This window comes from Rhynchophorus ferrugineus, unplaced genomic scaffold, assembly GCF_030347505.1.
Source record: "Rhynchophorus ferrugineus isolate W39M unplaced genomic scaffold, kcgeb_rfMv2 rfM9, whole genome shotgun sequence".
Classification (NCBI taxonomy): Eukaryota; Metazoa; Arthropoda; class Insecta; order Coleoptera; family Curculionidae; genus Rhynchophorus; species Rhynchophorus ferrugineus.
In genome coordinates, this window is record NW_027472588.1 from 33,796,494 (window position 1) to 33,940,672 (window position 144,179).

Consider the following 144,179-nt stretch of genomic DNA (forward strand, 5'->3'; position numbering starts at 1 on the left):
TTTTTTTATTATTAAGAACATATTAATTAGTTTTTAAGCTTATATTTTATAAAAATTTTGTAAAAAACTGTTTTAAAATTAGCACAATTCTCAATACGACAAGAATGCCACTCCATTATTGTTTTTATGAAGAACATTGCTGTAGGAAATCATTGTATTGTGGTGGAACTATATGTGTAACATATTTAAATGAAACCGTTTATAGGTATTAAAAAAAAGACACAATAAAAGCAAATCCAGTTAATAAAATCTTGATTGAAGATTTGTAATATCTTATAACATTAATATTTTTTTAGTTATGATGAAAGTTGGTGGAATATATTTTTACATCAACCTGCTATTGCCACCTCTAGGTAAATTTTCTTTTTTATAGGGAATTTTGTAGGATTGGGCTTATGTTAAATAAATAGAGATCTCAAAAAATTTTCACACATTTTGAGCTTTGTATACGTACCATATATATGTATATGAGAAAATCAACACAAAAAGATAAGAATTTCAGTTATTTTAAACAATTTTAAAATATAATTTACTCTTTTAGATTCAAATATGTAACACCAAATATGATTTTAGATATACAAAGTATTTTATAATTAAATAGTATTGTTATTGAAATTTATTGGATTATTGAAAATATTAAAATGTTGGATGTTTGATTTTCACAATAATTGTTTTTGGTTCTGCTTGAAATGATAATTTTTTATGTAAGTAATAATTGTTGCAAGAAAAATGAAAGAGCAACTTTTTTTTTCGTAAATTTTTTTATAAACAATGTATATTTTTCCTTGTTGTTCCTTCCATGTACACATACTCTACAATTATATCAGTCTATAGAGTTTTAGAATTCTAATCAGCGTAGATGTCGTTGTAAAAGGAGTAATAACTAATAGGCTGAAATGTCCCGTGCGAAACATAGATGGTTTTGAATGAACGAAAAGTGAAGTTGCTTGAATTAGCTAACATCTTAAATATATTAAAAGAACGTGTTAGTTTTATATTGCATTAAGCATTTGACTCTGTTCAAAGTGGGTGTAGCGTTTGTTCAATGTTGACCAAAACAAGAAAGTTTGGACATGTTTAAACCTAACAAACCATCGTGTGCGTCGATGTAGTGGATGAAACATAGATCCATTACATCACTCCGGAATCAAAACAATCGTCATCTTAGTGGACATCAACTGGTGACAGGTCTATTTTAAAGCAAAATAAAAATCGTTTTACAAAGGTGGTACTGAAATGTTAGAGCGGCGCTGAAATGATTCTGGCTCTTGATTGGAGATTACGTTGATGAATAAAGCCAATTTTGAACAAAAAAAAGCGTTTTCTTTGTTACTCTCGGGACTTTTCAGCCAATGTGTTATAGTAATTAGGAAGATAGATTTTTGTTATATTTCAAGATGCTTTAATATATGTAACTCTACCCATTAGAGAAATATGTAGAAACTAGCTAGTTGCTTGTTAGTTTAAAAGTACATTCGAGCTAGACTCTGTATATTTCAGGTTCGATTGCATTTCAGACTGACTGACGATTATATCAGTTTGATATGAACGACAATTTCTACGAATTAAGATTGAAGCTTCGAGATAAATTCAGGTTTTGTTGCAAGTCATTGCATTCTTTTAGACGAGGAAGAATATTGGGTAATGTTATTGCAAAGCAAATGTGATGTCCCGAAATAATTGATGTATTGCACATTATTTCTAGATCTTATTTTGACAAGTTATGTGTGACCTGATAAACATTTAGCTTATTCGTCAAATCAAAATCAAATAATTGGTTTCTTTGGGCTACGATTTAATATGCGCATCCATTGCATAACAATATATGAAGGATAATGTCTAAACTTAATTGATTTTCTTTTGGTATTACATCAGTTATTTTAATTGTAATTAAAAATTAAAGCTTTTATAATGTATTAAATTAATTTATGTTTTGAAAGTATGTAATTAGTTACTTCGACTTCTCATCATGTCGGTAAATGAGTTTATTTTATATGTAGTGGTATGGTTTATATTGGACAGGGTTTAAACCATCACTATTGCCTGGTATGGTCGCTCAATAAGTCGCGTTGTTTTCCCGCAAATTAAAATAGATTTTAAAGTGAAATAAGTGAAATAATATATTTTGTTATTTTAAACCATTTAGATTGCATAACTTATATGTATTACAATTTAATTAAATTTCATTATATGTCTAATACTTCTTTTACAACTTGTAACAATTTAACCGAATTGTCATCTATTATTCTCTTGTCATTTGGATAACTGAAATATTTAGTATTTTATTGGGGAATGTCTTGGAATTTCATTGAAGGTATAAACTATCGCTGTTTGAAAACGAATAGTTGACGACTAAATTTTTATTTGATAGTTTAGGCACTTATATTGTCAAGTGCACTTTTTCCAGTTTAGTATTCTATCTTGTTTATTGATGTTGATGCTTTAAAGATTATTATGTTAATATAAAAGATAGAGAATATTTGAGTTGGATCAAAAAGTGTGACGAATAGTTGGAGAAGTTACTGGATGAGGACCAAACACAAGAAATCATTGAATAGTGATCAATGAACCATTTTTACCCCTTTCGGTGGTGATAATTTATAGAAGGGAATAATTTAATTGATTGTTTTAACTTTTTTATTATCAAGAACATATTAATTAGTTTTATATCAGTCATTACATTATTATTATTATTCAGTCATTAGTTTTATATCATTATCAGATATTACGTCAGTTATTTTAATTGTAATTAAAAATGAAAGTTTTTTTAATGTATTAAATTAATTTATATTTGCAAGTATATAATTAGTTAATTCGAATTCTCATCGTGCCGGTAAATGATGAGTTTATTTTCTAAGGTTGCTTATCATATGTTGTATAGCTCGAAAAATATTGTTTTCCTTGATATGTTATATAGCGTTATTGATACCGTCTTGCATATTCAAAGGGATGTGGAGTGAATGGTCTGATAATAATGAGGCTTCTAGATATAGTGGTATGGTTTATATTGGAATGGGTCTAAATAATCTAAGTATATATAATAAATAATCTAGTTAAGGTCTAAGTAATAGATTTTGTTATTTTAAAAGCTTTAGATTGCATAACTTATATGTATTACAATTTGATTAAATATCAATCTGTGTCTAGTGTTTCTTTACAACTCATAAAAATTTATCAGAGTTGTCATGAGTTATTCAGTCGTCAGTTGGATAACAGGAATATTCAAAATTTCATTGGGTAAGGTCTTGGAACTTCACTGAAGGCATACATTATTGCTGTTTGAGAATGAATGGTTGACGACTAATTATTTAGTGTAAATACTTTATAGACGGAAATAATTTGGAATAAAATTCAAATATAAAACAGTTTTAAAATTAGTACGATTTCTTTCGTAAACCTGAATTTAACCGTAGAAAAAAGTGTGATTTGATCGCTATAATATTAAAAGAATTGGTGTAGTGTACATTTACGGCCGCCAATTATTATACTTGAATTTATTCATTTAACGGGAAACAGATAACTTATGGAGAACGGTTTGATAGTGGATTACCAAAGGTTTCGAACTGACTCGAATCATTAACTCCTCTACTTAGTTTACTGGGAATTTGAACAATAGCGTCACAGTTTAAGGTATGCGACCACTAAAGGACAGCTAAAGTTCTTTAAAATACCTCAAGCCTTGGACTATTAGAACACTGGAGAGGTAAAACTTCTTCATTGTCTGTATAACATGAGAATGAATGGAACGACTCGATGAAGGTGTATTCGATATTCATTAAAATTTTTTTTGCGAATGTCTGGCCCTTTTGGTGGTACGTAAAAGGATCTGAAAAATAAGAGACTAACATTGTCCGAAGTTGGAACAGTTGCAAACGTTCGCCACCTCTGTTGAGATTTGGTTAAGAATATTCGAAATGCTGTAACACCTATATAATGTATTAAAGTACACACTATGACCGGTTATGGACTGGTGATGGTAAAGAAAGAATGTGCTTATTAAATCTATTTTAATATATCTTTGTTATTTATTACAACATCTACAGCATATCACAAAAATCTTTTTTTACCATATCTGAATCTAGTTATAATTTATAATGATTTTGCGTTTCATGTTATTATTTACATTCTGCGTCACGTTCGAATAATAACAAACGACAAAATCATCAAAAAAAGTAAAAGTAAATGAGCCTCACCCAGCTTCAAGTAAAAGTTCGGCCGCGGTACCGCTGAAAAGGTCTCAAAACCGCGAAACATCTTCTGACGCTCTCATTCAATGTTTGTTTTCGACATTTTTTAATTTATCTCCTTTGTAGCCGTATATGTTACATGGAACGTGCACGACATCACTAATATTTCGTATTGATTGTTTGACTGTGTCCATCCCATTGTCTCACCACTTACGAAAGCCCATTCTTGTGTAAGATGTTATCTGTTGGTCGGTTCTTATCGCAACTGCCGCAATAATGGCGATAATTGATTTTTGGCCCGTTTGAATGGGACGATGACGAAACGAGGAACATCAAATATGACGGCTACATGTTTCGAATTTACTAGTCAGGTAATTTATCCTTGCGAATTCTTGCGTTCACGAAACCAGACTTTTTTCTGATAGCATTTAATCCCAACGAAACGGGGTTTTATAAATGTTCTAGTCTGTATATTGAGCTAGTCAAAATACACTATTGGACTTTGCTTTAATCAAATTACAAATTACCACCTGGCATAGATTATTTTTAGTACTAATATAGTATTTTAACTATGTGTATTTAAAATACAAATTACAAAATACACTCAGGTGCCAAATGATGTAAATAGAATAGAACTAATATAACCAACATGTTAATAAGTAAAAGAAGAATTTCCTCCATGAATACTAGATTTTTAAATGTACTATCAGTAAAGCAGCTTCTTTTTGACGAATTAATAAAACTTTTTAAAGAAAACAATGTTTCTACAAAATAAGAACAAACTTGTGTTACAATGTATGAACAATTATTTTTATATTTGAATAAAGTTCAAGGATGGTCAGCTTTTTGTTTTTATCACTTCGGAAACTGACTAATTCTAACTCCATTTTTTTTAAGAGTTCATTAAGTCTTTATTTTATTATAAAATTACAAAATTTTATACACTTTTTTAAAATACATTTAGCATCAGCGAAATTTGATCCTAATACGTTATTGTCGACGATTAAATTTTTAGCCCGCACGGCTACCCGTTGGGTTTAACTTCATTTTTGATGCCTGTTTACAAAAACAATTTCATTATTTCCTCTACTATTATTGCAATTCGTGTTACTACTAGATATTATTTATATAAGCTCCAGTATAAGCTCTAGCTCTATTATATTCTAAGCTCTCTTTTATTTGTGATGGGTAAGGGTAAAATTCCACAAATTGCGATCTTGCAGTCGATCTAATCTGATTCTTACAGGCATTAAAATAGGCAGAAGTTTTCCATAATAAGAATTATCACCCTTATAATTTAAAGCTTTCTTGATTTCAATACTTCAATGTCTCCAAGTATTCTAGTTATATGGACGAGAATGTGTTAGTCCTACACAATTTATCAAATAAGTCATTTAATTTGATTAACTTCTCATAAACTGCATTATGTCGTAGAGAGAGTTCATTCTAGTAGGACAGGTGTATATTAACTCATGTCGAAAATAATATTTTATGACTTCAGCCGATTTGGGCCTTGAGGGCATATTCCATAACAAACTACTTTTACTATTGCTATTTAGTGAACGCCCTAACAAAACGCTTATGAGGTTTACTACATAGGTATAGGTGTTATGTAAAATGGCCCTTACTATCCGGTCATCTCTTTAAACACTAGCTGAATGGTGAACGAATGAGACAGGTGGGTCTGTTTTCTAATGGATAAGATTCCTCAGAGTCGCTTTGTATGACCGTTCAACAAGTCGCCTCGTCTTTGTGTAAAATAAAATAGTTTTTTAAGTTAAATAATAGTTTTTTTTTGTTTAAAACCTCTTTCCATATTATAAGCGTTGCAGTCGGTAGGATTTCGTAGAGATAACAAGGCTACGCTCTTTTGAATTCATTCAATTAACCGGAATCAAATTAATTATTAAGAAAAGAACTCAAGTTGACTTTGGAATGGTGATCGTTCCGCAGTTACTCGAAGAGTTTCTTGGAGTAAGGTCACGAAAGGTAGTGTAGCGACCTTGAGGCATGTCGAATTTTACATCGTGGAATAACGGTCTACAAAATACCCAGAAATATAATCCCAGATGTCGAACACGGGCTGGATGCCAGCAGCGTCAACTAGAACCCGATAACGAATAGCTGGCAACCCCGAGACGTTTATCTGGGATGTTATTGAAGGGGATTTCGTCTGGTTTAGACGTGCCACCATAATCGATGGTGGCAGACCCCTAGTGTTGCTTTCTATCGCCGTTGAAAAAATTGCCTCTTTTTTTCCGTAAAATGAAACAGTTTTTTAAGTAGAATAATAGTTTCTTTTAAGGCCTTTCCGATTTTATATCTTAGGTACATATTGAAGTTGCATTGTAATGTTGAACTGTTATCCAAATTTTATTATGCTCTTTCTTGGCAGCTACTTAAGTACTCGAACACTTGTATTGTAGATTAGATTACAATAGATTGTAGTCTGGTGTATTTTAAGGCAGAGTTTGACCTGAATATCTTGAGTAGTTTCTTTTGAGGTTACTTATAACTTGCCATCCATTTAAAAGAGACTAGGATTTTCATATCAATTTGCAGGCTGTGATTGGTCGATTTTGGTTTCTTGGTTTAATAGTATCCCAAATACAATAAGCAGTTTCTAAGTTCAACTTTTTAGAAATCTGACAAACATTTCATTTTTAGCCCTGATTTTTTGTTTTTTTTTAAAATTTTGTAACGTTATTCCAAGCTGCTTCTTGTGAATTAACCGCCAATAATTCTATCTCTGTCCCCAACTGTTCGGTTGTTTCGGTAGATTCTCCTCAAATTGACAGCATTATATATATATATATATATATATATATATATATATATATATATATATATATATATATATATATATATATATATATATATCGATATTTCTTTTAAAATATCGAAAACCATATATCGATATTCGTTTCTTAAAATCTCTTAAATATCGATATATCGAAATATCGATATTTTTTTCGGTGGCCAACAGCCGTGTTATTTGAAAGACACTAATAATCCTTTATATTGGCGATAATATTTCTCAACCCGTTTACCTTTTTTCATTTGTAATATAGAGGACGAGACAGATATTCATAGATCTTAAACAGCTAGTTGAAAATGTCAGCCGAAATAATTGTTTTTAGCTACTTCAGGCCTTGTTGTAATTAAGTATTTAAATACGTTCGCCAATTATGACCTCCCGCGGATTTGAGAGATTGCCGATATTTGAAAAAAAAAGGGAAATATAATAAACGATATTCGAAGTGTCCGTATGCACGTCTGATTTATAACCCATTGACCTTTGACCGTACCGATCTGCTAAAGTTTATGTTACGTCGTGGTACGTCAAGATATTTCAGTCCACTAATTACCAAAACCGCGTAATTCGTCTTGGACTTAAATTTAAATGTCACGTTTCATTTTTTGTATGAATACAAATGTTACGCTGAAAGCATTGCCGAGATGAGATCGCTATTGGAAATCTTAATCTCGTCTTCATTATATGTAAATTGCGTTTTATTTAGGTCTGATGTTATTACGTTTGACACAGTTCAAGCGGTGGTTCTAATTCGATTTTTATATAATAATGAAGGTCAGTTTTGGACAATATAATTATATGGTTTTTGTATCCTTTTTTTCCAATCTAAATACGTCCAAGTGTTGTTTATTAATATACATCATATTTGTACATATAGATTTCAGCAAATTTATCGTCAAATATAAATATTCGGATTATAAATATTATAAATATTTCATAGCTGTGTCTCACCAAAACATATAAACTAGTTTATTGGTTGATTCAATTGTTTTACATAATGTTGTACATTAATAGGAAAGTATATATATATCTATTTTTTCTTGTACATTCTTTATTTCTGGTTTCTAAGTCAAAGTTGCTTGGCAACCGTTAACATATTAATTATAGTTATGGAAAAAATATAATTAAAATTTCAATAAAATTTAGATTTCCCATATTTAACACCCATCAAAACTTTTAGTTTGGTTTGTATTAAAGGTTTGCAATAAACATGTTGTTGACAAAAATAATAAAAATATAACTAGTTTCTAATCAGCTGTTTTTTATTTCGAAAGATTATGCTGGCAGATCTGATTTATGGCCACAAAGGTTACTACAATATGAACTGTTGCTTATAAAATAGCGAAAACGGAACACAAAATATGAAAACGAGCGATGCAAGACGAACGAGGAAGAGATGAATCAACAACGGAAGAAATTTGGAAGTTCAAAATCTATAGCAAAGCAGGAAGTTTGTTATCGTAATGAAATATATATTGAACTGCGTTTGAAATTACCGTTGCGTAACCTGATTATTTGGGCATGATTTAGTATGAAACCAGATCATATATACAGACCCAGAATAGGCCCTTCCTTCTGGAGTGGCTGAAATCTAATTGATAAAAGTTTTTATTTTCAACAAGACAATGATCTTAAACATCCGTTAAAATTATGTCAGGGGTTTTTAGGGCAAAAACAAAACGAAGACGTGTTGTAAATAATAAAAGGGGCATTACAATCGCGAGAACTCTCTATGAATGATTATGAATATGAGATGAACTTGATACAAAAGTCAGTTTCAAATACTTACAAAGTGAATGGAAGATGCTGGATGGCTGGATGCTGTGTGATATTTTTCCTTGCTTTATTTTTTTAAATATTTTCACTTATTGGTTTCTATATATGTTGATTAAAATATTAAATTATAATGTAATTATATCCATACGTTTATATGTCTCATGATACAAAGTGTGTAAACTATCTGATCACAACGACAACTTAATATTACGAATATATGGTAAATTTAAAGTAGTATTTATAATGTAAGAGTAATCAATAAAAAATAGAGTAAACTAGTAACCGAAATGGCTACTTAAGAAAATGGGAATATAATTAAATTTGTAGTAATTTAAATATTGTTTCAAAAATATCTTAAGGCTATATTTAATTTAATTAAATTACATAAGCATCATTATTAACAGAATCCGTTGTTATTTTTACTTTCTGTTTATTAAAACAAACATTTTAATTAAAATACAATAATTGCAACTAATATGCTTGTATATTTATATTCGAATAATTCATAATAATTTCTGGGATTTTAATTTTTCTAAGCTGTTTACTAAGTTAAACTGTTTGTTTATTAATTTCGTAATTCTGCAATTTCGAAATAAGTAAATATTAATGAAATTTATTAATTAAATGTTATTTATTTGTTTGTTGAAAAGGTGAGTATATCATACATGTGTACAGCGTGACCCTAATAAAAGGATTTGCCAAAAAAAGAAGAAAATATCAGACGAGTTAGGTTGGCCAACTGGCGTATGGTATATTGACCAATATTAGATTCATGACAGGAAATTGTAACCATTTATTGGTTTTTCAAAATTTTTTTTCTATATTTTAATGGGTAGTCCTTCAAAGGAATTTAGGACTGATGATGTAACTTACATCAATAAATCAAAATTGCTTTTTATTTTATTGGGGCTAATTAAAGTTATACGTCTACTTTCAAATATTCTTATTTAATTATTATTTTATCATAAATATGTTACTATCTGCTATATTCAAAATGGTAAAGATATTTTCTAACATTTTCTCTCATCTTTCTGGAAATATTTTGCGTCTGTTAATTCTTATTTATATCCGTTTTGCAACAATAGGTCGCTCAATTTCTTCCACTAATATCCGCAGACATCTGCAGTAACAGTTTCAGCAGCTTGTAATACAATACACGTTGCTAATTCCACTTATCATCACTAGTTACAATAGACCATAGAAAACTCTTCTTTTTTGTGTAGAAAGCAATAAAACTCATCATGAAAACGTCATTTTGAAACGGTTCGAAATTTTCCAATCGCCTGTAGATGTTCAGAAACAGTTGAACTGCTAAGCTGCCTGAAAGCTCATAGAGAGAACTTCGTGTTTTATATCCTCCACAACAGAGTTCGGAATGTAATTTTGAGCGTTGAAAATCATACAGTATCTGCATATATTGACTAACTCAATAATACTAAATGGAAGTCGGGTATTTTATGTAGAGGAATGTTAAATTTACGGATTTCAACAGTTAGGTTATGTAGTTTAACATTGCTTTGTTTTGTTTGCATTTCATTCTCAGGTTATAAATATCCTCGATCAAAATACATGCAAGCAAAGGCACCTTTTATATTTTTTCAAATTTTTCACTACAAAATTAACTCTACTATTAATGTTTTTTTTTTTTGGTTTATCGTCGAATTCATAAATAATTATTATCTAGTGACTAAACGAAATCAATTCATGATACACCCACATGGTTGTTGTGGCAGTATGAAAATTTGTATAATTACACTTCTTACTGATTTATCAATGACATACTTTTAGAAAAGCTCTCAAATTAGTGGCTTTTCAGTTGGTTTGATAGCACAGTGGTTCAGGCTCGACTACCAGTCGGGAAGTCAGTTTTAATCTATATTGAATAAAAAGTATAAAATGTAATTGTTCTACGCTTGCTATTGTATTTACTTTACTTACATACTTTCAAGTTTATCACTACAAAACAAACTCTACTATTAATGTTTTTTTTTTGTTTTTTTTTCGAATTCATAAATAATTATTATCTAGTGACTAAACAAAATCAATTCATCATACACCCACATGGTTATTGTTGTAGTATGAAAATTTGAATTTATACTTTTATATCGATTAGCTTATTGTCTTAAAGTTATTAATTATTTCTCTTATAGCTATGCTCATTGGCAATGAGCTATTTAATTATTAAAATATGAACGTATTCAAATTACACTTTACTGATTTATCAAGGACATACTTTTAGAAAAGCTCTTAAATTAGTGGCTTTTCAGTTGGTTTGATAGCACAGTAGTTCAGGTTCGACTACCAGTCGGGAAGTCAGTTTTAATTTATATCAAATAAAATAGTATATAATTTAATTGTACTACGCTTGCTATTGTATTTCCTTTACTTACATTACTTCCATGTTGTGTGTATTAATGTACCATTAACATACAAAGAAGACAGTCTTACTGTGTTAAAAATGAATTAATGCAATGAGTCACTAAATCACGCTACTGGGTGATGACTAGGACCGTGGTTTGGAGCCTACGTTAAACAGTCCATATTGATCAAAAAAACCATTTTACAAAGGGTAATAATAATATTTATATGGTATTTTGGTATGGTATTAATTCTATAATAATTTTATTGTTTGTTCAGTAACATTTATACAGTTTATATATTTTCATTCAATGGTATAATATGGTACATTATCACGTAGCTATACTGCCGTCTATTCTGTTACAGACATATCAGTTTTTTGTCAAGAAGCCAATATTTTATAGATTATTGTTACTGTATGGTATTATTACCTTTTGTATTATGGTTCCGTTGATTTAATTTGATTGACATGTTATTTCATTGTAACGTCATTGTTAAATATTTGGAAATATTCTCGTGTGTTAAAATGGTGATACATGAATGCCATAATGGTTGATTTTTTAGTATTTTATTGGCACACCTGATGTGATTATGTATTGATTATTAATAGCTTATTAAAGTTTATTCTCTATTATTCGGTTCAGTTTGTCACTTTACCTTTAGTTTTTTTAAAGTTTCTTTAAGGTTTTTAGTTTCTTTTTTCTTTTCTTAATTTCTTATCTCTTATGCTGAAAGAGTTGTAGATTTTGCGGATGTAATATAATTATACTATTAAAATAAACTATTAAAATGAGGAAATATCAATGCTATGTAAAATATCCCTAGTCTGTAGATTGCTAGGACAGCTCTCAGTTCAGAGTGTAAGGCCCAAAGTTCGAAAGGAAAAATGACTGAATTTACTGTGAATTAACATAGTCTGTTAGAATGTGGACAGAAGTTTATATTTCAGGCTTTACGGACATCAAAGGCGAATTATAGTAGCTCAGTTGCTCATGCATAAACTATCGGAATATGGAATAAGCTACACTATGAACATTTGGGTAAAAGTAATATTATTCAGAATATCATCAAATGTATACTGGTAAAATTGAAGAAACAATGACCATGTAACTTTGACTTTTCTTCAAGAAGGAGGCGTTATACAGCGCGATTTCAGTTGCTCATTCATAGACTATCGGAAGACACAAAAACCAAAATTGGTAAAACATTCCTTACATTTCCTACAGGCAATACATGCAAATTTGGTTAAAAGCAGTGCTATTCGGAATAGCATCAAATGCAAATAACTCACAAATGTTGACAACTCACAAATAATGATACTAAAACTGAAAGGGCAACGATTATGTATATTCGACCTAAGAAATCGGTGTTGTGCCTTTTAAGAGTTGTTAGCTAAAAATTTATAAGTAAAAATAAGTAGATGAATTTATGTCAATAAATGAGTAATTCATTATCAAAAGCATACCGTTATGTCAATAATAGTAAATAAATATAGTATTTATTTGTAGGCCAATATATACTTTAGGCTAACAAATATTTTTTTCTTATTTAATTGCTAATTTAATTACCAATTTTTTCTTACACCTTTCCAGTACTATAAATGGTAATACGGTACACAACATATGCAAATATCTATTATTACTGAAGGTTCTTTAAATAATTTTCGTAGCGGAATAAATACTTAACGATTTAATTAACAAATTTGATAATTTTTTCCCATCAGAAAAAAATTATCGCGTAAATGGCAACCTTGCGATTCTAAAGTTTATCTATCGGCTTATTTTAATGTCAATACCTACTCGTACTAAAACACGGTCTTCTAAAATGGCAATCGGTCTTACTTAATATGGGTCCTAATAATACTTTGTTTTTAAATTTGATATAATGAAGATATTTCTGCTTTCGTGTTGCTTGTTTTTTTTTCAGTTGAATCTAATACGCCATATGACCTTAAAATTAGATTCTATTATTGTGATGGGTCCGGGCTTTCTCACGTTTTATAATTAAGGATTAATATTATGTAGTTTTTGCAATATATGGAAAAGCATCGAATAGCGATTGAAGGTAATATGATGTATTTTTAACAAATTCGACTAAATGTGATTTTAATTGATCTGAAACTTAGTAAGTGGTTTAAAATATAGTTATTTAGACTTTTCATACAGTATATATTTTGGTTTTTTGAAAGGCGTCCTTCTAGAAAAAGTATTTCATATTTACTAATGCCTTGTAAACTTCGTTTATTATATAATAGGATAAGGAAAAAGCAAAATTCATTCATATATACTTCAAACAGTAATCAATTATATATAGTCTATCCAAAGTTATTTTAGTAATGCGTCGTGAACACATCAACTCATATTACTACAACGTATATTACTAGGAGGACCCATCGGCCATAACTTAGTCTCTGGTGAAATAATGTTTATACATGTCACTGCTGATATGTACTGTACACAACACTACACAGGATCAGATGGTCTGATTCTTTTAAGTCTGTGTCCTGTTCTGGTGGTATTCAAAAGTTGCAATATATCAATATTAGTATAAGAATGGAGTCTTTCCCTTAATTTAGATTTGTTTTATTGGTAATTTAATTTTTTATTTATGTCACAAAATTATTAAGTCAAGCAAATATGTAGCCCGTATGAGGAAAAATAGGAATAAAGAAACAATGTATGAAAATAAAGAGTGCTTTAGGCCCCGGGGTCCGCTATCTAGCCTAGGTGATTTGACAAATGTTCTAACTAAACAACAACAAAAAGTTATTGTCTGCGTTTGGGACCTATACGTTTCAACCATTACACCATAAAAGCAGTTGTCAATAGTATTTCTACGAGGCCTTATATGCTATTAATTTAATAAGCAAATTGAATGGCCTTTGCACTGAACGACTTCCGAATTTCCATCACATCAGCTCAGAAATAACATTATGCACAAATATTAAATTATTTTAGATAAAAATATGTGAAAACTTTGTACGTGCCTTTGAAATTTGAGCCTTTCCCGCAATATCCTCACTTTTCCCTCTACAGATCCTGATTTGGTTCCAATGGGACCACCTGGGAACAGCTTTCTTTCGAATAAAAAAATAATTTTAAAACTCGGCCCACAATTGATGGAGAAATTAGCGAACATTCGTTAAGAAAATATATATACAGCCGAACATAGAACCTCCTCGTTTTTCAATAAAGATTTTATTTTTGATCATAATGGCCCGAACGATGATATACTAAACTTTAAAAAGTATCGATACGCTAATTTATATCAGTAATCCATTAATCTTCATAACAGTTATAAATATGTTTCTAAGGATTGTTATGATGTAACTTATATAAAAAATTTTATAACCAAGTGTTAATATTTCCGGTATAGAAAATATGGTTTTCTTCATACGTATGTCCCCATTGTGTCTGTATCGACTTGATAATTGCTTTTCTCTTAAATATTAGCGGGTTGCATAACGATCGATCAACGCGAGCTAACGTTATCGCGGCAATCGGACCTGAATGCTCGCTAAAACTACCACGCTCAGGTTTACACCGTTTATTTATCGGCGAGTGTAAGAAAATGCAAGTATTCGACCTTCTTTGGAATTGTTCAATGCGCTGGGTTGACGGCAGCGGTAGGAGAAAGAAAAAAAAGCGAAGAAAAATCCGTACTTATGCACACGTAGTTCGGTTTCGGAACAAACGAAGATGGTTAAGCATGGGCGTACGACTATAATTAAAAATATATTCCTCAGAATAGGCAGATATAGAATGTGATATCACTACATAGTATAAAACAAAGTCGCCTTTTCTGTCCCTATATCCCTATGTGCGCTTAAATCTTTAAAACTACGCAACGGATTTTGATGCGGTTTTTTTCAATAGATAGAGTGATTCAAGAGGAAGGTTTATATGTATAATACATGCATAATATACTAAGGCAACATTGCTAATTTTAGAGGTTTCTAACGTGATGTCGTAAATTAACCTATTTTTTAGGCTTATTTAGCAATTAGCAAAAACGCTGCCTAACCCTACGAGTTAGATCAAATTAATGTACTACAGTATTGTACACCATAAAAAGGTCTACAAAAAAGTCCGCGATGGTATATGTTTATCTTTTAGGGATAACCCACATTAACCATTTTTATTGTTTACTTTTTACGTGAGAAAATGGCTTATTTACGAAGCTATTTTAAGCAATACGGCATTAATCCTTATCGAATTAAGTACCTTAAATACAGTGTGCAATTAATATAGATCAATATGGTTCCTTACAGCATGTAAATTAAACAAATATTTTCGGAGATATTACAAATTTAAAATTTGCGTTTAAAAATGTGTAATGTAATAAAAATTGTATGAATTTAGATATTCCAAACATAGCAGGAAATCTTCATAGTAAGTATAGGGGAAGAGGAATTGTTTTACTCCAAATTTAATGCGTGCAGGCCAAGGGCAGTAATGAATGAACCAAAAATACTGGATCGATTTTAATCATGTTTTCATTGAGTGACATAGGCATATATATTTTATGCCCGTGCAAAGTCGGAGCGGGTCGCTATGTTTTTATATACAACGTTCATATTTTTTCTGTAGTGTATTTAATTTAGTATCAGCATTGCACCCGTGCGAAGCCGGGGCGGGTCGCTAGTATCTTGTATAAAGTTATTCCTAAGTCTTTTGTTTAAGTCTCATTTTACCAACGAGGGTTTGTATGGAGTGGGTCTACAGTTTAACGTAGGCTCCGAACGACGGTCTTCGGCATTAAGCCTATCAACTGGCGACTGACCAACCTAGAAATCGTCCCAGAAGACATCCGGTCGGTCTTCCCCAGCCTGGTTACTGATGTGACTGGGATCATTTTCCTTGTCGGATTTTGCACTCTTGCCTAGGACAATCATAAATATTAAACAATCGATAACAAACATAAATTCACGACCATTCCCCAGCAGGATTCGAAACTACCAGACTATCGCAACAGTAGGAGGACCATCCTGTCGCCTTTACCTCTGCGCCACCAAGCTAGATTAATTTACTATAGGGAAAAATTAAAATATAGAATTAAAGATATCTATATTGCAGGAGGAAATTAAAACATAGAATTTTAATGAAATATCTTATTAACATTTGTATAAAACATTTTATAAATACATAAGAAACAATATTTAATCTGACAGCTTATTTTGTAATTGTACGTTATTGCCTATAAATTAAAAAAATAATTTGTACAAAATATATTTAAAAATACAACATTTAAATTCACTAAATATAGTAATTATGTGGTACAATTTTTATTACGAAAGCTGCTTTTCTTTTTTATAATGTTCACATCCGAATTAATAAAACAAATCCGTAATCTTTTTACCTCATGCCCTCTGGTGATTTAGATGCGCCAAATATGGTTCCAGTATAATATTAAAATGCTTAAAGATGGTTAAAAAATAAATGACCTGTACTTCAGAGTTAGGCAAGAAGATGCCCAAACTCGGGGAAAATATAAGCAGGTGTTCCACAGGAAAGTGTATTGGGATCAGTCTTTTATCTTCTGTATACTGGGATAAGGCAATGCAGTTTTAGCTATTGGAGATAACGACACTGAATCAACCGAAAATTACAAACAGATATTGCCGAAATACAATTTTGTAAAGAAAAATTTTACATCAAGATATATCAGTGCATATTGGTTTCACCAATAAAAGAATCAAGTACAAGCCAGTATCTATTTACTGGCTATTAGCAAGTAATCCCGTATATAATCCCAGTGAAGAACATCTTGGGATGACCCTTGATGTAAAACTTAGTTGGAAGCCGCATGTATTGTTGATGCTTCACGATACATTCATAACGATAATCTGCATATGGATCTGAAGGTATAAACTGTCGATAACGCTATCAAGACATATGTCCAAAGATATGAGCAGAGGCTCTATCAGCACATCAACGTTGAGGTTCTTCAGCCCCTGGATAATGATAGCTTAGTCACAAAATTAACAACAACCTTTTGATCTAATACAGTGAAGTTATAATTAAAGCTCAATGTACATTAAAAAGAGAAACTTAGATGTTAAGCCTAAAGTGTCTAATGTAGAATGTTTTGTAATTTTAAATCCGTAGCAAATTAGAATAAAAACATTATCTTATTAGTGTTAATTTGCTAGATTTCTATAGAAATTAGTTTAAGCGTCTAATTTAGTTATGTGTTTGGTGTTTATTTATGTCAAGTTAATTAATGACAACAAAACTACTCGAAACACCTATGCATTAGTTAAGGATATCTAGATAAGCTAATGTAGCGACCTCTACGGCCCTTTAGGCCACCACGCATTCACCTACAGCAAGTTCCAAGGTTGGCAACTCTGGTGAATCGGTACCATGCGGTTCCCGGATATAAAAGACCACCACGACAATATCTCACTCTCTTTTCTTTTCTCTACCCTCTTGTAATAGTATTACTTCCACAGGGCTACCGTACTTCCTTTAGCTAACCTAATATCCTGTCCATTCTCCCATCGACCACTTGTATCATTTAATACCGAAATAAACAAGTTCTTATTTAACCAGTGTTTTCAGTTCCCGTGCGAATTTTTGCTACAAAATAGTAATGAGTGTTCGGGCAAACAATCGCATCGACAGCCACACATTCTGACCAACCAAACGAACATTCCTACATTAATATCTAAGATATCGGTCCTGAAAGAATAAGTAAAAAATAGGTGTAATACTAGTATTTGGGATTGCAGAAGATACTTGAAATAAGGAGAGTGCAAACGCCAAGAGTCCGGATACGTTAACGTGGATGATACGTTGGGGGTGAAAATAAGCAGATATATATCGAGAAGTGTAATAACCTTTGAAATCCATGGAAAAGACGAATAGTACGGTATAGAAGGGCGTATTGCTTTATCGATACAAGGAAATCAGGAATATAAATTTCCATCCCTATAAATATTTAGATATTAATCAAGCCAGGCTTCTTTCTAAATTTAAGGTACTCAAGGAACGGCAAATGAAAGATAAAATGTTATGTTTCCATCTAATTAGGCACGATTTTTCACACAATCGTGAAACAAGAACATTTAAATAGTTGTTCAAGATTGTCGTCACTAATTATTTATACCCATATAATACATGTAATAAGTATTATTGTAAATAAAGTCGTTTTAACATTGCCAGTTGTTCTCTTACAATCGGGAGGAAAAAAGGTACAACGAAACTATAATAAATTAAAAAATATGTCTATGTTGGGTTTCGGAACAAACGAACATGGTTAAGCATGGGCGCACGACGATAATTAAAAATATATTCATCACGTATGGCATTTCGCAACTGGGTATAAGTTTTCAGTTTTTGTATTTATAGTTTAGTGCGGACGGTTCTTCGGGGTTGAGCAATTAAAAATAGGCTCGACTCAGACTGGCGCATGAAAAGATTCCATTATGCAATCGCCGATATTTGTATTGGTTGGATCATTAGAAATATTTTATTTTATTTGATGATAGCGTATGCCTATGAAGTCGCTTGAATTGTTATTGTGTAAATTTGTCTAGGATTTATTGACGTGAATGTCGAAAATCCTTATTTGATTGAATATGGCATACATCTCGTACCATATGGAAAACAGTGTCATTATCATTGTACCCAATTTTTAGATTAGTGGCCATGGTCATATGAATTGGTCATGTAAAAATATTTCAGATACATATAATGATTTAGTATAATATTTTGGATTGAAACATATCGGAAATTACTAATAAACACGATGACCGTAATCAAATATCATTATATATTGATTTATAATAATAATTTATGATAGACAGTTCAGAAAAATATTTATTTATAAAATTACAAGTGTGTCTACTACGGTTTTAGTAGACATGGAAACCATATTAAGTCACGCACCAATCAGAAGTGTTACGAATCGTTGACGTCACTTAACGTTTCACAATCAACATTTTCGCATTTCAGCGTTCAATATTTCACAATTTTTTTTTTATTATTAACTAATATATTGTTACTGGTTATTTCCGCCTAACCTAAAATTTTTCTTTATGATAACTTAAATCTAGATATGTAACTACTAGGACCCATCGGCCCTATCTCAGCCTCTGGTGAAATAATGTTTATCATGTCACTGCTGAATGTTTTAATATATGCATGTCACTACACAAGATCAGATGGTTTGATTATTTTGAGTCTATATCCTGTTCTGGTGGTATCCAAAAGTTGCAGTATTTCAATATTCGTAGAATAGAGTCTTTCCTCATGCCCCCTTGCAATTCTCTTGATTTCTTGACTGAATGTGGGTATCTGAAGGTCTCGATGTAGGTAATCAGTCCTATAGTATTTGGGTGCACCCACAATACCTCTCAGGATTTTGTTCTGAAAAATTTGTATTTTATTTACGTTACTGTTTGCAGAACATTCCCATAATTGAACCCCGTATGTCCATATAAGTTTCTGTATTTGCTTGTATAACAGCAATTTATTATGTACTGATAATTGTGATTTTCTTCCCATTAGCCAGTACATTTTCCTATATTTTAATTCCAGTTCTTTTCTTTTCTTCTTTATATGTTCGTTCCAGCGAAGTTTTGCATCCAGATTCATTTCGAGATATTTAGCGTTGTTGCTATATGGAATGATAGTATTATTTAATGTTATTGGTGCTTGTATGGTCTGTTTATAGGTGAACTGCACATATACAGATTTATTTTCATTAATTCTTATTTTCCAAGCTTGTGTCCAATTATTTATATTATCAATTGCCTGTGGTAATATTTCACAATTAAAAAAACGGTTCTGCATTACCAACAATGAGAATAGATAATAAAAACAACAATTTATCGATAGTTACTGTGTTGTGTGATTGTGTGAAATAATCATTTTAAAAAATTCTTGAACTCATAAAATTGAACGGACTCAAAAATTCCACACACAGTAGCAATGAAATGTTAAATTAAGTGCAGATAATACGTCTAAACTGTGAGAGTAATTATTGCATTCAAGTTTTCAATATTTGTTCAGAGATTTCAAAATGGTATTGTTGGCAAATGTACTTGACAGGGCTACCAATATGTTCATACATAGTTAATAATAATTACAACTACAACAGTTTCTACAAAAAGTTTAAATTACATACATTTAATGATGGATGTTTTAGTAGTTAAACATTTCGTATTGTACTAAATTTGCTGTAACGTTTGGGTAAATAAAATGCACAAATTGTGTTTTTAAAGCTTATTTTAATAATAGCCTTACTAAATGAAGTGTGTTTTAGTCTCATTTTAGTCTATTGAGTTATTTTGAATTTGAAGGATTTGGAGGGACTACATTAGGTATTGGAAATGAATGGGACAAGAAATGAAGAAATAAATAGGCGATGATATGGAAATTGTATACTGAATACAAAACGCTGTATAATCAACCTCTGCTGTTTAATCATTACATTTTAACTAGAAAAAAATATTCAAATTAAGGATTGACTCGATAAATATAACAATTATTTTTTCTCAAAAGATCTACCACCAATACTAGGTATAATTTTACAAAATCGAAATTAATGCATTTTTTGGAAACATATGGAAACAGTCATACCCTAAAGATATAACAATAAATTAATGGAAATGACATCATCATAAATTTGCCATAAAATATAAAACAATAAACTTGTATTGCAATTTCATAAAAACCCAATTAAATAAATTAAAACAGATTGTAGAAAATAAGCGGAAAATTAAATTTTTTCAACGTTATATAGCAAACAAATAAAAATGTTGGCATAAGGCACTGTGACATATTAATAAGTAAAGTAAGTTAATAAGTTAAACGTCAGAGGTATTTATCTTCAAGTACGTCCAATAGTATTTCCGAATGTATTATTAGTAATAAGTACGTAATATATAATAAGCAGCAGTAATAATATACTTATTTTTGGAAGATAGGGCACCTGATCAAATTCATCCATGAATGTTAAATGTGTACAATAACATTTTATCCTTAATTTGAAGTCTAGAAAGATGTACATACGTTTAAGACGATGCATGTTAAGTATGTCTAAAAACTATTGCGAGCATATATGTGAGCAATATTTTGGCTGACATTTTAGTTTTCGACAACTGTGTACACAGAACGATGGAGCGAAATACATTGGAAAGCGACAAAACAACGCTCTAAGGACTAGATGGGATGCTCTTTCAACCTATTTTAAATTATTCGTATTTAGCGCGCCGTGTTCTCTATATAAAATGTAATATTTAACATAAATACATTCATTTCAGTAATGAAATGAATGTATTTTCATCAATAACGTTATTTTAAACCATACAATCTTAATTCTACTGTCGACTCTGTTTATTAATAGTTATTGAACGATAAGGTTGTGGACCTGTATACTAAAAATGACTCAACTAAATTAAAAACAAGGCAGAAAATAATATATTACATATTAAACAAGCAAATAATGCTTTAGTAGCTTTTAAAAGATCATATAAAAATACCTAGGAAGGTAACTTAAAATGTAACTTATGATTCTTGCATTATTTTATTTTCTCCTTGAGAAACCATTTATTAAGAAAAAAATGGTGCAATATATAGAATAGATCCACTTTTCATGGACAGTTATACCGTTTTCGTCGTACAATGTAAAACTCCTCCCTTCTGCCTAGCAAGCAGTGAAACCATTAGGTTGGAAGGATTCAAACCCGCATTTTCAGTTTGTTCTGATCTCTATTATCGCTTGTTAATGTCTAGAAACAGTTGATTCATCATTGAAAGTTTTCATTTGAGTTGGGTTTTTTTAAATTTATCGTGAAATGTATTTTCTTCCAACTTTCTTGGTCTTTATAGTCGTTCTTTATCATTAACTCCAAAATTACCATATTTAAAACGTTGAAGCCAAAATCAACAATTGGAGTATGGAGGAGCAGCATAGCCATAACTTTCCAAAATTCTATGTTGTGAATGAAAACTGCGAATTTATATAGAAAAATGTTCAAAACGATCAAATTTAACAGATATATTAGGTTTATTACTAAGAGTTGTTGACATTGATATTTTGCATTTTCCTGAAGAGATATCGCTGATCAAAATGCACGCAATAAACTATATAATAAGTGTATAGGTTTAAGAGGTTGTTAAACAATTAAATAGCAAATAATAATTGAAACTTTTTATCACATACATTTTTTTTTAATATTGCACGATATATTATAAAATGTAAATAAATAAAATTATACATAAAGGATTTATAAAGAAGAAATTGATGTCGTTTAAATAAGATTGAGTTATTTCATGAAGAACTTTCGTAAATATAGTTATTTATACGATTTAAAGAACATAAGTTCATAATATTAAGTAAATATTAGTACCAACAAATTAATAAACAGCAAATAAAAAATAAACTAATGATAATGTTATAATGGTGACCGACAAGAATCCAACATTAGTACCAAGCGGTACAACTACGTATATTCAATTGTTCGGTACGATACGTCGGTACTCGTGGAATCTATGCAGGTACTTCCACTATGAACTTTAGCCGCGATGCCAAAATGAAGACGAGCAAATATGAGGTAGGGGTAAATGTCACTACCGAAAGATGTTACTTGAGGCAAGAGCACCGCAAGGGATTGAGAGTGGTATAAAAAGACAAATCGGTGGTTGGATCGGTCAGTCGCAAAAATCCATCGTCCGGAACCAAAGGAATCAAAATCTCATCAAAATGAAACTGGTGAGTGAAAAATTAATCTGCTAGAATAAGGGATTGATCTGGTGATTGTGGTGTTGGCAGTGCGTATGGATCTTTTGTTTCGATAAATAACACTATTATTTCTTTTTAGTTTGTTGTTCTCTTCGCTGGTCTGGCTATGGCTTTGGCTGCTCCACAAAATCCAGCTGATGCACAGGCTCAAGTGTTGAGATACGAAAATGATAATATTGGTGTTGAAGGATACAATTTTAAGTAAGTTTGATAAAAAAATGTATGGAAATGATTACACTTAAATATATAAAATATAATAATAATAATCTATGAAAATTAAATAATGGAAAAATAAGGAAAGATAAGTCAAAGGTTGATAAGTCTCGGTTCGTAATCGTGGATGGGATTTTAAGAGTTCTTCAGAAATCAAAATAGAAGTTAATTATTTTTATTTTCATGCATTTTTTTATAAATTAATTTCATTGCGTTATAAATAATTTTTGTTGTTTAAGACTTTGTTATTAATAATATTTCTCAAGAAAAAAGAACATCTATGTTTGGAGGACCTGACATCGCTCTGCATAAGATTCTATTTTTGTAACGTTAACAGAAGAAGTTTGGCTTTCTCCGATGATCTCGGATGATTATCTCACTCTCAGTTCCAAATGTTTCAGTTTATGTGGCCCATTATATTATTCTTTAAATTTAAGGTTATGCGATGTTCTAAGTCTTCTTGATTTCTTCATCTTTCACACTACCTTTATTTTCTTCTTAATGTTTGGGTTATAATGGGAACTGATAAAGTTCCTGAATGTGATAGTTCTCTGCTCTTTAACAATTACACTTTTATAGGCTGAATCAAGCAGATATATTCAAGCAATATAGTTATAGCAACATATATTTCGAGCTAATGACTTATTTTATTAGGAAGTCTAGGTAGGACAAAGACAAGTAGAAAGTGTCAAATTGTAAGGGTCATGTCATTTCTCTACAAATGTAACAAAAGTTGTTCATTGAATTGGCAAATATCAATTATTTGTTAATAAAAACACATTATTATTTAAATTATTCGAAAATAAGATATTTCAGCCTTATAACCTTCAAACAGAAAATATTTTGATAGTTAAAACGTACGCACAGTAAGTTAAATTAACACTAGTAAGTCTAGAGTTATAACCAATCAACATATTTGGTGATTTTCTAATTAGATGACCCGATAACGATACCCGATAATAAGTTATTTTTTAACTATAGCTATTAACAATAATACATATGATATTTTAACAAAAAATTAAATTGCAGCTACGAAACTAGCAACGGAATTCAACAACAAGAACAAGGTACTCTCCAAAACGCCGGAACGGAGAATGAAGTGATTCAGGTTCGCGGAAGCTTCACCTACACCGGACCAGATGGCGTGACCTACACCGTCACCTACATCGCCGACGAGAACGGTTTCCAGCCACAAGGGGCTCATTTGCCGTCCAAATAAAGTCTTCCAATCGACTACAACTGAAAATTCCACACTTGTGATGCCACATATCCTTATTCCTTTCGAGATGAAATCGACCAGTTTCACCGGACGCGAGAAACTGTCGTTTTTTTCCTGTTTTATTTATACATATCACTGCACGCTGTTCGTTTTGTAAATACACCCTATTTTTTATTTTTTTACATATAATAAATTTTTTTATAAAATGTCTAGGTTTGTCATAATATTTTTTATTCTCTTAAACTCCCAAAGAATTAATATCAATGAGGAGGTACCCCATAAAAACGTCAATAATGTTTTAAAAAATATAGTGGTATTTATTTTTATTTTTAGTTATTTCTATTCATTAAAGTTACAATAGTTATAAAATAGCCATTATTATCTACAACTTACTTCAGATAATCTCGTTAATAATAATTTATATTATATTTATATAATATTTGATTAATTTATGTTGTATTTCTGTTTTTATGAATATAGAAACTTATTGTACAGACATTTATTGCCACATATTTTTAGCATAATGAATAGCTTTGAATCTAACAATAATAAATATTTATCAATTATTTTTATTTTTGCAACAATTTTTATTATTATTTTCAATAATACAATAATATAGTAGTACTATATACTCTGGATCAGGGTGGATGAAATTGGACCCCATATCCATTTAAGTTAATTATATTTCCTTTGTAAAATGCTCTAAATATATATATATATATATATATATATATATATATATATATATATATATATATATATATATACAATTTATTATTTTATATAAACACTTTATGTCTGTCCCCGTCCCCTCTAGATTATGACAAAACTATTGTGTAGTCGCGAAATGGCGACACCCGTCAACGTGACAAAAAAAGCCTTAATTAATGACAGTTGAATGTAATGATAATTGTGAAAATATGAATAACTTCAAAATAGAGGCACGAAAAGTGTCAAAAGTTATTAAGTTTATAACAATTATTGCAGTAATTAATTTTTTTCGTCCACGCAGTAATATTATTAATAGTAATGTTTAATCTATTTACAGTTACCTTAATATTGTTTCTAGTAAGTAGTGTAATATCAGAAAATGTAGCCATTGTTACTTACATTCAGGAATCACTGTTATAAATTGATCAAAACACATGCAAGCATCTATTTAAGAAAGTCATTTGTTATTGGCTTAGCTATATTTGTTACAGCAATATGTTCTTCGCAGATTCTTTTCAGTCAACCTCATTCAATTTTTTTATCTTATAACTGTATGATATTTTCAAAGTCTGATTCATGACATTTAGTATACCATAAAATTAAAAAAAGAATAAATGAGCATGCCAAAGTTACAGACATTAACAGGTCAAATGAAAAGTCCCCGACCAACCATAGTAAAACCCATTTTTTTGGCAAAATTAGTTTTTTTATTCAACATAATTCCTTTCAAGGGTGATACACTGATTATAGCCACCGTCTAATTTTTCGATACCATATTTGTAGTACTATTTGTCCTTTGCTTCAAAATAGGCCTCAGTTTCGGCGATCACCTCTTCATTCGATGAAAATTTCTATTATTTTGAGATCTGAGAACAGAAAATAGTCGCTGGGAGCCAGATCTGGAGAATACGTTGGATACAGAATACATGGATTTTTGTCATCGTTTTCACTGACTTGTGACACGGTGCATTGTCTTGGTGAAGCAATACTTCCTTTTTTGTCAAATGCTGCCGTTTTTAGACGATTTGGTGCTTCAAACGGTCCAATAACGCTACATAATAGTCGCTGTTGATCGTCCTTCCTTCTTCAAGGTAGTTAATGAAAATTATTGTATGCACATCCCAAAATAAAGACGACATAACCTTGCCAGCCGACTGTTACGTTTTCCCACGCTTTGGAGCGGGTTCATCGTGTGCAGTCCACTCGGATAACTGTTGATTGGACTTTGTAGTGAAATAATGGAGCCTTGTTTCATCCATTGTCACATAGTGATGCAAAAACTCGGGTTTATTATGCTTGATCGTCTTCAAACACTGCTCTGAATCATCAACTTGTCGTTGTTTTTGGTCAAAAGTGAGCTCGCGCGGCACCCACTTTGCACAGAGCTTTCTCATGTCCAAATATTCGTGAATTATATGATGTACACGTTCAGTTGATATATTTACATTTTCTGCTATTTCATTCAATTTCAATTTGCGGTAATTTCAAATCATTTTGTAGATTTTTTAAATGTTTTCATCAGTAACAACCTCCTTTGGGCGTCTACTGCGTTCACTGTCTTCGGTGCTCATTTCACCACGTCTAAACTTAGCATACCAATCCTTGATGGTTGATTTTCCTGGGGCAGTGTCCTGAAACTCGGCATTAAGCCAATTTTTTGCTTCAACTGTATTTTTTTCCTTCAAAATGCAATATTTTATCAACACCCGAAATTCCCTTTTATCCATTTTTTTCACAGTAACAAACGTTGCTTCACTCCAAATGCTATAATTCACAAACTAATGATCCGACAGCTGTCAAATTTATACACGCATCTTTTAGGGTTAGGGCTAACGAAAAAACATATGGATTTAATTGTAGTAGCGCCATCTATGTATCAGACCGGCCACTTTTCAATTGACCTGTTAGATGCCATAAAAAGCAGTAATGAGTGATTTTTCTCTAGTAGACATAATAGAATATTGTAATGGTTGGCTATTTTCTTACATTTTTTCAATGATTTTATTCTAACCCTCGTTAATTCTAGAGAAGTGTAATAAAATTTTATCTAGATATATTATATAGATAAGAAAAGAGAATGTGCGATGTCATTCTAATAGTGTAAATAAGCTAAATGTAATCTTTAAACAAAACTATTATAAAACTGAGCGTCGATAATTTATGTGAACAAATTTTAAATATTATTTCTAGCACTTAGCGGATTACCCACCAAAATGTTATAAGATAAAAATTCGAATGCAAATCCCGTAGTATACGAGACAGCGGAGAACCCGCGTATCGTCAGCCATTACGTAACGAATTTTATGACACTGAAAGCGAAAGTCGAATACGTAGTCTATCGTTGCAGATAAAATAATTAATGAAACGGTAGTGTACCAGAAAAAAACACACGCGGGGAAAAATGTGCCGAAACCGGCTTGTTTCTCGTTAAACAAACAGAAAATTCCGTAATACCACGGCTGATGATGATCCGAACACGAGACGTGGTGCCGTTGTCGCGTAAATACACACACATACATTAAAACTAAAAGGGCAAGGTCAAACTGAATCTAGAATTTAATTATATTCTTCTAAATATCAAACTAATCTTGATGATAAGTTTATTTGTGTGATGATGATGATGATATACAGGATGATAATAGCTTGTGTTTAGCGGAAAAGCATGGCAAAATAGCGTATAATAAACAGAGTGCTCGTTTCTCGCACAGACGGTTATTTTATACTTGTAAATATTGTGCAATAACTTGAATTAAAATAATTTGTTTGTTATTCATTAGTCTACAAAGTGATTTGGTAAAGTCATTATACTTTAATGCTACTTTTTTTCGAAGTATTGCTTCCTATTATTTCTTTTAACTTTAAACATTAATTCGTTTTCAAACCAATATAAATTAATTATATATTGTTTTATTGTTATATTTTGTTCTTGTAGTCTTAGTGTTTATGACATTTCCCATCAAGACAGTAGACATTCATTTGGATTCGTTCTCTGGAATATACATAATATAAGCAATGGTTTTGATTGAAATCTGTTTGTTATCCAATTAATTATTGAACTACTTGTTCAGTTAATTATTATAATTATTAGGCCTATAAATTAATTCTAAAGGATTTTGTTTTAATCTGAAGTTTTAGCGTAAAAAATTGATACAATGGATGTTATTCGAAATATTATCCATCGATAGTCGCTACTTTTTCCCATCCTTCAGGCAATCTTCGGATTTTATTTCGAAAGAACGATATATGTTTTAAGGCCAACCACCGACCATTTCTTTGGTATCTTCATAGGAAGTTAAGCGCTCCTTCCTCAAACAGGCGGCGAATCATACATCGGAACAAGTAGAATTCAGAAGGAGCAAGGTTTGGAGAATACGGCGGGTGGAGTAGCACTTCCCGTTATAATGTTTCCAAGTACGTTTTCCCCACTTTTGCAATATGTGGTCGTGCCTTGTCATAGTGAAGATTTCATTATTTTTCGCGCATTTCTAGCCTCAAACGCATCATTTTAGTCGATGGCGATTCCCATTGTTGTTTTCAGTAGGTTTTCTTACTTGATAGTACCACACCAAGCTTATCTCACCAAATACGGAGTAATAGCTTTGAGTCATGGGTATTCGTCTTTGCTGTTGATGTTTATATATGACCACTTTGGATTATCATAATGGATCCCCCTTTCTTCACGATATGTTGAAATTGGGTGAACATAGTTGCCATAAGCTTCACACAATATTCGATGACTTTCAGCCGAAAATCGCCGAAAATCGGCTGCTTTTGAAGAAAAAGAAAGTGATGCTTCATCAAGACAATGCACCGTGTCAGTGAAAGCGATGGCAAAAATCTCCAGATCTGGCCGCCAGCGACTATTTCCTGTTCTCAGATCTTCTAAGAATTCTTTTAGGTTTAGGAGGCCTATTTTGAAGCAGACGGCAAATCGTACTATAAAAATGGTTTCGAAAATTTGGAGGATCGCTATAGTCAGTGTATCGCCCTTAAAGCGAATTATGTTGAATACAAAAAATATTGCCAAAAAATGAGTTTTACTATGGTAGTTCGGGGACTTTTCAATTGACCTGTTACTAATCTGATAATACTAGAAATAATGTTGCAACCGTCTATTTAAAATTTCATGAATAGTAAATCGAAAGGTCAGTGCTCATCATCGCAAACATGGTCATATCCATATGTTTTATCTTTAATACGATTGGGAAATGTCTAGTATAGTACCACATCATCAAACCACAGCATTTAAAACTAAACACATTATTTTAACCGCAAGGAGCTGGTTTATTGTTATAACACCTTATAGAACAAAATTAAAAATTTTAATTTTCATGTTTTACAATCATTTTTGTAATGTTGTAGTAACGTTTACACGGCAAATGACCCTTGTTTAATATTAACAAGTAATATATACGGGTTAGTTTTTGTGAAAAAAGCTATATTTTTAAAAGCTCTTAAACTGAGGCAATTTTTAAAAACCTACCTTGAATAAAACACCAGTTTCTTCTGGTATTGAAAAGGTGTTACCTGGAGTTATGCCCTCATAATGAAAATAAACAAGCTTTGAATATCAACTGTGAACCGTGAGCTTGATTGATTGATGTGATGATTGATGATCAATTGAATTCTTACTGGAGCATAAACGTCATTTTGTAAAATCCTCCCAAAATAGAACCGCGAGATGGTTCATGATCAAGAGATGGGATGATGAATAAAACATCAATGTTGGGTGTGTTATCTAGGGTTTAATTAGTTCTAGGTATGCTTAAGTCTACTAACTGATGAAGTACTAATTGAAAATAATAAGTTACACGAAAGGATATTTACCGGCTAGAAGGTAGGTCCATAGAGTCGATATATTATCACACATTTCAAAGATTATTTGACTCAACTATCTTAACTTACAGAGGCTTTTTTTTGAGAATTAATTTTAGCCACCTAACCAGTCCTTCCTTAAAATTGACACAGCTTGAAGTATATGGATGGCTATCCATAAGGAAGGGTGTATAAAAAGATCCATAAAATATGAAATATCAATCAATACCTTACTTCAAGGAATAGTATACCGAATTAGCAGGATACAAGGGAAAACAAGGAAAATATCACATTGAAGCTATCTTCAATCCGTACATAGTTCCTTGTAAAATTTTCCTAACGCCAAAGCTAAAACTAATCCATTAAATTTAACAGGCGTCTACAAGTTCTCTTGTGTGTGTAGGTATGGTATGTGAAGTTGGGCGGATGATACTGGCTCTTTTAAACGGTTTAACAATACATAATCAAAATTAAGTTGTTGTCTTGAAATATTCATTTAGTGTTCTAAAAGTAACATCAAAGGGAATTATAATTTTAAATAGTATTCCGAATATTAGGGATTTTTCAAACATAATTAATAAACGTTAAAAATATGAAGTTTGGTGACAAGTTACAAGAGTATCATGGAATCAAAAATTCTATGTTATTTGGGTAAATGGATGTATCGAGTATTTTTGGTAAATTAACCATAGACCAATAATTCAACTGTGACAATTAACTCATATTGTTAATTGTAACTTTATAATTGGGGCAAATATTCGCGAACAAAAAAAAAACGGTTTGCAGCAGGAAATATATGTTCCTCCAAGACAAGGCATCTCAAGCAGCTGAAAAACACTGACAGAATCGGTAAATTAAGGTATAAATAGTTTCGCAGTCCTGCTCATTCTCCCTCTTTTCTGACTCTTCCAATGCATCAAGAATTTTTTTCATTCATGAGGATTTTCATTATACAATAAGACGGTTAAACGGTTCTGAATATCTCTGCATAAAAACACATTTTTTGGCAAAATCGGTTTTTTTAATCAATATAATTCCTTTCAAGCGTGATACACTGATTATAGCGACCCCCCAACTTTTCGATACCATTTTTGTAGTACGATTTGTCCATTGCTTCAAAATGAGGTATATTTATAGTTTTGGCGATCACCTCATTCCCAGCCAGCATTCTTTTGAGATCTGAGAACGGGAAATAGTCGCTGGGGGCCAAATCAGGATCAGGAAGCAATTCGAAGCCCAATTCATGGATTTTTGCCATCGTTTTCACTGACTTGCGACACGGTGCTTTGTCTTTAGCGAAGTTTTCGTGAAGCAGCACTTTCTATTTCTTCAAATGCGGCCGTTTTTCGGCGATTTCGTCCTTCAAATTTTCTATAGGGTACTTATGAGAACCTCTTCAAATACTTTTATAAACTTATGCTGATACACTTCCGTTATATCTCAATGACCTGTTGTGGCTTTATAGATTTAAAAGCGGTGGTTTAAAATGTTTTATTTCAATGACAAAGAATGGCCTGAAAGATCAAAAAATAAAAGATAATGAATGAATATAATGAACACTTATTAGGAGAAGACCCAGCTATAATTCTCAAGGAACTTAGCTGTTGATGAAACAACTATTTCCAGAGAGTTAAAGGTCGTATTATTACTTGCCAGACAAAACAATACATTGTATATGATTAAAAGTGGATCTAGTATAAGAAGTGAAAAAAATGAAGAATTAGTCCAGAAAGAAATAATCATGGCCAAAAAATTTTGATGTGCAAATGCTTGGATGAGCAAGGTATAGTTTATTAAGAGCTGCTAAAACCGAACGAAAATGTTACTTCAGACCTCAATCGACGTCAGTTGAACAAAATGAACGTGGTATTGTTGCAAAGAAAACTATCAATAGTAACAATGTTCGGCCACATTTCAAAAGTCGTGAAGTATACAGTAGTGGTTGGGGAGTTTTAGATACTACCCCTACCATACTTACCAAATGTAGCCCCTTAACAAATACATCACTTGATCAGATCGCTGTAGGATGGCTTGGCTAGCACACGGCTTCTAAACGCTGAGAAAGTACGAAAATGGACCGATGATGGATATCTAACAAACCAACATTATTTTTTCCACACGGCATCGCCATGTCGGAAGATAAATGGAAAAATGTTGAAGAACATGATTTAGATGTTTTTTAAATTTTTTCCACGTCCAATTTCAGAAACTCTTCATTTATAAAATGAAATAATAAAATTTATTTTTCGTTGTGTTAAAATATTTAAATAATTGTTGTATATATGTGTTTAATTATTGATAAAATAATATTAATTGATGCACAAAAATGTATTTTCTAACAGTAATGGTAATTGTTGACATATATTGTCGTAACACTTTTAGTATGTTAATAAGTAATGTAAATTTTATAAATTTATATTTAATCTCTGGTATCGTTATCACAGCATTTGTAATGTATAATCATAATTTCACGGGCATTTGAAAATAATATGATCGAGAAAGTGTATGGTATTCATGATTAAATAATGAGGAAATAATTGTATATGCTGGTTAATCCGACCTTGACTTTGAATATTTTACTCGCCACCAACATATCTTCGACTTTAACGTAGATGGAACACAATGAAGAAAAAAATTACATAATTTATCAATGAACACGCTGAGGTTAAGGTATTTAACATATCCCGATGTACCGGTCAAGACCTGCCTTGGGTTTCCAAATTTTGTCCTTGGTGGGGAACTAATCATCTGCCCGTATAAAAACGAACAATTTTTGTTGGGTTGTCATCAGCTTGTGATACATCACCACCGATACATCTCCAATCACCATGAAAGCCGTAAGTACCGCATTATATATTCGGATTTCGACGTAGTCTTCTGCATAACTTTCGTTTATTAACACATTTTAACAATAAGATTATAATAAATAAGTAAGCTGCGTTTTATTACCACTAGAGGGCGACAATAATAAACAATAAGTGAAGTTTTTTCGAGATTTTAAAATTATTTTATTAATAATTTTATTTATTTATATTGTTTATTTATTCCTCTCAAAATTTAATATAAACAACACATGATAAATAATTTAAAATAATATTTATTAATTCCTAATTATATACCTAATTTTGTTGTTTACTAAATAACAACTTTACAAATTTTTGTTGATTTTATTTACTTTAATATGCGTATTAATTTTGTTTTCAATTAACGTTTTACAGGTTGCTGTCTTTGTTGCCATCGTAGCTGTGGCTCTTGCCGCTCCAGGAGTAGACCAAGAAGCCACCGTCTTGAGATACGAAAGTGACAACATTGGTGTTGATGGGTACAACTATGCGTAAGTTTATTATTGTTCTTATATATTCATTTTTACTAATATTGCCCAATTTCTCCAGTGTTGAAACCAGCAACGGAATCAACTTACAAGAACAAGGTCAACTAGTTAACCCCGGATCCGAAAACGAAGCTATCCAAGTTCGTGGCTCCTTCAGTTACGTTGGTGCTGATGGAGTTTCCTACACCGTCCAATATGTTGCTGACGAGAACGGTTTCCAACCCCAAGGTGCCCATTTACCAGTTGCCCCCTCCAAATAATTTAGCACTTAAGTATTCAAAAATAAATATATAAAAACCTCAAACATACTGTTCTTATTTATTAATAAACAATAGGATGATTTCAATGCTAAAAATGTTAATAACACTTTTATATTGTCGATTATAAACTACTGAATATTCAACAGGCCTTGTGGTGTTGTTACGTAACGATCGTTATAAATTTACAAGCTGTTGTTTTTGTATCAATAATCAGGAGGCATCAGTGACAGAGAGAAACTTTAGAATAACTAATATGAAATTTGAAAATACTTCAAATAAAATAAAACATAAATTCTACAGCGCTTTTACCACATGAAAAAGTATAGTAAACATTCTGACATTTACAGAATCGCAATACACACACATATCTATATTTATATATATATATATATATATATATATATATATATATATATATATATATATCGAGATATTCTTTTAATTTATTAAGAACATATATAACCTGACTTCTTTGTCAATTATTTTAGTATTATTCGCATCCTTTAATTCACAGGTTATTGTAAACTACTTGGAATATTCATTTGATGCCACACAATCTCACGAAAAGAAAATTCAATTACTCTCTTCATGGAGTATTGTTCTCAATGAAAATAATTTGTTTTCTCGTATAATAATCCTATATTAATTCTAAATTGTCAGTGTCAATCCAAATTTTTGTCAATACATTTTCATACAAATGGCGTTAAATTCAAACCATGTCTAAATTTTGGTACATCCTTTTTGTATGTAATTTTAAGAAATAAATAATACGCGATTTATACTCTACAAAATTATACTTACACTGTACAGTATAATTAGACATAAACAGTTATATATGTAAAGAAAGTACACCTGTTTCATAACAGCAACAAAAAGAAATTGCTTTTAATTAAACTTGATATTTTAAGATAATTAATTACATAATATCACTGAAGATATTGAAAAATATAATACCTGCAACTTTAATGACGTCTGGGATAATAAGTCAATTAAAATTTGATTAATGATGGATAAGGATCTATCAATATAACAATAATCTACTTGAAATAATATGATTATTCCCAATGAATGAGATTGGCATTAAATTATATAAATTATTTTCCGTCAAGTACGTGTTAGATGTAATACACATACATTATTCTTATATTGCTAGGCATAAATAGACATACCTTAACTGCTAGTCCAACAGTCAAACGAAGATCGTCAGGCAAACAAAGAAGCAATAGAAATCAGGAAAAGAAAATAACATGTGAAGTCAGCAAATTTGCAGGAATCCTAGTTTAGACTGGAACTATATGGTACCAACTTATATCAGCAGTTTTCATATAGAAGTCAGTCGTAGTTCAATATGCCAGAATTTTTAAAATTAGATACAATATTGACTCCTTTACACTGCCATTGATCATTATCTACATGAGAAAGAAGGCCGAGAGAATTAAAGAAACTTCAGAAAGCTTCAGAAATTTTTACCCATAAAAATCTCAACAATGACAGAATTATTACATATATATATATATATATATATATATATATATATATATATATATATATATATATATATATATATACAATATTTGATTGTTTTGTAAAACATGAGGAAAACGATACATGCTTGTGCCTAACTTATTTTTTTAATACTTAGTAAACCTGTCGATTTAAAACTGCTCTTAAATATTCTAAATCTATGTGGAAAATTTCTGATGGACTCCAACCAAAATTCTAAATGTGAAGGTTATTAAACTCTATACTTAATTAGGATTCTATAATTATTATAGACGAAAAACTACAACGATTCAGAAAAAAATCGCGAGGAATTAGTAGCTTAGTAATACAATGAATAATATTTAAATATTAATAAATTAACAGACTTTCTTCCTGAATAGCAAGTAAGAAATCATGGTTGTTGACATAAGAATACCTTGAGGTTGTGTGAGGATTATGTAATAAGCACTAAAGAGGGTTATAATATTTGTTTTAACATGATTTATTTCTTAAATTACATTACTTACTTTTATCACTAATATATAAGTAACAGAGACATTCATTAAATGAGTAAATTTTTTTATGGTAATCAAGCAAAACAAACCAAGTGTGGCCTTTTAAAAAACTTAAAATGTTTTCAAAATAGCAGTGACACGGGAAACTTGTCAAAACGTCGCAATGTTGCCGCAGCTACACTGAGTTTTAGTACATTTAAACTCTGACATATAACAAAATTTTGATATAGATAAAATAATTGAACAGATATTCTATTAAATATAATTTATTTTAACATTATGGTACATCACATGTATTTATTTTCGAGGAACTTAAACTACAATTAATTTTACAGCCACAATAATTTATAGGTTATAGTTGTTTTATTATATATAAATTGAGCTTTTTTTCCACACTAGTATCGGTAGGGTTCTAGACGCGTTTTCGTAAGTAGTGGTATCCCCCGAAGGCCTAATCCACTTAATTAACAATTGTATATCTGACTAATGTATTTTACTTTCATTAGAGAGCATACTTATGTGTTACGCTTAGTTCTTGTTTATTTCGATGCAATATATTCTTGTAAAGTCATTATGATATTAGTATATTTCTCTTTAGTTTGTCCTGTTACTATTTGTATACACCTTTCTTGGTAAATACAAAACAAAGCGTTAAAACAACATCTTCCGGTTTATAACGCGTAATTATAATATTTAGAAGAACTTTCAGACGTTTGGCAAACGGACGGCTTTTGCAGGCTCATTCCGTTACATGTTCGAACTTCTCTAACAGCATTCTATCTCTTTTTAAATAGAATAAAATGACAAGGATAATATTGTCTGACTGTAAAACGAATTTACAACTTTTAACAGACATATATTGACACCCGTGTCACTTTTATTTTGAATTGACTAGATATTGTATTTATCTAATGAAACGGATTTATAAAAATGTATTTATATAGCTTGAGATACTCATATCTTGATCAATTATTTAGGTTTCAAGTGCTCAAAATAAAATTTAGTTATACACCCAGGATTTACTAATGCCAATAGCTGTATTTCGCCAAGAGTTGACTTGTTGTAGTTGGTCCCAAACGATTACTTTTGTTCATAGGTTAATACCAAAAGTGATTTATTTATTTTGGACCCTCCAGCCTATTATGAGGATATCACTGTAAATTATGTCCAGCTTAAACAAGATATGTTATAACCAGGAATAGTCAGCAGCAAATTTAATAGTGGAATAAGTTAAATCAGTGCTATATCATGACTGTTCCGTCACAAGGAGGTTACGTAACTGCTATGGAATTACCTATTATTGCAGAAATGAAGAACTATCTTAGTATAAAATTTACAAATTTCAGTGCTGATGAGAAAAATGACTGACTTTTTTACTAAAAACTGAAGTAAAAAAGGAAAAACTGAATGCCTGCTGCACCAGCGGCAGAGCAATTATTCATGTGTAGGGTTAATATGATTGGTAGATAGTCAGACTATTGTTTGCTGATGATGCTGATTATTATTAAAGCTTCTTTGGACTATAAATAAGATAAAACAAATTCTAGGGATTTCTTACCTCACTTTATTTATTTAAAAAATTCTTTCTGTACTTCCGGTTTCACAACGAATGGGTCAAATATATAGTTCTGAAGAATTTTAATTCCATTTATCGATTTCTCTAGGAAATACATTTATAAGATATCTATATAGGCATATTAAATCAAATTTGCTACATTTGATTTAATTTAAATATTTTAATCTGAAATTTTTCCTAAAATATTAAACATTCTTTGGTTTGTAAAAATTACAAAGCTTAATAAAAACAAAAAAGTTTTGTTGCATGGGATATATTTTTTGATCCACAGTTTACGAATATATTCATGGAAGTACTCAATTGACTCTTATGTTTAAGATTTCAACTTATTTTATATTTAAATTAATTAACAGAACGGACTTTAGAACATGAATTAAATTAAATTAAATGTTCGATGTTTATTATTAAGTTATTGGGTTAAAATTCGCTTTATGTGCAGTGATGAAAATATCACAAATTCTGACCAGTTTGTATTGTTTCAAGAATGGTTAACTTCTTAATTGGTTAGCAAAAACAGCACATTATCTATACAAATTATTATTTGCCTGTGGGATAGTAAAACGATGCAAGTTCACTGCGAACCATATGTATACCTTCGAGAGAATTTTGTAATATCAATAGAATCAATAAGCCATTGTTAAGCAGAGAAAAGGTCATACAAGTATCCCTACATGCCAAGTTACATACGTTATGATAAACAGTTCGTCAATGCGTTGAACAAGGAAGGATAATACTCAGCTTTCTAGTTGAGTATAAAAAAGTTAATGGCCGAAATATTTGATGAACCTCAAATTAGGACATAGAAGATACAAACTTTATAGAAATTCAAATAAAGACTGTAAAGGTGAAAGTACCAAATTACATAGAAATTTTAAAGATGGTGGAAAGTTACACTTCATCAGCTTCATTCATCAATTAAATGCTAAAACAAAAATATAAATATGATATCTTTTTCTTGTAATGATTTTTGGTATAATATGAAAAGGGAGATTGTAAAAAATCAGAGACTATATTCTAAAACTATCTAACGATAGATTTGTTAATAAATTAGTATAAAACTATTTGAAACTATTCTTACCTAAAGGCAACAAAATAATTGTTGTGTTTTTATATCTGAATTGCTAAAAATATTATTAAATATTAAAAGCCACCACAGGACATTATCTAAAATTATCCTAACATAATCATGGAATAATTTTTCATATTCAACATAAATCCTTATAACAAAATAAGGCTAATGAATATTAAAGTTCAGTTTATTATAGTTTTAAGGCTTATAAAAGTTCAAATTGATATTAATTTGTTTTATATTCAGATGATATTTATGATAAATTAGTTTCTCATTATCATTTCTGGTGCATTTTAAGTTATATAAGAAATTCAGAGTCATATAGTTATGTTTGATATTTAAAATTTTCTAATTTTTATTCATTCTAAATAATTCTCATTTTTTTCTCAGAAGTTCAACATCATCATATTTCCATATACTTTTTTTTAGGATACTAATAATTTTCCAACAGCACACTGTTATTTTAGTCAAAAATCTGAGAAAATATTTTTAGAACTTTGAGTAACATTAACACATACAAATGTATTGAGGTACAAATACAGATGTATAGATACAAATATGATTAGGTCGATAAAATAATACTTTCTCATACAGTTTAATTGAGTTATTCATTGTTTACCGACCCTATTCATAACAATATTTGTTATTTTTGTTGTTTCGTTTGAAGGACACATTCTAAATACATTTAGAAACTTAAGGGGATACTGCTTCATTATATCCTTTTAGTTAGTGTTGCTTTGAATGATTTAAAATTGGTAATATTGATGCTAATGATAAAAAAGTGTCTGAATTATGAAATAAAGTCGAAGATAATTAATTATGAGACTTATTTCATGAAAACCTAGCTCATATTCTCAAATAACTTTCAGGCAGATTAGCAGTAGAATAATCAACTTCCAGATTTTTACACAGGATAGGGAAAGTGCAAAATGAGGAAAGATATCGAAAATGACACTTAAAAACGTACCAAAATGGCGGTTATTGATTTTCTCGACAAAAAAAGGAAGTCTTTTCAGTGGTGAATTATGAAATTCTAGCCTAAAAAATTTTATGGGGTAGTCCAGGAGGGCCATTTACATCGACATAAAAGCCGATATTGTTACAGTTCTGTCACACCCAGCGTGTTCACCTAACATAACACCTTCAGATTGCTATTTGATTACATCAATTTAGCATGGCTTACTTGGCACCGTTCAACAACATCATTCTTTTGATTCTATATTATTATGATGCCAGAAATGCGGGAAAATATAAAATATGCTTTAATAATTTTGATTAATATATATTGTATCAAATTTTCTCAACAAATGTCTTAAGTGAAAAAGTGATCAGACTACATACAACCTAATAATGTGATAAAAAGAACAAATATATTTCATGCGAATACCAAATTTGGATCCCCTAAACTCAAAAATCTCTTTCGATAACATCGCTTCGAGTCTATTGAGGATATTGATTTAGAATCGATTGTTTTAAAGATTTAAAATGCCAGAAATTAAATTCAACCAGAAGAAAAGTTGACTTAAGTGAAGTATACCCTAAAGGGTAATCTAAAAAATCTTACTATTTTCTAATCACAGCAGTATAATCTTCTATAACCATAGAGAAATGAATAAAACAAAAGAAGATACAAACCAAGGCAAACTAATATTAAACAACAATTGATAATCAGCCACATAATAAATGGTCGTCGTCAGAGTTTAACTTCCGCTCTCAAGGTTATTAGGTCTAGTTCTCGTCTTAATAGTGACAAATTTAAATTCGAAACGTCTCAAAAGGTTTCTAGCCCGACCTGTATCTATTTTCGATTCTTACGCACCATCGAATCTCGTTCGGTCCGGTGCAATATCAAACTACTCTTCCGACGACCTTGACTATGAAGATGGGTCTGCTCTGCCAGTGGTCATTTCGCAAAGACACCAGTCACATTATCACTCAAATAAATGGTAAAGGTCGTACAGATTGTAATTTGCATTTTTAGGAATGTCTAATGTTTGCCGATCGTTCAAGATCATAAACGATGGAGGTGGTAGGTCTTGACCAATATAAGTTACTAATTGATAGCCGAAAAATCATCTTCGTTTGACAACTGTGAACGAGCATCTTATTCATCATGAAAGTAGTAAGTTATCTTTAATTTACTTGTGGTTGTTGTGTTTCTTATAAAAAATTAATGTGTTTTTCTTCTTGAGGTCGCTATCTTGTTCGCCCTCGTGGCTGTTGCCGTAGCCGCTCCTGCGAACCCAGACCAGGAAGCTTCCGTCTTGAGATACGAGAGTGACAACATCGGTGTCGATGGATATAACTATGCGTGAGTGTTTTTATTGTTTTTTTTTGAAGTTTAAATTACATTTTGTATTATCTTATAGCGTTGAAACCAGCAATGGTATCAACTTACAAGAACAAGGACAATTGGTCAATGCTGGATCTGAGAATGAAGCCATCCAAGTACGTGGTTCCTTCAGTTACACCGGTGCTGATGGTGTAGTCTACACCGTCAACTATGTAGCTGACGAGAATGGTTTCCAACCCCAAGGTGCACATTTGCCAGTTGCTCCATCCAAGTAAATTAAGATGATTTTTTGTCGCCTTCTCTGTACATATTAATAAAAATAATTAAATAGTTGAAAATTGAAACAGTTTTCTTTTATTTCAATTAAGTGTAGTTTATCATAACATCTAGACGCACTAATGGTAATATAATATATATATATATATATATATATATATATATATATATATATATATATATATATATATATATATATATATATATCTTAATTGCATTTATAAAACGAGCCCAAAAAATACGAAAATAATAATATAATTACCTACCATAACTGTTTGGGATCGGTTGGATTCTTAAAATCAAATTACGAACAAAACAAATCTGATTTGTTGCTGTACAGCGACTTCAAAGTGATAAGTTGGTAGTAGTTAAAATAATATTGTAAATAGATAAATAGGTTCAGGTAGATATTAAGCTAAATTGTGTGTATATAGTAGAATATAAAATACGTGTAATACATTAAATAAGGTTTTTTGTTTATTTTTATTTAGATATTACAACGATTATTAGATACATATTTTATTTTAAAATGTTTTATTTTGTGTTAAAAATCTAAGTTCTATTATTTTTTAATTTTTAGTGAGATCCTTATTTATTTTTCGAGTCAGTTCAAATTTTTTGCTAAAAATATATTATCAATTAACAATTTGATCAGCAGTCAATGCCAAGGAAGTCCAAAGATTTTTTTTAATAATTAACCTTATAAATAACTTTGCTTGTTTTTAAACTTATAATTTTCATTTAGATTTGCAGAAGATGTATTAAAATTTTAGTACTCATGTCATATTAATCATGTTAAATGTCATAAAGGTTCAGAGGTAAATATGGAGTTATTCAGCCTTTATATTAGATGCCCGAATGTAATCTAATCATTATTCTACTGTAAAAAGCCAAGTCATGCTTCATCGATCTGAACTAGTAGTGATAAGATTTTTTTTGCAGCAATACCTCTACCTAGGCCTCCTGCATTAACCCATGACATTTTTCGCTTGGGATTTTCGTAGAAACTCTTCTTTTTTGTCTGGAAAGCAATGAAACCACTGTGTTGGAACTGTTCTAAATAAAATTATCTGTAAATCTGTAAAAACATTTACTTGACCAAATTCTAAGTCATCTAAAACTTTTTGGTAGTTTGAGCTGCTTCATACAGTAAGTATTGAAATTAATTGCCTTCGAAGACATTGGATTCGCCACTATTAAAATTTGTGAGGCCAAAACCGACATTTGGAATATGACGAAGTAGCGTCACAACAAAAGTGATGAATGTTTTAAAATGCTGTTTTGAGTTTTTCATTATTAGCGCTTGTATAAATCGAAAAACTCAATAATACTGAATGGAAAAACTGTTATTTTATGTCGAGAAATTTCAAAACCATCAAATTTAATAGTTGAGTTTTTATTATTTGTTCACATTGATACTTTGCATTTTCGCTAATAGATATAGCCGATTTAATCTTATTCTAAAGACTTACTAATTTATAAAAGAGTTTTATATGCATTTTATTTTATTTTAAAATGTCGTAGCTATAATACTATTAAATATAAAATAAAATTAATAATCGAATATATGTTTAAATAATAATAATAAGTTTTAAAATTAACTTCCATTTACATATTTAGTATTATGTCATTATAAATATTATTATTGACTAAATATCCTTATATATTTAACATATTTGAATATTCATTATAAAATCGTTTTTCAAGAATTGATAAGAAATTCGTATTTCTATTTTAAAATGACCTTCAAATAACTTAACTTCTAATTGAGATACTATAATAATGAATAAAAAAAGCCTTTCGGAATAGGAAATTTAGAAACATATTCAACTAGAACATGCGATATTTGAGAATGCCAAGAAAAATAATTAAACATAATTTGGAATTATAATTAGATTTTATAGGTGTTTTATAGTTGGTATGGTTATAAATATTTTCATGGCTTCCATATATAATCTTAAATATTCATAATCTGTTTCAAACTATTTAATATACTTGAATATTTAACAAATCAAAATTAAATATTACACAAGTCAGCTAATCCAGTGGAATAATATTGTTTTTTTTAATATTTCACCATATGGAAATGAAAAGAAAATATTACTAAATAATTGTGTTAGGCTTTGTTCGATTTACACCAATAGCATTTAATAGCACTCGATTTAAATTTAAAAAAAACGTCTATTTTACAATACCGATGAGTTTTTAATGTCATTGCAAGTGAAAGAATGCGAGAACGTTGTATATATGTAACCAAGAATTTGTCCTTAAAGGTCGAATGGAGCTGAATCGATGGGAGAGAATCGATTATTATAAGTATTTCTTTTGATAATTTGTTTAAGCAATTAGTTTTGGACATTTTACTGAAAACATTTTAATATGAAGGTTTAATTTCGAAGATTATTTAAATTTTATTATATTCTGGCCTTGTTGCCGTGGCATTTATTGTCCCTGGCAAACTCAAAGCAGTCGTTTTGTGATATGACAATAATTCGATGAAGATAGCTAAGAACATAAATAATAGATTTAACAAAATATCAAAAAAATAGTCCAGGATTACTACAAAAGAGAACTTACATATAGCATTCCCTTTGTTATTGTTATTTCCAATCCGAATTATCGGGTTAATGAGATAATTTTGTGTCCTATGGTACTTGTAATCATGTATGAGAAAAGGCGTATCAAAGCATTTTAAAAGTAGATGGTTTGATTTAGAAGATAAGAAACAACGCAGCAAACTAAGAAAGTTATTGTTGTATTTATTTCTGCTCATAAGTAAGTGTCTACGAGCTTTTGAGATAATTTATAAGAAAGTAAATCCCCTACAAATTATACCACACCCGGCTTGGTGGCGCAGTTGCTAAAAGCGACAGAACGGCCCCCCTACTGTTGCGATAGCCGCGGGTTCAAATCCTTCTGGGGCATGGTCCTATATTTATGTTTGTGATTGTTTAATATTTGTGATTGTCCTAGACAAGAATGTAATATCCGACAAGGGATATGATCCCAATCACGCCAGTAACCAGACTGGGTAAGACCGGATGTTTTCTGGGATGATTTCCAAAGTTGGTCACTTGTCAGTCGGTAGGCTTAACGCCGAAGATCGTGGTTCGGAGCCCACGTTAAACTGTAGGTCCTAATAGGTAAAAGAAGATTTATATAAAAATATATTTAAAAAATATTATATCACATGGATGTTGAGAAGAGATTCAGATCTGTGATATGTTGTTTAAATGTTTAAAATAAATGTATTCTATTATCACCAGTGAGGAAAATTGGAACTGTCACAATAAATTCAAGCGTAGAAAGTTCTAAATCCGTTTACTCAGCTTTTCCCAACTTACCATTTATTTTGATCAATGGCATGTCGACAAAAAGTCCACTTTAAAGAAAGCGAAATTATATCTATTTACATATTATCTCCTAAAAAATGGGAAAATGTTAGTGAATCATAAAGTTTTAAATAATAAATTGTTCGGCAATAATTTAAAAATTTTCAAAGACTTAAATTTAATCCATTATATAATAAGGTTAAATTATAATTTAAGTAAACTTTAATCTATTATGTAGTATATTGGTTAAAATAAAAATAAATGGATTATTGCAAAGTTAGCTTCAGAGAAAATCACTCAGCTATATATTAAATTCACAGAATCACAGACTTATTAAAGTTTTAGGATGAAATAATTGTTTGTTCTGTTAGACTTACAATGATGAACTTAATTATAAATTAGACAAGATGTTGCCCGAACAGTTCGCAGAATTATGAATGTCTTATATGTCCGATAGAGATTTCAGGGTTAAATATGAAGATGCCTACTCGGAATTAATTACTAATTTTGCGGCTATAAAGGCTGCAGGTAAAAATAATAAAGAAATACTCATGAAATTACAAGAGTGAGTAAACAAAACTAACCAAACAATGGAGAATCAAATGAAATGTAAATAAATCTGTCCGCGTAAACTTTACAAATAAAGGAAATCAACACTCCCTTGTTATAATAAGTAATATTAAAATGTAATATCCTGTCGGTGTACAATGGTATATGAGATTGTGCTAAGATTTATTTGGATTCAGTGCTTTCAGGACAAAGTGTTGAGAACGCTCCGTGGTCCTTCAAAGATAATTATGAAAATGGTCACCATTCGCCAAGTTATTAGGAAATTTGTGAAGAGTCATGAACAGACATCTTCTGCTAAGACAACTCAAGAGGAAACGTCTTAATCGGTGGTAGTATGGTGCCTCATAAAGGCATTGCGTGGTACTATTGTACACGTTAATATTAGTGCAAGTCTTTAGCTTCTTAGAGATCTGCAATTATTGCACAGAAATTTTATACGGAATTACTTACTGAATTTGAAATATTGTTTGTTCAGATTGTAGATTTTGTTATATTACAGGATATTATTTAATGAAAAAGCCTGTTTGATGAATAAACAAAATGAAAAATTATTCACATGATGAAAAATTAAAATATTTTTTGGTTAAAATTTATATAAAGTCAAAATTTTCATTAGATGAAATTTATTTAATTTACCAATGTATAATTTAGTTTTATATTAAGAAAATATTAATTTTAATCAATTAGTAAAAATTATGAATACATAGATTAATTAAAAAGGACTAAAAATACTATTTTTAAAATTACATATTCTCTGTTATTAATTATATCTTTAAATCTTAAAGACATAACTATAATAAAGTATTCTGTACTAAAAATGGATTTAAAATGCTAGAGGTATTTTTATCACTTACAGAAAATAAGTTATATGTTTAGTAATGTATATATATAATGTATATATATATATATATATATATATATATATATATATATATATATATATATATATATATATATATATATATGGCATATCTACTCAAGTTTAAAGATGCTGTTAAAGCTAACTATTATAGACGACAATTAACCTTATTTAATCAAATTTTGTTGTAAAAATACCCTTAAAAACACACCAGTGCAGTTTATTACTATAACACAATTAAAGCACATATTATTAATAAAGCACAGTTATTGTGCCCTTTTCATTCAAAATTATAAGAGCGATATTTTCATTCAAATTAAATTAATTGTTTAATTATAAATAGCTAAAACAATGTTCGGAGTTAAATACCATACCTTTAATATATTCTGGTTATTTGCACAAATTAATTTTAACTCTTAGATCATTATTAAATTTAATTATTAATACTAAACTTGCACCACTGAAGAAATACTGATGACAAACCAAAGTTGAAAATAATATTTCGTAGAATATTCTTCAGATGTTCACAACAATCGAAATAATTGCTCAATAAAACTGTTATATATCACCATTATCTAGAAATTATAGTTATACACATTTTAAGGTGGTAGCTGAACGAGGTTCATTTCTCTGAAAAATGATCATCGGCAAAAAAAGTGAATGTCGTCTATCGCTAAAATTTTACCGCAAAGGTCGAAGAAATAATTTAGAATAGTGAAGAATATTCAATAGGCGTTTCTTTTTCGACAGATTCATGAAACATTGGAAGGGATGAAACATCTTCGGTATATATTCGGACTGATCGTAGATGAACCTATGACATTTGCACAGGTAACACAGCAAATAAACGTTTCAATCATCATGAAAGTTGTAAGTGAATATCGTTGCTTGTTAAATTGTGGTGTTAAAAATGTTTCATTTTCTGCAGGTAGCTGTATTATTCGCCCTTGTGGCTGTCGCTGTTGCTGCTCCCGGTAACTTGGACAAGGAAGCTTCCGTCTTGAGATACGAGAGTGACAACATTGGAGTCGATGGTTACAACTACGCGTCAGTATTTTAAATCAAACGATTTGCTTTCTCTAAAATTATGTCGATGTTTTAGTGTTGAGACCAGCAACGGAATCAACTTACAAGAACAAGGACAATTGGTCAATGCTGGATCCGAAAACGAAGCCATTCAAGTACGCGGTTCCTTCAGCTACGTTGGTGCCGATGGAGTTACCTACACCGTCCAATATGTAGCTGATGAGAACGGTTTCCAACCACAAGGTGCCCATTTACCAGTGGCCCCATCTAAATAAATTGTGATTGATTTTGCTTGTTAAGTTTCTGTACATAGTAATACACACTAAAATTAAAATAGTTTTTTTCTATTATTCCAAGTCCTCGCAATCGTACACGAAAGAGTGCCAAAGTTATAATCATTCAGCAATTGAAAACCAAATGTTGAATTATTGGAAATTAAGGCCCATGAATCCAACTTAGGGTGTTTAAAATTCGCTCTCAATAAAATTTGTTTCTCTTGAGTGAAGAGATGTGTTCTTGATGATATTTTGCTACTTTAACAATAAATTATTTAGTGATAATAAAGAAATATTTTTCAGTCATTCTTGCTTTCGAGAAAATAGTGCACAATGATTTAGGACGTTCAATTTATATGTTATGAAAAATTTTTCCCATAATACTATATTTGTACATTTCTGATATTATTTGACATAATTACTAATAGAGTTTTCTAATCGGGTTGCAATATTAGAACAACAGGTTTTCATATTTATGTATTAAATATATGAATAGTGATGTGCTTGCGTTATAAGGGTTATATAGGTTCGTTTACATAAATGGTAGGATAAGAAAGAGCAATGTTGTCTATGCCATTGAATCAACAGTTCACTACTTCTTTACGTAAATTAAAAGTTTTTATTTTTGGTGTGGTGTGGTGTTTCATATTTGATGCAATGTTTGGGATTTCGGGGAAAAGCTATAAAGCTGTTCATCTGTCTGATGTACACTTGTCATACTCAAGAAAAGTCAGAAAATATTACAATTAGAAAACAGCCATATTTTGAAAAACACCTCTATTCCGTGAATGCCTGGAAGAAACATAGCTGTTCAGGGTGTAAAACCACCAAAAACGGATTGAAGTTGCTCTTAATAACATAATCTACTGGAATTAAGAAGAAGCTAAAATTGGACTGCAATAGGTCAGTGGCTCAGTCATAGATTATTGGTATAAAGCCACAAACAATTTAACTATATTACAAAGTAAGCTGTACAGATGAGACAACGACCACATATATCCCTTTGATCATTTCTTCAGGAGGGAAGTGGTATATATAGCATTGTAATACAGTATGACAATGATTTGATTAAATCATTACATTGATTACAATAGGTTTGAACTAAAAATATTGTCATATATATATTTATATATATTTCTGTTAATTATATAAAATCTGTTGATATTTACTAAGGAATTCAAACAGGAAACCAGAAAAGGAATTTATATTTTTAGAAATAATTTTATTTTTAAATTTCAATAAAATTTATTGCAATTTTCTTCCAATTTATAGACCCTATCACTGTAGTGGTTTACTATATTGGATATCCTACAAAATCCTACAGCTATTACTTCTTGGTTTGTTGAAAAAAATTTCAAAATGTGTCAGAAATGTTAAAATATTTTTCAATTCAATCTCTTAGTTCATTTAGAAGTCATATTTGAAGACGTTTTTCTTATTTTGTTATCTAATGCAACACCCATGGTGCACACAAATTCGTAGGTCTTTAAACCTCTCAAATTAAATATTTTTTTATTCAGTAAAATTTACAAAATGGGCAGTTCTTGGTCAACGATTAATGTTATCCTAAATAACTAAAAAAAAAACAGAAAAACTAGCGATTTTCATATTAAAATCTCTTAGGTTCCATTCAATTGTTAAGCTTTTTTGAACATATATTTTGAGAGCTTTGGGGGCAGAGCATATATCTAGTTAAAACTGTTGTTCTACTAGGATACTACATGGGCGTAATCTCAATGGTCTAAAATAAAATAAAACTAAAATAAAACGTTTTTTTATTAAACACGAATCTTTTATTCAAAAAATCACTAATATGTCAAACTGCTTTGATCTTAACGTGTACACTAGCACTGTTTTACTCATCTTGTGCCTCGAAAATGATTTCGAGCAAAAGATACGAAAAAGAAATACAATTTCATTTTATTTAACATTTTGGTATGTTGTTATACGAAACGTAATACAAATATGAAATCTTGAAATATGAATCTATATATTTATATATAGAACAAATATATAACAAATGAATATTGAAACTTATAAACTTGAAAAAATAATAAACGAGCTCTAACCGTCAATTTGAAATTTTTAAACTCTGTCTCTGAAGAATCATATTGTTATTGCGTGAAAGTGACGTATGAACAGGATCTGATTATGCAGTTAAGAAAGATGAAGAGATTCTTTATGTTCTCAATAGATTCCTGCATCAAAACTAAAAATATTATTCAGAGTTGCTTTTTATTACCGGTGATGATCAGATATTGCTATTAAATTATTTAGCACTTTTAATAAATAAATCGAGTAACAATATAGAACTATAGGATAACATTTTAATACGTAAAATTTTAACGTAAAATAAATTATGATTAAATATTGGTGAGACGTATTCATTTATGAAACTATTAATAATTATTATGCAAAGTAAAAATAATTGATATTTATGAATATGCAATACTAAGTAATCTTAGGAATACAGTTATATTCCGAAAATAACCAAATTAATATTAAATGTTTTTAAATTCAAAAATATTGTTTATTAATGATCTTACTTGGTTTTTTCTATAATTATTGCTAGACGATCCTTTACAATCCGTTGTAGTATACAATCGTTATACAATGAGAAAAATATCATAACGTTATTATTAGGCAAAATGTACCTGCTAAAGGTCGTAGACGTAAACTAGTCGCAGGATTTTTTTTAATCGTGGTTCTTCTTCGATGGCCAGTGTAGTGGGAGGGGTGGATCTTCTTCGGTATATATTTCGAATGACCAATATCTGAATTTACATTTGGTTGTGGACAACTGATACATCTAATACTCATCATGAAAGTAGTAAGTTAAAAAAATATTTTTAAATAATTTACTTATACGGTTTATCATTGGCAGGTTGCTGTTTTATTCGCCCTTGTGGCTGTAGCTGTAGCTGCCCCCGGTAACTTGGACAAGGAAGCCACCGTCTTGAGATATGACAGTGACAATATTGGAGTTGACGGTTACAACTACGCGTTAGTATAACGAACAGATTCACCAAAGGATTTTAACTAACGGCAGTGATATTTCAGTGTTGAAACCAGCAACGGTATCAATCTACAAGAACAAGGACAATTGGTTAACGCTGGATCTGAAAACGAAGCCATCCAAGTTCGCGGTTCCTTCAGCTATGTTGGTGCTGATGGAATTACCTACACCGTCAACTACGTAGCTGACGAAAATGGTTTCCAACCACAAGGGGCCCATCTTCCAGTTGCTCCATCCAAATAATTAACGATTTTTGATTATTGTTAAGTTTCTTGTACATATTAAACAATCCAGAAAAATCTAAATATTGATTTAATTATTTTACCATTTTCCTCTAACGCTAAACATTTAAATCCATGTCTTTTACAGATTGAAGAGTTTTTTAATGTTGTAACGACAACTTATATTTTTTAATTGGTTATAATCAGCCTTTGTGCTAATTTTATCATTTAGTAGCTAAGCTAGTGAACTAGTGTGGTTAATTATGTTAATGAATAATTATCTATTAAATTATTATACTGAAAATATTACTATATCGTAATTCATTCCTTCTGCTGAGGCAAACGTAGATTTATTGCCTTGAATTATGAGTATGAGGTAATGAGGTTAATACTTTAGCATAAAAGCATTATATGCAAGGAGAATTAATATAAATTTGGAAACATAATTAACCATTTTAAGTTTTGTACTAAAAGTTTTGGTTCAACATAATATACTGTACTATAGCCCAGTTATTTTAGATTTAAAAGTCCCCGGCCTACCATATTAAAATACATTTTTTTTGGCAATTTTTTTTTATTCAACATAATTGCCTTCAAGAGTGATACACTGATTATAGAGACCCTCCAACTTTTTGATACCACTTTTGTAGTACGATTTGTCCTTTGCTTCAGAATGGACCTCAGTTTCGGGGATCACCTCTTCATTCGACGAAAATTTCTTCGCAGCATTCTTTTCAGATCTGAGTTTGATCTCAGTTGAAGTTTTTGCTTCAACTCTATTTTCCCTTCAAAACCTAATACTTTATCAATACGCGAAATTCATTTTTAGCCATTTTTTTTTAAATAACAAAAGTTGTTTCACTCAAAATGCTATAATTCACAGACTAATAATCCGACAGCTGTAAAATTTATAGACATTTTTCGAGGGTTAGGTCTAACTAAAAAACGTATGGACTTAATTTTAGTAACGCCATCTATGTGTGAGACCAGGGACTTCTCAATTTACTGACTTATTGATAATTAATGTTATACCGGAGCTTAGCTAAAGGACATTCCAAGATGATGGTATTGCTATATACATATGATATTTTTAAACTAACCCTTTAACTTCTATAACAACGAATTCCGCCAACACCATAAATTAAATATGCAATTTTTTTTCTATTTCTATATATACACAACATGTTTTTTTAGTTCGTGTTTTCGTGTATTTAAAATTAAAATTTCTATCTTATATATTGATGCATGTTATCTTACTTTATATCCAAAGAAAATAGTTAGTAATTTATGGATTTTTAAATATCATCGACAGTGTTACTATTTTTTTCTTTGAAGGTGAGGTTTTAGAATAAAGGTTAATGTTTGCTTTATCTTATTTTAATTGATTTTTTATTAAAACTTATGTTAAATATTAACTGGTTTCAATTAAATACGAAACAATTGAAATGGTTATAATAAATACATACATATATATATATATATATATATATATATATATATATATATAATTGAAATATTTATTAACAAGGCCTTATGGCCTTATGTAAAGCTCTCAAATTATGAAATAATGTTTTGGTTAGCTAAACATAATCGACTTTGAATTTTGAAGCCTTTTTAGATATGTATGTACTCTAAAAATGGGAACTTCGGATTGGTAATTTGTGTGTTCGTCAATTTCCTTCGATGTTATCGTCAGCTGAAGACGTTGATGGTTAACTCGATCATATTTGAATTTGAAGTGCATCAAAGGAAAAAGACTGTCAAGACATCTCAAGTTGAATGGTGTGATGATTGTGACGTCTATATATAGGTATTTGGTTTATGTTAGAGTAGATTTAAACCTTTAGTATTCTTTTGTACTTGCCGTTCAACAGTCGCCAGTTCTTTGAGTAAAATAAAATAGTTAAAATAGTATAGTGTTGTTATACGTGTTTTAATATGATCGATCCACCTTCATAATAATTTTCGGCGAATTGCTACAAAGCATTGCATTTTTAAAATATAGTAAAACCTCTTTGTTCGATATATTTAACAATTATAACCATGGCAAAACACACTGGAGATGAATAGACCAAAGTGAATACTACAAATAAATTAAAAGACAGATGATGTTCAAACTCCGTATCTATATAGAGGATAGTTGTGCCAATTAGTGAACAGAACGGGGACATACCCAGTCTTTTTGCAAAATAAATAAATTAAATTAAAGGTAAAATGGCGACGCTGTGAAGCCTGTTTAACTATTGAAAAATGCAATCAGATATATTACGGGTTATTGAGTTATTTCAGTTAAAATATTATCAATAATATATTCAACTTGAGTTAGAATAAAAACCAATCGACTGAAATTCAATCAGTCAACTGTAATGAGATAATATAACAAGTTACTAAAACGTAATCTTAAGAAAAAATGTTTTCATCCCTTATGTACTTTACATATTAATTAAGAACTTATAATACATAACTTAAAATGTACAAGGTTAATCTTAATGAAATAGAGAATCTAACAAAATAACCCTAAAAATGTTATTCTAGAATCCGAAAATGTTATTTTGTCGAGGAATTTTATGAGTTTTATAACCCAATTTTGTTTGCAAATTATTTCAACATCACTTCAGAACAATATTAAAATAACAATATTTTAAATGTGATATTTTATATTTACATTCTCGCATCTCCATTAAAAGCCGATAGAATTTTAATATATTCGTGTTATATAGCAACTAACATTTAAAATGGGATTGAAAAATTAATTTTTTTTCTCCAGGCATTTAATTCATATATAGATATATAGTAATATAATTAAATAACGATAAATAAATTTGGTATTAGTATAAATCGAATTATAAGATAAATGAGTTATGAAAATAGCAGTATTTAAAATAAAACTTTTAATTTACTTGATAGTTATTCCATTTAACTGAAAAAATTGGAGACTTTCAACAAGTCACAGACCGTACATACGATACCTCTAATCCAAAATTCTGTTAAAACATAAACTAAATTCTTAATAATAAATTTTGCATTCGTCATATCGCCTATTAAACATTGCCACTACTATTTTTGTTTAACCCAGTGCCATATCGATCACGCCATATAACAATTTTCTCCTGAAGAAACAAACATAGATGGACGTGGCTATTATCCCGCCCGGACAACTTAGAGCTATAAAATTATTATTGTATATCGAGTATCGACTTTGTCTTCAATTTTTCTTTTAATAATCTTCTGAACAGCACTGTTTTTACCAATATTTTTAATATTTTAAATATTTTTCAACAAGTTTTAATGTTCCCAAAGTGTACTGAGGCTAATGCTTTATCTACTCTACACTTGTGATATACCACAAATGGAGAATATTACGATGATGATGATACTGCGATTATAGCTGTCGGAGACAATAGTGAAGAAGCCTCACGAAAATTACAACAGGCAAGGGATAATATTAATAATTGGACACAAGCTTGGAAAATAAAAATTAACGGAAGTAAAACTGTGCGTGCGCAGTCCACATTCACTCAGACCGTACAAGTACCTATAAAATTAAATAATACTATCATTCTATATAGCAACAACGCTATATATCTCGGAGTGAATTTTGATGGAAAACTTCGCTGGAAAGAACATATAAAGAAGAAAAGAAAAAACAGAAAATCACAATTATCAGTACATAATAAATTGCTGTTATATACGCAAATACTGAAACTTATATGGACATACGGAGTTCAATTATGGGGATGTTTTCCAAATGGTAACATAAGTAAAATACACATTTTTCAGAACAAAGTCCTGAGAGGTATTGTGGGCGCACCCAAATACTATAAGACTGATTACCTAGATCGAGACCTTCGGATACCTACAGTCAGTGAATAAATCAAGAGAATTGCAAGGAGCATGAGGAAAGACTCCATTCTCATGAGCATATTGAAGTATTGCGGCTTTTGGATACCATCAGAACAGGACACAGACTCAAAAAAATCAAACCATTTGATCTTGTGTAGTGTCGTGTAGTGAGGTGCATATAAAAAAATACAGCAGTGACATGTACAAATATTATTTCACCAGCGACTGAGATATTGCCGATGGGTCCTCCTAGTTATATATCTAGATTTAAGTTCATAAAGATCATAAACACAAATTGTAGGTTATTCGGAATTGACTAGTAACAATGTAATAATTAAACAATAAAAAATTACTTATTTTTTCTTTATTTTATGTACAGAGAAACAGCCAGTAACATTAAGGAATCATAAATTATTTCGATGGAGCTACGGGAAGATGAGCACCTTGGGGTTGGAAACCGTTTTCATCAGCTACGTAGTTGACAGTGTAGGTGACTCCATCGGCACCAACATAACTGAAGGAACCGCGAACTTGGATGGCTTCATTCTCGGATCCAGCGTTAGCCAACTGTCCTTGTTCTTGCAAGTTGATCCCGTTGCTAGTTTCGACTCTGAAATATCAACATTTCTTTTAGTCTTTCAGGCACACGATTATTTTTAAAATACTGACGCGTAGTTATATCCATCAACACCAATGTTGTCACTGTCGTATCTCAAGACGGAAGCTTCTTTGTCCAAGTTACCGGGAGCAGCAACAACAACAGCCACAAGGGCGAACAAGGCGAAAACCTGACAAAAAAAAGTTTAGTAAAACCTTCACAGAGCACCAATTTTTTAAAATTACTTACAATTTTCATGATGCTTTTAGTATGAATCGTCAGATAACGAATAATATTCTGATAAATATATGACCAGCGATTTTTAATTTATATTGAAGAAGATTCGTCCTCCCACCAATGTTATATGTTAAATTCGAGATATACCCATTCAAAAAAAGTGCGATTCCAGTTTACTTATTCGACCTTTAACAGATAATTTGACGGTTCCAAACGTTGGACCATTCGTTTTAATGGTTGTAATGATATAAACAATTTTGGTTATTGATTATTACCATTTATAAAATGTCACTTGTTATTTGATGTTTTTATGACTATGTTTTAACATAAAGTAACTATTGACTATTTACCAGTTTGGGTGTGGGTGATTGCTAGTTAAAAATTAGTTGAATAATAATTATAAAATTTGTTGTTTCCCATACACATATCACTACTTTTTATAGGAAATAATAAATATTGTACAGTACATAAGAATTGCTTTTTTAATTTAGTAGGTAGGTAGCTTCAAGTCAGATCAAACTATATATATTTAATATAATCCATTTTTTAACAACTCATATGACTTGTTTTATTATTTTGTTTATATAATCATTTATAGTCTTAGCTTCTGCAGTATGATTTTATATACTTTCAAATATTTGCGAAGGATAATAGGCGTGTTAATTTTAAAGCTCAGTAATCAATGTTAGCTTGTTATTATGTTTTATTTTATGAACATGCCAACTTATCTCACATTCTGAATATATTGGCTCGAGCCATTTTTGATAGCGAAAAACTTACCATAAAATGTTGATTGGGTTTAAATGCAAACGGCGAAATAAAATGTTACAAATGTTATGTTAAAAGTCAAATCTTTTTTTTTGGCCTGAAACCGGGAAGAGGAATCCTGTTACGTATACCTGATTGGGGAGACCCAGGAACCCCAGATGCAGGAATAAGCTAGTTAGATTGGCTATATGGAGACTGCCCACTCTGGGCTACCCACTCAACCCCACCCTATCAGCTGATCCAATGACCCTAACTCATACTATTTACTGTTAGTAAGGAGAGTACCCGTAGCCGGTAACACCGTTAACAGGCAGAATGGCCAGGCAACGATATTGTGTCGTTATCACACCACGCAGCTTGCGATACCTGAGTTAATCGTTCGCCGGAGAAGGTTGAGACCATTTGGAGTTAGAGCACGGCGGGGAAGTGTCGGCTGTGAATAAGGCCACGAAGAGCCGAATGAGTTATTGGCCTAAAATATCGACCAGATCGGTAATACATCTATTGCCCGAGAGACGAAAAATGGAGAAATATTTCGAGTAGAGCTCGGATATAAAATCATCGTGAACTTGAGGGACGTCTGTTTCTCTAAGAATATAATTATTCCTGACGAACCAGGGGGCATTGTTTATTTTCCTGATGCTTTTGTTCTGAAAACTTGAGGACGTTCCATCTGGCTAGGTGAGACGTATTTTAGATAGACGTTCGAGCCGTATAGAACCCACCTAAATTTGCGATCAAAGACAAGACCGAGATAGGTCGCTTCTTCTGGCAATGGGATTTCTGCGTTCTCGATTTTAAGACGCGAAATGCTCGGTGCAAAACTTAAAGAGAGAATATCTTTAATCTTCACCTGGAACGATCGTCCTGACAGAAATGTTTTTATAAGAGCGGTTAGGTTATTGGGTAGACCTAATCGAATGCATTTCATCACTAAGCCCTCATGCCAAACTTGGTTAAAGGCTTTGGTTAGGTCCAAGAACACCGCTCCAAGTCTTTCACGTTGGTCAAAAGCACAATTGATTTTTGCGGTCAGGCGATGGACCTGATGAACGACTGAGTGTTTGGCGCGAAACCCTCATTGCTAATCTGGAATGATATTGTTTGTCTTCGTAAAATCGTTAAGAGCATAAAGAATTGCTCTTTCAGCAAGCTTGGAAATGGAACTTAGTAGGCTGGTAGTTTTATAGACAGAAGGTGATGACTTAGCTTTTTTGTGGAAATAACTGCGACGAATACATATTTCCATATGGATCCAGAGTGAAATCCTAAGAGGTATAGTAGGTACGGGCTGTCAGTCTGAAAATCAAGAGCATCGCAAAGAGAGATGAGGGCAGACTTGACTCTGATATTAATAAATATTGTAACTCTTGGGTAACACTCATGCAGAATACAGAAAAAAATATCAAACAATTTATTCTTGTAGTGCAGTAAAGGGTAGTTAACACAAAAGCAGCATCGTTAACACTTTTAAGAAACTGGTCCAGATAGGAAAATAGTCTGACATCGAATGTATTCTGTTTTACAAGAATCTATTCTCAAATGTGCTTGATTCTGATTGAGGATGGTGATAAGTAATAATACACTGAACTCTTTTACTAATTTATACCCAACCAGGACAACTTTCGCCTTCAATCTTCAGCTTCAAAAAACCACTTTTGTTCCAAAAGACTAAACCAAATCTCTTATATTCGACCAGTACTTTAGTTTATAACATTTAAACTCTTTCCATATTTCAATTAATTTAACTACGTGATATATATCCTGGTATTTTTTGTTCTTGTGTATTTTACCGTTATATTCGTATGAATTTGTAAATTGGTTTTTATTTAATAACTCGTGTTGCGGTCACTTTAAAATATAATAATTAGTATGATTTTTTGCTTATTATTAAATTAATTGGCCAATTATTAGCCTTTGTGAAGCTTTTTTTAACAATTTTGCAAAAAATATATAATTATTTGCCCAATATGTTGTTTTGAAGTATATGAAAAATTATGATGTAAGTTCGTTGAACTAAAATAAATATCTGCTCAAATAATTGACGGAAATATTTTATTAAACAATCATTTCATCATTCAATTTGGTTTGGCTTTTTGCTCTTATGAAGTTGTAAATTCTTTAGTCATAATGTTGTCAACACTCACATTGTTGGCAGACGTACTCAAACGTGCAGAATACTCAAAATCATTTCGTCTGAGTAAACTCAGTTTAAAGATTAGATAATTTAGAGCGTAAGACGGTTTTTGAGCTTAGGGATTTAGAACATGTCTTATTTTTACAATGGGAGAAGTATGTTCCCTACCTATGATAGGACTATGATAAATTGGGCTCCATAGGATGACAATAGGGCTGTAGTCCATTGTTGGAAATAAACATTTACTAGTACGTCCAATAGCATGTATAATATTAGCCCTAAATAGATAAGTAAATGAACAATTAAACAATATATAAATTCGTGTTAAACATCTTGTATACTATTATTAAAGAGTACTTTAATCCCAAAAGACATTCTAAAAATAAATATAATACATTAAAATATCATTTTAAAAGTCCATTCAACAATGGTATATATCGTTTCTAACATCAAAATATGCATCTCACTCTACATGTATTCGTTTTTCCAAAAATAGTACATGAATTCATTCAACTTAGCAGTTTCCTATTTTATAAAAGGTCGCCATTTATATTCAGCATAATTAACGGTTTACAAAAAAATTACGAAAATATCTTTTGTGAATATATACTAAGAATTGGTCAGTACTGGCTATATCTTGATGAGAAAGACTTAAGATTCTTTTCTTGAATTATTTGTTAATTTTAGGTGATAATTCTTGTAGATGATGGGCTACTTTCAAATGTTATCTAACAGTTCACGCCATCTCAATATGAAGACAAATATTTGCAGACACATGTATAATATTATTACAGATAAGAAGTAACACGTTATTTAGTTATACAAGGTTTTTTCAGAAAGTTAATTTTCGTAGCCAAATACAGCAGAATAAATAATAAAGCGATAAAAATAGTGTTTAATAAGAATAATAAATATGGTTATTTCTCAATACGTTGTTGCTTTACCTTATTAATAGAATAAGTTATAGTATTACTAGCGACCCGCCCCGGCTTCGCACGGGTGCAATGCTGATACTAAATTAAATACACTATAGAAAAAATATGAACGTTGTATATAAAAACATAGCGGCCCGCTCCGACTTTGCACGGGCATAAAATATATATGCCTATGTCACTCAATGAAAACATGATTAAAATCGATTCAGTATTTTTGGTTCATTCATTACTGCCATTGGCCTGCACGCATTACATTTGGAGTAAAACAATTCCTCTTCCCCTATACTTACTATGAAGATTTCCTGCTATCTTTGGAATATCTAAATTCATACAATATTTATTACATTACACATTTTTAAACGCAAATTTTAAATTTGTAATATCTCCGAAAATATTTGTTTAATTTACATGCTGTAAGGAACCATATTGATCTATATTAATTGCACACTGTATTTAAGGTACTTAATTCGATAAGGATTAATGCCGTATTGCTTAAAATAGCTTCGTAAATAAGCCATTTTCTCACGTAAAAAGTAAACAATAAAAATGGTTAATGTGGGTTATCCCTAAAAGATAAAAATATACCATCGCGGACTTTTTTGTAGACCTTTTTATGGTGTACAATACTGTAGTACATTAATTTGATCTAACTCGTAGGGTTAGGCGGCGTTTTTGCTAATTGCTAAATAAGTATAAAAAATAGGTTAATTTACGACATCACGATAGAAACCTCTAAAATTAGCAATGTTGCCTTAGTATATTATGCATGTATTATACATATAAACCTTCCTCTTGAATCACTCTATCTATTGAAAAAAACCGCATCAAAATCCGTTGCGTAGTTTTAAAGATTTAAGCGCACATAGGGATATAGGGACAGAAAAGGCGACTTTGTTTTATACTATGTAGTGAAGATAAGTGTATGTCCCTTACTAAAAATTCAAAAAATTTCAACTGGTTACATAAATACAGGATAATTTGATAAAATTAATGAAGAAAAGTTTTTGACTTGTGGAGGAATGAATTACTTTCTGTAGAAGGTGTCTGAAATACTAGCTATTGTAAGCTTGTTTCTCTCTTTTTTCTAAGGAAGATGTTATAAGATTTTAAAAAATATAGCTCATGTAAAAACTACATATGAAACCATACTGTAACAACTAATAATAAATGCAGAATTCGAGATATAGCAGGGCTAGCTATTTAATGTGAATAATCGTTAATAAATTTTGGGATTGGCTAAAATAATTTAATTAACACCATAAATGTATAGAGGCCATTATTAAATATTATTTTTAGGTTGTTGTTTTATGTTCAATACCCATATATTTCAAGTAAAAGTGTAATGATTTTTATTAAGAATGCAGATATTTTTCAACAAAATGTTTTAAAAAATTTAAAATATTTAGAACCAAGCAAAAGTGGAAAGTATCTATTGTAAATCCTTGCAATTTATTTGTACCATCGCTGCATTTTCTGCCTTTGAACGATTAAACATATGATAGACGATGATGTATAAGTGCTTTAATTGTAGGCGAAATAAAATAATTCTATACATATTCTATGTTTGCAACAAATTTTTTCGAACATACATATATAACAATAGTTAATATTTAACTCTATTACAGAATATTTATAAGCAGAAATGAAATAGTATTAACGATATTCATATTTTATGATATAATAATTTCTCAAAAATTACTATTACTCATATAAATTAGCATATACTTATTATATTATAAATATATTGGTATACTTTTATTAAATATTCTGAATAGCAATAATTTAAAGTAATTAATTATAAATAGCTATTATTGAAATATAGACATATTAAATTAAAACATGTATTAAATTAGTTTGGAATTTCACTAAGAGAGTGTTTCGAAATATTCACAGCATCTACATGATGATGAGCTTAGAAATCCTACAAAATGTATTATGTAAAGTAAAAAAGTAGTTAATATATAACAGCCTATGACTAAAAAGGTATGTCAGTATATTCTTAAATGTAGTACAAGCCTTCGATAGGGCATTGCATGACGATCTTGTTCATAAGCTGCAGAAAATATTACAGAAACAGCACACTGAACTATTAAAATCTTACATTACGGCCTGAATGTTTAGCGTCAAAAAAGAGGAAGCCTACTCTATAAGAAAATGAGCTAAACCCTGTGTAGCACAAAGTGAATTGGGGTCAGTTCTTTACTTACTGTACACATATGATATCTCACAAATGACAAATATCACGATGGCTACCTATGCTGATGACATTGTGATTCTTGCTATCAGAGATAAAAGCGAAGAACCGACGCGAAAATTATAACAAGTGAAATATAGTGAAGAGAAGCATCGGACTTGTTGGTTGAATTGCTTCAAAGGCCCCAAACCATGAACTATTGGAACTAAAAAACATATGTTTTGAGCAAGGCCCTCAAACTGGATTCTTGATGCAAACATCGCAGTTCAGGGCGAAAAGAAAGATCAAAAAAGAATTTGTGTTGTTCTGAATTAACTAAATCTATTGAAAATTGTGCAGAGGATTGCGCTTTATTCTGCATGACAACCAATGGCCAATTGCGTTAATTCCGTCGCTTAGTCGTGGTATATTAGAGGTAACAAGTCTCTGGAAACTGGAATGTACAGTCAATTATAAATTGTTTTGTATATAAGTCATCCAAATATATAACGTCAAAACGTCGCAATGTTACCGCATCAACTCTGAGTTTTAGTTCAGTTCGGATTTAATATATAACAAAATTCCAATCTAAATAAAATAATTGATAACATTTTTGTATCAAATATAATTTTTTTAACATTATAGTATATCTAAAACTACAGTTAGTTATTCAGCCACAAAAGTTTATAGGTTAGAGTTATAACTTGTTATCATTATTACTTTCACTAATTTTGAATACGTCTGACAAACGAACGACATTAACTGGCTCATTCGTTTACATGTTTGAACAAATCAGACAACATTGTATCTCTTTTTAACTAGAATAAAATTAGAAGGAAAATATTGTCTGATTATGAAACCAATTTACAAATTGCGGCAGGCAATATATTAAACATCTTGATGACGTATGTACAAAAAACTTTGAATAGACTATACTACTAGCTAACTAGCGCTGGAAAGTATAGTAATAAAGATTTTAGGATCAAGATTTTCTAAGATGGAGGTTTGGTCTAAAACTTCTGAAGCTTAAACAGTTTTTAAATAAAACAAAAGTTTATATTTTAACCCCTACGCATTTCACAATATGTCCAGCTACTTGAACTTCAGTACTGATATAGCATTTCAAAGAAACTGTTCCAGATAAGAACATATTGTATCCTCGATCATACTCTATTTACTATTATAATGGTACACACAGGACTAATCCTTCAGTTCAACCATCTTTATCTTCAAATGACCAATTTTTGTTAAGAAAAACTAAACTTAATCTCACATGTCCCCCCTTTCCTGAGTTTACAACATTTTACTTCTGGGTATGATATCTTTTGGTTATTTTAACTATATTATATACATCCTTGTCTTTGTTGTTCTTGTATATCACATTGTTACATTCCGATATATGTATTATGAATAATTTCGGTAAATATAGGAATGTTACGGCCTTACTAGTCCGATAAAAAACGGTATGTTTGTGTATCACCTGAAAGTAAGTATCCTGAATTAAGGGCTTCGTTTATATTAAAATACGATTGGAAGGCAGTATTGCCTGTTCAGTCGTTTAAGCATTCGTCTTTCCGCTAAAATGAAATAGTTTTCAAATAAAAATATTGTATTTTAACATATGTTTTAACCTCTAGTGGAACAATAAAAGAAATATACGAATCAACATTGAATACATTCAAGAAATGATAATTAAAAATTCGAATATGCTTTTAAAGTACTAGAATCAAAAAATGTAGTATTTGTTCCTGTTTCTTCTAGATATTATATAAAAAATATGACGTGGGAATCCAACTATTTACCGCGATCGCCGGCCACCTAAATGTCACGATGGAGATGCGCTACGGCCTTGGTACAATCGGAATTTTCATACAGGTGCTGGCGGGCTCGTAGAAATTTTCGAACGCCCTGTATCGAGAAGGTCGTCGAAAAAATGTCGTTTACGACTAATAATCGTACGCGCCAGCTCTTAGGTCCAGGCAGTGATTAGCTAATTTCGTAAATTTAAGATTGGTATGCAAGAGCAAACATGTAAACTCTAATCTAAAATTTGTTAGTTTATGAGATGAATATTCATGGATATACGCTCCATGTACATATTATGTCCATTTTCTTTTTGCAATTACTCAGTTTTCTTGCTCCTGTGGGTATTCTTCTTCTATTCTACTGATACGTCTGATACATTCATCCGAAGTTCTCTTAGGTAAGCACCTGGTCTTTCTCCTTTCCGTTCTTATTTCCCATATTATCTTTCTTCTCTTATATCTTTACTTCCCATCCTATCCATCTTTGTTTTACTTCTAATCAGTTATTATATTTCCACTGCTTTTATTTTACTTTTCTCTCCTTGAATATTGCTTTGTACACTTTCATTTTCGCTTAATAACTCCTTTCTTTATTAAATTTACTGTTTCTACACTTGTTCTACTCTTACATCTTCGTTTTGTATAATCATTTGTTCTGACTCTCTCATCAACATAACCATAGTTGTCATAAGTCCTCAATCAATGTGTCTTGTCTGCAGTTGTCTTTAAGTCAGTGAAAATGAATAAAATTTCCCATTAAATGATACTTATTCAGGTCAAAATCATGTTCTTAATATCTTAGATATTGCGATATTACATTTTATATTCTATTTAACTTGTCAATTGAGTTTTATAGATAAAGGAATATATATATATATATATATATATATATATATATATATATATATATATATATATATCCTTTTACCAACCAGGGGTTTATCTAGACCGAGCCTATAGTTCAACGTGGGCTCCGAACAACGGTCCTCAGCATTAAGCCTGCCAATTGGCGAGTGACCACCTTAGAAATTATCCCAGAAGTCATCCGGTCTTACTTGTTGGATTTTGCACTCTTGCCTAAGACAAACCGAAATATTAAATAATCACAAACAAAAAAAATAAATTGTAAATACTTTAATATGTTGAGGAAAACTAATATTTCCAACTCGTGGTATAGCTACGGAACTAAAAATCGATAATAAAACAATTTTGAAAAATTTATTAACCGACTTCGGAAAATTACGAGGTTTTATGTTGGATTTAAAAGGCACGTACAAAGTTTTCACATATCTTTTATCTAAAATAATCAGATATTTGGGTATAATGTTACTGAGCTGATGTAACGGAAAATCGGAGGTCGTTCAGTAGACTTGGTTTAGTTTGCCTTTATTCTCCACAGATTAAACCATTTCCTTATTTTATTTAGATGGCATTGAAGTTAAAGTGAACCACATCAGTTGACACTCAAAGAATTAATGGATCGAGTTTCCGTTGGTGAATTTCTTCTGAAGTGAAACGAAAGTGAACAATTTTTGAAACAAATGATGAAAAACGAATGACGTAAGACAATAATGTGTAAAATAGATCGCGGTCGAAACTCTGAAAAGCTTAACAAAGGCTTACAAAGTCCGCATTGATGCCAAAACCAGTAATACTAAGTACTGGAAATGGTATAATTGGATATAAATTGTTCATCAATGGCTAGCTTGATCAAAAGTTCTAGAAAATCGAATTTTCAATATCAATAACTAATACGATTGAAGCACGCAATTAAATAAACATAATAAATAAAGTAAATGTCGACAATTAAGCATTGTTTTCCACCAAGATCACTCTTGATCACAACTTGAGTGACTATGCAAACATTGAGACAAACACACACGATTGATAAGTTTCGATGCATCCACTCTATGGTCCGAACGTTACCCCGTGTGACTACATTGTTCTAGTTTCAGCTAAGGTCTCTTTAAAGGAGTTTTGTGAAACTTGGCGTGACGAAATTAATTTATCATGAAAGATAAATGATTACCAATTTGATATCGATTATTGTTTCAAATCAAATTTAAAACGTTGATAACCCCGAAATTACTATTTCCACACGCCATCATATAACCTAATAGAATTTCCATTTATTGTAACTATTTGCTACAATTGAAGATTGTGTAAAAATGACAAGGACGACGGAGACAGAGGCGGCAACATATCATGAAGCTCACCTTTACGCGATGGATGCAATGCATGCAAAAGAACCTTTAAAATATGTCAGGAAAACATTTTTTTGTAAAGAAAATGCACAAGTTATGTATGCGATTCTGTGTCGCCTTGCATAGTGGGAGTGAAGATGATCTTCAATAATAATTGTATAAATATGCATACTAGATAAACAATGTCACAATTTCGTATGCATGTCCGTACTGTTTACAACGATTAGTACCGTTAACAACATGAAGCAAGTAAGTACATAGCTTCTTAAAACTAAAACTCTAGTTCTTATATTGTAATAATTTACTCAGATAGTATTTTTGATGATTGGATTGACAGCAGTACTTGCAGCTCCACAGCAGAATCCCAAAGATGCGACTATTGTGAAATATGAATCGGATAATGATGGAATAAGTGGATATAAATTTAAGTAAGTTGAAACACTATTCTATGGTTATGTTTATACTGTTATATTTAAGAAAGTTCAATTTGTGAAATCAACGATAAAATGAACTTTTCTGTAAAAGGAAAGGGTCTTGAGCAATTATCTACGCAATAGTTTTCTACATTTCTTTAAATATGGCTATGAAAATGCGTTCTTCTAAGCCAAATAGTCATCAGTAGATTGAATTCTATTGAAAATAATATTTAATAATTTGGCGACTCAATTTATACAACATGTTGAGATATTTCTTAATGGAAGTTAATTTCTTTCAATATATGAAGTTATTCTTTGTTAACTCTAGTACTCAATTTATTCAATACATGTTGGCCATTTTTGTCACTGTGTGTCACTTTTTTAGCGCTATTATGTTGGGAATAAACTTATTACTTAAGGGATTAACTTGCGTTCTAATAAAATGGATATGATATTTTAATCTGACATCCTTTCATGTGTATGTATATCAGTATATGTCAGTCCGATAAAAATCGTAAGTACCAGTAAATCTGCTTTCGACTATCTTCATACATTGACAGCATATTTAAATTCCATTTTGTTATTGTACGTGTTCCTTACACTATCTTGTTACTAGTAACTACTAAAAAGTGTGAATAAAATATTGTATAAAAAGAAGCTGTACATTGTGACTTTCTATGGATACCTCAGGGTTTTTGATTATCTTTTATTTGTATATACGAATGCACTTGTAAGTAGTATACATTTTTAAGAACTAATATGATATATATATAACCAACAATAGCCAGAAGCATAATGTACCTAAAATATTCTACTCAAAATATTTTAAAATTGTTTAGCAATTTTTGCCAAATAGTATTTAAATATAATCTTAGAAAGCTTTTATATGTATTTCATAAATCATGGTAGGACTAAAGTTCCTTGTCCAAGAAGATCTGTCTTTTGGATGCTCTGACTGCTCTAAATGCGAGATAAGAAATCTAAACTTGATATAGCGAATAATAATGGGTTTGCTCTGCTGAATACCGTAGCCGTGATGTACCAATAATTTGCTTTAACTTTTTTCTTTCAATAAAAATTCGTACATCAATCTGAATAAACTTTTTTCCACTTCACAGTTTTTGAGTATTGTGAAAGAAGAGAACCGGTAAAGTACTAAACCATGCCGTATGCACTAAGAAAGACAGTAATCAGTAGGAGTAATATCCGAAGAATACGGGAGATTAAGCGACTCGTTTAAGTGTTGCCATCTAAAATTTGCAACATGTAGTCAAAAGTTGTCATGTTGTAATACCACTTGATCACTTGTGTTTATTAAGGAAGATAGATGTCTATTTCAAATTTCAAAACCAAATGCACTAGTTACAAATCTATAACGATTTATCATGATAGTGGATAGTTAGGTTTAAATTTCCAATTCTGGCTTTTCATATTCTCCGCAATATTCCTTGTCTTCGATGTTATATTAGCTCTTATTAAATTATTACTCAAAACAACACTCACTTAGTCAGTTTTACCGTTTATTTCTATCAACTGAAGGTAACCAACTATAGGTTCCATCGAATTATATAGTGTTCTAAATTCTCGAAATAATCTAAAACAAGGAAACATGTGTTAATACAAAATTTCCAATCTTATATATGGCGTTTTACATCGGACAATTAGAACTTAACATATTGGTGGTACTCTGTTTCGTCAGACCGTGGAAAATTTACGTCATATATCGTATATGAATACTTTAAAAGCTCTATAAATTAAAAAAATTATTTCCTAATTAGTATTAATGAATCGGTAGATTTAATTTTGTTAAAAGCTAATGACAGTTTCAATTTATAGACATGAATGTTATGAATCCTCTCGATTTCTATAGACTAAACGAGTCAATTATATCCGTTGAATAGATTCGTTATAGAAAAAATTAAGTTGAGCCATCGATTGACATGATGTTTAATTCTGACCGATTCATGGCAATTTTAACATAAAGACACCGAAGGTATGTTTTTTTTCTTGATATTGACCGACATATAAGTAAAAGTATGCTGATTTAGTAAAAAATCCGGAGGTCAACTAAATTAAGTTAAAGAAAATGTAAAATATTCTTATATTTTGATTTAGCAACATCTGTCATCATGGAATGATAAAAAAATAATAAATGAGAAAGAGTCTCATTAATTAAATAACTTAAAAATAGGAATAACATGATTCATTAGTGTTTTTTAAATTAAGAAGTTCACCACATGAGTGAATCATTGCTTACTGAAAATTGTCTTAAATACACACTTAGATTTTACTGATATAGCAAGATAGAATTGCCTTCTATACTATTTTAAGGTTATTGCTAAACAATTAAGCTAATCAATCAGAATGTCTCTTTTTCTACTTCTATGTTAACAACGATATTATGAACTACGATAGTGTTATATAATTACAGAAGTGAACATGTTTATGCAATATTTTGATTCTGTAGTTCTCAGTAATTAGAATGATGACTAATTTTGAACCTTCTAATATTCTTTAATATATTCACGATCTCATAAAAGTAGACAATCTCTTTAGAAAATAAAGATTTTTGGACAAAAGACGCCTTTTTCCATTTTAAGATTTAAATGAGCACCTTAAAAATGTTCGTTGGTATCATACGTCAGTATTCAGTTAGTAAACAATGAAGTTGGGTACAAAGCATTTAACTTATTAATTATATATTATAAAGTACTCTAAAGTATGGTGTTATATAAAAATAAAAAAGGGTTAAAAAGAACTAAATAATGTTCAAGTTCACACAGAGCAAAATTACTTAGCAACCTGAACTTTTTAAATTAATAATATTGATTTGTGTAGTCATCTATTGAACTTTTTGACCTCTAGTTTAGAATTAAACTCTCCCTATATTTCAGCAGTGATCATTAAGTGATTATTCCAAAAGTACAAAGTAGGAGCAAAAATGATGACGACGAATTCCTTGTTGATTTGATTATTGTTGATTTTCTAGTAATTTTAACATCTATTAATGATTTCATGTTCTTTTTACGCTGTTAGGAGTGTTTGTGATTCTATGTAATCCCTATTTTGGTGTTTCCGGTTTTGCACCACATTTATCTGTGAGAAAGACAAAATGCTTGGGTATGATACCCATTCTGACTTATTCTAGCTGTCAGTACTAAAACCCAAGAATGCAGTGCTTACTTAAGTCTCAACAATTACTTTGCAGTTTTGCAGTTTGTAATTTTGTAGTGTAATTAAGTTAAATTGAATTTTATTACTGATTAATTCTTTGTCTATTTATTATTTTGTCCATTAATTAATATTCAGTAACATTTATTATATTAATGGGATTATGTAATTTCTATAAATAAAATAGGGCAAAAAATCGATTTTCCCTAAAAAATAATTACATATCTTGCAGTTTTGTAGTAACTCTTTTGGAAGGAAAATTATATGGTGCTTATGGTCATGAGTCTTTATGGGTCAAAATAGATATGCTTCTCCTTTGTACCTGAAATTTTATTTTATTAAAAAAAGCGACATTTTAAATGGAGATAAGAAGCGACACTGAGGATTCTTGTCTATTAGAAAACAGATCAACACGTCTCACCCGTTCATCATTCAGGTAGTTTTAAAACATATTGCCCTTGCCCATGGCCACGATAGTCAGAGACGTAACCAGCATTATATAACATATATTATTAATTAGTATTGAAATGACATAACTTTTATAATTTGAAATACTTTTCTCCAATCTATTATTTTACACGTTTTCACCATTCTTCACGTGCATTTACATACTCACTTACGTGTACTCATTCAGTACCTGATGAATCTACTACGTCATCGCCAGCTACAAAAGCCGAACGCCGGATTTTGAGTGAGATTAAACTTTATTTCATGTACATTCCGTTCACGTCCAGACTACTAGGAAACTACATTAGTGGTTATTTACATCAGGTGGTATTTAATAAATATAATTGTGACTAACGCGGAACACTGGCAGTACGCGAAACGATTTTGAAATCGGCGGCTCCAAAGATTTTTACCTGATGTCATGAATGAGACGATAAATCTAGAAGAAATCGACGATTCCCCGAAAACCATCGCATTGTCCGAATTCGCACTATGTTGTTTTTTCTTTGGGTTGGACTTGTTTCGGTTATTTCAATGACTGAACATGAGTGGAATGATTCTGGTTTCATTTCGTAAGATATAATGAGAAAACGTAGTAACCAAATTTAACGTAATGATCACTGTTTCCTTGTAAATCTGCATTTACATTATTAAGAAAGAGTATATGATTTCTTCATGTAGTTGATGCTCTTATGTATTTCGATCAGCGATATCTATTGGCGGAAATGCGAAGTATTAATATAAGCGACTGTTAAATTCGATATTTTTAACATTTCTCTATATGAAATAACAGTTTCACATTTAGAGTGATTATTTGATGAGTTATTCAATGTATACTGAGGCTATTCATGGAATGCTCAACGATATCATCACTTATGTTGTTTGATTTCAGAAAATCTATTTCCGAAACCCATGAAACACTTTTAGAAAGTTATGGTGATGTGGTTTTTTCAATTCCAAAACGCTAGTTTTGGTTTTAGTGATTTAAAAGTGGTAATTTTAGTATTATTGACAAAAAACAGTCCGGGCGATCAAAATTGTTGGAAGATAATACATGTTAAGAATTATTGAATGAAAACCTAGCTCAACATCTCAACGAACTTTTACGTAGCTTAGTCGTTGATGAACTAACTGTTGTCAAATGGTTACATGTGGAGGAAAATATATAAATGGAGGGAAAATAACTACCATACGAATGGACAACTGAAAATATCATTTTGAACAAATCAAAAAAGGGAGACTATAGAGTAATATAGAGAGTGTTAACTCGTTTTGCATGGTCTCAGTAGGAAGGCGCTGAGAACGTCATCTCGGTACATTTCATTGGTTAGTTTATATTACTATTACAGGTACCTATAAAGCAAATATTTTATTAGGAATGTACAATGGAGCATCAACAGTACCTCGCAATACCTTGTTTTGGAGTCTTTGTATAGTTACTATTACACCATACTACTTTCAAAACTTGTTGGTACTAAAAGCTTATTATATACTGATAGAGCTGACTAACTTCACAGTGACAGTTCTTCACATATTTTCTCAACATGTGGCTTCCATCTGTGTTTCAATATTTGTCAAGATATTTAGTTTATGTTTAATTATTTTGTAGGTAAAATCAATATGCACTGATTTATTTTGATTCATATTAATGCGCCATTTTTCTGTCTAACATTGCATTATGGCAATAGCTATTTCTAACCTTTCGGTTGATACAGTGTTGTGCTAATGTAGCAACAATATTTTCATTAAATGTAGGGAAATCCCAAGTGTACAGCAGATAAAGGACTAGTCTCAATATGCTTCTAATGCTAAACTTAATTGAAAGCTTTAGTAACATCAGAACAAACTTTGTTTGCCTCTGGTGCTTATTTTATGACATTGATGATTCTGTGAACTTGATTAATCTTGGAATGTTGTTTCCTGAAACCAGATTGATGATTCGGAATAAGATGCTATTCCCCAATAAATGCTTTTATCCCTGTCAATAAAAGTTTTTTTAAATAATTTTGACATTGTCTGCAATAAAGCTATCATTATTTAGGAGCTATAGAACATCAACATTTATATTATTGAAGTTACATGTTATCCATTCATGATATTGAAGCCAGATATGAAACAGTTTCATGACATAAGTTTCCTGGTTAAGTAATCATAATTACTTCAGGCTTTCATTCTTCAACAGTTGTGGTACTTATTGCAGTCTAGATGGAGCCTTTAATAAGTTAATGATCTTAATTAGTACTTTTTTGGAAGATCCTGTAATATTTTTACGGTAATAACGTCAAAGCTAGCATACTTTTTGCGCTAATATCATTTCTTACCAATACTGTGTCTAATGGCGCAGGATAATGATTCAACTTCATCTACTATGTGGAGTTGAAACAATTTCTCGAGTTTATTTTCAAACCTGTAACCATCTCCTGATTATCTTTGGTTCAGTTCTTATCCTCGTTTAATTTTAAGGTGAAAAATGGTCAGAATACCTGTACATAACTAGTATAAGTAACTGTATAAAACCGCTCTTCAAGCATTTCTTAGCGTGAATTTGAACAGAATAATTGAGCAGTATATATTCATTGTTTTTATACACGTGTATGACCAGAAACACGTTGTAATTAATTCTGTCTAAAGAGTACAAGTTCAAGGTACCCGATCCTTTGTCCATTTTAAGAAGAACATGACGGGACTTGTTGCTCCACGTGACGACGATGAGCTCAGATGGATTCAAGTTACATCCTAGTTCGCACTGACATTTTCCAACAATAATCGGCAGAATCATCCGATAGAACGAATGACCGTTAAACACAAGTACGGTTTAATAGCATTCTAATCTTTAATGTCAAACATTACTATATTCAATATAAATAAATGCGGTTAATTATTTATAGTGCCTTATACAGGACGTACATAACATAGTCATAATTTATGATTGTTGCTCATTTGATATATGATATATGACGGTGTTGAAAGACACCTTTAACGGTGAACGTGTCATGTTGCTAGCTGATTAATAACGAAAATACAGAGGCAATTGAAAATGTACTTGGTTATATAATATTTTAGGCATTAAATACGATATAACAAATTATATTATTAGGTTTAGAAAATATAGAAAAATATAGCACTCTATATTAAATAATACGTATTACTAGAGACATGATCTAATATAAACCTAATATACTTATTAGGTTTATATTAGATCATGTCTCTAGTAATACGTCATCAATTAAGCCATAGTATAGCGCGTTCGAAAGATAACATTTGTCAAGGGTGTTAAATACATTTATATCATAAATAATACATACATTTAGTAAAATCATTAGATTTATCTCTTTCCGTGATTTCCTCGAGAGGTAATCGATGCAAAGACATTCGATAGTTATCTCGTACTGTTGTGTGTCAGTGGCACATCCTGTAGAGCAGGCCGCAGGCCATATGAAAGTGCTTTCAAGGTCACACGAACGTTGCCTTGATTTCGCTGGCTCATCTTCACTTTCAGTTTCGTTAGCTAACGGTTACGTCTACTACAGGGCGTCACCTTTCATTGACCCTTTAGCCATCCCCCCAGTTGATGGTATTTCTGTTTTTTTTTGTTTCTATCTCTTTATTTTATTATTACTGTTCTTTAAAGGCATTAGATAATATGTTTCCAATATATATTCAAAAAATATCAGTTATGCTAAAAAAGTGGCAGGAATTATATCTCCTAAGTTGATTACTCCAGTTTAAAATAAAACTGAAAGGAGATTAATTTCAAAAATCGTATAATTATTTTGGCAAAATCTTTCCTTTTATTATATTTTAAATGTATCCAAGCAATAATTGTGTTTTTGGGACATAATTAATAATTCTTAATTTAGTAAAAGACTTCTATGTTTCCACTTTTATTTTAAAAATGTATTATATTATTTTTAGAGTATTTTATATTATCTTATATTGTTTTTTATATATTAATATATTATTACTAGTTGTTACACATTAACTTACAATTTGTCTTTATAGTGACTTATATATGACTTATAGGTACATATGTAGGAAAACAAGAAAAATTGGCCCTTAGTTAGTATTTAATAAAATAAAAGTTAGCAGCATTACACACAGTTGCACAACATCAGACGGTTTGGTACTCTTGAGCCTGCTTCTTGTTTCAGTGTTTTCAAGAGTGTTAACATATGTGTGGACATATTAAAATTGAAATCCGAAGGTGTCAGTGTATTATATATGTATCCATAATACTTCTTAAGACATTTCACCCATAACTCAAGTTATTTGTTCCATCTGAATTCCAGCATTTGATCCATAAAAGATTTAGTATTTCTTTGTTCAGCAGCAACTTATTATGTACGGATAATTTTTGTTTTCTTCCAAATAACTATTACATTTTTTGTATTTTAATACGAGCTATACTCTTTTCTTTTTTATATGCTCCATCCAAGGAAGTTCTGCGTCAAGATTAATCCTATAAGTTATTACACTATAGGATTAAAATATTATTTATATTTATTAATATATGGACACTTTGGTTGTAGGTTGATGTATTTATAGTGATATTTTCTAAATGTCACATATATAGAGTAGCTATAAGAACAGGGCCAAAACATTGCCTTGCGTACGCTTGCTTTTATTTCTTTCATTGTTTTGTAAGATTTTCTGGCTCAGTTGTAGATTCCAGCGTATTTTTTCGCTAAAATTTTATGAAGTTTGTGTCCCTTATGCTAAACTTTGTCACAGGTTTGCGCTACATCCAAGAATATAGCTTTTCGTTGGTATTTTCAATAAAAGCTATGATTCTATATACTCGAGCAATTGTTGAATATATGTTCCTAAAATACAAATTAATGTGCAGGTATTAAACGCAGTATTCTATTAATGCTTTTTAGTAGTTGTTCAATAAATACTATGGAATTTTAGAATTATATTGAAAACTACCCAGAAAAGAAGGTAAAAACCCTATGTGATTATAATCTATATTTTATAATTAAATGCAGAACCACTAAAATAAACAGTTATATAAGACGTTCTTCAGAACTACCATACAATGGCACAATTTGCCACTATAATAACCAACAGCCGCAAGGCAATGTGGCTCACGCTGGTTGTTTTACGATTTTATCTATAGTCTTTCGTATGACCACTACTATGAGAATAAAGAAATTACCATATTTTGCTATTATAACAAATAGACGGGAGTAATATTTTGCTTGATTTCTTATTTAATTCGCGTAGATCAACATACAAATAGCCAATTTTATTTGTTGCGAAATGATAGATTAAATCCATTAGAGTTGACACAAGAATAAATGGCTTGAAAATGCACCTACACTTTTTTATTGTATGAGATCATAATTTTAAGTTATTTAAATAAATTTGGTGATTAATAATATACAATTGGAAATGTTATTCATTTTATCATTGCCCTTCTTCATGATTGAAACAAAACAATGATTTATGGATAAAATGTATGGTCATATAATGTCATGTCATTTTAATATGGAAGTTTCTATGCTGTATTTGGATAGATTTTTTAAAGGAACACGGTTTATAAGTCGAAATGCCTTGATATTAATATGTTTAATATTCTAAAAACCGAAGAAAACCTTTAAATGAAAAATCCGACCCCAGCTGACGTATTATCATTAACATATCATTAATTAATAAAGCAACAACTTTTTAACAATATTTAAATCATTCATCAAGATATTGTCTTTATTTTTATACTTTTTTCGTTGAACAATTTATCTTTACTTTCAAAAATTCTTCTACTTGGACTTCATTTGAACTAAATTATTTCTTTGGGGCATTCTTTTAAGGCTTATAAACGACAACCAGTAATCCAGTTTGTCGTTTATACAACCAGTAATAAAGGCAGGTCAGATGTGTTGTAAACGGTGGATGTTAAAGAAATACAGATGCTAATACATTTTCACAAATTTTGAAACAGTTTAAGAGTTGAGAATTGCATATATTGCATCTATAAAAGTTAGATAGATCAACCTGATTGTTCATATAATTCCACTTAATCGACAATATTGCTACAATACCAGCCAATAACACAATTCCTAATTTAAGATATGCAATTATTTTTAATAGTTAGAGGATGCAATCTCGAGCCTCACAGATACATTCCAAAAGTTAAGAGACTTTCTACAATAAGAATGTTGATTTCGAGATATCTGGGGTAATTTCTGGAAAAACTGTATCTGCTTTAACTGCTGACTTTTGCCGCTTAGTTTCAATAAGGAAATTAAAAGAAAACGACAATAAAACAGATGTAAAAGTTAAAATTTATTATACTCAAAATATTGGATTAAAATTTAGTTAAAGTAATACAAAACAAATTTTGGCCACGTCAAAATTACCACTCTTTTTTTTATTTACTTCTTCACAGATCTTACAAATTTACACTAACATAATCAAACTACCTTGATGTATCAAGTAGTAGAAGAGTGTACGCTTCCGAAGCCTGTTAATACACGTCTATTAGGTCCAAAAATCTGAAATGTATCCTATCCATAGTACATTTATGCATTTTTTTTAATCCAGTTTATATGGTTTTTAATCCACTCCAGTCTATTTCTCTTATGACTATTATTTGGTCAAGCTTTTTGGTTAATCTGGCACCATATACTCAAAAGGGCAGCAGATACTAAACGTCTCTTTGCAGTTATAGTTGAAACTAGCTCTTGCGATTCCTTTAAAATAGAGGTCATTTGAGACGTACGTCAATTTTCTATCGATAATATTACAAAAAAAATATCTTCCTGATTCGCTGTAGATCTGGGACATCCATCTCGTTTTAGTGAAAGAGTATAATGTAACTTCTGGTCTAAAAGTATATATAGCAATCTACTGTTAAAGAAAAACGGTTTTTTTTTTGCGATCTTGTGCGTTTTTGAACATCATAAAGTACAATGAACTCTAAACTTATATTTCTTAAAATTGGATGTGCATATTTAAGAGATTAAATGATATTTATTATAGAAGCAGTTACTAAAATCAACAATTGGCGGTCTAGTAACCCTTATAGTAATAAAACACGCGTGTCAGTGCTTTTAATGAGTGAAAAATGTATAACAAACTAGTACTTCTGTTAATTATTGTTATAAATACAGCCGTAAAAATAATTAACTACAATACCAACATATTTATATAAAGATTTATTGCAGTATTCATATATCAACAAAAAATGGGGTATTTCCACACCTCTATAAATATTATTCCCCTATAAGTATTATATCCTATAAATTATTCCCCTTCCAAAATGTCTTTCCAGCGAGCCTTCTTTTGAGATCTGAGAACAGGAAATAGTTGCACTTTCTTTTTCATCAAATGCGGCCGTTTTTCGGCGATTTCGTCCTTCAAATGGTCCAATAACTCTATGTAATAGTCTCTGTTGATGGTCTTTCTTTTTTCAAGGTAGTCAATGAAAATTATTCCATGCGCATTCCAAAATACAGACGCCATAACTTTGCCAGCTGACTGTTGCATTTTCCCACGCTTTGGAGCGGGTTCTTCGGATGCAGTCCACTCGTATGATTGTCGATTGGAGTTCGGAGTAAAATGATGGAGCTATGTTTCATCCGTTGTCACATATCGACGCAAAAACTCGGGTTTATTACGATTAATCATCTTCAAACACTGCTCCGAATCATCAACTCGTTGTTGTCTTTGGCCAAAAGTGAGTTCGCGCGGCACCCACTTTGCACAGAGCTTTCTTATACCCAAATATTCGTGAATGATATTATGTACACGTTCTTGATCTCGTTGTTGATATCTTTAATGTCATTCGGAGTTACAGTCATTCAAAGTCTTTTTGTGGATTTTTTTAAAATGTTTTCGTCGGCAACAACCTCTTTTGGGCGTCCACTGCGTTTACCGTCTTCGTTGATCATTTAATTGATTTTCCTGGGGCAGTGTACAGAAACTCGGCATCAAGCCAAGTTTTTGCTTCAGCTGCATTTTTCTCTTCCAAAATCAATATTTTGTCAACACGCGAATTTCCTTCTTATCCATTTTTTCACAATAACAAAAGTTGCTTCGCTCAAAATGCTGTAATTCACAAACTAATGATCCGACAGCTGTCAAATTTGTACACGCATCTTTTGTGGGTTAGGGCTAACTAAGAAACATATGGATTTAGTTCTAGTAGCGCCATCTATGTGTCAGGACGGAGACTTCTCAATTGACCCGTTATTCAATGGAGATGACCTTTAGGATTTAATTTATATCAATGATATCAGTTTATGTTCTGTTGTTTAAAAACATATAACCAGATGTGAGAGGGATAAATCGAAAGATTTTTTGACCTTTTCTTTTGATCATTTTTAAATGATTTGCATTTAAGTTTGGCTTAATTCGTTCGTAGATATGTTATTGTCAAAAAGTGAGAGAAAAACAAGCTAATTAAGGTATGTTTACGAATCTTGATACTTTTGAACTATCAAGAATGCGATTGCAGAACATCTTGCAGTCACCTACACTAAGTATCTTATAACCATTTCTATTTATCTGAATAAATTAATTAATAAATCGCCGTGGCTGTAAATGTCTTCTAAAAAAACTCATGTTGCAACAGATGTCATATAATAATAACAATAATCTGGGTCATACCGCGCGATCCAGTGATGAAATTAACAAGATATATTTTCTTTTATTGTCCACGATGGGTAAAATTCGTGACTTTTTTAACGGGCATTTTGTTCTTAGCAGCTAAATCCGTTTTATTACCGTCCCCAGATGAAATCCTCTTATATAACTATGTAAATTCTTAAACACTAATATCCATTGAATTAATTCTATACTTTCAAAGGCTTTTTATAGATTCACTAGTAAATATTCAGACGTATTATAACATATTGAGGCGAAAATTTACGTTTATTATCAGAAATTTCTTGCCACAAACACACGACTATGGATTATTATGTAAGAATTGAAATGGTGAATTTTTTGGTATGTGTTAATGTTTCAAAATTCTTAAGAAATGCTGTATTTAGGTGTTAACTTCGTTTGTAATTTATTTCATTTTATTAGCCATAAAATTAAATATATTGGTACTTTCTTCGTTTAGGCGTCGGTTTCGGATAACTCTTTTTGTAAAATTATCAAGTGATGTTTTAAACATTGATTAGATTTTAATAATTTTTCATGACTGGTACAGACATCTTTTGGCGAATGCGTTAACTTAAATATATTCTTAACTTAAATTACTGATTGTAGGTAGCTGTTATGATAGGTCAAATTCATTTTTTAAACTTAAAATAGAAAACTTTAATTTAATAATTTTTACATTATTATTCTAAGTTTCAGATTTTTAATTTAATGTATGTAGTTAATATATAAGTATAGCAGATATTAGCTGGCGTAAATTTTATTTATTTTAAAACAATAAACGTAAAACATGTTAAATTAATTTTGAAAGTTCGCCTGGGCTATGGGTTGGTGAATTTACAATTTATTATATGAAAATCAATAAAAGTATTCTATCATAGTGCGCGGTGTGGTCAAAAGATGGCGGCACGGACACTTTGAAAAGAGTTCTGTGTGATAATTATGTGGCAGTGCAGTCTTTTCTCTAACTTTTGCTATTAGATGTCAGCAATAAAGCCTTCAAGAATTTTTTTTATTAATTTTTGTGTGGTAATATGAGCAGCTCCAAAAAGCAACTTGTATCGTTTTAAATTAGTTTATTTGTTTTCTTTTTAAATATATCTTTAGCTGTGTTGAGTTTTAGATTTTAACTTATGTTGTGGCTATACTATATTGCTTCATTTAGGATCTAAACCACCACCTGTACCTATTCAATCCTCAACAATTTATGAAGCTTACCGGCTTGCCTATAAATAATAAAATACACCAACGTTCAGGGTGCAATTCATGACAATAAGGTGAATGGAATATATTCATTCCTTTGAGTGGGATATTGCCAGGTATAATTTTGTCTTGATACCAACTTTATATGAACGTGTATTGGATAAATGATAAAATGAATAAAAATGGATAGGAATTGAAAAAATAATATGAATACCTGACGTTTACATATCATATATTTATTAACAAGTTAAATAATTAATATTTTCTTTTAAAAAAGAATGTTGTCCCATTCAAAAATGTTAGAGATGGAAACCTCAAGCTCTAAAACTCCCCATAACGGTTCAATTATGTTGAGGTCTGGCGATTATGTTGTCCAGGGAAGATATGTGATGATATTTTGATGCTCTTCAGAGCGAACCCCCTTTTGACCATAGGTATGTGGGCATTTTTACCATCATGGAACATAACAGTGCTAGGCAGAAATGTGCTAGTCATAGTAACAACTTTATCAATAGTGAGATAACAGTAACCCGGTCAGTGATGTGAATGAGGGGACCAGATGAATAGCACGTTGTAGCGTCGAAAGTATAACGGAACCTCCCCATCCGGATGGTGGTCTTGGCGTTAGGGTTCTTCATACATAACTCCAACCGATTGTAGGAAACAATTTAAATAGTGGTTCATCGGATCATACTACAATATTGTCTGAAATGTCCAAGTTTTATGATCGTTTTACCACTCCTTTCGTGGCTCCTGCTATAAAGGGTTTTGGAATCACATACTGCTTTTGCCGAAACAGTAATACTCAAGTGCGTGTTCAGTTCTTCTGTTACTTTGGTTCAGTCTCTTGTCAGTTAACTTTAGTTTTCTTCCACCATTCCACTTCTCTGATGATGTACCACCAAGTTTTGTGTTTGCTGCCATTACCCTGGATACTGACCATCGTAGAACGCCTGGATAAGTCTGAGGATGAAGTGTGGAATATAGATTAATTTAAATGATGGTTTGGATTATGTTGATCGGCTAGTTGAAGCTTATTGGTATAGACTGGAGACTACAGAAAATCCATAACAAATGATACGGGATCAAGGCATATGGTTTTGTCATCCTCCTCTTCTTCCCTTCAAATCGTTCTTGGTGAATATCCATCGTGGTGTGAGCTATGTTGGAACAGGTCCCGCTATTATTTTAATTGCGCGCCATCTTGGTTATGTGACATATAGCTCAATTTCGCTTTAACCATTGTGTTGTGTATATATCCACATTTCATTATGGATAAATATGGGCCACAAGAATGAGCAGATATAGGGACAATATTTATTGAAAAAAATAGTTTCATAGTTGGCACTCAGTGGAAATTGCGTCAAAAATATCATAATGCCTCACCAAACCACAATTTATCGTTTACATGCAAATTTTCGACAGTACGGTACGACAGCAGACGAGCCTCGTTCTGGAAGACAACGAACCGCTCGTAACGCTGAAAATGTGGCTCTGGTTCGCGATAATGTTGTAAAGTCTCCAGAAACATAATTTCAGAGACGTGGTTCCCAGTTACACATTTTTGCACGCAGTTTCAGGCGAATTTTGAAAACTGATTTGAAAATGTTCCCGTACAAATTAAATTAGTCCAGAAATTGCTACCGAGAGATCCTGATCATTGAGTACAGTAATGCAATCCTATGGCTCTCTGGTGAAATTAACGATTTTTCGTCTAAATTGATAATGAGCGATGAAGCCCCTTTTCTTCTCAGTACCACGTCAATAAACAGTCGGTTTTGGGCAACACAGAATAATCAGTGAATTCATGAATCATAAACACCGTATGTTATGGTATTCATGCTGCAAACATCACTGGTCCTTGTTTTCTTGAAAATGACCAAGGTGTTGCAATTACTCTTATTGCTGAACGGTACCAAGACATTATTTGAAATTTTCTTCTGCTTGAAGTGGAAGGACTAGAAATGTGGTTTTAGCAAGATGGGGCCACAACACACACAGCTCGTTTAACAATTCAATTGATGAGTCTTTCCACGAAGACTAATTTTGCGAAGTGGCGATTTTGGAAGTGGATTTTAAAATCAAAAGTCTATGTGAATAAGCACCAAAAGATTCAACATCTCAAAGCAATATTCGTCATGAAGTTGAAGTTGAAGTTAAAGCCGAAAGTTGCATTGCAAGTTGCGGTAACCATTTGGCCGATATAATTTTTCAATCATAACGGAAAAAAATATAAAGACCAAATAAACGTTTCATGGAAACCAAACTTACTTGCCTTTTCTTTGAGCAAAGTTATAGGCAATCAAAATAGTAGCCCCACTTTCTACCAGCATACAGACGAAGATTTTTGTATTTCAGGATAAACTCCACTATCAAAAATGTCAACACCATTCTCTAAATTTCTATTCTCTATTTACAGTTTTGAGACTTCAGACGGTGTCTCGAGATCGGAAACGGGAGAACTGAAGAACCCTGGCACTGACAACGAGGCTTTGGTGGTGCGAGGAACGATCTCCTGGACTGGAGCGGACGGTACCAAGTACAGTATCGATTTCGTTGCGGATGAGAATGGATTTCAACCAACAGGAGCTCATTTACCAAAATAAAATTAATATTTTTAAACCATTCTAACATCTATATTCATATAAATATGTACGATATAAAAATACAGTTGATTTTTTGCATTTTATTTTAATTAGATACCACCAAACCTCCAATAATTTATGTTGATCATATATAGTATTTTTGTTGGCATCTGTCAACCAGTCTCACTCAATTCCTTATCTGTTCCAAATAATGACCATATGAGGCTGGATATTTTTGGGTAAAAGAAGGTTATAGTAGTTGCTGAAGCGAGAAATTCAAATAAAATTTTATTTCAAAATGACTTCTTCAGAATTTTCCAAAGTTACCGGATATTACAGATCTATTACCGGCTTCTTCTGAATCACAACAGGTAAGCATACTTGAAAGAATTTGCCAATCAGTGACCTCTCGTTAGGAAAAATGGAACGTAATGAAACTGGATGAAACGAGTGTTCATTTAATACGTTTATATATATATATATATATATATATATATATATATATATATATATATATATATATATTCTCCTTGCTCCCAAGTTTTGATATGTTTTTGGACAGTTCGAAGCTCTTTGTTCTTAGAGATTTAGGTATTTTTGAAATTATATTTATGCTGTTCACCGATTGTCCCACCAGCAATTGCATTTATCTTTTATCAAGAACTAAAATTTGTCCTTGCTGGTTATTGCGAAGTATATTGCAGAGATATTATCTCTCAACATAAATATATTCAATTCCGTCCTATGTTTTTTTTGAATACTTACTGAAATAGTTCTGTAAATTCATCATTTTGCATATTCGATTGCTAGAAGATGTTCTAGAGAACATATTAACCACCTGTTTCTCCATATTTATTATTTGGATTTTTACTTCAGTGTTGAAAATTTATGTCATTATATAGTTATATTATGTATGTATTATGTATTATATTTTTGGTACATTTTGGAAGGAAAATCTAATAGTTTTCACAGGACATTCAACTTCATTAGCCTTTTATTCAATGGGCTTTTACAGTATTATTTTCAGACTCAGAGATCAGTAAAATATGAATACAATTTATTTAATTTAAATTTTTACAATGGGGATGCGACAGGAGGTGCTGTGATGCTTGGATGAGTAGTTTTGTAGATATTTGATTGATCACCAATCCCTCCCAATTTCTCTCTACATTGCTGATCTGCTAATTTATCACAATTAGAGCTGTTATTTGTCTACACGTATTTCGCTTGTTTTACAGATTGTTAATTATTCTTTAATTTAATTTGTCATTGCCATCAAAACACAGTTTCAATAACTGAATCATGTCAATTGCTCAAATAAGCTCAAGTTTTAACAAAGACATAGAATAACATAAAATAGCAAAACGTTAAAAGCAAAAAAATATTAAATAATATATTGCAGGTTTTACACAACCTACTGTCGAAGATCATAAATAGCCAAACCTTGAAATTCAACTAGTATTTCCTACTATTATCCTACCTACTACCAACTCTGCAGCATTAGAATGCTTTTGAAATTGACAAAACTACATATATAACAAGTCGATTGAGAAGTCCCCGGTCTGGCACATAGACGGCGCTATTAGAACTAAATCCATGTGTCTTTAGTTAGCCCTAAGTCTCAAAAGCCGCGTGTATAAATTTGACAGCTGTCGGATTATTAGTTTGTGAATTATTGCATTTTGAGTGAAGCAACTTTTGTTATTGTTAAAGAAATGGAAAAAAATGGATGGATAAATTGAAGGACAGTAAAGTGAAATTAAATGAAATAGCAGACAATCTAAAGATATCAACTGTATGTGTACATCATATCATTCACAAATATTTGGGTATGAGAAAGCTCTGTGAAAAGGGCGTGGCGCCCTTTGATTGCCCGGTGATTCGGAGCAGTGTTTGAAGATGATCAAGCATAATAAATCCGAGTTTTTGCATCGATATTTGATAATAAATGAAACATGGCTCTATCATTTCACTCCGAAGTCCATCCGAATGGACTGCACACGATGAACCCGCTCCAAAGCGTGAGAAAACGCACCAGTCTGCTGGCAAGGTTACAATGTCTGTATTTTGAGATGCGCATGGAATAGTTTTCATTGACTACCTTGAAAAAGGAAGGACCATCAACAGCCACTATTACATAGCGTTATTGTACTGCCGAAAACTGCTTGATTTTATGAAAAAAGTGCTGCTTCACCAAAACAATGCACCGTGTCACAAGTCAGTGAAAACGATGACAAAAATCCATGAAATGGGCTTCGATTTGCTTCCTCATACACCGTATTCTCCAGATCTCGCCCTCAGCGACTATTTCCTGTTCTCATATCTCAAAAGAATGCTCGCTGGGAAGAAATTTTTGTCGAATGTTGAGGTGATTCTCGAACTGAGGCCTATTTTGAAGCAAATGACAAATCGTACTACAAAAATGGTACCTAAAAGTTGGAGGGTTGGAGGGTCGCTATAATCAGTGTATCACCCTTGAAAGGAATTATGTTCAATAAAAAAACTAATTTTGCCATTTTTGCGTTTTGCTATGGTAGGCTGGAAATTTTTACATTAACCTGTTATATATATATAAGTATATAAGATAATACATAAGTATAAAGTATAAGTATGAAGTAATCGATGAAATATTTTCTCAATTTTTTAATTTTGCACAAATCATCATTTATATTTTAATTTATATAAATTAATTAAACTATATATTACAGGATTCTTCTAATCCGTACATATTGCTGATTTATATTATATATCGCTAGAGGTCACCATGAACAATTATTGGAATTATTATTATTACGAAAAATAATCGTAATTATTACGTTATGATGATTTTCTAGTGATCTAATAATAGTATATAAACAAAGCAGAGAAATGCCGCTAATATAATGGGGTGAAGGTCTATAACAACAAATAACATCATATAAATTAAACTGTTTAGGATAATTAATGCCTTAATCATGTATCCTATGACCATAATTGTTGTGCATAAATGTTTTCAAATCATTTTCCATATAGGTGAGGTCTATTATGGATATTCGTGACTGATATTCGCAAATGATTAAAACATAAATTGAAGATGATTTCAATTGAATTATACTTAATACATATTTAATGCCTTTATATAACTATAAAATTATTTAGGATTTAAAGTTAAAGATGTTTAAGCGTTTTTAGATATTTTCTATATTTTTATATTCACAGTTTAAATAATATTTGACTAATAAATGCATTTTGCATATACGATCTTGTCAACTTCTTTTTCTGAGTCATATGTACAACTGTTTAGTGATTTAACAATTATATTTTAAATAATAAACTATTTTGTTACACCTTATTTAAAATCCTGTAAATATATAAATAAATATACATTTAATTATAAAATAGTATTTTACGCATTTTTAAACACTATAACATACATAAGGAATTGCAAAATAGTATATTAGATTATATTTATAATAATATAATCATAGAGTAATAGAGATGCAACTCAATACGGGACTCTGGCGCAAAGTTTTGCTTTGTCCAACATCCAGAGGGAGCCATAATGGGCCACTCAAGTAATTTGATTGGTCAATTTAAATCTCCATTATAGGCACCTGTAACAAAAATATCTTACTGTGAAGACATTTGATTGGCTCATTAGTAATGTTTGGCACGTGACAGCCTTGACGTTGTGGCGACCGCCACGACCCTTTAGGCCACCACCAATTCACCATCAACAACTACAAAGGTTGGCAACGCCGGTGGATTGGTACCATGCAGTTCTGGAGTATAAAAGGCCATCACGACGACGTCTCGCTCTCTTTTCTTATCACCGCCCCCCTGTAACAGTACCACTTCCACAGCGCTACCGTACTTCCTTCACCTTAACCTAATATCCTGTCCATTCTCCCATCGACCACATGTATCAATCGTAAGTTAGAATAAACAACTTTGATTCAATCAGTGTTTTTAGTTCCCGTGCAAATTCCTTCCAAAGATAGTAGTGAGTGTTCTGATAAATTATCGCAGCGGCAGCCACACATTTCGACCGACCGACCGACCCGATGAACATTCCTACAATTGGTGACCCCGACGTGATCAAAGTGCCTAACAGGTAAATCAACTCAACATAAGCCACTCGACAGGTGCTTGACACGTGCATGGAAGGATAGCACGAGGAACGGAACTCATCAACATCACGTGGTCGACGACATCCCACGAGACTAGCCTGATGGACGAAAACCACAGAAGCCCATCATGTATACCAGCAACACATGAGCACCCTCGCATCACGAAACGGGACACGTAACACATTTACAGGTACCCTCAAACAAAGCTAAACGCCTCAAGACGAACGACGTCCTGCTACAGCTCCGATGACAGCTGATCCCGTAAAACTCCTCGCTCAGGTTGGGATCCCCATCTCATCAGCAGTCCCCGGGCGTTTGTTTGCGTAATTGCGGGTGCATTCCGGAACTTGCACCACATATAGGTACGTTCCACGGCTGTTCCACTAGGAGGGGAGTTATGTGGCGACCGCCACGACCCTTTAGGCCACCACCAATTCACCATCAACAACAACAAAGGTTGGCAACGCCGGTGGATTGGTACCATGCAGTTCTGGAGTATAAAAGGCCATCACGACGACATCTCGCTCTCTTTTCTTATCACCGTCCCCCTGTAACAGTACCACTTCCACAGCGCTACCGTACTTCCTTCACCTTAACCTAATATCCTGTCCATTCTCCCATCGACCACATGTATCAATCGTAAGTTAGAATAAACAACTTTGATTCAATCAGTGTTTTTAGTTCCCGTGCAAATTCCTTCCAAAGATAGTAGTGAGTGTTCTGATAAATTATCGCAGCGGCAGCCACACATTTCGACCGACCGACCGACCCGATGAACATTCCTACAACGTCATATTGAATTGACCAATGAAATTTAAATAAAAACAATTCTTTTCTAAAATAAATTTATTAAATTAAATTCAATTAGACATACATATAAATATAATATATTAAAAATAAATAAATACAAATATAATCTATAACAGTAAATATAAATTTATCTACAAAATATAAATATAATATAATAATAAATATATCTATAAAATATAAATATTATATACATATATATAAAACCACAAGCAAAATACTTTGGTACATTGTAAATCAAAGTTATCTCTTCCATTTCTCCGTCAGTACTTTTAATGTTTTATCAGAAAGATCATTATGGAATGTAAAATTGAAGCGTTTTAAATTTGCTTTTTTTAAATATTTGAAAAAAATTTTGTTATATTATCGACGTGGCAAAATCGCTGAATAAAATAAGACATAGCTCAAAGACCTACTGATAGTATATTAAAACAATTTTGTTATAGTCTGGGGCACGTGATAAGACAATATAATACAAAATATAGGTATATAATAAATATAGGCCTCTATAAAAATCAGTCTCAATTTGTGTGTCTTCGTAAACAAAAATCACACTTAATATATTTTTTAAAAATTTTACTAAATAACCGAGATGTACACTACGGTACAACGTAAACCTTTTGTTTGCTTTAATAGGAACATCTGGACTGAAGTTTTAGTCTAGTAATTAACAGTAAGGATGAGCAGAAAGGGGCATACTGGCTGAATGAATACAAACTTTACCATTATCTTCTGGAGTTTGTTCAAATGCCGATTATACTTGCTTGCTAAATACTTAAAGGAAATTTTAAATGTATCACAAAAATGTCTCACTCGGTAACGATCATAAATCTGTTTCCTGTTTAACCCAACCAGTTTAGGTTTTTTAAGATTTTCTACTCTTTTCTTAAAGATCGCTTTTTTAACGGAAAACAATGATGCATCTCCTCACTATCTATGCATCAGGGCACACAACACTTCCTAGAACGGGAACGTTCTAGGAAAATAAACGCTATAAAAAGCTAACCACACTGTTCTCTATATGGGACAAATTGAAAATGGCGTGAAAAATAAACAAACCATAGAATGAAATGAACCAGATCAGATTCCGTCGCGGCTCTTAGCATAGCGAATAAAACAAGTAATGTGTTAAACGTAGCGGCATCTACATGTTGGACGTCGCAAAAAAATTCGCCAAAATTTCCTTGGAAGTTAAATCTCTATTTCTCTATGGATATAATTAATATTTAATACTATTTTCACTCTTCTACAGCCAATTTCCCTCTATAGACCACAGGTGTGGTATTGGTACGTCTGCGAGAGGCAACTTGCATTACTCCAAGTGTTCCCATCCAAAAAAGTCCGCACGTTATTCAATGCCCCATGGTTTATGAGGAACGGGAATATCCATCTAGAATCAGATATCCCGCTCGTGAAAAGCTTCGCGAACATGCTCAGTATTGCAACACAATAACAATCTGTTCAAATCCCTACCCATCCATAAACCTCGGTAGTCAAGCCAGATACGACAATCCCAATCGTAACTCAGAGTCTCAAACACACACAAAACGAAAGCTCCTGTATTCGGCTTATTACATTCATCATAGCTCCAACTGTCTTCTCCTGTATTACTGATTCCAAATACCTAAACTCCTGAAATTGTTCTAACCGTTAATTATCCGTAAGTTGTCTTTTTATTCTTTAATTCTTAGGTGACATGACTCTGCATTGTGAACTGCATTGTTAAGATTGCTTCAAACTTCATCGTTTGTGATTGTAGTGTCTTCATGTCTCCTTTAAAATAATAGTGTGTAATAATTACATCTGTTAGTATGACGAAAATGTTGAAAAACACCGGCTTTATTTATTCACGGAACAGAACCATTAGAAGATCAAAGAGAAAAAATATTCAAGTTTAATAAATAATAAATATTTTAAACGATATTTGAAATATTTTTGAGTTGTCTTTTTATTTCCTTTTGAGCGAATGAGGCGCCCATTGTAAATACGGTTTTTTTAAACCCAGAACTTTGCTTAAAATATCGTTCACCCTTCCTAGCGAATATGAAAGCTTATCCAGGCGTATTAGCTTTCTCAGTATAATTGACTAAAGGTTTTTGTACGTCCTTTACATGGATTGTCTTCAAGTCTTGTATGAATGCTTTTAAACAAACCTTGTTTAAAATGATTTAGACGAAAATTAAAGAAGAAATGCATGACAATGCATCGAACGCACTTCCGTCAACGTTCCCGCTGCACTAGTGGGAATGGACTAGGTCACCTAGATCCACAGGCCAAGCAGAGCGTAACATCACCGCACGGCCCCTCTTGTACCATGGAGCCTGGACAAAACACGTTCCTCCATATCCTAAAATACCCATAAACAAAGACGGATCATAGGATATTAATTCTGTAAGGCAAGTGTGTAATTACAAAATGCTTCACGATCCCTCAAAACAATGAAAAAACGTTCCGCAGCAGCTTTACTAAGGGGGGTGTATTGTAGCGATCGCTGCAGCTCGACGTTCAATCGCATATTTATTAGGGATTAGCAACGCGCGTGGATTGCTTTAAAGTGACTTACTATATCTTTCTCATTTACAAAATCGTTTTCCTTAAACTATATTCCTCTCCATCATCCCGTGGACCACGTGAAACGTTTACTACACAGCAGATGTTAAAACAGCTATTCTGCATAAACGATTTTCGGCAGAGGGTAACCAAAATCGTGTTTTTCGATGTCGCTAGATTTTCTGAAGTTGTTTTCGAAATATGTCTTTTTTGGGTTTTCGCCTTTTTGATTTTTTGGGTATAATTGTTTATATTTCCTCTTATCATATATATAAAATAGCGCTATAACTTAAATGAATATATTCTTAAATTTTATTGAGAAATAATAGTTTCATGTCAGAATATTATTTATTATTTTTTATCTTAATATGAAAATACATTTTATAGTTTTACGTATATTTTGAATTATTACTTGAAGGTGTAGTTATTTCTCGAAAAAGACCAAAAAAAAAAAGTAGACCAAACCCCGATTCGAAGCTGCTAGATTTTCTGAAGTTGGAGATCTAGACCAACAAGCCACCAATTTCTAAATTCAGTAATGTGACCGGTGTGACGGTGAAGCGGGGAATATTGGAAAAAGAATGTACCGTTTGCCACAATATCATTAATCTATAATCAGCATTAATATCTTGAAGTAATTTAAATAATCAATAAAATTTATGATAATATGCCATGGAATACATTTTTTTTACAAATATTTATTACATTAATATATATATATATATATATATATATATATATATATATATTTATATATATATATATATATATATATACATATATATAGTAATCTACGCATAATGTATGTTTGAATTTATTGGTTTAAGATTGTTTGAATAAATTCTTGAAACACGAATGAGATTACTAATTTAATATTAATATTAATATAATATAATTTAAAAAATAATTGCAGGAAAGGAATGAAGATCGTGTGACTATTAAATAAATAAATTAAAGAAAAACATTACAATGACTACTTAAAACATTATTCTTATACTTTCATGCCTGTTTGTTACAAATTTATTTGTTTACTATTACAATAATAAATTTTTTAATCGCTGTTGTCGGTTTACATAACTTACCTTATGTTTTTATTTATATTCGGTACTAATTGACTGATGATTTCTATAATTTATGTCGTGTTCAGTATTTTAATTGTTAACGGTCGTTTGTAATTGCTTTTTACTGAAATGTAATATAAATAATAAACGTTAATCAAGGCTGCTACATGTGCACGGTATTATTTCTAAAATATAAAGCCTTTTGAATGTATCCTTTCAATTCTGATAAAATTTTAAAAAATAAACACGCACAAATACTGCTCGACACACACATTTTTGATTGCTGTTAAAGTAAATATTTCTTCTTTAGTTAATTCAGTTAAAAGAAACAATCTGTGTTAATAATGAATATGTTACTAGTTTCTAGGGAATTTAGAAATATGTTGTTGTCGGATTCGGTCTGTTTAGATAGGTGTATTAAATAAAGCTCTATTTGTTAAAACTAATCTCAGTATATCAATTAATAACATTAAATATCAATCAAAAATAGTCTATAATATAATCAAATAATATCAATTAAATAATAGTTGTAAGTGGTATTTCTTATGAATATATTAGTATTATATTATGTTCTTGCAAGTATTCTGAAATTTTTTTCATCAATTCATTAATATTCCGATCGGTGTTGATGTGGTTGGTTATCTTGGACTAACCAATAATTTCTGTATTTGGAATTGTCATAGTACATCAACCTTTCATTAATAGTTACAGGACGTCATGGAAAAATCTTCTTTTCTTGTACAACAAATGTAATATGAGGAACCTTTTATTAACATATTTAATTTTAAATTGATTTTGAAATGAAACAATGGAAAATAAAAGAATATGTAAGATAACAATCTTTAGAATCTTTAGAATCACACAATAATGTATCTATGCAAACAGACAATAATATAACTATACAATTAAACAAACACCAATCTTAACAGATTAACTGAAGTCATTGTTCGATGTCATAGCCTTCTATTACAGTGTCCAACAAATAATATTAAATTCTATCCCTGTCAGAATTATCATTCATATTTTGTTTTTGACTTTATGTATCGGTGCTTTAACACTTGCAGTGTCACTTTTATGCCTAATACATGTGGAATTCAATCGATTTGCTTGCTGAATCAATAGGTAAATAGGTTACAAGTCAATAGGTAAATAAGTCTATCTAAATGCCCACTGTACTTAATTATCTCGGATTTCATGTGACATAACATCCGCTAGAATTTTAGCAACTAGTTTGGCTGCAATCATATTTGTCTCTAATTTTAATAGAAATAACTTATATAAGTTATTTTCATACCCTACATGTGTTTCAATATATTTTATTTCACAATCCTTTTCGTTTTGTGCCTGTTTTATAATAGCCGGGCGTGAGAATTTATTGTAATACTTATCTGGTTGTTCAAAAAGCTCTCATTATTTGATACACTCTTCCTGTTCGATTACGCGAATTATATTTTGTAATATTTATATCAAAATAAGAATTCGCAATTTTAACAAACAATTATTTAGTTGTTCCCTCAATATTATCTCTACACACTTCCAAATTTTAATGTTATAGTATAACTATATATGGTCAAGGTGTTGTGTTTTAATGTTTAGACGCTAAGTATCTTAGAATTAGTCTGGATACAGAACTTCTCTGGAAGGAACATGTAAAATGTATTGGTTAATTATAAAAGTTCAGTACAGAATAAATTGCTCTTATACAAGTAACTATTGAAACCTATAAGGACATATGAATTTCAAGTATGGGAATGTTCCAGGAAAATTAATATAAAAGTTATATAAGTTTTCCAAAACAAAGTCCTGAGAAGTATTGTAGCTAAACCGAAATAGTACAGGACTGATACATTGAGACAAGAGAATTGGAAGTATTACAACTCTTGAATATCGCCATAACAGGGCACAAATTCAAAAGAATCAACCTATTTGATCTTGTGTAATGTAGTGTAGTGTAGTGAGGTGCATTTAATAGAAAATGAGCCCAACACTGCTACATGAACTTCATTACATCCGAGAGTACGTTATGGCCTATGGGTCCTCCTAGATATATATCTAGGTTTAAGTTATTGTAAAGACAAATTGTAGGTTAGTCGGCAACTACTAGTAACAATTTAATAAATGAATTAAAAAATATATACCTAAACTTTTACTTTCGTAAGGTCAATTATATCTAAAATCTAATGAATTCCTATACCAGAGTGAATACCATTTTGAAATAAAAATAAAAATTTAATAAATACGCACGCGGATGAAATTTTCTCTTATGTTTTTTGACATTACAACTACTACAAGAGCTTTTTTTGATAAGATTCAGTAATCAATTATTTATGTGTTATGGCTTACTATTTATTATCAAAATATGAACGATACAACAACAAATAAACTATAAGCAACAACCTTCATAATCTTACTTAAAAAGCAATACAATATTTAAGCTAACTTAATATAATATAATAATAATTATAATATAATAACACTAAATAAAAGATAGAAACAATCAAGTAATACTTGATCTCTTACCAGTACCCAGGTCAGAATTAAAATGGCAACCATATGAAATGCGAAATCAGGCGGAAACAGTCGAAGTTCTTCGATGCCAGCTAGACGCATCTAAAAAGTCGCCATGTTTCCATAAAATTTGGAAGAAGTTGTAGAAAATAAAAGTATTTCAGAATAACCACCTGATGAAATTAAATTAAGTTAAGAACATTGTATTAAAATCATTTCGTACTAGGCGGATTTTTTCGTCGAGCAGTATGACTAGTAATCTTAATGAACTGAACACAATTCAGTCAGATCATCCTCGTTTCATTCAACCTTGCTATTTATTTTAGAGGAAGAAGATTTAGTTTGAATAGAACGCTTGGCGATTTTTTTTCTGACTGGTTTATTATGCATTCAGTCGTCTGATAAGTATGTAAAACAATTTATAGATTTTTTCGGCCATAATCTCTCGATTTATGGGACTTAATTTGAAAGACGGATGTGACTTTTTTCCGAGATGTGTTGTTTTTTGGGTTCTCGCCTATTTGATTTTTTGGGTATAATTGTTTATATCGCCTATTAGCCCGATATGAAATAATAATATATAAGGGTGTTGGAAAAATAGTTGTTTTTTGATGAAAATTAATAGTTTTTATGTTAGTGAATTATTTCATATATAATAAAATATATACAATGTAATCCTTATCAGTATACTATTTCCACAAAGCTCGATAATTTTACTTAATGTCTCTTACGACGTTCAATAAGTTTTATGGTTTAATAAAATAATTAAATCTTATGGTTTCAAATATACTTGTTCAATGGGAAGATAGATAAGCTAATACCGGTGAATAGGATAGTTTTTGGAGTCAAAATAGTATTCCTCATTTCATAAAACTGATACTGTTGCCCGTATGCCTCGTTGTTTTATCACATATTCATTTTGATGAATGAATATATAGAATTCTTGAAATTATTTTTAAAATGACTTGAAATGCAGATGTTTGTATACTCGTATTATCAAATTGATACCACTTCTGAACCCAGGTTTCTAAAACGAAAAACTATGGCCTGAATATTTCTCCAAAAATGAGATGTCTAGAGCTTATACTAATTACTGACTATTTAATGAATAATTAATCAGAAAAATATTTAATATTTGGCATGTATAACTATCCTAGTCACCCTAGTAAATAGCCTGATTATGGATATGTTCTGGGATGAACTAAGATGGTCAATCGCCAGTTTGTAGGCTTAATGCTAAGGTACTATAGTGCGGAGCCCATCTTTCGAAGTATTTCCAATCGCGAGAAACTCTTAGTAAAAAGGAGCGTTCGAATCACAACAAAAAATTGGTGTAATGATTATTGATATTAAACTTGCTACTTCATTTTACACTTCAATAAGTTATTTTCTAAATTGTAAAATCTATTTTATATCTCCTTGAAATCGGCAGAAGTCATTAAAATATTGAAAACTTCATTTCACATCCGAGAGTACGATATGGCCGATGGGTCTTCCTAGATATATATCAAGGTTTAAGTTATTGTAAAGACAAATTGTAGGTAAGTTAATAAAAAAATATATACCTAAACTTTTACTTTCCTAAGGTCAATTATATCTAAAATCTAATGAATTCCTATACCAGAGTGAATACAATTTTGAAATAAAAATAAAAATTTAATAAATACGCACGCAGATGAAATTTTCTTCTAGGTTTTTTGACATTACAACTACTACAAGAGTTTTTTTGATAATATTCACTAATCAATTATTTATGTGTTATGGCTTAGTATTTATAATCAAAATATGAACGATACAACAACAAATAAACTATAAGCAACAACATTCATAATCTTACTTAAAAAACAATACAATATTTAAGCTAACTTAATATAATATCATAGTAATTATAATATAATAACAGTACATACAAGATAGAAACAATCAAGTAATACTTGAGCTCTTACCAGTACCCATGTCAGAAGTAAAATGACAATCATATGAAATGCATCTTTCGAAGTATTTCCAATCGCGATAAACTCTTAGTAAAAAGGACTGTTCGAATTACAACAAAAAATTGGTGTAATGATTATTGACATTAAACTTGCTACTTCATTTTAAACTTCAATAAATTATTTTCTCATTTGTAAAATCTATTTTATATCTCCTTGAAATCAGAAAAAGTCATTAAAATATTGAAAACAATAATGCATTAAAGATAACTCTTACTGTTGAATACTAACAAAGAGAAGATGTAACAACATTTTTCTCTTTTGCAAATTTAGTAAAGCAATTTCAATTAGAGAATTGCCATTTTATCAGTAAACCAAAAAACACAATAGAATATAATATATCTAGAATGTTTTATACATAAATATTTACATCAAAATTAATAATACCAACTATTATTTTGTACAAAATTAAACTATTTTACAATAAAGACTGAAGTATTATAAATATAAAAATTACAAATGCTGATTTGTGATCTTCTGTATTCAATATTATGCTATTTATTTGTTATACTTCTAATTACATTATTTAGGGATTTAATTATTGCTAATATTACAGGTTATTATTATATTGAAATACATTTATTTCTCTCCAAACATCCTAAAAATTTGTAACCTAACTGACTCTTGTTTACTTGTGAATTTACCCAGAAACTTACCTGTGAATTGTGCCTGTGAAGAAATTTTTATTAAACACATTTACTACTCATTTACAAGCATTTTTGTTAATTTTTAGATATCTTATAAGTATATTTGATATAGATAACATATATATACTTAAGTAATTATTACACCATTATGTTGTGAAATTTGTTCTATATTCATTATTGTTTTATATTTTTATGTTGTACTAAAGATGTATTGTATTAAAAGGATTTATCCTGAGTGGTCGCACATAGTTTGAGATCAAAATATTCTATATTAATAGCCCTAGATTATATTTATACGCATCATAATGTGTTGGAAGTTATTCGATTATTTTATATATAAAATTGAAAGAAAAATAGTTAAAAGATCGAAGAAGAAATTCATGGATTGACCCATATCTGCAATCCTTAAAAAAAATCCTTTTTAAATTTAACATTCAGGAGGTTTTCAAGGAATAACTAACCGTGTTGGAATAATAATAAATATAATATCACAACGCCACTTAACGTAATGGGTGTAAATAAGGGTCCCTATAAGTGTGGTAAAATCACTCATGAAACAATGTCAACGTTCAATAAACTCCAGGTTTTAACGATCTTACAAAGCTACTTTGAGAAAAATGCTAAAAATACCAATCTAAAATAATTTTAAGCAAGACCAGGACTAATTCTATCTGGCACTCTAACCATGAAAACTCTCTGTCATCTTTTTTTTCATAGCTTATTGTCATGATTTCATTATTGAAGTTTGTATTTCATATACACCTTTTTGATCTTACGAAATATACATAATGGGCTTGAACTCATTAATATATTGCCTTGTAATTGGTTTTGGGTGATGGTTAATTAGGTAATTACTAGAGTGTTTGATACCACTTTCCATTAAACTATTTTTTATTAAACTCAACTATCTGCTGAAAATCACAGATTGTAAAGCTAAAGAGTGAACTTACTCAAAAAAACTCATTCTTTTCACAAAATTTGAGAAATTTGATATTCGATACATCGATAACAGAAAAAAAAGTTGCTAAAGGAAACTATATCATCTTTTGTATTACAAAACGTTACGAATTTATTTGGACATAAAAAAGATGTATTGAGCGTACACCAAATACTATTTTTCATCACAGATTATCATATATTACCGTATTATGAAAAAAATACTTACAATTAAATATAATTGGAATAAGCCAATCTCTATTTATTAATCAAAATTTAAATAACTAATAGATACTTTTTTCTACCTTTTATTATTTTGTATAGTGCTTGAATTCAGTTAGATAATACTAAAATAATGAATAGAGTAAATCGCTAAATTGTCTCTTATAAAGATTTAAATATATTCAACTAATTAATTCTATAGACCACTATTGTAGCTGTTAAATTATTTCCTGTTAATTCATCTTAAATCAAGCGAATGTGTAAATAACGCAATCATTCGACAAAAATATCAATAGCGCGTACCGAAATCTGCTTCAACGATATTTCTATCCCCGTATCTATGCCTCGGGTAAAAGTTTACGTTAATGAATGAGACAATACAATAGGATTGTAGATAGCGATGATGCTAAATAGCAAATGTACACGCCGTTATAAACATTTGTTAATTTTAGGAACAATATCTGATTTCGGTCTCGGTACGATTCCTTTTTCTTCAGGTTTTTTTAACAAATTTGTTTATATAGCGCGCCATTCACAATTAACGTTGAAGGTCTGGCCCGCGTACGTATGGATTTCCTCTTAAAAAGCCTATCCGAAAGCGACCAAATATCGATGATGTATCCGTAAGTTGTGTGTTATCACCTTCGCTGGGCACTGATGATGATTATGCTAATATAGCATGGCCTCAAGGCTGATGTGAAGACCGCATTTACTATTTTGTCGTAAACCTTAAGTATTGTTTATGGGGAACGAGTTCGCAGATATGGAGTGTTCGAAACTTAAATGTTTAAATTAAATTGAGGGTCTATTAATTCAATATTCTATTGATGTAATTCCATGTCGAGCGGAAAAACATTTTTTTAAATAAATAATGCGTATAATAATTGAATATCCGTTTCTGTAAAGTAGTTTTCTTTCTGAAATCTCAAGATGTATGATTTTGATTTATCTAAAGTGGCAAAATTTTTATAAACTATATTTTAATAGACGTTAGATAATAGAAATAAATAAATAGAGAATATCTTAAATTTAATTTAATATTTTTTTCTATAATGCCGTTTGATATTAAGATAGTCATCATCGTTATGACGTCTGGACTGTGATGAATCAAAATATAATATACAATTTAATTAATTTTTTGTCAAATTATAGTGGAAATGATGGCATGGCAAAGTTTAAGCGCAGTTTATAATGAATAATTTTACATAAAACATAACATATTTATTTAAAATATCGATATATCGATATATCGAATGGGAAAAATATATTGATGTTTTTTTGCAACAACCCAGAAAAATATCGATATTTACCAAAGATATATGGACATTCTTAAGGAAATATAAAAGTATTGATATATCTATTTAAAAAAATATCGATATTCTCCAAATATTTCAAAAAGTTGCGATATTTTTAATTATTTTTTAAAATTATGTATGAAAATATACGTTTAAGACATTTTTTTATCTATAATGTTTTTCTTGGTATCCAGTCTGATTTTTTCGTAAGTAAATGATTCAAAACTGACTTATGATCGATGTTTAATTCCACAGCAATGTAGTAACTATGGCGAAACTTCATTTTTAATCTTGAAATATCCGTAACGAAAACGAGAAAAAGTATTCGCACACTGGCGTTCACTTAAGCGCTTTTCGTAATCAACAAACACGATGATTTACACCCAAATTTCGATGATCCTGCAGTGCAGATTTCCTTCTTTGGAAGTGAAGAAACTAAAATATGAATAAGAATTTCCACTATAAAGTGCAAAAAAGTATAAAGGGTATGATATTTCTTATTAAGAATATTCTATGTCCATTCAAATTGCTTTAAATGTGCTAAAGTGTGGTTTTATTGAATAAGTTACTAAATACATAACTTTAAAGCAATATACTAGGATAAACCGGAATTACTTTTTCCCAAATCTTCTAGTGATTACTCCTTTAATAGATCTCAATATGATAAAAAATTATATTTAATTAAATCCTGCCAATTAATTTTAGAGGATTTATAACCGATGGTGTTTCTGTGTATTATTTGCGTCGCATTCACTTGTAACCAAATTCATTCAAGTTAAAGCCTCACTAATAGGCTTCACTTTTCGATATGTGTCATTTGGTGGAAATGTGAACAAATATATTTTTCAGTGCGTTGAAAATGTCTTAATTTGTACCGACTAAATCAAGTTTGCAGGAAGATTTACTTCATGTTGAAGTGATTTACTTCATTTAAAATGAGAAGTTCTACCCTATCCGCCGTACTCTTCAGATCTTACTCCTTCTAATTATTAATTGTTCCATACGAGGCATGAGCTACATTCACTTCTTATGGAAATACAAAACAATGGATCGATTATTGGATATCCTCAAACGACATATCGTTCTTTCAAGATAGAATCCTGTGAAATAAAATAGTTTTCGAAGTAAAATAAAAAGTTTTCCTTATTTAAAACTTTTCACATTATAGATTATTACTTTATACTATTATGTTATACATATTATCTACGACATTATTTTATACTATCTCTATACCATCATCTAGACCTTGAAACTCGTTGACTGGTACTATTTTTTCCAGCTTATCTTCATTTGTGGCGGGAGACGGCATATAAGCAAAAATTATAAGGGAAGCCTGACCCATTCATCAAGAGAAGACCAATACCCGACATCACTGCCAAAGTTCGAGTATATCTTCCGGGTATCTTCTCCGTGTCACTAGTTTCCGTTTGATTTTGGTGATTCATGTACAGGGTTGCGATCCATCAACGAACATGAAGAACATTACGCAGGTATTTATTAGTATAATTAATACTTTTATAATGTTATGAAACAGTAGTCGTAAAAATTGCTAATATAAACACCGGTATACTTGACCTAAAATATGTGTTAGATACTTTTTAAGAGAATTTATGATGATTATCGGTTTTTCATCAAATTTGATTAATTACATTTTAAATAATGTTTCATGATTTTGTTTATAATAAGTTACATATGATATTTTAATATACCAGTTATTTTTAAATTAAATACAATATATTATTCCTAATTAAATATACACTTTGATCAACATACGATAATCGATTTAAGCTATATATAATATTTCATATAAATGTCTTTGAGTGGTGAGTTAACATAAAAACTAAACATCTAAAATGACATGATAAATGTATATATATATATATATATATATATATATATATATATATATATATATATATATATATACAATTATATATATATTATAAACATATTAGTAGCACTGAGCAAGTATAGGAAATACATGGTGTACTTATAGTGCAGTTTAAGTACAATGAAGTTTGTATAAGATTATAAATATTACTTATTATAAATATAGGTTAAAAATCATATTTCATAAAATAATTCATAATATTCTCTTATTTTACTAAATCAGTTTGAAAAATAATTGTATAATAGTGTTATAACATAATATTAACTTAACACTATTTATTAAGTTACAATACTAAATGAATTAGTATGTATTGTATGAATTAATTTGATTTACTTGAAAACTAATTAGTGCATATTTAATTTTTCTTAACGTGGAAAAAGTTTGTAATAATTTATAGCCATTTAATTAACAGATAATATAAACTAATATTTGGCAAGAGCCTAAATAATGGAAGTATTTTGAGTTTGATATTGATTGACTTAACAATAATATTAATTATAATAATATTTTGGTATCAATTTTAAATTTATTCTAGTTTCTAAATCACTTACTCGTCTTCAACTATTACTTTTGCTTTTTCTACTATACTATTGTCCAGGAATTGCAGTACCTCAATATTAATCTGAGATTTTGAGTCTTTCTTCAAATTTTATCGCCAAACTCTTGACTTGTTAATTTTATTTCTGTATAAATATTCTCTAATATCTCTATGTATCCACAATACATGTTAGGACTTATTTTAAAATAACCGCTTTATTTGTACATTGCAACATGCATAACTCCTTCATGCAGGGATTCTCTAGATCTATATAGTTTTTAACACTTGTTTTATAACAGAAATTTATTACATATAATTTTATTGATGAATTTTAACTAATCTCAGTTTTATTATCGCTTCAGAATCTTGAAATCTTGAAATACAATTGAAATTTAGTGAAATGATATTAAATAGATTTGACTTAAACATAAATGTATACTAAACACAAAGTGTAAAAAAGGTAATACAAATAATAAAACGCTAACTCAATATTGAGAAAAAACTGATTAATTGAATCCAAAAATAGCTTTTAGAAAAATTTCAGTTTTTTTTTTGGAGGGTAACCTAATTCTTATATTATAATTGTAAGTGTGTGGGTTGGTTTGTCTAAATTCATAGTTATTAGATTGTCGATGTATGTTTTTGTTAAAAAAAACTTTTTTTAAATCTTACAAGTTTATTTTTAAATTAATTAAAATAATTTATTTCGTATATCAATTTCATTGTAATGTTTTTTGATTATATAAATTGCTGCTGGCACTCTTTATACTTCTGAACGTAGTATACGGCTATTTTAGTTAACAGCTCCATAAGGCATCTGATTTTTCCAGTTCAAATTTGTCTACCGACTGTTGAGATATCGAGATATATAGGGAGATGTATGACCCATCAGCCTCAAGGACTTTTTGGCGTCAATACAATTAATCTAAATTATATCAGCGGCTTCCTCTTATAATTTAAGTTACAAATTTTGAAGGAACATATTATATTTAAGAATTATAGAGTAAAATTTATCTTATTTCATTTCATTATTTTTATTCTATTTATCTAGCTCAAACAATTTTTTATTATTATTTAATTATTACATTGTTACTAGTCGTTTCCGACTAACCTACAATATGGCTTTATGATAACTTAAATCTAGGTATATAACAAGGAGATTCCATCGGCCCTATCTCAGTCTCTGGTGAAATAATGTTTATACATGTCACTGTTGTATTTTCTATTATATGCACCTTACTACACAACACCACTCAAGATCAGATGGGTTGATCCTTTTGAGTCTGTGTCCTGTTCTGGTGGTACTCAAAAGCTTCAATATTTCAATATTTTCATGAGAATGGAGTCTTTCCTCATGCCCCTTTGCAATTCTCTTGATTTATTGACTGACTGTGGGTATATGAAGGTCCCGATGTACGTAATCAGTCCTATAGTATTTGGGTGCGTTCACAATACCTCTCAGGACTTTGTTCTGAAAAATTTGTATATTATTTATGTTAATCTTTGCAGAACATTCCCATAATTGAACTCCGTATGTCTATATAGGTTTCAGTATTTGCTTATATAATAACAATCTATTATGTACTAATAATTGTGATTTTCATCCAATTAGCCAGTACATTTTCCTATATCTCAATTTCAGTTCTTTTCTTTTCTTCTTTATATGTTCCTTCCAGCAAAGTTTTGCATCAAGATTCATTCCGAGATATTTAGCGTTGTTGCTATATGGAAGGATAGTATTATTTAATGTTATTAGTGCTTGTACGGTCTGTTTATAGGTGAACTGCACATGCACAGATTTATTTTCACTATTTTTTATTTTCCAAGCTTGTGTTCAATTATTTAAATTGTCACTTGCCTGTTGTAATTTTCGTAAGGCTTCTTTACTATTATCTCCGACAGCTATAATCGCAGTATCATCAGCAAATTTAGCCATTGTAATATTCTCCAGTTGTGGTATATCACAAGTGTATAGTAGATAAAGCATTGATCCCAGTACATTTCCTTGTGGTACACCTGCTTTAGCTTCTTTTATTTTAGAGTAAGCTGGTTCTTGTTTGACTCTAAACATTCTGGTTGTATATGTTGTTTCATAGGACACTTTCTCTACATGACTCTATGGGACTCTCCCATCTGAGCAAACCTTGAGAAAACAATGATCAGAATGCTATTTTTACTGAGTGTCCAGTGAAGAATTTAGCAATTAACCGCAAGACGGTCATCGCTATCTAGTTATTTCACACTATTTTTTATAAATAAATATATACAAGAAAGATAAAAAATGGGCGAAGATATGGACTGAATGCCAGATCCAAAGTCAGATAACTGTGTATTTATCTGCACCACGGATCTCAAGAAAGTACTAATAATAATGATTACTATATAAATTAGTGCTGTTATATAATAATATATCAATTAACATAATTATTACAAAACTGTCTATTGTTTTTTTTGTAATATAGGCAGTTTAATGGCGTTTTTACAGCCACTTCACCTTGTAATCACCAAGCCATTTGAATTGCAAACCAATTTCAATATTACTTGTGTAATAATAAACTAAATGTCATAAAATTTCATTGTGGTCAAATTTATGAAATATTCATAAAGCTGTTTGATAGAGTTTTTATTTAAATTTGCCAATGAGCAGGTTTTTGCACCTGGCTATGGATTCGCTTAAATTCTAGACCATCTTAATTTATTGTGATATCTAATGGATATGTGGCTAAATTTAGCTTCATTCAAAGCATGTGTTATTGAAATCGTTCAATGAGATATATGGTTGATGTGAAGTTTTTTTTACCATTTACTTTCTTTGGTTTCTTTGTTATGATCATTCAACGAGTTCTTCTAATTTATGTATCAATAAATATGTATTATTGAAATAGATAATTATAGCGCAGCATCTGTTAATTTTTTTTATTAATCTCTTGGAACGTCAACAATCTGCCCGTGGGCAATAAGTATTATTGTTTGATTTCTGTTATATAATATAACTATACTAACATGTACAATATCACTCCAGTAAGTGGTCTGCTGTACAATTTATAATCTAAACCTTATTCTTGATACTATTCTAACTTATTTTAAACTCTATCCTAACTTATTTTAATGAATATTCTAACTTATTCTAGAATTTATTAAATTTCACTCTATGTGTCTATTAACCAGTTCGTATGGTAGTTTGCGTTTGAGCCTACGCACTTCACTGCCATCGAGCACACTTAACTATTTGGCGAGTGCATTAGGATGCACTAATAGTCTTTCGGAGTACTTTGCACTAACACTTTGAATAACACTCGTTATGGGTTCTATGGGGATAACGCGTTGAATCAATTTGTGGGACACGTATATGGGGCATCGATGATGACTCGCAACACTTTATTCTGGAACCTCTGGGGGATATCTATGTTAGATTTGCAAGTAGTACCCCACAGTTTAATACCGTATGTCCAAATGGGCCTAAGTATTGACTTATACAGTAAAACCTTGTTATTTAATGATAATTTAGGTTTACGCTCTATCAATCAGTACATTTGGTTTAGTTTAACCCCAAGCTGTTTGCGTTTTGTCACTACATGTTATTCCATGTCAAACGTTGGTCGAAATACATTCCCAGATATTTAACACTGTGTGCTTGCGGAAGTTCATGCGGTTATTCAATTTTACTGAGGGACATGTTCCAGTGCAAAGGGTGAATGTCATATGATTAGATTTTGTCTCATTTGCTTTGATACGCCACGTTTTTAACCACAATTCGACTTTGTTAATATGAAGTTAGAGGTTTTTTGCGGCTGATATTGGATCCTCGTGTGATGACAAAACCGCTGTATCGTCAGCATATGTTGCAGCAGTACTGCTGTGAATTAGAGAAGAAGTTTTTATTAAATATGTTGGAGCTGTGATAAAAAATAGTGTGGTAAAATATATTTCTTAATTTTCAAGATAACTCCTTTTAGATACAATGGATTTACGATAAATAGTGTTTAAGAATTTTATTAATTAATTTTTAATATTTTCAGTTCGATCACTAAAGCAGTTTCTTATGTTCTAAAAAGATCAAAAATGCCGGAGGATATGATGGCCAGGTTGCACAGTTTTTTTGCGAATAGGCAACTTATAGCGTCCGGATTAATGTCATTTGAAATATATTTTTCAAAAGATTTGCAGTTTTCTTGACGTGGAATTGAAATGTTGTTCGAAGAACAAGAAAATGTAATTAATGAGCCAGGAGCAATAATTTTAATTATTTTTTAAAGATGAGTGTGTCAGTTTTTAACAGATTTCAAAAAACGAGTAGGTTCCATGTTCGGCTGTATATATTTGTTTAATGTTCACCGATTTTTCCGTCAATTATAGACCGATCTAGAAAATCTTTTTTTTATTCAAAAGAGTGCTCTTCCGAGGCGGACCCCCCAAACAATACAAAAATAATAATATATTTTGTTTGTCATAAACAGAAAATTAAAAAGTAACAAAACAGAGCTAATTTAATATAACTGCTTAGGTACTGTACCAACTTCAAACTGATTTTTATTTTTGAAGTCGGTTATTTATTTAAAATATTATCACTTACAACTTGCTATTTGATTGTTAATGATGCTTTGAAGTATTTATGGGATTAAATTGTTAACATTTTGTGTGCTGTTTGGTTTTAATTCTTTGATACATCATTTATTACATTTTTTTAACCGTCTTCGTAAAAGGAAGATGTCCTATGTTCACCGATTTCTCTGTCAATCATGGACCGATTTTTTTATTCTAAAGAGTGCACTTCCGAAGTGGCCCCATTGGAACCAAATCAGGATCTATTGTGGGGAAGGGTCAGAAATCGGGGGAAACACTCAAATTTCAAAGGCACGTACAAAGTTTTAACAACTTTTTTATCTAAAATAATCAGATATTGGTTTACAATGTTATTGCTGAGCTGATGTGACACAAAATCGGAAATAATTTAATGTAAAAACTATTCAGTTTGTGTTTTAAACACAGACCCTGTGATATGAGATGTCCTCTAAACAAAGTTGGCAACTGTTTGTATGGTGAAAAGATTAGAACGTTATGGTTACAAGCGGAGGTGGAGCCTTTGATCCTCAATGGGGCCAGCAACTTTTTTTGTTTGTTATTTTTTTGTTTTGTTGGAAAATTGTCAGATCACCTAGACTAGGTAGCGGACCCCGGGCCCCAAAGCATTCCTTATTTTTAATCATAGTTTCTTTATTGCCATTTTTACTGATACGGGCTGCACTTTTAATTGAGCTATGCATTGTAATACTTAATAAAATAACTGCGTAATTTATTCAGTAAATATCTAGCACTAAAAAAGGAAAGATAAAATATTTTTCTTTCTGACTTCAAATAATAAATAAGGAGCTTACTAAAAATTCTTATAAAAATAATCAATCTTAAGTTTTTAGCACAAAAAAAACGTTTTAAAATAAAATATGTGCAGAATGATCGTTGTAATAACTAAATAAAAATAAACAAACACTTGTTGAACCTATCTATTATGTTAATTATATACACACAATTTAGCTTAATACCAACCTAAACCTATTAATCTATTTACAATATTATATTAACTGCTACCAACTGATCAGTATGCGGTCGGTGCCTTCATTAATTTCCCACTTCAGTTTATCTATTTTGTGCAAATATCAGCGAAAATCAGTTAATCCATATTCATGGGCTCCTATTATAGCGAGCAGTATACTTCCCGTTAGATTTATACATTTAATATTATGCAATAATAGTCATAAACACTTCGTCTTTATTTGTTTAGAAATTTAGAAATGCAATTTTACGTTTTTATGGACCCTCAAAAAATACACTCATTATCAAATATTTCCCATAAAACATTCGTCCATCTGTATATGGATATTTATCAAACACGTGCATATCGATAGAAGTTTTTTTAAAAATATTAATTCAGTTTATTTACATACTTGAAATTTGGCTAAAAATACACGAAATAAATGTCTCGTAAAATTAATAATTTGAATTAATTATTGATTCAATAAATGGGACATAATACAGGATTAATAGTAATTTTAACAGAATAAAAATAATTTTATTATTTAATATTTTCTTGATCTTGCATTAAAAATAAAATAGCCGGCTTGGTTGACGCAATGGTCAAAGCGACAGGACGGTTTATTTACTGTTGCGATAGTCGTAGGTACGAATCCCGCTGGACGTGATGGATGTATAGTTATGTTTATAATTGCAATTCTATATAAGAGTGAAAAATTCGATAAGGAACATCATCTCAGTCACGCCAGTAATAAGCTGGGTAAGACTGGATACCTTTTGGGATGATTTCCATGTTGGTCACAGTGATTCAAAGCTCAGGTTAAGCAGTTGGTCCAGTTCAGATAAAAAATAGTTCTCTAAAATGTTACATAAAAAACAGAACAAACAAGTTTCACATATTGTAATTTGTTATTTAATATATTTACAAAATAGAATTTGAATCAAAGATAATCATCTAAAATTATTAGATGGGCAACTTATTTTAGTTCATTCATTCTACGGTCTATTAATTTATTATCTGCTCATGTGGAACCCAAAAATCGAGCTTTCTTTGGGATTTGGTATCAAGTCTTGTGGGTCCAAATCTGTTTTAAAATCTTTACCAGATTATTACTTAAATCAGGCTTTAAATTTATGTTGTCTGTTTATCCTTATCATCAAAATGTTCGGGGCGAAAAGATGTTGAAAAATGAACCATGAAAATCATCATTAATATATTCGGTTTAAACGCTTGTTATAAATAGTATGAGCTCATTTAATGCTTTTCTTTTTAATGCTTGCTAAAGCTAGCTGTGTGTGTAATTCATTATGTTTTGATTTAAAACATTATACAGTTTATATTATTTATGGATAGATGATATATTTGATTAAATTGACATTGCATCTGAAATGGTAAAATGAAGATAAATTTACTAATAATCGATTATCAAACTAAGAAAATCGAACTTGATGTGACTGATGGTTTTGATTAAGCAGATTCTTCTTGGCTCGTTTAGATGGAATCGTAATTACATCATTGAATGATGTTAGGTTATGTTATTTCGTTATCTAGTTGATGTTTACTCAGCAAAGGTTGTTAGGCGTTCTGCCTTGTTTGTCGACTCTGAAAACAAGTCAAATACAGCATCCTTTGGTCAGTTGTCCTTTAGATTATCAACTTTATCATTTTCAAAAAGAAAATATTGCATATATTCGACACATATATATCGCTTATGGCAAAATGTGTAGCTTTCCTTTGAATGAGATGTGGGTTTCCATAATTTCCATAATCTACTCTAGGTAGTGAATTAGCTACTTAATTAGCTATTACATATTAAATTGCAAGTTCTTGAACGTAACAAAAATGGTTTATATTATAGAGGATATACTTAGTTACATCAACAAAGTTTATAACATAATTTATATTTTGACTATATACAGGTACGTAATTTACTGCTGCCTTTATTATAAATAAGTTGAGAGAAATTTATTTAGATGTTGAACCAATTTACGGTATGACAGTTGTGACTTCAATAGAAAATCTCTGAGACACAAAAAATGTGCAAGTTGCTGAGGCGACGAATTGACACCCTATAATAAACTGTTACTCTATAAGTAAATCTTGATGCCAGTGTGAGCTCACACTGTGTTGTGGGTTATATAAAGAAATGTAATAACAACATGATCCAAATCTACCAAAATAAAGTTCATCGTAATATTGTTAACGTATCATGATATGCAAAGAGTGAAAACATGCACAAAAGTCACCAGGAGAGATTGCGTAAAGATATAAATGTTGAATTAATACAACCGCTCGATAACCGCTAAAAGTATGTGGAGTACACCATCAAAAACTAATTAAATTAAGGTCTGAAATCTTAAATGTAATATAAAAATATGAAGGAAGAATTACTAGATTATTGAAGTTGATATCTAGCTGTGCCATTTACTTAAAAAAAATAAAAAGATAAAAGAAATCGAGTTCTATTGAAAAAGCTTAAACATTATTAAAAGCATGTACTTGTATATGAAATTTTATCATCGTTTCTATCGATACAAACTTCAGGTGGTTGTTATATAGCCATTTCTTATAGCTATTCATTATATGAGAATATATATCAGTAGTACGAATTTAACGATTTTATTAGATATAGTTGTTTTGTTTAGTAATATTATTTTACAGCAATAAATTAACCTTGAAGAGTAATTCTGCTAAGTATTATTAATGAGAACTTGTGTGTATGTTAGCGTTCAGGACTGAAATGGCTTCTAAAAACTATAATTAGCAAGTGATAATTGTTTATTTTTAGTTAGTAATGAATACTTTAATATTACGAATGTTATTAAAAGTATGACAAATAAGTTATTTTTCATTAATATGTTAGTGTTATTTACTATTATCATAGAGATTAAAAACCTAATATCAACACACCAGTTTGGGTTTATTAACAAGCACTCAACAATTGACCAGGTCCACAGAATATCCGATGTTATTGAAAAAGCCTACGAAAGTCAAAATGTATGCTCAGGTATATTCTTAGATGTACAAGCCTGCGATAAAGTTTGGCATGAAGGCCTTGTTCATAAACTACATAAAATGCTACCAAAACAACACCTAATTATTAAAATCATACATTACAACCAGAATGTTTAGAGTCAAACAAGAAGAAACTTACTTTACAATAATGTTAAACTAATAACATGCTAAAACTGGCGCTTTATCTACTTTACACTTGTGATTTACCACAAATGGAAAATATCACGATGGCTACATTTGATGATGATACTGCGATTATAGCTGTCGGAGACAATAAGAATTCATGAAAGCAAATCTATACATGTGCAGTTCACCTATAAACAAACCATACAAGCAATAACATTATATAACACTATCATTCCATATAGCAACAACGCTAAATATCTCGGAATGAATCTTGATGCAAAATTTCGCTGGAAGGAACATATAAAGAAGAAAAGAAAAGAACTGGAATTCAAATATAGGAAAATGTACTGGCTAAATGGAAGAAAATCACAATTATCAGTACATAATAAATTACTATAATATAAGCAAATATTGAAAACTATATGGACATACGGAGTTCAATTATGGGGATGTTCTGCAAGGAGAAACATAAATAAAATACAAATTTTTCAGTCCTGAGAGGTATTGTGGGTGCACCCAAATACTATAGGACATCGAGACCTTCAAATATCTACAGTCAGTCAAAAAATCAAAAGAATTGCAAGTGGGAATGAGGAAAGACTCTATTCTCATACGAATATTGAAATATTGCAACTTTTGGATACCACCAGAACATGAGACAGACTCAAAAGAATCAAACCATCAGATCTTGTGTAGTGTTGTGTAGAGAGGTGCTTATATTAAAAAATTCAGCAGTGACATGTATAAACAATATTTCAACAGAGACTGAGTTAGGGCCGATGGGTCCTCCTAGTTATATACCTAGATTTAAATTATCATAAAGACAAATTCTACGTTAGACGGAAACGACTAGTAACAATGTATTAATTAAATTAAAAAAATTACTATTAGACTAAAATATTGTACTAAGGAATTGAACTAAGATATTGGGTTACTAGTGCATTTCAATATAAGTAGTTAGAATACGAGCAAAGTTATTTTCTCTATGATAAAGATCAGTTTCATGTCACAAAAGTAGTACAATTATCCGTCGTTATTTGCCAAACCAAACTCCATCTGATTTGTGTGTGCTATATAAATTATGTAATACTATTTGGTATCATAGAAATATCTTTAGGCATATATCTGTAATAAATGTTCGAAAATAATATTCACAAAGGTTGTTCCTTTTAACGCCTGTAGGTGATTATTCTATATAGTGAATTAGATAGAAAGTGGAATATATTTTTTTTCATTTACTCTAAGTAAATGAAAAATTTCTGCATTTGATATGTTAATTTAAAAATGCTTGAAGCGAATTGAAAATTTACCATATATTTTATCTTAAGATGGTGTTACATGATACAATAATTCCAGTAAATAGATGGCGACGGTGAGACCGTTGACAATGTTACACTTGTAAAGTGTTACACACTAAAAAGTAAAAAATAAACAAACTTAGATTTTTAACACAAAAAAAAAACGTTTTCAAATAAAATATGTACATAATAATAACTAGATAAAAATAAATAAAAACCTTATTTAACCTATCTACTACACATATTTTGTATACTACTCTATACACACAATTTAACTTAATACCTACTTAAACCTATTTATCTATTTACAATATTATTTTAACTACTACCAACTGATGAGTTTGAAGTCGGTACGAGCAACAAATTGTGTTTGTTTTGTTCGTAATGTAATTTCGTATATATGTCACAAAATTGTATTATTATTTTTGTATTATTTTTGTTTATTTTTATTTAGTTATTACAGCGGTTATTATGTACATATTTTAATTTAAAGCATTTTTTCTCTATTAAAAATTTAAGTTTGATTACATTTTAGAGAGTTCCTTATTTATTTTTGAAGTCGGTTCATTTATTTAAAATATTTTATTATTCTCATTTTAGTTAGTATTATTTACTCAACAAATTACGCAGTAATTTTATTAAGTCTTACAATGGATAGGCCAAATAAAGATGTAATCCGTATGAAGAAAAATAGGAATATGGAAACAATGACTGAAAACAAGAAACGCTTCAGGCCCGGTGGTCCACTATCTAGCCTAGGCGACTTGACAAATATTTTCAACTCCACCAAACTTCAGAAACAAAAAGTTATTGCCGCCGGGAACTAACCACTACAACATAGAGGTAGTTGCCTGAAATATTTCTACGGTTTCTCATATGATATTATTTGTTACAATTTTTCTTAAAAATCTTAAAAAGCAAACTGAACAGCTCTGGCAAGCAAACCCTAAAGTGTATAAGCGGTCTGGATCATGCTTTCATTATCAGCTTTTCTAAATAAGTTGAAAATATACAATTAATTGTCTGCAATTCCCCATAATATTTAAAGAAATATCCTCTATATAACTCCTAACCGTTAATATATACAGTCGAACACAGAACCTCCTCCTTTTTTGAAGAAAGTTAATAAAAACTCTCTTAGTAAATGTAAGGCCTTGTTGTTGTTTTCCCCATTTTCTTGATTTTGCCATTTGATCCTTGCAAATTAATATGTTGACGCTAATATGTTGTATACAGTTTAACAGAATGACACGACTTAATCAAAACAAATGTTTAGTAATCTTTGACACGAATAATGTGATAACATTTTTCGATAAGACAGTCATCTATTATAAATCAGTAGAAATTAATTAATTAAAATAACTCATTATAAAAAGGCTATTTTGGACCTGAAAGGCAATAAAAACTGTAAAAAAAATGACCACCAACCGGAACCAGAAAGTAACAATTTAAATGTTCGAAACAACGGTGGCGGTTGAATTGTCAATTGACACGTCGTTTTGTTTAAGTCAATAGGAGCCGAACAGAACGGTCACCAATATTTTAGCATCCTTTAATGTCGACAATTTTTTTAATTGCTTCGCCAAATATCTTGTTTGAGCAGTTCGTGAACTTTGAATAAAATTTGAATAATACGAACGTAGCTCGCACTAATTATACGTATCCTTCGACGGTCCGTTTTACGATATTTCGGAAATCTCTTTATGTATTCAGAATTAACAGGTGTCCGCGCGGATTCGACCGTCTGCGAGAGAGACCGAAGCAGGATAAATTATGTTAAAATGTGTCTGCTCGATTAATGAGAAAACAACTCATCATAAATATTAGTATTACTAAATGGACTTTGCTATATTAAAACAGTTCCTTGTTTATTAAATTAAATATGATATCTGATATTTTTATCTAGCTATTTTTAGAATACGTAATTTAATTTTTTATATATAATATACTAACTTATCGTGAATGAATTCGAACCTTGTTTTTTTTTTATATAGCCAGAGCCAAAACCAATTGGTCTTTTGTTGATATTGCTTGGGGTTCAGTATATTTGGATTTGCGGGCGACAGAGGACCTGGGTTTGAGATTGCCGCATCTTGTTAATCTACCGCCAGTGATAAGTAGGCAGGATATTAATTAGTTGATTATCATTCTAAGGGGGAAGTTTTTCATGAACGAGATGGCTGATTCCAGATGGATTTGGAGTCTTTCGGAGACGTCCTTGTACGACACCTGTGCCACATAAAGGCAGGTAGACTGATCGGACCAGCATTCGCATTTTATTCAGAGTTGGTTTCTGGGGGATTCGAAGTTTTCTGCAGAGTAGTGCGAATAGGAAGTTAAGTTAAGGTGGCGTGTATGTCATACCTAGTCTAAAGATATACTGTGTCTGTCAATCACCTTTACTTGGAACCAATAGCCAAATGTAAGGGCTTTTTCCATTTTCCAAAATAAGCAAAAGGCAAGGCAGCGACAATCAGTCAGAGAGGCCCAAAATACCACCATGAAGCTATAGAAATATAGGTATTACAAAAACGCTATTTTGATAAATAAATAGTAGACTAATAAATAGTAGGTAATATAAGTAGACTAATAAATAGTAGGTAATATAAATAGTAAATAGTTTTTATAAACATAATAACAAATCTTACAAATTTATCTCTCTGACATCCTAAATAATAATTAAAATAAAAGACGATATTTGAGAGAGGAACAATAAAAATAAAAACTAAAACGATTTAAGAGGCGAACTTTATTGTTATTGAACTATCCAGCGAAAATTCCAGAATCAGCTAAAAAGAAAGAAAAGGCTGAGCTCGGCTGCAAACTATTGATTCCACAGACGTACGCGATATTTAACCATAAAGCTTGGAAGATAATTACAAGGCTTTAATGAAAAATCAATTTTTTTCTACAGAGCTACTGCTCTGGACAGCAACCGAGATGACCGAAAGGTCCTAGGATATAAGTCCCTCCTACAAGAAACAACAATATGCTATTGGTCAAAGATAATAAACAAAAACCAGCCCGTACGAATATTTAGCTAAAAAAACATCAAACTGATTACCCTAAAAGGACTGACCAAGTAAATACCAAGGAATAACCCAAAAGAAATCATCAGGATTCGCTCTAATTAAAGAAGAAACGTCAAGTTATACCAGAGCCATGTATAGCCTTTTTGTTACTAATAAGTGTTTCAAAAGCTTTTGAGAAAATAGTGCTCAAAAGTCTGAGGAAAATAGCAATATTTAATAATCAAATTCCGGATTATCAATTTGGTTTTAAATAAAAACACAGGTTGATGGAATAATAGACATCATCATCATCATTCAAAATTATACTATCTAGTTTTCCTAGATATAGCATAAGATTTCGTTAAAGTATAACCACGAAGGCTTGACATATAAACTAAACAAAATGCTAGAAGGAAAAGCGCTAGAACTGTATGCTAAATACAACTGTGTGTTTGCTTCAAGTAGAGCAATTTAAGGAATATTCAAATGGTTCCAAAGAATGAAACACACCTTGGTATGAGATTATATCTTCACGAAGAGGATATTTAGCTGTTAGATAGATATTTTCAATAATTGAAGTTCATCTCTAATATCAAAATATTAGGTACAAAATCGGACAAACTAACTCGAGAGCTTCATTGAACATCCTTGAGCAAGCGAATGACGCTACCTAAAATCATATCTAAAATGAAGTAGCTATTTGGATTGATCTAAGGTTGTGCATTTATGAATATCAGGGAATATTAAGATAAAGCTATTTAATTTAAATGAAAAAGCAATAAAAATCACGTAAACAATACATTTTTCTTAATATATTTATCAAAACCAGGAATCAGCTAATGATATTTATTGATGTGGCATATAATTTATTAGAATAAAATATGTAAAAGCCAACTCGTGAATATTAATATGAAATGATTGATTTCTTAGTTGGTTACTAATTAAAAGTTATAAATGAGAATGTTGTGAGTATACATTATGTGTATACACCAGAGTTTAATCCGACAATTCAAAACAAAATCACACTATAAACAACATTTAATTTATTTTGTATATTTACATTTTAATATTATTCGGTCAAAAATGGTCTCCGTATATTTTGCTATAAACATTTTAGTTAAATATAACAATCCCACTTAAAGTTACTTTTTATTAATATTTTGTTTAATTGTTTCGTGGACCATCATCTGAGTAATCACGACTATTTTTCATAAGAGTATAATAGAAATTTAATGATTATAAGTTGAAAATCTTAGAAACTATTAACTTTCTGCATAGTGTTATTCAATAATAAACGAATAAAAACATGTTGCAATTTAATTACTTAATTACGTCAGTTCTTCGGGAATTTTCTTTCTGAATTATCTGAAAATTGATAAAAATATAATTCCAAATTACTATTATATCATTTCGAATGAATTGGGTGAACAAAGTCGTAAAAATACTCGATTTAGAGAAAGTAATGAATTATTTTTCATCAAGACAATCCGATTCTAGCTAATTAACATAGGCCAGATTCAGTTGCTAGAGAGTTTTATCGCACCTCTTTCTCACAATAAACATTTTTCATGAAAAACGAGTTTTATGAAACGAAGACGTACAGGAGTTCTGTGAGAGGAATCATTAAGTGACCTAAATCAATTGAATTTTAAGGAAATTTTACCGAAGCACTGTCTAAGCTTTTATATTTTCATTTGTACGAACAGTAATCCTTCTAAATTTAAGCCCAAAACAGTTTTCTAGTTGTAAAGTTACTTAGATTGATTCAATAACGTGCTTCTATAAATACAACACAAAACTAAAGTAACGCAACTTGATTTCGATAAAAAAAAGCCAATATAATAAAGTCGTTGTTATCAAAATCTGGAATCAACTAATGATATTTAAATGTTTGTTGCCTTTCGATGTGATTTAGTGTTTTATAAAAATAAAATGTGTAAAAGTCGCTTTTTAATACTGATTCGTGAATATTTATAATGGAATGATTGATATCTTGGTTGATTGCTAATTGGACATAATAAATGCGCACATAAATCAAAACCTAGTTTTATTTCAACCACACAAACGTTATGAGACTTTGTTTTGTAATATTTGGGTCGGGAATATAATTTCAAATTTTTTCTTGTGTTTTGATTTATTAAATTTTATACACTAATCTATATTGTATGTTACTGCTCTGCTCGATGCCTTTTTGCCACATTTCTGATAAAATCGTAAAGGCGTCACTGCAGAACTTTTTGTGTTTTTGTGCTGGTCAATAATTAGTTTTTCCTCTTTCCATCATCTGTAGTCGCTCCTTTCAAAAATAGCTCGATTTCGTTTCATTTTTGCCAATATTTGGTTGGTAACTAAAATAAGTAAAGCATTTAGAGCATGTTTTTTAATTTCATTTTATATATATTGTTGGTTATAAAAAAAAATCTACTTGATAAAGACATTCCAAACAATAAAATTCCTAATATATAGCGGAATATATTAGTGTATTGTATGTGGAATATATTTTGTATGTCTGGCGAATACGCTGAATGCTATAGAACCTGCATTCATCGATATAAAAGTCACCGCTATAAGTAATTTATCCAAGATCGACAATTAGGATATGACGAGACATCATCACCATGAGTTCTTAAGAGTGTTTGATAAGCTATGTCTACAGATTTCTCTAAATCACACAACACAAATAATGAATATCGAAAATGACATGATATTAATTGGGATATTGTTGAAAATAATGGTATTTCTGATAGACCACTTTATTTATATGCAATAATCGAGTATTTTTATACAAAGCCCCATTTGATACCAAAACCGAGCTCCTTCACTTCACTAGTTAGTACCAAATTATTAATTATACTTGTCATATTTTTTTACTTAAACTATTTTTATATGCAATGCTGTGTATTAAAATAAGTGTATTTTGTTGCAGTTTCTGTTAACGGTAATTGCTGCAACCCTAGCCCTGAGTGCCAACACAGAAAAAGAGAGCCCATACGAGTTTGGTTTTACCATTGATGGACAGCAACATAGGCATGAAAAGAGAGGTAAAGTTCCTAAATAAGAAATGAAATTATAGATATATTTATGAATAGTTCATATAGGTTTAGTCTTGATATGAAATAAATGTTTAGCTCTTAATGTCTTAATAGATATTAGAACTTTAATGTACTTCACGATCAGGAATGAATTCTCTGCCTGCCTAAAAAATTTAAAAGACTGTCGAAATGCTCTGCCTAGATTGTTGTTCCTACTACTATTAAAAATAACTATCTTTTTTTTTACAACATCTTTATCAGATACGCTTAGTATAATCTTAATTATAAGGTAATTTATTACTACATTTCATCTGTACTTGGATTACACAAGCAAGACGAGTGCGAGAAACTACATCAATATGTATGCTTATTATAAAATTATAATAACTTATAGCTATAGTTTACACTAAAGGTATACATTTTATATAAGTTCGTTTGGTTTGGTTCGCTTCAATCTCCTAACATCCTGCGCGCTGTCCAGCAGTTGTATTGCTTCCACGTTAGTCGTGTTTCAATGCGAAATCAATCAATTTCAATGGATAACTTTGCAAATCCATTTCATTTCCGGGTCTTCGTGTAATTCTTCGATGGTTACGTAGCCATGGGCATTGCTAATCAATCGAAGGACATTATTTCGACAGCGTTGGGTGACCAATTGATTTGTATTTTTGGTAGAACCTCATATTTGAACCCCATAGGTCCAGGTTGGCTTTATAATTGTCTTATAAATCGACCTATTTTATTTTAGATCAAGTTGAGCGTATCTTTCCACTAACCAGTATAGTTGTTTTATTTTGGTTTTAATGTGTTTTGCTTTTTGTCTAAAGTGATGTTTCCAATTTAATCTACCGTCAAGATGCATGCCGACGTTTAGCTGATTCTGTTTGAGGAATCGGGCATCCATTGAGTGATATGATAAGTGTTTATTATTTCGCCGCAATGCAAAATTAACATGGGCAGATTTGGAGCTATTAAGTTGAATTTTCTAAACTTTCGTCTATTCATAGATTTTGTTGACTGTCACTTTCTCTTTTTCTACTGCCCTAGGCACAAATATGTCGTTTGCCATAATAATTGCGTCGTCAGTAAAAGTTCCAAGTAGTGTTTCTTTTGTTGTTGGAATATCAGCAGTGTAGAGCAGATATAGGAGAGGTTCTAAGACGCTATCTGGTGGAACTCTAGCCGAAATAGTTTTAAATGTCGAGAACGCCATTTCGTGCGATACTCTAAATTTTCTTCCGAAAAAATATGACTCCAGCAGTTAACAATAGTTACGCGGTAACAATTTGCTCATCTTAGAGATTAATCCCAAATGCCAAATCCGATCAAAAGCTTGTGAAAATAACTATCTAACAATAATGCACAAAAGCTCATATCAAGCTCAGCCTATTCTAATAATTAAATGAAAACACACATTTTTATTTTTATAGAAATTATTATTTATATGACATGTTTCAAAAGGTTATTTTAAGCTCCTTATTATTGATTCCACATAATAGACTCACTGATGATTATCTGAGATGAATCATGAAATACAATATCAAATTATATAATGTGAAAACAATTTAATAAATGATTAATGAGCTTAGGAATCTTAAAACAGTTAGTTTATTTATTTAATTGAATTATTAAGTAGTAATTATGATATACATATACAATTTACTAAAATTAATAAATCAAACACTAAAATAACAGTTTAAATGAAATAATTTTACTGTATTACATAATATTTATCCCGCGAAATAATAATATAACTAAATATATATAAAATAAATCTCAAAGAATTATTTTTTATTAGAAAATTTTCCCACTGTTTGCTGGTGGAATATGTAAATATAATTAAATGTTAAATGTTATATAAATTTACTTTATAGTTTATATTTTACGGATTTATATAAAAAAATTATTTGCATTTAATGATGTTAGAGTTTATTGATACTAAGAACATCCGGTATTCTAGAAGCTATAAAAAATAAATAAAGGACTGAAGACAAAAATATATTAAAGGAAAACACAAGCATGTTTTACAATGTATATACTATATATATATATATATATATATATATATATATATATATATATATATATATATATATAGAGAGAGAGAGAGAGATTAAAACAGGTTAACTGAAAAGTCCCCGGCCGGACACATAGATGGCTGCTTAAACCTATATGTTTTTAATTAGCCCTAACCCTCAAAAGATTCATGCATAAGTGGATGAAAAGGAATTTCCTGTGTTGTGTTTTTACTTTTTGAAAGTAAAAAATACAGTTGAAGCAAATACTTGGCTTGATTCCGAGTTTCCGGGCACTGTCCCCGGAAAGTCAACCATCAACGATTGGTATGCTAAGTTTAGATCTGGTGAAATGAGCACCGAAGGCGGCGAACGCGGTGGATGCCCAAAAGTGGTTGTTATCGACGAAACATTAAAAAATGCTTCACCAAGACAATACACCGTATCAGAAATCCATTAATTGGGCTTCAAATTGCTCCCTGGTCCACCGTATTCTCCAGATCTGGCTCCCTATTTCCTATTCGCTAGGAAAAAATTTTCATCGAATGACGAAGTGATCGCCGAAACTGAGGCCTATTTTGAAGCAAAGGATAAATCGTACTATAAAAATGGTATCGAAAGGTTTGGGGGTCACTATAATCAGTGTATCACCCTTGAAGGGAATTATGTGGAATAAATAAACTAATTATGCCAAAAAAATGTGTTTATGATAGGCCGCGGACTTTTCAATTGTGAATTCTCTGTGAATGTTAAATGTTCTGTAGTTTAAGCGGTTTATCACCTTTCGGTTATGAGGTTTATTCCATTAATTATTACAAAAAGGATGCTTTAGTAGCATTTTCATATTGGTTCTTGAAAATTGTCTTTGAAAGACTGACATCTATGTTCTTGTAGACAGCGAAAAATAATAAAATAATAAGTTAATTTAAAATAATTTCGTAGAACCATGGTAGCTTTTCCACTAAACCCTTGGATATCTATGGTTAGTTTAGGAACTGCTGATGTATATAATGAAAACCTTACCTATTAATTATTATCCATCAACAAAGTTGAAAAGATATAGCCCTATTGTCTAATATATTAAATAAACCAAACAACTACTTACAAACCGGATTATAAGATCCAGTATTCCAAAATTCCAGTAATTTTCATAATAAATGGCGCTAGTTCATTGTGGCTTAACGATTTTGGTCACCTCGAATATAAAAAAGAATATATGCAAAATCTTTTCAGGTCCTGACTGTCCTTCTCGGTCTGTTTCTTCGCAAGCTCTTTGAACATTCATTTAAATAATTTTCATACATACCTTTCCGATAACTGATAGAGACTCTCTAGATGTTAAGCATACGTGGTAACTTTAAACAAAAACATATATTGTATACTACCAGCTAAATTTTAACACTTTACTAGGGATTTTTTAAATTGTTGTTGAACACGAGATATAATTGACTTTTACTAATCTATTAACTAAGAAGTCTTCTTCTTTTTGATAAGTTTACAATAACTTAAATGTAAAGGGCAGGACTTTTGATAAATCGTTTAATTTCTTCGCTAACTTATGATACCCTAATTTCTAATGCACCATGGAGTCTTACCTCGAACTGTTACCCAAGCAAACTTTTGAGCCTTATACAAAGTTCTGTAATGAATACAGATTTCTTGGTGTTACTTATTTTATTTACTAATTTTTGATATCACCGATAATAATGTAATCCATTCAGAATAGTTAAAATCGGAGACTTATTTGACCTTTCAAAAAAATTATTCGGTTCATCCAGAAGTATATATAAACTAGTTAGAACTTTTCCTATTTAAGCTAAGACATTAGATTTCAATGCACCAGAAGAGTTATTTGTATTTATTACCTATTTCTTGAACAACTTTTACGAGAAGCGACGTAACGTTTTCACGTAATTAAGGATCTTTATGACATAATGAAGAACTTATATATTTAAACTACATGGGCGACGTTAATCATTCACCTTTCCTACTATTGTTGCTACTTACACCAATCTATAACTAATTGTTTCTTTACTAGTTATATCTCCAAAATCATACAAATCAATACTTTTCCTTCAATACTAGTATGTAACCTGTGTCTTGTTTAAACATAATGCTGCCTAGACTATCTTGGTCACAAACAGCTAAGTGTTTCTAACAATTATTAATTAAATTCAGCTAAGTACCTTGGAATCCATCTCGACGGCAGATTAAATTGGAAACATCACATTAGACAAAAAGGGGTTGATCTATAATGCAATTATAAAGCCAATTGGGACCTATGGGGTGCAAATATGGGGTTTCACTAAAAATTCAAATCAACTAGTCATACAACGCTGTCAGAACAAGGTTCTTCGGTTGATTACCAATGCCTACCGCTATGTAACCAACGAAGAACTGCACGATGACCTGGAAGTCAAATGGATTTGCGAAGTTATCCAAGATTTCGCCTTGAAACACGAGAGAAGATTACTAAATCATACTAACGTGGAAGCAATACAACTGCTGGACAGCGGACACGATATCAGGAGATTGAAGCGAACAAAACCATACGAACTTATATAAAATGTATACATTTAGTATAAACTATAGCTATAAGTTAATAATTAATAAATAACTAGAATTTTATAATTGAGGAATACATATTGATGTATTTTATCGCACTCGTCTTGCTTGTTAATTAACAATTACAATAATAATAATATATTATAATAATAATATTATGTATTGTAATAATAACAAAACAATTACATAATTAATATTACATAATCCAAGTACATAGGAAAAGTAGTAATAAATTAATTGTAAATTAAGATTGTACTAAGCGTATCTAATAAAGATATTATAAAAAAATATATAATAATAATAATAATAATAAATAATAAAAAATAATAATTAAATTGTCTGTGATTATATGTAGTTTATCAGGTTTATCCTGTGACTTATTGCAGGAATGAGAGTTCAGTAGTTTTCTACTAACGGTTTTTGAATATTTTCTTGGAAAAACTGGCATCTCTACCCTTTGGAAAAAGTTTAAAATAATAAAACAATTTTGCAGAACCATGGTGACTTGTCCATTAAATTCTTTGGTCTTTACGGTTAGTTTAGGAACTGCTGCTATATACAATAAAGGTCTAACCTATTAATTATCCAACAAATAAGCTGCCTCATTGTTTAACATATCAAATAAAACAAAAACCAGGATTAGTATATTATTAATAGACCATAATTAATTACACCTTCGGATTTCCATTGTTCGTTAACAAAAGCCCAGCAATTTTTCCAATAAATGGGTCGCGCCGGCTTATTGTGGCTCGGCGATGCCGTCCTTTTTCTCTCCTTCTTCTCGAATTTAAAAAAGAAAACAGGAAAAATCTTTTCGGGTCGCGTCGCCCTGAACAATAACGATAAAAAATCAATATTAACTCAATGCAGAACGGCTCAGGAACGGCGCTGATATAAAAGCATATAATGGTATTGTTCCATTGGAAAATATTATAAAGGCTTTTCTTGTTCGGGTCTTTTTAACGGTTTTCCCCTTGGCTCGGCGAAACCCTCGCCCGTTCCGCACGCTCCCGACCTGTTCGGGTTCAGTGGATTATTTGTTGCAGAGTAACGCTCGCGGACTGGCTAAAAGCTGACGGCTGGAGGCACTTTTCAAACAGGAACGGTCTAAGAAAATATTATGACTCGAATATATGGTTTTAGTTGTGGTTCGAGATTTATTTGGAAAAATTGCCAATTAATTTTCACCATTTTAATAATGTCTATTACTTGTTCCATTTTCTCCAGCCTGCCATGGTAAAACACATTTCTTTGGAAAAATTAGTTTTTTTTATTCAACATAATTCCCTTCAAGGGTGGTACACTGATTATAGCGACCCTGCATTTTTGTAGTACGATTTGTCCTTTGCTTGAAAATAGGACTTAGTTTCGGCGATCACCTATCTATTCATTCGACGAAAATTTCTTCCCGGCGAGCATTCTTTTCAAATCTGAGAACAGGAAATAGTCGTTGGGGGCCAGATCTGGGGAATACGGTGGATGAGGAAGCAATTTGAAGCTCAATTTATGGATTTTTGCCATAGTTTTCACTGTTTTATGATACGGTTTTTAATGTTGTCGTCGGTAACAACCTCTTTTGGACGTCCATTGCGTTCACCGCATACCAATCCCTGATGGTTGATTTTCCTGGGGCAGTGTCCGGAATCTCGGTATCAAGCCAAGTTTTTGCCTCAACTGTATTTTTTCTTTCAAAAAGCAATATTTTATCAACACACAAAATTCCTTTTTATCCATTTTTTTCACAGTAACAAAAGTTGCTTCACTCAAAATGCTATAATTCACAAACTAAAGATCCGACAGCTGTAAAATTTATACACGCATCTTTTGAGGGTTAGTACTAACTAAAAAACATATAGATTTAATTCTAGTATCGCCATCTATGTGACAGGTCTGGAACTTTTCAATTGAACCGATATAATGTTATTTTCAATCGAAAACAGTCAGGGCAAGCAAATTTGACCATATAACAGACAGACATAGAATGCGATCTCCTATTTATAAAGTCGAATGACTTAAATCCAAAACAAACATTCTGGCTGTAATATAAGATTTTAATAGTTCAGCATCTTGTTTCCGTATCATTTTCTGTAAGTTATCAACAAGGATATGTCCATTGTTGAATGTTAATAAACCCGTACTGGTAGTAGGTTTTCTCTCTATAATCGGCTTTATTCTATTCAATAGGAGTTTTTCAAGTAGCTTAGATATTTTTGATAGCAGTGTGATATTTCTATAGACTTTTATTGATCAGTTCATACGTCTGGGAACGTATAAAGTTTCTTAAACAAGCTTTTTTCGATATTCTAGAAGGTTTCAATATAAGCTAAATGTAATACCTCTATAAGACTTACACTTTAAAATTTCTGAAAGATACTTCATAGCAAAGCAGAATAAAATAATGGTTTTATGATTACCCAGTTGGTGGTTTGATAATTGGCTCAGTATACAATACACATTTTTATTGCATTAAGCATTAAGTGACTTCATTTGTGAAGGTATATGATTTTCAGTCAGTATATGTCCATTAATCAAATCAGGTGGCATTGAACGTTTTGAACGTGAACCGATAGTTGGATTCTATATGATCAAATAGGTTCAAGTATTAATTCCTAGAGCTATACCTTGTTATCAAATAATAACTTGGATTTATGTCCAATGAGCCAATTCATCTGATATAGTTTAAGCCCAAGTTGTTTTCGGTTAGCAAGTTGTACATCTGTCAAGTTAGATATTGTCACAATACGATATTGAGCACCCTCCGGCTGAGGGGACTTCTTATGGCCGGTAGTTCGTCTATAAGTAGGAAAAACAATATCCAACCCAGTACACTGCCTAGTAAAACTGAATATATTGTATCTAATTCAGTATTTTTAACGAAAGTAAGGATAAAAGCAAAATTTCTTTAATTGAATCTGCAACAGTGTATGCTACACTTTATTAAAGGTCTGTGATAAGCCAGGAATGCAGCTGAATAATAATTTTGTCGTATATCTATTTTGATTACCTGTCGATATACTTACGAAACTCGAATTGATGTTCTGAAATAATATTTATTTATTCGTTTACATTGTATTATTAAACCACCGTATGTACAAAAAAACATAGGAATCAAACATCAAGAACAAATAGTATACAATAACTTAAAAAGCTTCTTATAGTGAAAGGTATTTTAAAATATTTAATGCAGATTTTTTTATGAATCATGCGAAACATTCATTATTATAATATTTATTAAAACTTTAATAATAGATCATAAATATAGCTAGTGATAAATGTTAATTTTTAATTAGGTAAAGGCTACATTTAAAAGTCAGAAACATAAAAAAATGTCACATACGGTATTCATTAATTAATTTACGTCCATTATTTTTTTTTTGTTTGTTCATCTTATAATAAAACCGAAGCTAAATAATAATATGTAAAATGTTCTGCCAACAAAATCTTTAATAGTTCTCCACTGACATTTTCCTAGATTTATTTATCATAAAGTAACTTAAATATGTTGCTTTCATTCGACTGATTTATTAATATTTTGGTTTTTAATTTACTTTTATGTTCTTCAATAGCTTGCTCCAAATTATGCTATTTAACGACATTTTAAGAGTGTTAAAATGATTTTTCAGAAAATTAGTTTTAAAGTAATAACTTATAAACATTTTTTTTTCATACTGCAACATCTAATACAAAGTTTTTTAAATACAAAATATTATACTATTTTGATATATTTATTTGTTTACTATCCTATATAAGGTTTTTAATATATTAATTATTTTAATTTTTATTTTTTTTTATATATTTTAAAATCTCCTTTTACCCAAGGGGGGTTTTTCTGCACTGGACCTACAGTTTAACGTGGGGTCCGAACTACGGTCCTCGGCAATAAGCCTACCGATTGGCGAGTGAAAATCATCTCAGAAGACATCTTGTCTTACCTAGCCTGGATCTTGGCGTGACTGGGATCATTTTTCTTGTCGGATTTCCCCTTGCCTAGGGCAATCACAAATACTAAATATTAATTTACGACCATGCCCCAGCAGGATTCGAACCCGCGACTATCGTAACATTAGGTGGATCGTACTGTCGCCTTTATCACAATTCAACGAATCTTGGAAAATTCCTTCTTCTTGGTTCTTCCGTAATTAAACACCAATTTCCAGATATAATAAAATGTTCTTTAATTTTTTAAGTGTGTGATTTTGAAAAAAAAATTTCACCAAATATACGTTAACATTTTCCAAAACATAATTTTACCGGGTAATCATTAAAAGCCTATGTTAAGCAATTCTATAAAAATGTTATAAAATTGTATCAACATTGTATACGATCATCCCTTAGATTTATTTTTAATGTTCTTGATTTCATTTTATTGCGTGCTACTGGACCTGAAATTAGTTTTATGGGGGTGTTTCTTAGCTAGGCTGCAATCGATAAGTTGCATGTTTAAGTTTAAGTTATTAAGATGTACTCGAATGATTGTTTTACTTAAAAATAAGTATTAGGTGTGATACGTATTTTTGAGAGAAATTTATACAATACATATTAATCAAAATGTCATTTTCTATTCAGCTTTTTTTAGTACTTGTTAGCATTTCGAAGCCGTTTACTAGCCAAGCCATGCTGTATCGATTTGAACAAGTGGTAATCAGAATCTCAGAATATGTTCAATTCATTGTAGGAGCTCGTAATACAGTAAAACTTGTTTATACATTGCTCAGTACCAAGAGTTTACGGTCACGATTATTCCTCTCGTACTAAATCATATGTTTTGGCCCTTGCAATACTAAAATACAGAAATAACAGAAATATTTTCTGTTTCATTGTTTTCGAATCCTTTTGGACCTTCAGGCAGTTATTTGTTAGTAATATTAAAATAATCACTTTTAAATCGTTGAATCTAGAAAAATGGGATATAACGGAGTAGCATCACTATACATTTTTTTAATTGTGTAACGGGCTTCGGCAGAAAATTTATACAAATCGACTAACATACGATTATAAAAAATACAAGTTTGAGTGAAAACATTGAATAAATCAGTTACAATAAAATAATTATTTTATCTACAGAAATATAATAGTTGGATTATATTATTTAACAATTATTCATATTGATACTTCATGTTTTCACTGATACACATCGCTCATTAATACACGTGCAAGCACCTAACAATTCTTCTAAGTTCTGAGGCTCTATACACTGAAGAATTCACATAGATTTTATTTCAATCGAAAAGACCGCAATGTGATCTAAAAGTAGAATAAAATAAGGCATATTTGTTATATTTCAGACTACTTAGGTGTAGAATTGCATTATAAATATTAAATTAATCACCTATATTATAGTTTGAGATGTGTGTATTGTTAATTATAAGCAGTTATTCTCTTTGTTGTTTCTCCATTCACACGATTAAATTTGCTAGTGACGAAATGAAATTTTTAGGCTAAATGATGTGGCTCGGTGAATGGAGGTAAAAAAATGAAACAGTGGTCTTTACATTATGTGACCGTTATTTAATGGCTATATAAAAAAATGTTGAAAATAGAAAATATATAAAACGGATGTCTGCGGTATTACCTAGAGAAGAGGCTTGGGCAGTCGATGGTGGCACGTCTAAACCAAACGATGGTCGGTTACTGAATCATCGAAATACCCTTCAATAACATCCCAGACGAACGTCTCGGGGTTCCCAGCTATTCGTTATCGTGTTCTAGTTGGCGCTGCTGGCACCCGCCCGTGTTCAACATCTGGGATTATATTTCTGGGTACTTTGTTGACCGTTAATCCACGATGTAAAATTCGACATGCCTCAAGGCCGCTACAAGATTTACACAACATATACATATACTCAATGACATAATACAAGTAGAGAACAGTCCCTGGAAGACGGCTAAATATGGTAGAGGCTATAAATACAAATCAACCAGCCTTTTTATTCATTTATAATAAGCTTTCAAGTGATATTTTCAAAAAACTATACTATATATATGTAAAGCCTTCTTAACGTTTTTTTTTTTACTTAAATAAAACAAAAGTTTTCTCACACTTCCATTAAATTTATTTTTGCAATTCAAATCTCGACATCTATGCCGAATAATGAACGCTTAATATTCCGAACGTCACCGCAATTCCTCGAGTAGATTTTCTTGTAATTTTTACTTCCCTCTTAGAAATTTTAAATTAATATGTGATTAATATTCTCCGCGCAGACTTAGGCGGTTTAAGAACAATATTTAAAAGTCTGAAATAGGAAGTAAAGCACTCATAGACCACGTTCATTTTTTTTTCAGATGAAAGGGGCATCGTCCAGGGCGAGTTCGGTTTTATTACTGCTGATGGTATTTACCACGTGACCGTTTATGCAACTGACGAGAATGGCAAGTTTAAGATCCTGAGGATGAGAAATATCAGAATAAGTGCGCGTAAGTAGTATATTTATTATTTTAATTGTTAATTATTTCGTTCTGATTATTTGTGATTAATAATTTATTTATTTAGCAATGAAATTAATAAAATTGTTAATGAAAACAATATCAGTCGCTAGCTGCTGAATTCTCCAACCTATTAGAACATTTTGATCCACCACAGCACACACGATGGCTATATTTTTGGCACTTCTTGGGGATTTCTTTCACAAGTTTTAAGCGGAATAAAACTGATTTAATTTTTTTAATATATATTTATAGTAAGCAGTCAATTTATTTTCGGAGTAATGTAATTACCCTAACATATTATTGGAACTAAAATGCCAAACACCATTTCATTCTCTAAAACCTTGTCTATAAAATGAACTAGGATCATTCCAACATGTAAAAATTGTATAACTTACGTGTTTCTAGACATTCATTTTAAAATATGTCTTTTTTTCACAATTTTCTTGCGAAAATGTGACTTAATTACCCTAACATATTATTGGAACTAAAATGCCAAACACCATTTCATTCTCTAAAACCTTGTCTATAAAATGAACTAGGATCATTCCAACATGTAAAAATTGTATAACTTACGTGTTTCTAGACATTCATTTTAAAATATGTCTTTTTTTCACAATTTTCTTGCGAAAATGTGACTTATATTTTTAATATTATTTTAGTTGGAAATTATTTTTATATATACAGTTTTAGAAAAAGCTTAAATAAAACTTAAACTATATATATTCATATATTCATTTTTCATTGCTATACAGGTCTATAGAGAATGTCTTCTTCTACCTAGTTGTTTAAAGCTGCTTACTTCACTTCAAAACCTTCAATTTTGAAGCTTTGCTTAATATTGCTCACGTGCATTGTGCAACTATAGCTAAATATCTATGTTAACCATATCAAAACCGGACTGAAGCTGTTTTGGAGCAAATGTCTTTCTTTCTGCGTCTGCAAAAGTTATTCTTTGAACAAATACACTTACAAATATAACAGGTCAATTGGAAAGTCCCCGGCCTATCATAGTAAAACAAATTTTTTGCCAAAATTAGTATTTTTTATTCAACATAACTGCCTTCAAGGGTGATACACTGATTATAGCGACCATCCAACTTTTCGATACCATTTTTTAGTACGATTTGTCCTTTGCTTCAAAACAGGCCTCAGTTCCGTCGATCACCTCTTCGTTCGACGAAAATTTCTTCCCAGGGAGAATTCTTTTGAGATCTGAGACAAGGAAATAGTTGTTGGGGGCCAGATCTGGGGAACACGGTGGATGAGAAAGCAATTCGAGGACCAATTCATGGATTTTTGACAAGGTACATTGTCTTGATGAAGCAGCACTTTCTGTTTTTCCAAATGCGACCATTTTTCGGCGATTTCGTCCTTCAAACGGTTCAATAACGCTATGTAATAGTTGCTCTTGATGGTCCTTGTTTTACAGACGCCATAACCTTGCCAGCCGACTATTGCGTTTTCCTGCGCTTTGGAGCGGGTTCATCGTGTGCAGTCCACTCTAGGATGACCGTCGATTGGACTTCGGAGTGAAATGATGGAGCCGTGTTTCATCCATTATCACATATCAATGCAAAAAATCGGGCTTATTAGGCTTGACCATCTTCAAATACTGCTCCGAATCATCAACTCGTCTTTGGTTTTTTTTTGGTAAAAAGTGAGCTTGCGCGGCACCCACTTTGCACAGAGCATTCTCATACCCTATTAATGATATAATGTACACGATCATTAAAAATTATTTTGGTAATTTTTGAAATGTTTTCGTCGCTAACAACCTCTTTTGTGCGTCCATTGCGTCCACCGTCTTCGGTGCTCATTTCACCACGACTAAACTTAGTATACCAATCCTTGATGGTTGATTTTCCTAGGGCAGTGTCCAGAAATTGGGCATCAAGCCATGTTTTTGCTTCAACTATATTTTTTACCCTCTAAAAGCAATATTTTATCAACACGTGAAATTCCTTTTTATCCATTTTTTTTCACAATAACAAAAGATGCTTCACTCAAAATGCTATAATTCACAAACCAATGATCTGACAGCTGTAAAATTTATAAACGCATCTTTTGAAGGTTAGGGTTAACTAAAAGGCATATGGATTTAATTCTAATAGCGCCATCTATCTTTCGGGCCGGGGACTTTTCATTTGACCTGAAATAACTGCCTGTATATTTGGTTGTGAAGTTGGCTTGTCATGATGTTTTGATTAATAGAGCTCATAGTTCGTCTCAGTCTGTCGTCATTTGCATTTAAATGAATTAGGAAGGACTTGATTTTTTCTAGCACTCAAGAACAAACAATTTATTAACTGATTTATGTTATGATCTCGAATTATAGAGCCAATAAATAGTAAATTGCCATTGTAGAAATATTTTTTTTCAACGATAATTTACATATTTTCCTACTCAATTTATGGGGAAAAAATCGATTTTTAAATCATTTATAATTAGACATTAAAACAAAATCAGCTGGTTATACGAGGCACTTGCCAACGCAATTGTTTTGTCCGTTAATCATTCTTTAGTTTACTTAGATTCCTTAGATAACATCTAACCTTAGATCTGTAGTGCTTCAAAGTCTCCTTCGAATTTTGAGTCAACCCGGACTAAGATTTTCAACGTTAAAATAATCATTCTTGAAGTGTCGATACTATTTCGAATATGAGTTAACAGTTGCATTGCGATTTAGCTGTCGATGGAATTGGCTTCCAGTTAGAGCAGAAAATTAAATCCTTGTTATATCATGTCATTTCACATATTCAACTCGTTAAGTAATAAAGCATTTGAAAGCAATTCAAGGAATATCCATATCAGCAAACAACATTCATAACAGTCAAAATCATTTTGAGCAAACAGAAAATTAATTTGTAGTTCCAATTTATAGTATTCTACGTAATTACTATGTTTCAGCGTTAGATGGTTCTCCATTTACTGGAGAAATATCACCAGAAGCTGAGAAATATAGAAAACAAGCAGGTCTACCAGCATTAACCGCTGATCAGTCACCATCTGCACCAACTCCTTCTCCAGTAGCTATTCCCAGTCCAGTTGTTACGAACAATCCAGCACCATTCGCCTTTACTACACAACCAACTGTTAAGCCAGCTTGCGGTAAGTGTCTATATTTATTGACAATATTTATAACCTAGTTGACATGTTAATTCTTGCAGCTTCATGTGGTTATATCACTACTCCGGCTCCATTGCCGGGACAAAATGGAGCTAACACGTTCCAGTTCCAAAATCCAGCATTTAATAAAGAAGATCAATCAAAATATCAACAGCCTCAACAGCAACAAGCAGTTCTACCAGGTCCATCAACAGGAGGAAGCTTACCTCTGCCTCCTCAGGGACCTTCAAGTAATATTCCTCCTTATCAAGCCGCAAAGGGACCCCAATATACCAACTACCAATCAGGTCAGCAGCTTGGACAAAACGTTGCAGGAGCTGGTGTCAGCCAACCAGGCTTACCACAACCGTCATATCCTGGTGACGGAGCTTTCGTTGGAGTACCGGCATTTGGACCAGCACAAAACTTTGCAGGAATCGATACCAATCAACCCTCAGCTTTTCCTGCATCATCATATCCTGGAGACGGAGCTTTGGCTGGAGCACCGGGATCTGAGCCAGCACAAAACTTTGCAGGAATCGGTGCCAATCAACCAGGAGGTATTCCTGCGCCATCATATCCTGGCGACGGATCTTTCGTTGGATCTCCCGAATCAGTGCCCGCACAAAACTTTGCAGGGTATCCTGGGGACGGAAGTTATGCTGGATCCCCTGAATCTTCAGGACTCGGTAACAATCTACCAGCAAGTCTTCCCGCACCAGCGTATCCCGGAGTTGGAGCTTTCGGGGGGTCACCGCAATCTGGATCTGTGGCAGGATATCCCGGTGACGGAAGTTTTGTTGCATCACCTGGAAGTAGTTTCGGAAGCAATAACAATGCTATTGGCTCTAACGCTGGTGATGACGGTTTGATATATGACACAGGAGTAATTTATGGTCAAAACGGTTTTGGCACCGTAAATGGTGTGGCTCCACCAACGACTGACATTTTACCACCTATTGAGGTATCTGATAACAATATTCACGTAGGTGGCAGTCATCCGCAAGATATACCGATTAAAGATAAATATCCAGGTATTATCGATTAACTAAAAGCCTCTAGATCTATTGACTAAGTTTTGTTTATTTTTAGGAATGCAAGATGGACTTCCTGAAGGAATTAATGAGAAAGATATTACAGACTTGTTGTACAAGTTCCACTACACCGTTGGTTTTCATGGTCATTATGAGAAAGGATACAAAAATGGTGCTAAAATTGGAGGGTAAGTAGTAAGCATTAAGAACATTATTACATATTTCTCCTGCAGGTAATCAGAAATGCATTGATTTCAGAATAAAATAATTAAAATCAAAACACTATTCAAATGATAATTAACATCGCTGTTAACTACTCCTTCCCAAACTTTAAGGAATTTTGAAATTCTATTTTGCAAAAACCATCTTGTCTTAGACGAAGAAGAGGTTTTCCCAATTGTGCTGAATCGACTAGAACATCCAATAGCCAGAAGAAGATCACTAATGATGAAGGATCTAATCAAACTAACTGCAGATAAATTCACGGTTTAATCTATCTTTACAACTAGGATTTATTTTTTACAATGAAACATTTTGAACATAAAAAATCATTGAGATATCTTTGTGGAAGTATCCACCAGACCTAGCTTTTCAGCCAGTGCACAATGTTACTGATATGATATGTATTCTCATTTCATTTCATATGTTGATTTTTATAGATTATTTAGTGTAAAATAATATTATCAGCAATATAAAACTTTAAATTACCTTAAATTAACTTTATAAAATTAGTACGAATAATTTATATGCTTGTTACAGATATTTTGTCAATGGAAGAGACGGTATCAGCAGAGTGGTCACCTACGTTGCCGATGAAAATGGTTACAGACCAAAAGTTAAGCTCATCAATCTTGGCTTGGACTCAAGCGATACTCCTAAGCCTGATTCTGAAAAGACCTTCGGACTACAAAGCTTTGAGTTCGTCTGGTACCCTATAGAATAAAGATAATAGATGTAGTTATTTTATCGTAATTACAATTAGGTTAAAACGTATACAATAGATAAAATATTTTGAATATTCAAATAGTGACTGTCGTTTATGTTCATATTGAACCTAACGATATAAACAAAGATAGAATAAGGATGGAATATCACTTTATAATATGTTACGTTTTTGTTTTTATATTTGAAAATTGTCTCTACAGTATTAACTTCTTTAAAAGAACATATCTTGTTATTCCCTTCATATAATTTGTATATAAGTTTATAATTATTTAATAAAAATTAATTTCTTTTCTATAATAAATGATTAAAAGAAATTTAATGTTTTTTTAATAAAATTATGAAGAATAGTATTGTAGAAAAATATAAATTAGATAATGAGGAATCATCATAAAACACAGATAATCAGAACAGAATCTCATTCTCAACTTTTAAAATTTTGTATATAAAATAATATTATGTTTCAAAATATTCTTTAATATTCCTTTTTTAAATATTCATATCCATGATTTTAATAAATTCTTGATTAATAAAAATAATACTAAAATTTAATTATTGATTTTTTAAATAAATATTCTATTAATATTGTGAGTTTATTATAAATGTATATAAGATTGCTTACACCATATTGTCATGATTTTGTCAATAAATATTTGCTTTTGCTAAACAATATCCCGTAGGCAACCAGTAAAATATTTTATAAATAGGATTTCTGACAAAAGAGTGCACTGACTAAACAGAATAAATAATAAAGAATTTTCAAATTACCAAAAATCAATGAGCAATACATTGATAATTAGCAGGATTATTACCAACTGCAAATAATATATATATATATATATATATATATATATATATATATATATATATATATATATATATATATACGAGACATGCTAAAGGTATATTTATAAAATAACATATTGTATATATATATATATATATATATATATATATATATATTCAGTTATAAGGCCAATTGAAAAGTTCCTGGCCTGCCATACAGTAAAACCTATACCTATAGTACCTATAGTAAAACACATATTTTTGGCAAAATTTTTTTTTTTTAATTCAAAATTCCCTTCAAGGGTGATACACTGATTATAGCGACCCACAAACCTTTCGGTACCATTTTTGTAGTACGGTTTGTCCTTTGCTTCAAAATAGGCCTCAGTTTCGGCGATCACCTCTTCATTCAACGAACATTTCTTCCCAGCGAGTATTATTTTGAAATCTGAGGACAGGAAATAGACACTGGGGGCCAGATCTGAAGAATACCGTGGATGAGAATGCAATTCTAAGACTAGTTCATGGATTTTTGCCATCGTTTTCACTGACTTGTGACACGGTGCATTGTCTTGGTGAAGCACCACTTACTTTTTCTTCAAATGTGTCCGTTTGTGGGCGACTTCGTCCTTCAAAAGCTCTAATAATGCTATGTAATAGTCGCTGTTGATTGCCCTTCCTTTTTCAACGTAGTCAAAGCAAATTATTCCATGCGCATCCCAAAATACAGACGCCGTAACTTAACGCCAGCCGACTGTTGCGTTTTCTCACGCTTTGGAGCGGGCTCATCGTGTGCAGTCCACTCGGATGACTGTCGGTTGGACTTCGGAGTAAAATGGCAGAGCCATATTTCATTCATGGTCACATATCGACGCAAAACACGGGTTTATTACGCCTGATCATCTTTAAACACTGCTCCGAATCATCAACTCATCGTTATTTTTGGTCAAAAGTGAGCTCGCATGGCACCCACTTTTTAAGAGCTCTCTCGTACTCAAAAATTCGTAAATGATATGATATACACGTTCAGTTGATATCTTGAGAGTGTCCGCTATTTCATTCAATTTCAATTTACGGTCATTAAAATCATTTTGTGGATGTTTAAAATATTTTCGTCGGTAACAATCTGTTTTGGGTGTACACTGCGATCACCGTCTTCTGTGCTCATTTCACCATGTCTAAACTTAGCACACCAATCCTTGATGGTTGATTTTCCTGGGACAATATCCGGAAACCCGGCATCAAGCAAAGTTTTTGCTTCAACTGTATTTTTTCCTTTCAAAAAGCAATATTTTATCAATACGCGAAATTTCTTTTAATATATTTTTTTCACAATAAAACAAAGTTGCTTCACTCAAAATGATATAATTCACAAACTAATGAATCGACAGATGTCAAATTTATACATTCATCTTTCGAGAGTTAGGGCCAACTAAAAAACATATGGATTTCATTGTAGTAGCGCCATCTATGTGTTAGGGCCGGGACGTTTCAATTGACCTTATGTTATGTTTTCAATACCTGTGCATACGCCGGAAGTCTAGATTATATTTAAAGTTATTGATAAGTGTAATTTTCTTTTGGGTAGCGGTCTTGAAACCGATATCAAGTTTGGTTCAAGAATTATTAACCCCTAATACAATAAAAATAAATTGTATTCTGTACTATTCACACTCGAATAGCTTCAAAGATGTTGCTGTTGAACACTTCGCGATAAGAATCTATAAGTGTAAGCTTCCATCGGGTCTCTTGTTAACTGTAATGAAAATTTAACTCCGGAATAACGAAATATCATGTCGGCAAAAAATTCCTCAATATATTATGTTGACCAAAATATTATCAACAGCACTTATTTCCACATAGCAAATCAATAATGACTCAAAATAAACTTACGGTCTTAGTAACTTATCTTATTTAATAAATGTCTTGATTGGATATGATTCTTCCAAAAATTTATTTATAAAACATGTTAGATTAGCTTCAAATAATCACTTATTTATTTTCTTTTTATCCTCCTGTAATAATACTTCAGGTATTTGTACTTATTTTTATTCACTCATATATATTAGCATTCTAATCCTAGATAGGGCACAGCATAACAACCAGATACTCTAGTCAGCATAAATAAGCGAAGCCATCACCATGAAATATATCCACAACAGACTCCCCTTGACTCATCGACTGAAACATATAATCCTGTCTTATCTGTTATTCCATAATCACTAAGAGGTGAACAGTCTCCACTCCATAGAGTTGGTGTATTATAGGAAAATTCACCCGGAAATTCTTTCTTGTCGGGTTGAAAATATAATTCATTCATTATCATAACAATGCTCTGGCCTTTGAGGGATTGGCGCGCCTTAACAATCATAATTCCAACACTTATCCACAATTCGTTATTTAAATAAATTGCATGTTCAAATAATGTCTACATAGAATAGCCACTATTGTTGAAAGCAAATTCTGATATCCTGATTGACGTCACACCTTGTGCACTGGAAATACAAAGAAATGGTAACAAGCATATTCTAGTCTTTCAAATGTTCACTTGGCTCTAACCACACACGTTTGGTTGATATCCCAGTTCTGATGTGAATTTCTGATATGTTAATTGATCTGTGATCTGATATGTTAATTGCATAAAACGATTTTGTTTTATGCAAAGGTATTTATTAAGACAAGGTTTGTTACCCATATGTCTTCTTTCATCGAATACTGAAACTTTTTTTGATAATATCTTTATTATATATGCTTAGTATAATCTTAATTAAAAATTAATTTATTACTACATTTTATTTGTACTTTTATTAATTCACAAGCAAGATGAGTGCGAGATAAATACATAAATATGTATTCCTCAATTATAAAATTATAATAACTTAAGCTATAGTTTACACTAAAGGTATACTTTATATAAGTTCGTATGGTTTGGTTCGCTTCAATCTTCTGATATCCTGCGCGTTATCCAGTAGTTGTATAGCTTCCACGTTAGTATCATTCAGTAATCTTTTTTTGTATTTTAATGCGAAATATTGGATAATTTCGCAAATTAATGTGAGTTCCAAATCAACTTGCAGTTCTTCGTTGGTTACGTAGCGTTACGTAGTTTTGTCAGCGTTGGATAACTACATGATTTGAATTTTTAGTGCAACTCCATATTTGCACCGCATAGGTCCAAATTGGCTTTATGATTGTCTGATAAATCAATCTCTTTGATTTTAGATCAACTTGAGAGTATCTTCCGACTAACCAGTATAGTTGTTTTATTTTCATTCTAATGTGTTTTGCTTTTTGTCTAACATGATGTTTCCAAAATAGTATACCGTCAAGATGGATGCCGAGCTGATTCTGCTTGAGGAATCGGGCATCCATTGAATGATATAATTAAGTTTTCATTATTTCGCAGCAATGCAATATTAACATGAACAGATTTGGAGCTATTAAGTTGAATTTTTCAATATTTCGTCAATTTGTAGATTTTGTTGACTGCCACTTAATTTTTTTACTGCCCTAGGCAGAAATATGTCGTTTTCCATGATAATTGTGTCGTCAGCAAAGGTTCCAAGTAGTGTTTCTTTTGTTGTTGGGACATCGGCGGTGTAGAGCAGATACAGGAGAGGTCCTAAGACGCTACCTTGTGGAACTCCAGTCGAAATAGTTTTAAATGTTGAGAATGCCATTTCGTACGAGACTCTAAATTTTCTTAGGAAAAGATATTAATTTGCTCATCTTACAGATTAATCCCAAATGTCAAACTCGATCAAAGGCTTGTGAGACATCCAGTAATATTGCAGGGCAATATTTCTTCTCCTCAGACGCTTTTTCATTAACAGTAGTTAATCTATGCACTTGATCGATTATTTAGTGGTGATTTCGAAAGCCAAACTGGAAATGTGGATTATTACAACATTTTTAACACGTTTATACTGAAACTTATGATCATAAAGAAAAATCATAACCATAATTAAAGTTAATAAAGTTTCATTGTCAATTATCGTTATAATCAAATTAATATATGCTAATAAGGAAATATTATTTATGCAATTTTACAGATGCTTTACAAAATTTATCGCTAACTGACTGAAACAAAACAAAACAAACCTTAATTCTTTTCGGACAAACGGTGGCTTGTTAACATCGCAAAGCTATTACTCTCTTTTTTATGGTCTAGCAAGGCAAGGTCATCACTTTCCTCGCCTAGTTCGGATAGAAATGGAACAAGAATGTTTCGCAAATATCATTTAAGATCACTGAACTTTTTATTTTCGTTTCATAACGGAAACGATCCGTACGAAAATAATATTATTTCGACCTAATGGGTAACAGGAATAATTTTTATTTGCGTTTCGGTCGAATTTAACGAGTGACCAACCTTTATTTTTAGTCATTACGGAGCGCAATATTTCGATGCGTATGTGGGACTTCTGTTGAATCAATTTTATGACGAGTCTGTAACAAACATAATAATAAAAAAAATATGGCGAAAGCATTTGTTCACTGAATTCTTATCTGAAGTAATTAAATTATAAGACGCATTCACTGAAGCAAACAAATTAACATCGAAATATCAACAGGCGATTAGAAACCGAACCTTTCTGAGTAGATATTGTTTTGTTTAACCGTACTAACGTAAACTTAGGATATATAGATTGGATTGCGACATAAGCGAAATGTAAAAATGTTTCGAAAGAAAATGGTTCAGTACTAGATACTTATCTACTTCAATAACAATATGAAAATATTTATTTATATAAATATCAACAGGTGATTAGACACTGAACCCTTAATGTTATGTAGCATATATGTCTAGAATCCGTCCAATAAAGCAGCCGATGCACGTCATCAAAAGTTATGACATCATAACGTCAAATTTTACTTTTAGTTTATTTTAATTCTGACGTAACAAAATATTGACGCAATGACATAAACAAAATTATTAAATAGAGTTTGTTTTAACTTTATAACACATATAATGCAAATATTATTGATAAATTTAAACTACTGTTATTTATACAGTCATAATAGTTTGTAGGTTTGGGTTGTGTTTTATTATATTTAGATTTAACTTTTTTCCACACCACCCATGAGTTAGAGTTCTAGGTGCGCTTTTTTATGTAGTGGGAGTCCTTGGAACCATAATCGACCTAATGAACTATTGTATATCCAATTAATGTATTTTCTAAAGAGCATATCTTGCTTTGTACCTTTAGTTATGTGTTTCCACCTTACGTTTCCTGTCCATAAATCTTTCATACTAAACTATAAATTTTCTACAATAATCCATGGTATTTAAATTATTGGTTCATAATACCATTTCGTTTAGTCACTGCCACTTTCTGAATCACTATACATGTTAATAACTAGACTGTTATTTTGAATACATCTAATACTTGCACACCATTCTATCATGTATCAATTTCTTCTTCCCTATGTTTAGTGAAATTCATCCAGACTAAATGTGTTATTGTGGGCAATAGTTATATCCACATACCCAATAGTTCTTGTTTATATATCCTTCTCGGCCTGCTATGGACTTCTATGCAGTTGGTATATAAAGAAATGACTTCTTCTATGGATACCATACTAGTAATTCTTTGCCATACCTATCAATTCGATTGGATTATATATGTAGTACCAGGGAGGAAGAGGTGCCAACCATATTATTCGGTCATTTGATCTATAGTGTATCTTTTTGCAGGCATATTTCTAATTCGTTTAATAATGGATGCATTTCCCTTAACAATAAGTGATTGTTCCTCCAAGTCCCTTAGTCGTGTAGTGTCCCTTAGTTTTGAAGGAAAATACTAATTCTGCGCCAGTAACAAAACCAATCCTGTTTCCAAAATGAAGAACTAAACATCTGGAATGAACTACTAAAAAATATTATCACATACAAAACCCAATCAAGTGTTATTTTGTCATTTCTCCACCAACGTTTGTGTCTTGCCAAAAGACGCCCAATGTTCCTTTTTGAAATATCCATGTCTCGTCTGGATATAATACCTGAAATAACAAATCTTATATTGAAAAACTTAGCACTGTTTTTGAACATTTCATAAACTTGACCTCGACTAACGTTAATATGATATTGATTCTTGATCAGCTTCGTATATGCACGATTTCTTTTCAATGAATCCAAGATTGCAACGTTTTTAATTTTTTGGGAGGTTTTAGCTTTAGTACTTATGCCAAGTATATACTCATTATTCTAAAAATATTTTCAATAAAGGGCAGCAACTAAATATTTGATAGTATAAATATTTATCACCCAAGCATATTTACGATAAGAGGGGGCTCTCATTCACTCATTGGTGTTTGAAATAATTAATTAGGGACACTGGTTTATATCTTCTAGTTATTTTACCACTAATGCTTGAATAATTTTGTAGATATTTGACGACAAGATCGACTAGAACCAAAACAAATTTAATTTTAAAGTCTAGTTAGGTTACATGTTGTAACGAATCGAAGAGAATTCAGTCTCTTTTCAACAAGAGTAAATGATAAGCAGATTTTTCCCTTATTTACGAATTTAATATTATGTGTATCAATGTAACATAAAATGCTAAAAAAATAAACTTCCTTGGGGATTCCTAATCACTACAGGGGGACCGTGCAGTCGTCTTGAATAGCGCCATTACCGGTAAAATTTATTTTTGAAGCGAATACTGTCTACTTTAGAGATATAAATATCGGATTATGAACAAAACCTTTTTAATTTGGGATAAGTATTTTGAGCCTGCCTTGTATTGTTATTTCAGTAACAACATTTCGAGATATTATTGCGATATAATCAAAACATTCACTGTCTGTATCTCTGACCAGACGATATTATTTAGTATTTTAAACATATATAAAGTGGGATTGTGGGAGGTCTGCGATTTTTCACGTGGAGCCAGCGGAAACCACCAACAGCCGTCGAGATGAGTTCAATACAAGTTTAGTCGTCAAAACAACGTGACAAGATGTCCATAAAATCACCGTATCTTCAACAAAGAAGCACTTGAATTAACCATAATGTTATAATATTAAATGGTGAAGGTGACTGGAGAAATTGTCGAAAAAGAAAACATTTTAATACAAATAATCATTAAAATGTAAATATAAACATTAGTTTATAGAATTTTGTTGACTGCAATAAATATTGTTTACGGTTACATTTTGCGACACATTTGGATCTAGTAACCTAGAATTCTGATTGTGGTTTGTTATAACAATGGTTACACGCGAGCAATCGATCTTCCTTATTACGTATCGCATATGGAGAATTTCTTGAAATGAACGCAGATCAGACGCAATATGGAAATCTATAGCAAGCAAGAAGTTTAAAAAGAACTGCCGCTAAAGGAGATCGTGAGAATTATCAGATAATAGAGTTAAAACTGGATTGAATTATGTTTTCCTCATTATCAGTTCCTAGTTTTCCTGTTGTTGTACTGCCTGGTCCCTATATGCCTAAAGTTGAAGCCGCAGATGAGCTTGTTTCAAAATAATCTGCGGAAGAACACATGTTATAATTTTCAGTTTTCATATATCGCTATTTCTTTCGTTTGAAAAAATGTTTATACAGATAATTATTTTTGAATATTCTAATGTAGACTGAAAATTTGTTATTGATCCTAATATTGAACTGATTAGAATTTAGTTCTATAATAATCTGGTCTAAAATAATGTAGTGAACAAACCTTCTTGTAGTTATATAGGAGCTCACATAATACTTCCTTAAATTTATTATAGTTTGCTTTCAAAATCCATTTCTGAGCTTCCTCAAAATCTTTGGAAAAGATTACACGTCAGTTAAACCTTTACATAACGGAAAACAACACTTTTTTTGTTTAATTTTTACATTTAAACAAATAATTTTTAACCTAAACACTATAAAAAGATGTTATAAAAACAAAATTAGTAAAATAGAACAAAAATTAGTTATTTTAATTCTTGAGTATCAAATAGTAAATGATCTCAAAAAAATGGCATCTATCTATATGATAACTTTCACATAAAGATAATACTGTCAATATTGAACATAAGTGGCAAAATAGTAGGTAGTATTTTTCCAGGAAGAAAACCTTACTTCATTGAAAATATAACAACATATTTTACAGAATCTACATCGCAAAACATTGCAATGTAAGACATTCTACAATTACTACAAATATACTTTCAAAATCAGTCTTTCACTAACATTGATAGTTAACAGTTGTGGTCATACCGAACATAAAGCCTAATATAAAGTAAGACATTACTCTTTTAAAAATAAACACTCGCTTTTCAATGCGAAATACGGACGGGAGTAATGCACAAAAAGCACATAGGTATACAGAACACACAGAGAAGATTTTCCAGCCAAACGATGAGGAGAAATTTGAAAATTTAACTAAACCTGAACGATAAGATGATTTTATTAGACCTACTTCGACAAAAGAAGTCATAAACATACATACTACATAGTTATTATATGTTATTTCTGAATTAGATGAAGAATTACTTAAGAAATTATCTTAAGATATTTACATATTTATACGATATATTTAATAATACAATAATATTAATAAATTTATTAATTATTTAAATATGTTAATTTAACAGAAGAAAAAAAATATCACCTGTCATCAATTTGGAATTAGAGAACACTACTCAACCATCAACCCACCACAACAAGATAAATCACCACAAGAACGAAAAGTATTTTTCTGTTTTCTTCGATCTCCAATTTCTAGAATAAAGTACTAGGAATAATTCCACAATAAATTTTGATGCACCCTGGTTGTGCCGAATTACAGACATTCATCGCAACCTTAAAATGGATACTGTTGACCAAACCATCATCAAATTTTGCAATAACCACTAGCAAAAGTTACTTAACCATGTGAACGTCAAGACTCAAGAGAGCCGCACTAAAACATTAAACCAACTAGTAATCCAACCCATCCAAAACTAAGTTTTACGATTAATTGCCAATGCTTATAATATGTTACGTAACCAACGATGAGCTGCAAGATGGCCTCGAAATCATATGGATAATATATTGAATCATACGAAATGATCCATGATTTCTCGTTAAAACATGAAATAAGGTTACTAAATTACAACACATGAGATCAGAAGATCGAAGTGAACCAGATCACACGATCATTGTTTAGTTGTAATATTTACCTATAGCTAAAATAGATTACTTTTATTTTGAATTTGGAAAAAACATACTGAAGTATTAGTCCCGTACTCAGCTTGCATGTGTATTAATGTAAGTATGACAGAACAGTAGTAATAAATTAATTTGTGAACTAAGCATATCAAATGTAAGATAAGTAAAAAAGTTATAATTCTGCTAAAAAAATATATTGAACTACATTTAACGCTAATAGCCAAAGCAGAATTAAATTAAAATTATAATGATTTAATAAAATTTTATTGTGTCGTTGGTTCCAAGAAACACCCTCGTACAGTAACGTTTCTTCCTGAGAAGACCCACAACATAACCTTGATAGGCGTTCGCACGCCGGCCGGCCATACGTTGAACTGGTCAACAGTCACATAACTCTGGTTATCTGTAACAGACAACGGTTTAGTCGTTTAGGCCGATACCCGGCCACTTACCATATTAGTACAGCACTCGCCGATCCAGATAGTGACTGCGACCTTTTTGCACCCACACGGTCATTTGCGACAATGCGGCACCGCGATTCGACTGGTGATTAAACGATGAATAGTTTCTATACGAGGGATAATCACAAATTAAAACTTAACTTTAGTTAGATTCTTCTAACTTCTTCTTTAGTTTTCTTCGTTAGATGAGCCTAGTTCAGTACTTTAATCAGAGTTTCACAAGCTTTTAAAGTATCGCAAACATTTATTAAAACCCTCTTATACGGACTTGGTTGGCTCAGCGGTAAAGGTGACAGGATGGTCCACCTACTGTTGCGATAGTCGCGGGATCGAATCCTTCTGAGGCATGGTCGTAAATGTATGTTTGTGATAAATTTGTGCTTAATATTTGTGATTGTCCTAGATGAGAGTGCAAAATCCGACAAGGAAATGATCAGTAACCAGGCTGTATAAGACAGGATGTCTTCTGGGATGATTTCTAGGTTGGTCACTCGCCAGTCGGTAGGCTTAATACCGTGGACCGTGGTTCGGAACGTTATGGTTACGTTAAACTGTAGGTCCAGTCGAGATAAACCCTTAGTTGGTAAAAGTAGCCTTTAAAATATTTATATAAAAACCCTCTTATCTTATAGAACATATGAAATAATTGCAAATCAAAAATAGATATGCTTATTACAATCTTAATTTTAAATACATTACTACTTTTTTTTTACATGAACCAGTTTACAAACGAGTATGGTGCAAATACAACAACATATATTTCACGAATTAAAAACTACATTTTCTTTCTTCTGGTTTTCTATGCATTGCCCATTAGTACTATTGATTCCACGTTAGTGTCGTTAGTAAACTTTTCTTCACGTTTTAGAGTACAACCTTAGATAACTTCGTAAGCTCATTTAATTTCAAGATTTTAAGATCGAGCAAATCTCAAATAGAATTATAAAAACGTTATATAATCAACAAGCAACCAACTTATCAAGATTATAAATGTTTTAGGAAATAACAAGTATTAAAGGTTCAGAGGGGAGATAAAAATAAGTGTTTTTACATAAGTAATAAAATTCACCTAAGATTGAGCTTTTGGAATTCTCACGTTTGATTCATAATTTTGGTTCTCGTAATTTGGTCTTAATATCTCTCAATGGGGCATAGACCCAGTTGATTAAAACTTTAACCAAAACATCGAAATGTCTATCTAGAACTACAATATTATCTTGAGCAAACTGTTTTTCTTCCAATATTATTGAATTTCTTCTGCTTTGATGTTGATTATTTAACAAATTTAGATATTCTCTTTTTATCTGTATTTTTGGAGGCTTCTGTTTCTGCTCTTATGTATACTAACTATTTCTTTCTAATAGGTAGTAGGGCGGAATTGAGTTTCTCATAGAACTTATTCTACCACACTTCATGACAGGCATACCTCTTTCAGTGGAAATTGCTTGTCCTACATGTTTCTTTCCTTTAATAGCAACAACATTTTAAGTGCGCTGAATGACAGAGAGCCCCTGTTCATCTATATTATAATTAACTTCAGAATCGAAGGCATTTTCACACAATCTATCTCTTAAAACTTGTGAGGCTGATAGCTTCCGGTGTCAATTCGTTCTTCAGTTTATTAGTCAGCATAATTATAAGTCAATAAATATCTTTGAGATATCATAAATTAATTTAGAAGATATCGTGATATATTTTGACATTTTCATATTTGATGAATATTTCATTGGATGAAGATTTGGAAGAAACATCTCTCACAGTACCCTATGTTATATTTCTTTGAAGGGAGGATCTAGGATGTTATATTTATTAGCACTATGACACGTAATTTTTGCCTTTAATGTGTCCCGTCGTCTATTTACTTTTTATGTTCAAATATTTTAACACTAATAGCAGATTACATCTTTTAGCAGATTGCTCTTTTATTTTCTTTAAAATCACACCTAAATATTTACTATTGCGTGTACGAAACCACATGTAACATTGACAACTAAACGAAATAACAAAAGACATTTCTCTGAGCAGTATTAAGTTTAGTTAAGCGACTTGTTTAAC

General features: G+C 31.0%; 8 protein-coding genes across 8 annotated transcripts; 7 read left to right on the forward strand and 1 right to left on the reverse strand.

Annotated features, from left to right (window-relative positions):
- The first annotated feature begins 22,710 nt into the window (after positions 1-22,710).
- On the forward strand, positions 22,711-24,519 carry LOC143202173 (flexible cuticle protein 12). Its single transcript, XM_076413467.1, has 3 exons — positions 22,711-22,857; positions 22,967-23,088; positions 24,130-24,519. The coding sequence occupies exons 1-3, from the start codon at positions 22,726-22,728 to the stop codon at positions 24,317-24,319; spliced, it is 444 nt and encodes a 147-aa protein (XP_076269582.1). The 5' UTR covers positions 22,711-22,725; the 3' UTR covers positions 24,320-24,519.
- An 8,024-nt stretch (positions 24,520-32,543) lies between these two features.
- LOC143203081 (flexible cuticle protein 12) lies at positions 32,544-33,480 on the forward strand. Its single transcript, XM_076415198.1, has 3 exons — positions 32,544-32,682; positions 33,064-33,179; positions 33,238-33,480. Exons 1-3 carry the CDS (start codon positions 32,674-32,676, stop codon positions 33,434-33,436), a joined length of 324 nt encoding a protein of 107 aa, XP_076271313.1. The 5' UTR covers positions 32,544-32,673; the 3' UTR covers positions 33,437-33,480.
- Positions 33,481-40,065: 6,585 nt separating this feature from the next.
- Positions 40,066-40,715, forward strand: LOC143203082 (flexible cuticle protein 12). Its single transcript, XM_076415199.1, has 3 exons — positions 40,066-40,200; positions 40,271-40,389; positions 40,448-40,715. The coding sequence occupies exons 1-3, from the start codon at positions 40,192-40,194 to the stop codon at positions 40,644-40,646; spliced, it is 327 nt and encodes a 108-aa protein (XP_076271314.1). The 5' UTR covers positions 40,066-40,191; the 3' UTR covers positions 40,647-40,715.
- A 5,422-nt stretch (positions 40,716-46,137) lies between these two features.
- LOC143203083 (flexible cuticle protein 12) lies at positions 46,138-46,771 on the forward strand. The gene is made up of 3 exons (XM_076415200.1): positions 46,138-46,278; positions 46,337-46,455; positions 46,511-46,771. The coding sequence occupies exons 1-3, from the start codon at positions 46,180-46,182 to the stop codon at positions 46,707-46,709; spliced, it is 417 nt and encodes a 138-aa protein (XP_076271315.1). The 5' UTR covers positions 46,138-46,179; the 3' UTR covers positions 46,710-46,771.
- Positions 46,772-49,427: 2,656 nt separating this feature from the next.
- Positions 49,428-50,024, forward strand: LOC143203084 (cuticle protein CP14.6). The gene is made up of 3 exons (XM_076415201.1): positions 49,428-49,539; positions 49,594-49,712; positions 49,770-50,024. The coding sequence occupies exons 1-3, from the start codon at positions 49,531-49,533 to the stop codon at positions 49,966-49,968; spliced, it is 327 nt and encodes a 108-aa protein (XP_076271316.1). The 5' UTR covers positions 49,428-49,530; the 3' UTR covers positions 49,969-50,024.
- A 4,116-nt stretch (positions 50,025-54,140) lies between these two features.
- Positions 54,141-54,765, reverse strand: LOC143203085 (cuticle protein CP14.6). Its single transcript, XM_076415202.1, has 3 exons — positions 54,637-54,765; positions 54,459-54,577; positions 54,141-54,399 (listed from the first exon to the last, which is right to left on the reverse strand). The coding sequence occupies exons 1-3, from the start codon at positions 54,643-54,645 to the stop codon at positions 54,201-54,203; spliced, it is 327 nt and encodes a 108-aa protein (XP_076271317.1). The 5' UTR covers positions 54,646-54,765; the 3' UTR covers positions 54,141-54,200.
- Positions 54,766-64,758: 9,993 nt separating this feature from the next.
- On the forward strand, positions 64,759-81,170 carry LOC143202020 (endocuticle structural protein SgAbd-6). The gene is made up of 3 exons (XM_076413289.1): positions 64,759-64,895; positions 64,956-65,074; positions 80,910-81,170. The coding sequence occupies exons 1-3, from the start codon at positions 64,848-64,850 to the stop codon at positions 81,094-81,096; spliced, it is 354 nt and encodes a 117-aa protein (XP_076269404.1). The 5' UTR covers positions 64,759-64,847; the 3' UTR covers positions 81,097-81,170.
- A 17,324-nt stretch (positions 81,171-98,494) lies between these two features.
- On the forward strand, positions 98,495-132,049 carry l(3)mbn (lethal (3) malignant blood neoplasm). The gene is made up of 7 exons (XM_076415188.1): positions 98,495-98,691; positions 115,537-115,651; positions 126,508-126,639; positions 129,559-129,759; positions 129,819-130,790; positions 130,849-130,978; positions 131,550-132,049. The coding sequence occupies exons 1-7, from the start codon at positions 98,674-98,676 to the stop codon at positions 131,731-131,733; spliced, it is 1,752 nt and encodes a 583-aa protein (XP_076271303.1). The 5' UTR covers positions 98,495-98,673; the 3' UTR covers positions 131,734-132,049.
- The last annotated feature ends 12,130 nt before the right edge of the window (positions 132,050-144,179 follow it).

What these genes read in the sequence shown, in the direction of transcription:
- LOC143203083 (XM_076415200.1), top strand. Translation starts at nt 46,180, where the DNA reads ATGAAACATCTTCGGTATATATTCGGACTGATCGTAGATGAACCTATG. An exon ending in TTTCAATCATCATGAAAGTT is followed by an intron (nt 46,279 to 46,336) that starts GTAAGTGAATAT and finishes CATTTTCTGCAG; the next exon opens with GTAGCTGTATTATTCGCCCT. An exon ending in GTCGATGGTTACAACTACGC is followed by an intron (nt 46,456 to 46,510) that starts GTCAGTATTTTA and finishes TCGATGTTTTAG; the next exon opens with TGTTGAGACCAGCAACGGAA.
- LOC143203081 (XM_076415198.1), top strand. An exon ending in GTTGATGGGTACAACTATGC is followed by an intron (nt 33,180 to 33,237) that starts GTAAGTTTATTA and finishes CAATTTCTCCAG; the next exon opens with TGTTGAAACCAGCAACGGAA.
- LOC143202020 (XM_076413289.1), top strand. Translation starts at nt 64,848, where the DNA reads ATGTCCGTACTGTTTACAACGATTAGTACCGTTAACAACATGAAGCAA. An exon ending in CCGTTAACAACATGAAGCAA is followed by an intron (nt 64,896 to 64,955) that starts GTAAGTACATAG and finishes TAATTTACTCAG; the next exon opens with ATAGTATTTTTGATGATTGG. An exon ending in ATAAGTGGATATAAATTTAA is followed by an intron (nt 65,075 to 80,909) that starts GTAAGTTGAAAC and finishes CTCTATTTACAG; the next exon opens with TTTTGAGACTTCAGACGGTG.
- LOC143203084 (XM_076415201.1), top strand. An exon ending in GTTGACGGTTACAACTACGC is followed by an intron (nt 49,713 to 49,769) that starts GTTAGTATAACG and finishes GTGATATTTCAG; the next exon opens with TGTTGAAACCAGCAACGGTA.
- LOC143203082 (XM_076415199.1), top strand. An exon ending in GTCGATGGATATAACTATGC is followed by an intron (nt 40,390 to 40,447) that starts GTGAGTGTTTTT and finishes ATTATCTTATAG; the next exon opens with CGTTGAAACCAGCAATGGTA.
- LOC143203085 (XM_076415202.1), bottom strand. An exon ending in GTTGATGGATATAACTACGC is followed by an intron (nt 54,400 to 54,458) that starts GTCAGTATTTTA and finishes TTGATATTTCAG; the next exon opens with AGTCGAAACTAGCAACGGGA.
- LOC143202173 (XM_076413467.1), top strand. Translation starts at nt 22,726, where the DNA reads ATGTTACTTGAGGCAAGAGCACCGCAAGGGATTGAGAGTGGTATAAAA. An exon ending in ATCTCATCAAAATGAAACTG is followed by an intron (nt 22,858 to 22,966) that starts GTGAGTGAAAAA and finishes ATTTCTTTTTAG; the next exon opens with TTTGTTGTTCTCTTCGCTGG. An exon ending in GTTGAAGGATACAATTTTAA is followed by an intron (nt 23,089 to 24,129) that starts GTAAGTTTGATA and finishes ATTAAATTGCAG; the next exon opens with CTACGAAACTAGCAACGGAA.